Raw genomic sequence first — 144,179 nt, 5'->3', positions numbered from 1 at the left:
AGGGTATTTTGTGCTGAGATTAGATGGTCTACAAGAACCTTTCTGAAACTCCAAGATAATTTTGTCAGCAATCCCATTTGCCTATCTCCAACCTGCCTAGGGGTTTTAGCACATGACTGTTAGCACATAATGCAAACCTGTTCTCTTTATAGCATGTGTCATGATGTTTGCTCTCTTTCAACTTCCTTTCTTTCACATGCCCTTCCAGGTGTGTTTGCAACACTTAATGGTGTCCTGAGACTTCTGTGTTTCAGCAATTCTGCAGGAGTGTACCTTTTTACATGAGATTTTCCATTGATCTATAACTCAAAAGAAAATTCACATGTGGATGCTTCATAGTGATTTCTGATCTGCCTCCCAGGAGTTACTTTTTCACTGCCCCTTTGACAGTATGTACTGATCTCTCAACTTCTCTATTGAATGCTACATAGTAATCCGCTCAAACTGAAATAATCAAAATTGGACCATGATCCAAATAATCTTTGAGATGACCATGCATTTATTTGAGTTGTGAATGACCTACATGTTTTAATCCAAATATTTTGAATGAATTTCCATGAACATCAAGCTTCTGGAACATAATCAAATGATCAGACATATTTACACATACTACAAGAAATATTGTGGGCACTCATGGGGATGCTGGTACTGATAGAGCAGCTCCTGTAATTTTAAAGGATTGCTCAGTTACTTAGTCAATTGGATAAGAATGCTGATCATGAAGTATTCATGTGAATGCAGCAATTCCATTCCCAGCAGGGATGTGATTCATTGGAGAACATTTAAGGGTTGGAGCACAGATCAGTAATGAAATCAACAAACCTACAAATGCACAGAAATGAAAATCACAAATGCACAGATCAGTAATGAAAAGAGGGAGAAAAGAGAAACATTGCTCCTTTAAAGCATGTGACTGCACTTTCACTGCAATCAAAGTGTCAAGGATGCAGCAGCATGGACAAGTATTGCTTAACATAATTTAGCATGAGCTTAGCTATTTTCTCAGTATTAAAGAATTTACAGGTCAATGTTCAGAATTTTTCTAAATCTCTCAGCATTTCCAGTTCTCTATCACCATTTACAGAATTCCCTAAAAACTACCTTGTTGACCAAAGTGTCAGCAATCTCTCAAAATATTATTCAATGGCTTGGTTTCAATTGTCTGAATACTGAGAATCAACTTGGGAGATTTTTCCTTTTAATGTTGCTATATAAATACAAGTTGTTTTGAACTTGCGCAATAACAATTTGTCAGATTTCTTAAATGAAATCAGTAACTAGACTTCAAAAGTAAGTTGTTGGCTGCAAATCACTGCAGCATACAGAGGGTGTGAAAGGCACTAATTAAACAAGCTGTTTCTTAACTAATTTGCAATCTCCCTTGAAATGTCAATGTATTGTTTTTTCCACAAATGTAAGTTGATTTAATGACTCCCATCAGGAGCAGAGAGACTATCAACTTTACCTGGTGCACATATACACTAAAACAGCAATGACCTGTGCATGATCTAAAAGATGCTTGGGATATATTAATTCTTCAGCTGCTAACAGGCTTTGAATCAGAAAAGTAACTATTGTTTTTAGCACTGAGCAAATTCCATTCCATTTAGATTTTCAGCCTAGCAGAAGAAGAGTACATGGGAAAAGGTCCACACAGCTCTGATGTACATTTTGATGATATGTCTGATTGGAAATGTTGGAGCCCAGTTGAAAGTGCACACCATAGTTTACTTCAAAAATGGGTGGGGACAACCTGGGAATAATTAACACTCATTTGTACTTCATGCTTGAATGACCATTTGTTTGAATATTGTATTTTGTAATATAAATTAGGTGAATGATGAACTAAGGGAGCATTTAAGGACAATTATTTCAAATTCAGCAAAATCAGCACCATAGTTGGAATGCTTTGAGCAGAACACAGAAGCAGGACAGCAGAAAATATTTTAAATACATTAGTACCTTCTGGTAAAGATAAAAGTGGAGATAAGGGAGCTAAGTGCCCCATCCAAATGCAAAGTAGATGGTAGTGTATTATGGGACTGGAACTTGGGACATGAGATTGACTTGGTTACTAAAGGTTCACTGAGTGTTTTAAAAGCCTAAATAATTAATGCCCTGTAATTGCTGGCAATCCATGCTGAACTGTGGCATTCCCCAGCATAAGTCACACCAAGTTCAAGATTTCTTCAGGAATGGCTATTCTTTGCTAGAAAATTTCCTACTCATTTCCCTTGCTCCCAGCTGAACTTGCACCAGGTACATGTTTTATTAAATAATTTTAAGTATGTTTATTCTTTCATAGATCTTAAGTATAATTTAAGTACTTGAGTATTTTGACACGAGCATTCAAATACCTGGAAAGTAGATTTTGCCCATTTTGTGGTGCACTAAATGTTGCTGTGAAATACTGATGCCATTCATTTTCCTTACAAAGTATGAAATTGACCAGAAAGTTCTTTGAATAGCTTCAGGGTTGTTTACACCCTGAAATGTGCTACATCAGGATTTGTGCAGTTCCCAATGAGACTGCAGTTAGTTCAGCACAGCTTGCAATTACTTGTTACACAACATTTTGAGAAGGATATCAGCCTTTAAAGGTGCATTTCCCATGACACTGTTTCATGCTGTTCAGTGAATGAGTTGATTGCCTGGAGATCAGCCTCAGATTGCCCACATAAAAGACAATGGGATTACACTGAGCATCCACAAAACAAACATCTCCCAACTGGCCCCAATGAATGACACCACCCTCCAACAAAAAATCCATGCTGAGACCCCAGCAGGTGCAGACCATTTTCAATATCTCAGGAGCCAACTCAGTGACAGCAGGCATTAACTAAGAAGTGTGAATCATCCTCAGTGTGCCTGCGCAGCCTTTGAACAACTGAGGAAAAGTGTTTGAACCCATCATGAAACTCATGGTCTATCAGACAGAAGTGATCACTGTTCCATGTGTTTGAGACTTGAACTACATTCAGCAGGGACCTTAGAATACTGAAGAGGTTCCCTGACCTTTACAAGAAACTGAGATGTGACCTCCATAAAGCTATCTGATGCCAAGAGAAAATATCAGTCCAAAATTGAGTCCCAGACCAGCCATTAGTTGTGGCAGAGCTTACATGCTATAACAGGCTTCAAAATTAAGTTGGGCAGCATCACTGACAATGCATCCCTTCCTGATGAGCTTAATGTCTTTTATGCATCTTTTGAACAGAAGGGGATTGGTAGGTCACCACCCACCCTGACAGCCTCCAAGCACCTGAATGTATGGTCACTGCTGAGGACCTAAGATCAGTCTTCTGGTGAGTGAACCTGCAGAAAGCATCTGGCCTGGATGGTGTCCCTGGCCATGTCCTTAGATCCTGTGCAGATCAGCTGGCGGGGGTACTTGCAGACATTTTTAACCTCTCTGCTTCAATCTGAGGTTTCCACCTGTTTTAAGAAAACCACTATCATTCTGGTACCTAAGAAAAGCAAGGTAACATGCCTTAATGACTACTGCTCAGTGACTCTGAAATCCACCATCATGAAGTGCTTTGAGAGGCTGGTCATTGGCATGCATCAACTCCAGCCTCCCAGAAAACCTCAACCCACTGCAATTCACCTACTGCCAAAACAGTTCTACAGTGGATGCCCTCTCCCTGGCCCTACACTCATCTCTGGAGCATCTGGACAGTAAAGACACCAATGTTTGACTATTGTTTATTAACTACAGTTCAGCCTTCAATACTATAATTCCAAGCAAACTCATCACCAAACTCTGAGACCTGGGACTCAACACCTCCTTTTGCAGCTGGATCCCTAACTTCCTGACCAACAGACTGCAATCATAAGGATAAGCAGCAGTACCTCTGGCACAATTATTCTCAACACTGGTGCCCCACAAGGCTGCATCCTCTACTCCTGATGCACTCATGACTGTGGCTAGATTCTGCTCTAACTCCATCTATAAGTTTGCAGATGATACTATTGTAGTGGGCCATATATTAAATAACAATGAGTCAGAGTACAGGAAGGAGATATAGTGATTATGGTGCCATGAAAACCACCTTTCCCTCAATGTCAGCAAAACAAAAAAGTTGGTCATTGATTTCAGGAAAAGGGGCAGTACACATGCACCTGTCGATCAACAGTGCTGAGGTTGAGAGCTTTAAGTCCCAAAGTGTGAACATCAATAGCCTGTCCTGGGTCCACCACAGCCAAGAAAGCTAATCACCTCTACTTCCTCAGGAGACTAAAGAAATTTGGCATGTCCCCTTTGACACTCACCAACTTTTAGGATGCTTTCTATGGTGCATCAATATCTGGATGCATCATTGCTTGGTGCAGCAACTGCTCTGCCTATGACTGCAAGAAACTGCAGAGAGTTGTAAACAGCTCAGCACATCACAGAAACCAGCCTCCCCTCCACGGACTCTGTCTATACTTCTCACTGCCTCAGTAAAGCAGCCAACGTAATCAAAGGCCTTACCCACCCTGGACTTCTCTCTTCTCCCCTCTCCTGTCAGGCAGAAGATACAAAAGCCTGAAAGCACATACCACCAGGCTTAAGGATAGCTTCTACACTGCTGTTATAAGACTATTGGATGGTTCCCTAGTATGATAAGATGGACTCTTGACCTCACAATCTACTGTTATGACCTTGCACCTTTTTGTCTACCTGCACTGCACTTTCTCTGTAACTGATACTTTATCTTTTTACCTTGTGCAACCTCATGCATTGTGTAATGAATTGATCTTTATGAATGGTAAACAAGATGAGTTTTTCACTATACATCAGTACAAGTGACAATAATAAGCAATTCTAAGAGCAAGCACAAATGTTCCATGTTAAAAAGCTTGCCAAATGTCAATATCCTCTCATAGCCATTCTCCCAACATTGAGGCTTTAGTAATACTTAGTCCATTGATCATGTTTTTTGCATGTCCAACACAACACCTGAAACAGATACTCTGTTCTGAGTTCTGTCACAGGAACAGATTACCTGGTGGGCAGATGAAAAGGTTCTCAAACAAACATGAAAAAAAAAGTGTATACATCCTGGAGATCCCTGCCCATGACTGCTCAAGATGGAGAAAGGAATATTTCAGATAGTATTGAGAACCTTGAGTCTATGCATTGGAACCACCATGTATGTCCTGTGTAGGTGCCAGAAGGAGTGCACCATCTCACAAACTGCCTATCAGCCAGCCCATGCCAAACATCTCCCAGCCCACCTGTGACAATATAATGTAAGTCCCACATTGACTTCAGTTAACTCAAGAATCCATTGGGACTAATAACATAAGTAAAAAGAGGGATAAATATCCTGCAACATGAATTTAGGGAGCTAGATCCCATGTTAAAGAGGACCTCTAAGGGTGTAATCACTAGATCACTTCCAATGCATGTGTCCAGTGAGTATAGGAATGGGAGGATAGGTCAGATGAATGCATGACTAAAGAAATGGTGAAGGTGGGAGGGCTTTAGACTTCTGGATCACTGGGACTATTTCTGGGGAAGTGGATTTGTACAAGTTGGTATGAGTTGTACCTTACCTGGAATGGATCCAACATCCTTGCAGGGGAGGTTTTGCCAGCACTGTTGGAATGAGACACGGAGTGGATGTTTCAGGTGCATGTGTATTCATGTTTCAGATACTGCAGGTGCAGTAAAATATAGAAAGGGAAACTAAGTTGAGTATGCAGAACAGATGTTGGCAAGATAAGGCACGGGAGGGTTACAGGGGCTAAATTATGTTTATTTTAATGCATGGAGTATGATGAGACAAAAACCTAGAGCATTGATTAACCCATGGTGCTATCATTGTTGCTATCACAGATAATATTGAAAGAGCAGGACTGGTGACTCAATATTTCAGGGTATAGAATCTTTGGGTATAACAGGTATATAAAAGAAGTGGCATTCTTTAAGAAGTCTATTGTTGCAGTAATAAGGGAGGAATCTGAGAAGCCTCTTCAAATGAGGCCATATGGGTAGAGCTTAGAAACCAAAAGGGAGCCATCACTTTGCAGGGGGATATACTGTCAGCCTCCTAACAGTAAGCAGGAGATAGAGGAGCAGATATGTTGATGAATCACTGAGTGATACAGGGGCAATAGGGTTATAGTAGCAGGAGATTTCAACTTCCCAATATTAACTGTGATCACTTTTGTGCGAAAGGTGTAGAGGAAGTGAAATTTTTGAAATGAGTTCAGTAGAACTTTTTGATCAGTACATAAATAGTCCTACTAGAGATGGGGGAGGATGGAGTCAGTACTAGACCTAATTGAAGGGAATGTAGGTGGGCAACTGGCTGAAGTGTCAGTGAAAGAGCATCTTGGAGAGTGTGATGATAACTCATTAAGTTTCAAGGTCATTATGCAAAGGGATAAATGTGTTCTGAAAATTAGGATCCTGAATTTGGGAAGGACAAATTTCAATATCAGAGCATGCAGGTGAAGTCTTAATACAGGTGAGAAGTATTTATTTGAGAAGTAGGACATTGTAGATGGAGAATTCAGGGAGAGGGTATGTTGAAATGCTAGAACATGTTACCATTAAAAAGAATTATAGACATCTTAGCAGACATAATAGTGAATAAATCCATTGGGTCTAATGAAATATGTTTCCACATTGTTATGGGAGGCAAGAGAGAAGGTTTGCTTGGGCCAGACAGATTTTTGAGTCTTCACTGGACACAGGTCATGTACCAGATGACTGGGGGACAACAAAATATGATACTCTTATTCAAGAAGAGCAGCAGGGATAAGCCAGCTAATTATAGGTCTGTGAGTCTAATGTCATTCTTGGAAAATAATTGGAAGTAATTCTGAAGGACAGAATTAATCTGTGCTTGGAAAGGCAGGAATTAACCAAAGATGGTCAGCATGGTTTTGTTATGGGATATCCTGTCTGACCCAAATTGATAGAATTTTTTTGAAGAGGTACAAAGGTGTATTGATGAGGACAGTGCAGTTGATGTAGTCTACATTAATTTCAGTAAGACCTTTGACAAGGTCCTACTGGTCCAACAGTTAGAGCCCATGCCATGCAGGGCAAATTGAATCCAAAAGTTGGTTTAGTAATAGGAGGCAAAGGGTGGTGATAGAGGTTTGAGGTTTCCTTTTGCAATTGGAAGCATGTAACCAGTGCTGTACCACAAAGATCAGGGCTGGGACCCTTTCTTTGTATTATGTACATTAATGATTTGGATATAAATGTAGGAGGTATGATTAGTACGTTTGCAAATATCCAAACATCAATAATGAGGAGGATAGTCATAGGCTACAGATGTTATTGACCATTTGATAGGCTGGTTAGAGCAATGGCAGATGGAATATAATCCTGATAAGTGAGAGGTGTTGTACTTTGGAAGGATTAATGAGGGTAGGACATAATGAATGGTAGGGTCTTTGTGAGTATTGAGGAATAAAATGACTGAAGGCAGCACAGGTAGATAAGATGGTGAAGAGGGCACAAGTAATATTTGCCTTCAAGAACAGAAGTACAAAATATAAGAGCAAAGATGTTTCAGTGCAACCTTATAAAATACTGGTTGGGTAACTGCTGGAGTACAGTTCTGGTTGCCACATGAGAGAATGCAGAGGAAGTCGACCAGGATGTTGTCTGGAATGTAGCAATTCAGTTATGACGAGAGACTAGGTAGATTGGGTTTATTTTCCTTGGCAGCAGTGGAGGGGGAGGCAGACCTGACAGGCATACAAAATTGAGGGGTATAGATAGGGTAGACAGGAAACTTTTTTTCCCCAAAGCAGAGGGATCTAAACTGAGAGCATATAGGTTTAGGGTGAAAGATAAGAAGTTTTGAGATGATCTAAGGAAGGACTTTTTCACCCAAAGGGTGGTTGGAAACTGGAAAACAAAGCCTGAGGGCAGTGGAGGCAGAGGCAGATGCTCTCAACATTTAAAACGTATCCAGATGAGCATTTGAATAGCCAAGACATAAAAGATTACAAACCAAGAGCTGGTAAATGTGTTTAGGATAGACAGGTAGTTGATGATTAGTGTGGACATGGTGAACCTGTGCTAGATGATGATGTTGTGGATAGTGTGGAGGGCTGTCGAAGCTTTCAGAGGGATATTAATAGGATGCAGAGCTGGGCTGAGAAGTGGCAGATAGAGTTCAATCTGGAGAAGTGTGAGGTGGTACACTTTGGAAGGACAAACTCCAAGGCGGAGTACAAGGTTAATGGCAGGATTTTGGGTAGTGTGGAGGAGCAGAGGGATCTGGGGGGTTCATATCCACAGATCACTGGAAGTTGCCTCACAGGTGGATAGGGTAGTTAAGAAAGCTTATGGGATGTTAGCTTTCATAAGTTGGGGGATCGAGTTTAAGAGCCACGAAGTAATGATGCAGCTTTACAAAACTCTGGTTAGACCACACTTAGAGTACTGTGTCCAATTCTGGTCACCTCATTATAGGAAGGATGTGGAGGCATTGGAAAGGGTGCAGAGGAGATTTACCAGGAAGCTGCCTGGATTAGACGGAGAGACTAAAGGAGCTAGGGCTTTACTCATTGGAGAAGGAGGATGAGGGGAGACATGGTAGAGATATACAAAATATTAAGAGGAATAGATAGAGTGGACAGCCAGCGCCTCTTTCCCAGGGCACCAATGCTCAATACAAGAGGGCATGGCTTTAAGTTAATGGGTAGGAAGTTCAAGGGTGATGTCAGAGGGAGGGTTTTCACCCAGAGTGGTTGGTGCATGGAATGCACTGCCTGGGGTGGTGGTGGAGGCAGATACATTGGTCAAGTTCAAGAGATTGTTGGATAACCATATGGAGGAATTTAAAATAGAGGGATATGTGGGAGGAAGGGGTTAGGTAGTCTTAGGTGTGGTTTGAAGGTTGGCACAACATGGTGGGCTGAAGGGCCTGTATCGTTCTATGGTTCTAACCCATAGAACTGGAATGGAAACAAATCATCCCTAATCCTGAGGAACTGCCAAAGAAGAACTCCCCATTGTTTTATTATGTAGTTATAATAAAGAACTACAGTTCCCAGCAGGCAATGCAAGGGTCACATGGGAGAACAGGAAGTAGTGGAAAGAGTGGGAAAAGCCAGCCAGCCTGGTGTTGTAAGTCTGTGCAGTCTGTTGTTTTGTTGTTTTTAATAAATGTTTCAGATGTTAAACCCACTTGAAGTTTGTCTCATGATGAAGAACAAACATAACATGGTGTGAGGTATGAACAAAAAGTAAACGAATACTGTGTGTAATTGAGAAAGACTGAGTACGAAAGAAAAGCTGTAAAAAGACAAAAAGCTGGCCAGTGTGGCGAAGGAGCACATTGTTCCTGAAGTTCAGCAGTCACTGGATTTGCCAAGAGAGATTCAGGTGAGAGGCCAAGAGTTCCTGTTATGGATAAGCTAAGTCCTCCCAAGCCTATGCAGTTTACTGGCAGTCTAGCTGATAACTGGAAATGTTTCAAACAGCGATTCAACATATATTTAGATGCTAGTGGAGCGGCAAGGAATGATGAAAAATTGAAAGTGTCTATTTTTCTGCACGTGATTGGCGAAGATGCTTTGGACATCTATGACAGCTTTCAAATTGAGGCAACTTTTGAGTTGGGCACCTTGATGGAAAAATCTGAGGAGTATTTTATCCCAAGTAAAAACATCACATTTGAGAGAGATTCTTTTCCTGTGACCAGAAACAAGGTGTTAGCTTCGATCAATACTTAGCTGAGCTTCACACTGAGTAAGTCTTATGAATTTGGAGATTTGAGAAACTCACTAGTTAAAGAGAATGGTTTGTGGGATTCCAGATAATGGACTCAGAGACAGTGTTGCGTGGAAAAAGATTTGACCCTGGAAAAGGCGGTGAATATGTGTAGTTTAGCAGAAACCACATGAACACAAGCTAAGGAGCTGCACAGGGCAGACACAGCAGTGCATGCTGTGAAAACAGAAGCAGCACACAAGGCATTTCCAAAAGCAAATCAAAGGAAGGCTCAAACAGCAAATACAGCAGCTGTGGAGGTAAACACCTTCCAAAGATGTGCCCTGCTTATGGGAAGTCCTGCAATAGCTGTGGGAAGAAGAATTGCTTTGCAAGGTGCTGCAAAGCTGGGGCTAACAAGAGAAAGGTGCACACAGTTGATGAGAAAATGGAGGAATTCTTTGTGGATTCTGTACAGACTGTGGCTGCTGGTAAAACAGAATGGATTGTTCCAGTAACTGTGAATGAGACAGTAATTCCATTCAAGCTTGACACCGGAGCTCAGGTGAATCTGTTATCCATGGATGATTATAAGACTCTCTCAGTAAAGTAAGATTTACCATGTGAAGTTAAAAGTGACAGGCTACACTGGAGAAAAAATTCCAGTAAGAGGTCTGTATGGTGACCTTTCAGTACAAAGGGCAGCATTTAAAATCACAGCTACTGATTGTAGAAGAGAGAGTACAGCCAATGTTAGGTCTGAGTGCATGTGAAAAGCACAACCTAGTGAAAAGAGTTTTCATAGATGACCACACAACACTCATGGAAGAGTATGCAGATGTCTTTGAGGGGCTCGGATGCTTACTTGGTGTACACAAAATTCACATAGATGAGGCAGTGGCTCCTGTTGTCTATGCATGCAGGAAAGTTCCGTTTCAACTTAGAGATAAACTTAAGAACTAGCATGCATAGAACGAATGAATGTTGTACAGAAAATTGAACCAACAGATTGGGTGAGTTCACTTGTCATTCAAAAGAAAAATGGAGCATTGTGGATACGTCTAGACCTAAGAGATCTCAATAAAGCCATCAAGACAGCATTTTAAATTGCCAACACAGGAGGAGATCATGTCCCGGTTTTCAGGTGCCAAATGGTTTAGCAAGCTCGACGCATCATCTGGGTTTTGGCAAATGAAGCTTGATGAGGCAAGTTCGAGACTGTGTACTTTTAACACACCACAGGGAAAATATCGCTATCTTCTGCCATATGGGATCCTGTCCGCACCAGAAGTCTACTGTAAAAACCATTCACATGATTTTCGAGGGCATACCTGGTGTCAAGACCATGATGGATGACATCATTGTCTGGGGGTCCACCAAGGAGGAACACGATGCTGGACTGAGACAAGTGCTTGATGTGACAAGGAATGTCAATTTGAAATTAAATAAAGAAATGTGAGTTTGGTGTGAGGACATTGACCTTCATAGGAGATGTCATACTCGAAGGGGGAGTGAAGCTTGACCCAGGAAAGACGTCAGCCATTAAAAACATAGAGAGGCCTCAAAACGAGGAGGTGAGACATTTCTTAGGGATGGTGACTTACCTGGCCAAGTTCATCCCTCGACTGTCAACAGTGTCAGCACCACTTAGGTCACTCCTTGAGCAACAAAATGAATGGATTTGGTCTCGTGAGCAAGAAGAGTGGTTCCAGACGTTGAAAGGGATCCTAAATGAAGAGCCCGTGCTGAAGTTTTATGATCCGGAAAGGTGTATCAGGATATCAGCTGATGCGTCCCAGCATAGCCTTGGATCAGTACTACTGCAGCAGCATGGCAAATGGCAACCTGTGGCCTATGCATCAAGGGCTTTAACAAGTTCAGAAGCCAACTATGCACAATAGAGAGAGAGCTTCTCGCCACTACATATGCATGTGAAAGGTTCTATCGGTACATCTATGGGCAAGCTATTGAAGTGGAGACAGACCATAAACCATTGGTCTCAATTACGTCGAAGCCACTGAATGACTGTCCCATGATGATACAGCACATATTGATAAGGCTACAGAAATATGATGTGGAGATGATCTACACAGCAGGAAAATATGTTTGCTGCTGATGCTTTGTCTCGAGTAGTCGACAAGACAGGAAAAAAAGTGACCAACAGGTTAATGCAGATATACAGGCTTATGTTGACATGATTGTCACCTCTCTTCCAGTATCTCTGGATAGAACAGAGCAGATTAGGAAAGCAGCAGAGGCAGATGAAACAATGAAAGTACTCAAGGATACAATATGGAAAGGATGGCCAGCAGCAAAAGATGACTGTCCAATGTGTATTCACGATTATTGGGCATGCAGAGCTGAACTCGGTTTTCAAAGGGAACAGGTTTGATTCCAGTGTCACTACGCGAGGAGATGCTCCAGAAGATACACGAAGGGCATCTTGGGGAGGAAAAATGTAAACGTGGAGCACATGAAGTGATGTACTGGCCAAAATGAACCAAGACATCAGCTGGACTACTGCTTCATGTGAAATATGCCTTACCTACAGACCAAAGCAGCAAGCAGAACCACTTACACCACACCCTGTACCAGATAGGCTGTATTTCAAAGTTGGAGTGGATTTGTTTGACTAATGGGAAGAGCCATATTGTTGTAACAGACTACTTTTCCAATTACCCAGAGGTTGCGACACTGCAATCAATGTCCAGCAAAGCAGTTATCACGTTCCTGAAAGCTGTGTTTGCGAGGCATGGAGTTCCATGTGAAGTAGTATCAGACAATGGTCCACAATTTTCGAGCAGTGAATTTGAAACCTTTGCTAATGTTTGGAGGTTTCGACGTATAACCTCAAGGCCACATCACCCAAAATCTAATGGTGTAGCAGAGAGTTCAGTTAAGGTGGTGAAGGGACTCATGAAGAAAGCACAAGATGGATGAGAGGACTTCCATAGAAGTCTAATGACTTACAGAAGTGTGCCACTGCAGAACGGCCTTTCACCAGCCCGAATGCTGATAGGTTGACGCATACACATGAACCTTCCAATACGTGAAAACCTGTTGACACCTGAAGGAGCACACAAGGTCAAACAGGCTAAAGAGTTAGGGAAAGAAAAACAGAAATGGAATCACGACAAGACAGTGAAAATCCTACCAGTCTTGAAGCCTGGGGATCAAGCGCGAATCCAAGATCATGATTCTGGCACATGGTCCATGCAAGGAGTTGTGCAAGAGGAGGTAAATCCACATTCATACCAGATCCAGATGGGGCGAGGGACACCTCTGAGGAGGACCGTGTGGATCTACGACTACAAGCTCCAAACCATGGCTGTGACCCGTCTCCTGTCAGTACACCAAAGGGGCCAGCAAATGGAGAAAATGAACATGTGGACCAGAGTTCCCAGGAAAGCACCAATGCAGCAAATGAAAGCGATACACCTGCGGAAACAAGTACCAGATCAAAAAGGACCATAAAACCACCTCAGAGACTGACTGAAAGCTGCTGAGTGGACAAGGGTTCTTGGCAGGTTTATTGTTTGTTTTTTCTTTAATGGGGGAAGATGTGTTATTATGTAGTTATAATAAAGAACTACAGTTCCCAGCAGGCAATGCAAGGGGTCACATGGGGAACAGGAAGTAGTAGAAAGAGTGGGAAAAGCCAGCCAGCCAGCCTGATGGTGTAAATCTGTGCAGTCTGTTGTTTTGTTGTTTTTAATAAATGTTCAGATGTTAAACCCACACCAAGTTTGTCTTGCGATGAAGAACAAACGTAACACCCATGACAGCCAAACACCAGCAACACACTTTATGGGTACTGCGGAGGAGGTGGAGGCTGCAGTGGGGAAGGAGGCTGCTGTTAGGTTTATTGAAAGAGACTTGTCATTCTTATCAATGAGATAAATGTGTGATAAGTACCACTGATCAAGCGATAGAGAAATTCCACGTCCTTGCAAGAAGTGCCCATGGAAGATTCCCATCACTGTAGTAGTTGTAACAAATCAATTCAGTAAGTGGATTAAGGATCATTCTTTGCACTATGATCAGTGGTCCTGTAAAGCATAATTATTATGTCATCTGAGTTTTCTTGGCTGATTATTGGTGAACGATACTGGAATTGAAGATTGGACAGTGGAGGAAGTCATTTGTCTGGACTAGGGACTTCAGTTTAACAGGCACCTTGCAGTCAATGCCTTGCTCTTCTGGTCTGTTGGGAGATGAGGCTGATTGTGTAATGTTGGGATCTCTCCTGGCAGTATTCATTGATCTTCTATTCTGTTGCTCCAGTTGTTACTTCACTCTGTACCTCCTCTCTTAATCTGCAGCATACACCACACTGTGATGAACTTTTCAAACCTGAGGCTTATCTGGACTGATGCAGGCCTTCATTTTTAGAAGAACAAAGATGTTTTCTGGTGCTTGCATAATACTTGGTGCTGCAGCTGTGGTAGGACTGTGAACCAGTGCCAGGTAGTAGAATCTGGAGGGAGTTGACAAGAATGTGGTGAAAATAAAATGGTAAGTGTAAATAAGTGGGTGGTTGATGGTTGGCATGGACTCAGTGGGCTGAAGGGCCTGTTTCTATGTTGTATCTCTCTGACTATCAGAATCATAGAGAGTTATACAGCACAGAAACAGACCCCTTTGCCCAAATGGTCCATGCCAACCAAGATGTCCCATCCAAGCTAGTCCCATTTGCCAGCATTTGACCCATAACCTTCTAAACCTTTTCAATCCATGTACCTATCCAATTCTATTTTAAAAGTTGATGTTATACCTTATACCTGCGTCAATCACTTCCACTGGCAGCTCATTCCACATAGATACCATCCTTTGTGTGGAAAAAGTTGCCCCTCAAGTTCCTATTAAATTTTTCCGCTCTCACCTTAAACCTATGCCCTCTAGTTCTTGATTCCCCAACCCTGGGGAAAAAGACTGAGTGCATTCATTTTATCTATGCCCCTCATGATTTTATACACCTCTATAAGATCACCTCTAGTCTCCCAGGCTCTAAGGAATAAAGTCCTAGCCTATCCAACCTCTCCCTACAACTCAGTCCCTCAAGTCCTGGCAACATCCTTGTAAATCTTTTCTGTACTCTTTCCAGTTTAATAACATCTTTTCTGTAGCAGCAGGACCAAAACTAAACACAGTCCTCCAAGTGCGGCCTCACCAGCATCATGTACAACTGCACCATGACCTCCCAACTTTTATACTCAATGCCCTGGCTTATGAAGGCAAGCATGCTGAAAGCCTCCTTCACCACCCTGCTTACCTGTGACTCCACCTTCAGTGAACCATGTACTTGTACTCCAAGGTCCCTCTGTTCTACAACACTCCCCAGGGCCCTGCTGTTCACTGTGAATTAATTTAACAAAGAGTAGAACTGGCCCTTAAAGTGTCCAAATCAACATTTATTTGATACTCACACATACAGTTATTACTAATACACATCATTTGACTACAATCTAAATGCAGTTTTCATGGATTTTGTGAAGAGTAAATTTGATGCATGTTTCCTAGAGCACCAGTAACAATCCAAGGCACCATAAGGGAAGGTTGATTTTCCTCTGTCTTGGTTGCAATACAGAGGAACAGTTTCCACTGGCAGATGACCAAACTACAATATGATTTTCTGTCTTTTCCTGCTGTGAAGGGCTGTAAAGTCAGTCAGCAGGATTTAGTGAGGTGTAGAGATTAAAGTCGCCCAGGCTTGCTATCTGAAACAGTGGATGAGCTTCTAACCAATTTGGCTAAAGAAAGTTAGACTGAAGTTAAGATGATGGCCAATGTCTTTCTTTCACATTTATTATTAATATCTTGCTATTATAAACTCTGTACAGAGCCACAGTGTGGAACTATGTCAAAGTTCAGAACTTTTATTAGCACACAAAAGAACTCAGAGGTAGTGAAGATTTTTTTTTGCTGGTTTCAACATTTTTATTTCAGTAAATTAATACTTTGGTTAAAAAAAAATCAATCTTAACTATGAGATCAACATCCTGCATCAAAAAGGCTAACAATCCAAAAACAACAGCCAGAACTTATCTCTGAATCACTGTATCTTATAGCAGTGTAGAAGTCCATCTGGTCTCTTAAGCTTATGTGGGTCCTTGAAAGCACTGTTCCACTGACCCTGTAACCCTGAATTTATCTTCCTTTTCCAATAATGGTTAGAATATAAAACTCTTGTGTTATTCCTAAATCTGAACGTGGTCCAATCAAATGATGTTGATCTACATAATATGGACCACCAGAATTTAGATAATATCTAATGGAGCATTCAAGAGTAGGGAAGTTCTCCTTGGTCTCCTGACCTAAATTTATCCCTTTATCAACATCACTAGAAAATATTATCTGCTCATTGTTGCATTGCCATCTGTGAGACCTTATGCCCATAAATTGGATGGCCCAATGGTAATTAAGCATCAGAAATACTTCATTGGCAGTAAATCTTTTTGGGGAATAATGAGCAAGAGCAGAGGCTTTAGAAGTGATTTTTTTTTCTTTTCCCTTGTTTGGTTTTATGGAGTCTAGTGACCTTGATATTGCTGCTTCTCACTTCCTCGCCATTCCATCTTTTATTTTGCAACAACATAGTTAGCCATCAATGAGAAAGAATAACAATTCATGCCATATGTGACAGGAGCCTAAAATTGTAACATACATTATGTGGTTTTATATAAGGCCTATCTTTCCTTTTTTTCAACAAAAGTTATTTCTGGCAAGGTACACTCGGAAGTATTTTTCATCCATGCACTTAGCTGAAATGTTTCAGACAGAAAGGAATTCTGCAGCTTTATCTGATGGCTTGATAATATATAGAAGGGCAAGTTATATAGAAGTTACAGAAGTATCACTCTAAGTCTAAAAATCGAAAAGAATCCTTTCAAAACAATTTTGGAAAAGCACTGATGCCACTGACACAAGCACACAGATCATGGAAAACTCAACTTGGGCCTACTACCCCGCGGAACGAGTCTCACAAGGTTTAACTTCAAAAATTCATTGTTAAATATTTAACAATTTGTTCACTAAGCCAAAGCTAAACTTACCACAAATTTAATAACAACCAACAGAAAATGCAGGAAACACTGAGCAGGCCAGGCAGCATCCACAGAAAGAGAAACATAGTTAACATTCTTCAACCTGAAATGTTATCTCTGCTTCTCCTACAGATGCTACCTGACCACCTGAGTGTTTACAGCATTTTCTGTTTTTATTTCAGTATCTGCAATATTTTGAACCAAGATTTTTAAGGCAGAAAAAAAACATAACTTGGAATTTCTTTAACAACTGAAGCTTTGTGTGTTTCAAAGTGGTAAACGTGTGAAACTTTGGCTCATGTAATAGTACTCTCACCCCTGAATCAGAAGAGAGTAAGATTGTTCCCCTCTAGACACAATACAGAAATGTAATCCAGTTTGTGATTGGGAGTAGGCATCGTGCATCTCTTGAGTGATAATCAGATATTGTGGCATTGGAGATGGATACTGGGACAAGGATTGGTCAATTGGTCCACCCGCATAAAAAGGCTTTCTTTTGGGCCATCAGAAATAATTTCACTTGCTTCACTGGTGTATTCCCTGACCCCAATTCAGGTACAGTCAGGCCCCTTAACACACTTTCCTTTATTGGCCTTCATCACAAAAGACTCCTGCAAATTTCTACAGCTGTACAGTGGAGAATGTTCTGACTGGTTACATCACAGCTTGGAATGGAGGCTCCTATCCACAGGATCACAAGACGCTGCAAAGGGTTATAGGCTCAGCCCTCCCCACCATTGAGGACATCTTCAAGAGGCAGTGCCTCAAGGCGGCGGTATCCATCACTAAGGACCCTCACCATCCAGGACATGCCCTCTTCTCATTACTACCATCAGGGAGGAGGTACAGGAGCCTGAAGATCTACACTCAACAATTTAGGAACAGCTCCTTCCCTCCACCATCAGATTTCTGAACGGTCCATAAACACTACTTTGTTGTTCCTTTTTTTGCACTATTTATTTATTTTGTAATTTATAGTAATTTTGTCTTTGCACTACTGTTGCCACAGAACAACAAATTTCACGACAAATGAGTTAGTGATAATAAACCTGATTCTGATTCCAGGTCACATGGTTTCTGAGGTATGTTTGCCACTTGCATTTTGCAGTAGTAACATTAAACAAGCTTTTCAAACTAAATATATGTATTTGGTTTTACAGCAGCCTCAGTGTGCAAACAAGCTGTGGATACAGCACTGTAATACAGGATATCACTCAAAAACTTACAGCAATCAATTTTTTATCTCTAAAATATATTGTGAATTAAAACCTTGTGTAACAGGATAGAATATCTTTTGGATGAGGCAGTAATTGGGGTCCTGTATATCTTCCCAAGTGAACATAAAAAAATAATTTCACAGAGAACCCCTGTGGCTGGTCCCCTCAATAACAAGTATACTGCTTTGGATACTGTTGGGGGGGGGGGGGACAACCCACCAGGGGAAAGCCACAGCGGCCAGATCTCTGGCAATGAGTCTGGCTCTGTGGGTCAGAAGGGAAGGGGGGAGAAGAGGAGAGGGATAGTGATAGGACGTTCATTGTTTGGGGGAACAGACACGAGATTCTGTGGGTGAGAACGAGACTCCCGGATGGTACGTTGCCTCCCAGGTGCCAGGGTCAGTGATGTCTTGGATTGCGTCTACAGCATTCTTAAGGGGGAGGGTGAGCAGCCAGAGGTCATGCTGCACATTGGTACCAGTGATATAGCCAGCAAAAGGGATGAGGTCCTAAGGGTGAATATAGGGAGTTAGGAAGGAAGCTAAAAAGCAGGACATCAAAGGTAGTAATCTCTTGTATTGCTGCCTGTGCCACGTGCCAGTGGGGGTAAAAATAGGATGATATGGCAGATGAATGCATGGCTAGTGCAGGGGGTTTCAGATTTGTGGATCATTGAGATCTCTTCTGGGGAAGGTATGACCTGTACAAAAGGGACAGGTTATACCCAAACTCGAGAGGGACCAATGTCCTTGTGGGCAGGTTTGCTAGAGCTCTTTAGGGAGGATTTAAACTAGGTTGGCAGGAGGATGGGAACCAGAGTGTTAGGTCAGGTGATGCGGCAGTTGGTGTGAAGGTAGATGCAATGTGCAGAGAGACTGTGAGGAAGGATGGGCAGTGGATAGGGCATAAGTGCAGTCAGTTGGATGGGTTGAAATGTTTATTTTAATGCGAGAAGTGTTAAGGATAAGAGTGATGAACTTAGAGAATGGATCAGTGCATGGAATTACGATGTTGTGGCCATTACAGACTTGGCTGTCGCAAGGGCAGGATTGGCTGCTTGATGTTCTGGAGTTTAGATGTTTCAGAAGGGATAGAGAGGGACGTAAAAGGGGTTGGGGGGGAGGGAGTGGCATTATCAGGGATAGTATCACAGCTGCAGAAAGGGAGGACATCGTGGAGGGATCATATACTGAGTCAGTGTGGGTGGAAGTCAGAAGCAGGAAGGGAGCAATCACTGTATTGAGAGTATTCTAAAGGACCTCAATAGTCACCAGGACACTGAGGAGCAGGACACTGAGGATTGTTGTCATGTTTGGCTTCAACTTCCCAAATATTGATTGGCACCTCCTTAGAGCAAAAGGTTTAGATGGGCCAGAATTTGTTAGGTGTATCCAGGATGGATTCCTGACACAGTATGTGGACAGGCCGACTAGAGGAGAGGCCATACTGGATCTAGTACTAGGCAATAAACCTGGTTGGGTGACAGACCTCTTGGTGGGTGAGTATTTCAGAGATAGTGACCACAACTCCCTGACCTTTAGCATAGCCACGGACAAGGATAGGAGCAGATGACATGGGAAAGTTTTTAATTGGGGGAGAGCTAATAATGATGGTATTAGGCAGGAACTTGGGAGCGTAAATTGGGAACAGATGTTCTCAGGGAAATGCACAGCAGAAATGTGAAGGTTGTTTAGGCACCACTTGCATGGGGTTCTGGATAGGTTTGTCCCACTGAGACAGGGAAAGGATGGTAGGATGAAGGAACCATGGTTTGACAAGAGAAGTGAAACATTTAGTCAAGAGGAATAACTTAACGTTTAGGAAGCGAAAATCAGACAGGGCTCTTGAGAGTTATAAGTAGCCAGGAAGGAACTTAAGAAGGGACTTAGGAGAGCTAGATGGGGACATGAGAAGGCCTTGGTGAGTAGGATTAAGGAAAACTCCAAGGCATTCTACATGTACGTAAAGAACAGGAGGACGACTAGAGTGAGGGTCAGACTGCTCAGAGATAAAGGAGGAATCGTGCCTGGAGGCAGAGGAGGTAGGAGAGATCCTTAATGAATACTTTGCTTCAGTGTTCATCGGGGAAAGGAACATAGACGAATATGAGGTCAGTGTAGAACAGGCTAATGTGCTGGAGCATGTTGAGGTAAAGAAAGAGGTAGTGTTGGAGCTTCTGAAAAGTATTAGGATAGATAGGTCCCCGGGGCTTGACGGGATATACCCCAGATTGTACAGAAAGCAAGGGAAGAGATTGCTGGGGTGTTAACGATGAACTTTGCGTACTCCCTGGCCACAGGAGTGGTACCAGAGGATTGAAAGATGGCAAATATTGTTCCTTTGTTCAAGGAAGGTAATAGGGATAATCCTGGGTATTATAGACCAGTGAGTCTTACGTCAGTGGTGGGCAAACTATTGGAGAGAATTCTTAGGGACAGGATTTTACGAGCATTTAGAGAACCATAGTCTTATTAGGGATAGTCAGCATAGCTTTGTGAGGGGCAGGTTGTGCCTCACGAGCCTAACTGAGTTTTTTGAGAAGGTGAAAAAACAAATTGAAGGAAGTAGAGTGGTGGATGTAGTGTATATGGATTTTAGTAAGGCATTTGACATGGTTCCTCATGGTAGGCTCATCCAGAAAGGGATGAGGCTTGGGATCTATGGAAACTTGGCTGTGTGAATTCAGAATTGGCTTGCCCACAGAAGGCAGAGGGTGGTAATAGATGGAGCATATTCTACCTGGAGGTCAGTGACTGGTGGTGTTCTGCAGGGATCTGTTCTGGGAACCCTGCTTTTTGTGATTTTTATAAATGACTTGGATGAGGAAGCGGAAGGGTGGGTTACTAAGTATGCAGATGACATGAAGGTTGGTGGTGTTGTGGATAGTGTAGAAGGTTGTCGTAGGTTATAACAGGATATAGACAGGATGCAGAGTTGAGCGGAGAAGTGGCAGATGGAGTTCAATCCAGACAAGTGTGAAATGATACACTTTAAAAGATTGAACTTGAAGGTGGAGTACAAGGTTAATGTCAGGATTCTTCGTGTGGAGGAACAGAGGGATCTTGGGGTCCAAGTCCATAGATACCTCAAAGTTGCTGCGCAAGTTGAAAGGGTGGTTAAGAAAGTGTATGGTGTGCTGGCCTTCGTAAATTGGGGATTAAGTTCAAGAGCCATGAGGTAATGCTGCAGCTCTATAAATCTCTGGTTAGACCACACTTAGAGTATTGTGTTCAGCTCTGGTCACCTCATTATAGAAAGGATGTGGAAACTTCAGAGGATGCAGTGGAGATTTACCAGGATGCTGCCTGGATTAGAGAACATGTTTTACGGGGAAGGGTTGAGTGAGCTAGGGCTTTTCTCTTCGGAGCAACAGAGGATGAGAGGTGCCTTAATAGAGGTGTACAAGGTTATGAAAGGCATAGATAGAGAGGTCAGCCAGCACCTTTTTCCCAAGGTGGGAATAACCAATACCAGAGAACATCCATTTAAGGTGAGTGGAGGAAAGTTTAAGGGAGATGTCAGGTAGGTTTTTTACAGAGAGTGGTAGGTGCCTGGAACGCACTGCCGGGTGTGGTGGTAGAGGCTGATGTGATAGGGACATTTAAGAGACTTAGGCAAATGAATATAAGGAAAATGGAGGGTTATGAGCTGTGTAGGAGGGAAGGGTTAGATTAATCATGGAGTAGGTTTACTGTATATAGGTCAGCACAACATCGTGGGCCAAAGGGCCCATACTGTGCTGTGCTGTTGTCTGTTCTATGTGCTGTGTTCTATTTCAAATAAGACCAGGGAAGATATCCTTAAATTCCTTGCCAAGATTTGTCCCTCAACGTCTCTAAAGGAGATTATCCAGTTATTGTTTGTGAGAGTTTACTGTGTGCAGATTAGTAGCTGCATTTACTTTGTTAGAACAGTGACAGCATTTAAAGAGCATTTCAATGTTTGTAGAACATATTGAACTAATCCTTAATTTATAATCTTTAGAAGAAAAGAGACAAATTGTGGTAAAAAGACAAAAATCTGGCCCTCGGATAACCAGCATTCTCCTACACTTCTTCGTACTTCCCAATTTTTTTTCTTGAATTATTTGCCCATTCCAAAGTTTTGTAATACCTGCAAAACAAATCAAATTTTATGTAAACCATGAAAAGCATACAGATGCATAGGTAACAGAGGTCCATAGGAAAGAAAATTCCAAAAATAGATACATTCATAGTTTAAAGTAATCCACAAGATTTGAACATCCTTACAACAGACATGAAAATCTGTTGGATACGGAGAATCATATGATACAGAAACTTATGGTATGGTTCATTCCATAGGCTACAGAATTCCATAAAAAACAGCAAATGTGAATGTGTTTGGAAAACATAGAAGCTGGATCACTGAGAGAATTGAAGCAACACTTTAAGGCTACGGGCTCCTTGTCCATGAAGTGGAGGTAGATATGTGGCCGCTCATTAGGCAAGGCAAAATATGAATAACTGATGGATCAAAGCCATTGTGGTCCACCATGCAGGTGAACCCAACCACTTGTGTGTGTGTTGCATTGAACCCTTTGCTGAATCCATCAGAAAGACGAGCATAAGAGGGGTGATGTTGCCAGGCAGTGGAGGCACACAGGTTAAAAACCTCCCTTACAAGGACAATGTCTCCGTCTTCTGCTCAGATCCATGGTCAGTTCACAGATTGATCAGTCTCTGTGATCAGTTTGAGTTGGCATCGGGGACCAGAGTCAACCACAGGAAGAGCGAGGCTTGCTCTTCGGTTACTGGCTCAACTGATCCAATGTCCCCTTCGCCGTCAGGTCCGACAACCTGAAGGTGCTGGGGATTTGGTTCAGAGAGGCTGAGGGGTATTACAAGAATTGGCTGGAGTGGATTGGGAAGGTAAAACAAAAACTGGATCTGTGGAAATGGCGTTCTCTGTGAATAATTGGGAAGAACTTGGTTATCAGATAGGATATGCTCTCTGGGCTGCTGTACTTGGCGCAGGTGTGGCCTGTGCCACGCTTCTCTGCCTCGCAAATCACTCGGGACATCTTCCAGTTTATCTGGGGGTGTAAGATGGAGAGAGTCCAATGGATCATGCTGCACAAGTCCCCAGAGAACGTGGGCAAAAGTGTACCCAATGTTGCCCTCATCCTGATGATCACCTTCATGTGTGGCTGTATCAGGCGGTGTGTGGATCCAAAGTATATGGGCACCAAGTGTCACCACATGCCCAGGTTCTACCTGTCCCTGGTGTTGCAGAAAATAGGCTTGGCCTCGTTATCGTGCAACGCTCCAGTCAGCTGGACGTTGCCGCACTACCTGTCCTTTGTGGAAGAGTTCTTCCAAGTTAACACCTTTGACCACAAGTCCATCAGGCAGTGGTCAGCACAGAATGTACTGCAGAAACTACAGGACAGGGACACTATGGATATGGTGGCATGGTTCCCTGAGCAGAATATCCAAACCATCTGGCAGAATGCCTTATTGCCAGATCTCACCAACAAGCACCAAGACCTTGCTTGGCTGGCACTGAGGGGAACCCTCCCTGTCAGAACTTTCCTCTACAGATGACATATCACCCCCAATGTACATTGGCCTCAGGACTACTGCGGTGGGGAAGAGATGGTCACCCACCTCTTTGAAAACTGTGGGTTTGCTAAGAGGGTGTGGAGACGGATGCAAGGGTCTGTGTCCTGGTTCATCCCCAGCAGATGTGTAACAGAGGACTCTCTGATCGATGGGCTGTTCCCGGGGGGGGGACACCGAGGCAGACATCAAGCGCTGCTGGAAGGTCATCAACTCCGTGAAGGTCACCTGAAACTTGTTGGTCTTCCATCACAGTGAGACGTCTGTAAGGGAATGCTGCAGACTGGCACAGTCCAGGCTGCAGGAGTACGTGCTGATGGACGCACTGAAGCTTGGTGCAGCCAATGCTAAGGCTCTGTGGGGCAGGACCACAGTCTAGGCTCCTTCCACTACCAAACATTGGAGGGGCAGAGTTGGGTGCGGAAGCCCCTTGAACAATAAAAGGGGTATCACCTCTGGGAGCCACATGAGTGTCAATGGTGCTGTTTTTGCTTGTGTTTTTTTCTCTTTAAAAGTTTACACCACTGAATGTAATGACCATGAATGTAAACATTTTTGCACTGTTTCTTCCTTTGAATATATTTTTTATTATGAATAAAGTCTATTTTTGAAATTAAAAAAACTGCACCCAACCACCAGCCATCAAGATCAGGTAGTTCCAAATGTGCATCAAATTCCCCATGCAAAGCAGGCTTCCATCAGATCAATCTATCCTTGGACATGCAAAGATGCTGCCAGGAAGAAATGAGGCAAAGCCATTAAACCAGTTACAATGTAAATGCTAGCAAAAGTGTGCAAAGATTCAACAAACCTATTTAGTCATGCATGTTATTGCATGTTTGTGTTTTAATGGAGTACAGCAGACAGAAGGTGATCTATTTAAAGGAGTTGATGGGTAGACAGGTGAACTTATTTCTTCTGATGCACGTATCCAAGATAATGGGGCATCAGGTTAAAATGAGAACTGTACCTTTCATGGGTGATGTTGGGAAATACTTCAAATGATACAATTGCGGCAATCTGGAACCTTCTCCGCCAAAGCTGTTGAGACTGAGTACCAGGTGAAGGTATAAGAACCAAGATTGATAGATTTTTGTTAAGCAAGGGCATTAAAGGTTACAGAACCAAGATGAAGAAATGGAATTAACATATGGATCAGCCATGATCTAATTGAATGGTGGAAAAGGCTTAAAGGCTGAGTGGCCTTCTATGCTCTTACATCTCTCTCTAATGTACTTTTGTTTTGTGTGCCTTCATCTGTGCTGTTCTGTAATTACAGGGCAGGGAACTGAGTTATTCCACCTCTACAGAAACAATTCATCACAAATTTATGTGTGATTGTGTCTCCCTTACTTGTGGAATGAAGTGTGTATCTATTGGTTCCCGTTGTGTATCCTCTCTGTATATTTCTTTGTCTTCAAGGGAAGGAAGTTCAGTACCCAAAGGGTTATTCAGTAACTGGTTCTAATTATACTCACAACTCATTCCAGTTTTAAGAAAACATACTAGGTTTGACCATGAGTCAAGCCCATTCATAATCCTCGTAAAAGCAGTCACCCCAGTGCCATTGACCCTAAAGATGAAATTTATAACACTGTCTCAGTGAAACAGCACTGGAGATGTATTTAGTGATTAGACGATTAATCCCGCTCTCCACAATACCAACAGGAAAAAGCGGAAGTTGCAATTCATTGAACTCTACATTATTTTCCCATTGTCATGGTAAGTGTCAGACTTTGTGGTGTTTGTAGCAACTAATGCTTGAAGTTGTCCACTTTATCACATACCCAGCTAATTCACAATCTGTCTAGTTGTAAAATCCAAAGATTAAGAATCACATCAAAATAATTTCATACTAGTTAAAAGTTAACATAAACCCCAATGTAAAGTAAAAATGTCTATTTACATATCACCTCTCACACCTTAAAACAATCCAAAGCACTTTACAATCCCTGAAGTAATTGAATTGCAATTAGGATTGTGTTGCAAGAAGCACCAAAATGAAAATGCACAGAATGAGGCCCCAGAAATGCGAATCAGATAATGTTGAAATAATCTGTTTCGATAATATTGGTTGAGAGGTAAGTAATGGGAAAGACACCGAGAAGAGTCCCCACTCCCTTCAGTTTAAAGGGTGCTGTTGAATCTCTGCTTTCCATCAGAGAAGCCAGCAAAGCCTCAGGTTAAAATCTCATTGAAAAGGTAGCACCTTCAACAATGCAGCATGCACTCATTACTGAAAGTGGCCTGTCAGTATAGATTATATCATCAAGAAAATAGGATGCATTGTCAATCAATAGATTTTATCACTCACCCTGTTGGTTTTATGGCTCAAAAGGACCTGTTGACATATAGGCCTTTGCTGCAGGTGTTTGACCTGGCTCCATACAATAAGTTTTTGTAAATCCTAGTTTATTTTTGTAAATAAGAGATTTTTTTTATCTCAGACTCTGCTACAATGCTATTAAAATCTGGTGGAGTGGAAGTAGGTGCTCCTGTTGCACTGTGGCTTGGTTTCTAATATTGGTGATGACTGATTGAGCCTCTAATGATCAGGCCAAGTGACTGGCCCAGCACTGCAACACATAACCTTAGTAGACTGGGCTCTTACGTAGAGGGAAGTGAGCTCAGGCTGAGGAGAGGTGGATGTCCCTGTCATTGTTGTCCCTGCTCCCCCACTTCCAGTACCTCCTCACTGCATTACCCCCTCCAGCTAATTGCTGGTTTTGGCCCCCAAAAGAAATGGTGAACAACAGTCAGGTCTTTGGAAATTGCGGAATGTGTACTCGCTCTCCCTCTGTCTGCATGCAGGAACGGCCCTGAGCTTCCAATTGCCTGCCACTTTTATTCACCGCTCCACTCCCAATCTGACCATTCTTCCTATGGCTTCCTGCACTGTTACAGTGAGGCCCAATGTAAGCTTGAGGAACAACGCATCATCTTTTGTCTGGGTACATTGCAGCCTGCAGGACTCAACATCAAGTTGTCCAACTTCAAACAGTTGACTCCTTTTTACTCCTTATATCAGAACTGACCATTTTGCCTGCCATCATTTTGGCTTGGGTTTTCTTTTTTTTCTTCATTTTCTTTTTCTATTTATAGTCTGGCCTGCTAGGCATGTCTCACAGCCTTGCCATTAGCAACACATTACACAGAAAAAAAATCTTAATTTAATTTTAGCTGCCCCTTATCTTTCACATTATGTCATCTAGTCTCACCCTGTCAGAGATATTCCTTTCTTTCCACCCAACTTCTCTTTTACCTAAACTAATTTGCTTTCTTTCTTTCCAAGTTCTGTAGAAAGGTCCCAGATCTGAAACATTAACTGTTTCTCTTTCCACAGATGCTGCCTGACTGGCTGAGTGTTTCTAGAATTTTCTGTTTTTATTTCTAATCTCACATCCCTTTACTGCCCGTAGTGTTCGATATCTCTGCTCGTAATCTCAAGACCTTCTTATCCCCCAAACACTTTAAACGCAATTCAGTATGATCCCTCTATCTCCCAAATCCCCACATACTTTAATATCCCACCTCATCTAATTTTACTCTCTCCTCACCCCCTTCAAACAGTGTGAGCCAATGAGGGCAGTTACCCATTGGCAAATTTCTCCCACAGGGATGCCTGCTTCTCCTCTGCAGTGTCTAGGACCTCACTCCTGTCACACAGGGATCCAGCTCCTGCTGCAACCACCTCCTTTGGAGAGCCACTGAAGGAAATGCCTCTCAGAGATCAAGGCAATAAGATAAATGCCAGCTAGCTACCATCCAATGTGGAAACAGGACTGGACTTTGAACCAATGATTCATTGACTCAGAAGCAGGAGTGCTACCATTCAAGTTAGACTTACATACAACATGCACGGAACTGAGGATCTAAACAAATGTTTTAATGTGTGATATAAACTGAAGCGTATTGTGTTGTGATATTCAGCTGGTGCTAAAGAATCACATTCTTAAAGGCCATTACATCTGCCAAATGTTTCAACTCTCCAAACACTTAAGGATGTAAGCCAAATTGAAAAAAACATGGTTGTTAAAATGGATGAAACAAAACCCTAACACATATGTGCTGTAACAACAAAGAACAGGCTGTTTCTCTAGTTTTACTTATCCTAGTCTAATTCCTCAGGAAACGAACACAGCAGGATTCCAGACTGTGTCTTAGGTGTCTTGCCAGCGTAAAACAGCATGAAACGAGATGGAGAATTTTCACCCTTTCAGAAGGCCCCCTATCATTAAAGGAGGGTTTGCTCATTGCTGAGAAAGCTGTTGGTAGTAAAGATAAAACAACCTGAGCCCTTCTCTGTCTTTCAGTGTTAGAACAATACTAAAACACAGAGTAATGTTAAACTCTGGCCAATATCTTTTTCTCTTTCTCAACTGAACCTCTGACTGCAGCAGTCAAAAATCAAAATGAAGTTGTGTAATTTTAGGTGTCACTTTCTTGGCACACCGTTAGAGCTAGAAATGCGTGTCAGTTTGAAATAAAATCCAATGTGGAATGTACACAATCAGTCCCACTAATTGTGGTATGAGGGTTAAATTAATGTGGATTTAAAAGTAGTGATGAAGACAAGGGGAGAACGTGCCTGCAAAGTATGTGAGGCAAAATCCAATTCTTAGATCATGGATGAACAGTAGAGAGGGTGGAACTATGACTAAGGAACATATTCTTAAGAGAAAAGAATTAGGTGCCTTTATCCTGCAGTGAAACTGGCTCAATGTCAACATGATACCAATATCATAAGTCTTTGTTGGTAATTGAAGGAACAATGAGAGTCATGCTGCATTCTGTGAGGAGGTCTGGTCTCCACATTAAAAGAAAAATACTTTAAACAGTGGAGGAGAAAAGTTGATTTACAAGGATGATAGAGGAAGTGACAAGGTGCCACTATCAGATGCATTGAAAAAGCTGACGCTCTTTTAGTTCGGGGTTGTCCTGATAGATGTGTTTAAAATAATGAAAAGGTTCAAAATATTAGACATGGAGAGGATGATTCCATTTGTGAGGAACAGCAGAACTAGAGGCCCTGCATATAAGAACGTTGCTAATAAACATAATGAAGAATTCAGGAGAGGCCAATTTACCCACAGTAGGTGTGATGCATACCACATACCTCGTTAAGGGGAAGTTGGATACATATTTGAAGGGGAAAGAGCTCCAGATGGGTGCGATGTAGAAGGGCTGAATGTCTTGCTTTTGTGCTGCTGCTTCTAATCAAGCTGCACTGGATAGAACTTAGCTCCAATGGCCACTGATAAGACAATTATACAATACTGAAATTGCAAAGCTTATGATGGCTCATATTAATGTCAGTTTTTTTTGTTTGAGTAATTATGAAGAATTGTATTATTAATCAAATTCCTAACATAGTTATATCGTCATTTGCATTTTTTACTATTCTTAGGATGTATGCACAGCTAGAAAGGCAAGCATTTATTGGCTACACCTGAGAACGTGGTGATGAGTCACTTATCACAAGGTTATCCTTCCTTAGGTAAAGATACCAGACCGTATTCAATTGCAGCAAGACATATTCAAATGCTTTTGCAATAATGGTCTCCATAATTCTTGCCTTCTTAATTGTTTGCCATACCTGCATATTAATCTTAGGCAATGCTATCAAAGAAAATACGAGAAGTTGCTGAAATGCCTTTGCAAACCATACATATTGCGGGATACTCAGCCTCTGATCTCTCGCAACCATATTTATATGGCTCATCCAGTTAAGTTTATGATCAAATTTAACTGTTAGGATGTTGGGGGAATCATCAGTAGTAATGCTGTTGAATGCTAAGGATAGATGGTCAGATTCTGTCTTGGGGGAAATGGTCATCGTCTAGCACTTGTGTGCCATAAATGTCACAAACATTCATTTCTGAATGTTGTCTATCTTGAGCTGTTGATTATCTGTATTGCAAGTGGATTGCAACATTATACAGTCATCAACAGACATATCATTACTGAACTTATCATGGAGTATGCTGTGATGAACCCCTGCAGTGATATTCTGGAGTTGAGAAGGTTACTCCATCCTCCTCCAAAAACAAGCACCACAAATCTCCCTTTGTACCAAATATGGCTTTAACCATTGAAGTGTTTTTCCCTTGATTCCCATTAACCCCTTGATGCTTCACTGAGTTAAATGCTGTCTTGATGCCTCATATCTCACCTCCAGAAATTAACCCATGTTTGGACCGAAGCAATAATAAGGTCTGGTGTTAGGTGATCATGGCATAACCTAAACTGAGTAGGTTGTTGCAGTAAGTGTGCAATGCATCTAGGACTCTGTTTTGTATCATGCAGTATTTCAGACCCAGGGAAATAAGGGGAAGTTAGTTTGAATGACAATGGTTCATTGTGGTGAGATGGAGTACGTTTGCATTCCATTTCTACAAGAGCCCTGAAGAGATGCAAACCCCCAAGTCACCTACCCAGCTATAGTTTGGACACCTACCCAAACCTGGCAAGAATCAAAACCTGTCTGGTGGGGTAGAGTGGGTTTTCTACCAGCAAGAGGCCAACATCAGGAATCCAACATTACGTTGAGAAACACTGAGATTGGTTATAGGGAAGGAAAGATGTCTAGGTGTGTTTGAGGATGATGTGGTGAGGAATATGAAAACCATTGGGAGGAAAGGCCAATGGCCTTCCCATCTAGGGAAAGGTGGAGTTATTCCTGCCCAACAAGAAGTTCTTAAGTCAGAATATAAACTCACCTTTGCCTGTCCTGATGGACTTGGGCTGGCAGTAATGATACCAATGTAGCCTGGCCTCTCCATTCAGAATCAGAATCAGGTTTATTATCACTGTCTTATAATTACATGAAATTTGTTGGTTTGCAGCAGCAATACTGTACAAAGACATAAAATTACTATAAATTACAAAATAAATAAATTGTGCCAAAAAAAGGAATAACGAGGTAGTGTTTATGGGTTCATGGCCATCCAGAAATCTGATGGCAGAAGGGAAGAAGCTGTTTCTGGATCATTGGGTGCAGGTCTTCATGCTCCTGTACCTTCTCCCTGATGGTAGCAATGAGAAGAGGGCATGTCCCAGATGGTGAGGGTCCTTAGTAATGGATGCTGCCTTCTTGAGGCACCGCCTCCTCACAAGGGTTAATAATACTGTTAGTCTATAATTAAATAGTCAGAGCCTGATACCTACAAAAGAAACCACCCCTTACCTGAGTTCTTTACTAGATATATTAATGATAACCTTATTCTGAAGACCCCTGGTTTTATATTCCTCCACTTAAAAACAGCTTCTCTATATCCATCCTATTGAAACCCTTCATAATTTTGATGAATACATCTCACCCAAACTCCAGATACTTTTACCCACAGAGACATGGAAGAAAATTCTTCAATTAGTTAATACATCTTCAATGTGTGCCAGACACTCTTTGATACAATTTAAGGTGGTTCACAGGACCCATATGTCGAAGGACAAGTTAGCCCATTTTTATCACCATATAAATCCTATATGTGATAGATGCAATTCGGAGGTGGCTTCCCTGACACATATGTTTTGGTCCTGTCATCTTTTGGAAAAATATTGGAAAAACATTTTTAATATTATTTCAACAGTATTGAATACTGATTTACAACCTCACCCAATCACTGAAATTTTTGGGCTCTGGCCACTTATCTGCTGCTGCTTGTCATATGATTGCCTTTGTTACATTAATGGCCAAGCATTCCATTTTGTTTAAATGGAAGGATCCAATACCTCCCACTACTTTTCAATGGTTTTCTCAAACTATATCATGTTTAAACTTAGAAAAAATTAGGAGTGGCACTGCTGATTCTTTGCTTAAATTTGAGGAAGTTTGGAGTCCATTCATTCAATATTTTCATATGATATAGATCCCTTTTCAATAATCTTTGAACTTAGAGGAGCGGAGTTGACGACATAATAATGCTCTTTGTTTATCGAGAAATGTCAGTCCAGTTTTTTCTTCTGAAATGTATTTCTAGTTTGTTTTGTTTTATTACTTATAATTTTTTTTCAATTTGGGTTTTTTTTATATAATACATCTTTTTCTTTCTCGTTTTGATTTCCTTTTGTAATATATTCATCTACTAAGAAACCATGGGGATTAGAATATATCTATTTTTATTCTTTATGACTATATATGTCATGATTGTCCTCCCGATCTCTTTGTATTACGTGTATAATTACCGATGTTATATGTATTATTCTGTATTAATTTGAAAATTAATAAAAAGATTGAAAAAGAATACATCTCACCCTTCTCTTTTCTAGAGAAAAGAAACCTAAATATTTCAGTCTTGATAATTAAAACCTCCTTGTTTCATTAAAAATTGCCTCTGGCACTTTGGAATTTACTCTAGAATGTGCTTTTATCATCCTTTCAGGCTGGGTGGACTAATCATAACAACTGTGTTTTGTGTCTGGCTATTTTACCAGTTATCTTGAATCTGTGCACTTTTGATTACTGCCAATGAAAACAGCTTCTCCTTATTTATTTTTATCGAGGTAATTTATTTTTGAACACACCTATTACATATCTCCTTCTCCACCCTTCAGTCACTGATCTCCTGGACTCTCTATAACATTGTCACCAACTGCAGCCCTTCTCATTTCTGCTTCTCCTAAAATACATTACTTCAATGACAATTCATCATTCAAACTGTCAACTGTACATCTTGTGATGATAGTGATCCAACTATTTTTCTTTAAAGCATATGAAGACGAGCACATGAATTGTGTGATTGCAGAATATAAACAGGATTATTCAACACAGATTACCGGCAATCAAGGGAATACTAAACATTACCTTCACAAGTTATCACTTAGTTTTCCTTCAAATTCTTACTGGATGAAAGATGTTGAGAGCAATTAGTTGGGAATGGTGATTTTCCTGTCTCATACGATACCATAACTAATCTAGTTACTGGACCTTAACCTGCACCGAAGTATCTGTATTAGTCACAGCCTAGAACAAGCTGTGCAATAGTGAGCAACATTTTGTGGCAACCGGCATAGCAGTTATATGTTTCCGCTTGTTCTGAACCTCATGAAGCATGGAATTTAGGCTTACATGAGTCTAGTTGTGACAGTTTAAAAATAGCTTGGGACATGGGATGGGGATTGAGGGGCCAGTGGTAGGAAGTGGAAGGGGAATAAAACCTCCTTTCTCAGACAATGGGTGAAACATCTTCACTCAAAGAGTGGTGTATGCCATTTCCCTAACAGTAAAATTCTCATCCTTGTTATCCTTTCATGTGTCTGCAACCTCCTCCAGCAAAATAAATCTCTAAGGTCCCTATGTTTAGCTAAATCTGTCCTTGTATGCATTCCCAATTCCCTTCATCCCATACCAGCAGCCATGCCTTCAACTTTCCAGACTGTAAGCTTTGAAAATCCCTCCTTGAAAATCTCTTCTCTTTTCATCTTTTAGGTGCTTCTTACAAATCTATCACCATAACCTGTGCTAATATTTCCTTATGTAGCTGTGTCAGATTTGAAAATCCACCTGTGAAGGGCCTTGAGATATCTTGCTATGTTTGAGGCATCATTTAAATGCCAGCTGTTTTTCTAAACATTGGGTTGACATGAAATACAAGTAGTAGCCAAGTAGTTGGGAAGGTAACCAGCACCAATTGGCCTCCTCTCATCCTTGGCTTTTCTCAAGTCCTGATACTTCTTTTATCCATGACTTGCTTCACTTATATTCCATCTTAGCCAGATAATTTCTGATCAGTGTTGTAAAGCAGCTTGAAAGTAACTTTCTCTTTAGTGCATTTGGCTTGTAGCATAACTCCACAAATAAAAATGTTATTTGTTCACAATTATTGGTTGATTTTTTAACCACGGGCTATCATAAAAATGAATAATATGTAGCCTTAGAGAATCCAGGTCTTGGCAAACACAACCAATTCTACAGTTTTACTGAAATCTGGATTTTTATTTCATTTATTCATTCCCAGAATGAGGATGTTCCTCGCAATGTCGGCATTTATTATTCATCCCCAATTGCCCTGGCGGTTAAGATGTAACCACATTGGCAGCACTTGAGTCACACACAGGCCAGACTAGGTGATGATGCCAGATTTCCATCTTGAAGGAGGACATTGGCCAAATTGTGTAAGAAACCACAAAGTGAAGGTCTAAGGTGGGGGGAAAGTGTCACTGAACTTTACTCATCCTGCTCCCACCTTATGAATATACAAAAAAAAGGAAAGAAAAGACTGAAAGACCAATTCAGATGAAAGTCTTAGACCAGAAATGTTAACTGTTTTTCTCTCCACCAACACTGCCTGATCTGCTGAGTGCTTTTATTTTATATTAGGGAAGAATAAAACAACTGATCCATCAAACATGTGCCAAACTAAGAAAACTGGAGTATCCAGCAAAGAAATTACTTACTCATTATCTCCATGCTCACCTTCAGTTCAATGCAAAGAAAATGGGGACAGATATTTCACACACAGCTGATCCAAAGATGTTCAAGTCAAATTTTTTCTTCAGGATTTTGCCTATTAGAATATAAGAAATAGGAGCAGGAGTAGGTTAGTTGACCCATTGACCCTACTCCAATTCAAGAAGATAATGGCTGATCTTATAACTCACCACCAGTTTCCTGCCCTATCCCATATCCCTTGACCCCTCCAAATAGAGAAATCTAATGAACACTAAATTCAATCCATGTTTCTTCAGCCCTCCAGGATATAGAATTCCAAAGATTCGCCAACCTTTCAGTGAAGAAATTTTAGTCCAAAATGTACTACCCCTTATTTTGAGACTGTGGCTTCTAGTTATAGGCTCCTTAGCCAAGAGAAACATCCTCCTTGTATCCACCCTTTTGAGTCCTGAAAGAACTTTGTATGTTTCAATGAAGTCATCTCCCATTTCCTAAACTCCAAAGAATAGAGGCCTAATCTATTCAATCTCTCTTCAAATGAACTAATCTGGTGAATCTATGCTGTGCTCCCTCAAAGGCAAGTATATCCCTTTTTAGTTAAGGAAACCTAACTTGTGTACAACACTCCAGATCTTGTCTCAACAAGGCCCTATTATAAAAGTAATAGGACATCTTTACTCTTGATTAACTTGTATTGCATTCTATAAACTTTGCTGACAATTTAAATATCAAAAACTTTTTTAAAAATGTGTTTTATTTATGTTATAACAAGGCAGGAAAAAAGGTGTATCTGGATTATTTGAGCCAAGGAATCCATTATAGAAAGGAAAAGCCAGAACAAATTGAAAAGTTGCAAAAGAGAAAGGTATCAGCCATCGGGAGGTTGGATTTCCTCCAGGAACTCTGGTTTTCTCCCAGATGCCAAAGACAGGTTGGTAGGTTAATTGGCCATTGTAAATTGCCCTAGTGTGGATGGGTGGGAATTGATGGGGATGTGGGGAGAATAGATTACAGGATGAGTTAGTGGGGGAATAGGATTGCTCTGTGAGCTAGCATAGACTCAGTGGGATGAAGGGCCTCCTTTTTCATATGCAAATATGTATCTTTCTTGTCAAAAAGACATAAGAGATGGGTGGTTACAAGAAACACACTCAATGCTACTGTGGGCTGAGGCCCATACAATGCAACTTTTAAGCATACCTCAATTTAGATGGCAGTGCTTCCACGGAACTCTCATTAATCTGTGCACACTGAGGGTTCTATGAATGCTTAGGATCCTAAACCTAAATTTAGCTTTCCAGTTTCTTACCAAAGGGAACTTTGCACAGAGTAATTTAACTCACCATCTGTCAGATAAGGCAATAAACTTGTCAAAGAAACATAAAAGGTACCATGACAATGGTTGTAAAAAGAACAGGAAAGCCCTACTGGTGCAGAAGAGGAGATGAGACCTGGGGCAGATCACATTGAATGGCGGAGCAGGCTCGAAGGACTGAGTGGCCTACTCCCACTGCTATTTTTATGTTCTTGTGCTGTTCTCCACCCTGTGGTTCAGGCCAGTTTTTATCCTTCATCTATCATCACTAAAGTAGTCTTTTATATGTCATTTTTGGGGCATCTTGCTTTTCACAAATTATCTGATAGGTTATCTATATTACAGCAGGAGCATATTTCATTGGGTGTAAAGCTCTTTGGGGCACCCAAGGATGTGAAAGGCGCTGTCTAAGTGTCAGTTCACAGAATCATACAGCATGGAAAAAGGGCCTTCGGCCCATCCAGTCCATGCCGACCATCAAGCTGTCTACACTAGCCAATTTACGAATTTTTCTTTTCACATTTCAATCGACATGCACTCACCACTCTTATTCCCCTGCCACCCAGCCACACTAGAGCAATCTACAGTGGCCAACTAAACTACAAACCAACATATCTTTGGGATGTGGAAGGAGACTGAGAGAACCCATGGGAAACCCACACAGACAGCACCGAAGGTCAGGATCAAACCTGGGTCATTGGAGCTGTGAAGCAGGAGCACTAACTGCAGTACCAGTGCACTGCCCACTTATCCAACTGAAGGCTTTTGAATCTCTGTAAGCCTTGTATCGATTTAGCAGGACAGGAGGAGCAGAGATCATTCTTGTGGCTTGACAATGTTTTTGCTGCCTGTATATAGGTCCTCTGTGCCTCCCTTCTTCCCCAGCTCTCTTTTGCCATACCCTCTTCTCAGAACAGGAAAGACCACCCAGATTGTTTAGGTCTTGCTTCATGTTGTACTAAGGTCTTTTATTGTAATTGCAAGAAATATTAACAGCAGCTCTGGTTAAGTAGCAACTTCTTACTAATTTTGATTTGAATCAATTCCAGTTCATTTTAACCCTGAGTGTCTTTACATGTGCTCCATTAAGTGGATCATGAAGGTGCAATCACATAGGGCACCCATGTGATTCATATGATTTTGATTCAGAAACCTTATACTCTATAAAGGATCATTAAACTAACATTTTCAGCCTGGTGAAAATAACAGGATCTGATCAATGCTGAAATCTTTTAGCCAGCAAACATTTTGGGAGAATCAGTCAAGATTTTGAAAAATTGTATATTATGCTTTGGTTAAACCCCCTGCTGTGACAGCAGCTAAATTCTGTCCTGTTGCAAATTCCAGAATTATCCACATCTTTTTTAAATATAATGTGAATTCCATGTAAGAAACAAGGATCATTTTGATCTTTCTTATGTCATGAGGCCACCAACTGACAACTGTAGAGCAAGTGAAAGTCAGTGTAGGCAGGGGTGATGAATGAGCACATATAGATGTGGAAAACCCCAGACACAGCTTGGAATTGGTGCAGGGTATAACTCAGGGGACTAGTAATTAGGGTGTTGGAGAAGTCAGGTCCTGAAAAAATAGTCAAAGTCTTGTATTTATTCACACTCATTCCTGGTGAGGTTTTAATCATTGATGCACTTCTCAATTGTTATATGGAAAATTAGCATAGAAATTACACACAGCAAGGCTCCTGAAGCAGTGATGTAATAATTGTCAGGTTATCTATATTCATTCATAAAGATGGTTGAGGTATTGTCAGGGATGTGAAGGAGAACTTTAAATAGCTGCTACATCTGAGGGGCAGTCAGGAACACAGTTTAATATCTTAATATCCTCTGGAAGTGTAGCAGTCCTTCAGGACTGCACCGGACCATCAACCCAAACTGTGCGCTTAAGTCTGTGGAACGTAACTAATCTGTGGCTCAAGCTTGGAAGTGCCGCCAACTGAATCAGAGCTGACATCTCGTGTGAATAATACGGAAACGAGCCAACAGGAAAGGAAGGCAAAGTTGCCAGAAAGCCTTCATTAGGGATGAAGCAGTCCATGTATGAATGTAACAATACCGAGACGCATTTCGGTATGGGCTGATAAATAACAAGTAATATTTATAGGACTGGAGTTTTCACATGCCCCTACATTTTGAATGAGCCATTATTATGATTGCCAATGTCCTGACTGTTTTTTTTGTATATGACAGAATTCCTTCATTCTGAATTTTAAGAAAGACCCATTTACTCTGACTCACTCTCTCTTACAGTCCTTCAATCCTTGTTAACACACATCTCCCAATACTGTGAGCTTGTGCACTAGCCTTTTATGCAGCACCTTATCAAATGTCTTCTGGAAATTCAAATACACTACAGCAACAGCTTCCCTTCTATCGACTTTGTCAAAGGACTCTTCCCTTTCATAAAACAATGTTGACTTGGTTTGATTACATTAAACTTTTCTAAAAGACTAGTTATTTCCTTCTTGATTATAGATTCCAGCATCTTCCCAACAACAGATGTTAATCTAACTAGCCTATAGTTTCTCACTTTCTGCCTCCTTGAACAAGGGCATCACTTTTACGATTTTCTAGATCGTTTGTACCTGCAGCTCTGTGAGTTTTGAGAAACTTCCACCAATGGCTCTATTATCCCTCGGCCAATTCCTGGTGATTGTTCTGCTTTTAGTCCATTAGTTTCTCTAATACTTTGTCCCTCTTGATAGTGAATGTTACACATTCTTCCCCCATTTGGAAATAGCCCATCTGTTATCCTTGTGGTATTTGCAGTGTCCTCCACCATGAAGGACTGCAATGGTTCAAGAAGATGGCTCACCACCACCTTCTCTAAGGCAAGCAATTGTGACCTTGGCAGCAATGCCCTGTTCCAGAAAATGAATAAATACAAGAAAGATGAAATTATAATGAACGTATAAATATCATCCAGCAATCAATTTTCAAAGTCTTCCTGATCTCCGTACAGGTTTAATATTGAATCAGTTGTTGTATTGTTTGATTTTGGAGTTTAACTTAAAGAAAGTTCAGACTCTTTCTTAGACTTGCTTGAATTTGATACATCACTTGCTGAGCTCTGCACTGGACACAACTCAGATAAAAAATCGTGATTGAGTGGTTCGCTATCCAGACTTGATTTATCTCTAAAGGAGATCATATGATTCTACATGTACACTTTGGATTTTGTCATCAAATTCAACCACATATCTTTTGGATTTGTAAACCTCTACTCCATTTCCTATCTCCCACTGTTGTGTGCTCGACTGGCTGCGGGGCTAAGAACACAAATGCACATTTTGTTTGAAAATGCATTCCTACTGATTTATGTCATCATGACATTTTGAATTCAATTGCCTTTGTTCCATTCTTGAATACAAATTTGGTTGAACAAGGCTCAAGCATGTCCTTAATCTTCTCTTCGCTAGGAGTTCTGCAGGTGTATAGTCATGGTAGTGTATGGTGCTGTTTTGTACTTCAGCAAGAAATTGGACAAGCAATGTTTCATGCTGAGGTTTGATTATTTCTGAATACTTTGTTTCTTACGAGTTTCTGTAACAATTCTGAATAATCTCTCAGCTCCTCTATTTGAAGACAGATATGAAGGAATAAGAGTTTGTTTGATTTCATTCCATTTCATAAAGTTTGCAAACTGAGTAGACCAAACCTGGGGGCCATTGTCAGAAAGAGCTTTTCAAGTGAATGATGACATATACATTTAGGCTTCAATTCATCTATAATATGTTTAGTAGTATTATGTGAAGCCAAGTCTTTCACTTCAATTCACTTTGAGTGGCTATCGATCAGTACTGGGAAATTGTCATTCCTTATTTCACAGAAGTCCACATGACCTGGTCAACCTATTCATAATCTACAGGTCCATGACTCCATTGGGGTTTTGCACCACAGGTTTCTACAATTTTGGCACACAGTGCATGTGCTTACCAACCATTCAAGGGACGGCAAGCAAAGCTACTTGCAATTGCTTGCATATTGATTATTCTTTTGTGTTCATTAAGAAATTTGACCCAAATTTTTCCATCAATGACCCCACTAGATGCACCTCTGTTCATATGACAAATTATCATGCTGTTGGAATGGTTTCATTTTCTTATCTGTATATTGGCAACAGTCTGTCCATCCTTCTGGTATCTGTTCATGGAGCCTTCTCAATACTAGGTCTTTCTTGCCTATGATTCTGGGCACAATTCCCATAAAGTCCCCATCGACTGTACATTTTCATTTTTCACATGTGATTTCTTATGTGGTGGCTGCAACAGAGCATCCACAATGGTGTTATGTTTGGAACTTCTATATAGTTGCAATGAAATAGGAGGATTGCTTACCTTTGCATCCTGAATGTCACCATCATCGATATCATTAATCTGAGAACTAATATTGCTGACAGTTAATTGTGATCTGTTACCAGGGAATAGAATCCAATGGTGAAAACTGATGGAATTTCCTGACTCCAGATACTATTGCAAGTGCTTCCTTCTTGATTTCTAATATAAAACCCTATAAAGATGAGTTTTTTTTTGCTTTATCACTGCACCCATAAAATAACTTGACTCATCACATGTCAACTTCAACCTGTGGGTGGAGTCACAATGAATAAGGAGAGTTTCATTTGCCAATCTTGCATTTATTATTGCAACCTGTTGCTTCACCACCCATATCTATTTCATGACATTTTTCAGCAAGTGAAACATGACTGTTGCCAGATCTGGAAGGAATCACAAATAATACTGCAGTATCCCTGGGAGTGACCGTAAGTTTGCTATATTTTCAGATGTTGGCAAACTGCCGATGACCTCTACTTTTTCCTTCACTAGTTATAGGCCATTAGCATCAACCCTGAAGCAAAGATGTAATCCTCATTACAAAAATGTGCATTTGGTTAGCTTCAACTTCATTTTGTACTCATGCAATCTCCTGAATGTTTCCTCCAAAATCAGGAGATGTTCTTCTATCCCTAAGGCAGTTGACAATCATCCTGGCTTTATGACCAGGATGATGCACTCCTTATGACCTTACGATACACTCCTTGCAAGGTTTTATCCCGTCATACCATGGAAAATTTTGTATGAAGATTTTGCTCCGTAGGATAAACTTGCCTATGTATGGAGCCTTCTGGGCAGATTGGTGGTCAGGTACTGCTTATTATCTTTGTTGACATCCAATTGTGCATAGGCATGAGAGAGATCTGATTTTGTAAAACTTTTGATCCTGGTAACTATGCATACAAGCCTTACAAATTAGATTGGAGACACTGCCCATTGTGTGTAGCTTGATTTAGTGTGACTCTCCACAGAACCATTTGATTTGTCTGCCTTAGGCATGACCCATTGATATGGCCCACTCACTCTGGTGGTTTTTTCACAAGCAACCATTTTGATCTAGTTCCATTTTAATTTGACTCTTTAGAGTAAACTGGACTGGTCTGGCCTTGCAATAGAATGATTTTGCATCAGGCCTGATGCAAATATATCAAATTTTGAACATATCCTTAAACTTTTCCAATCAAGTGTCAAGGTAAGATTTTGAAGTATCAGTGCTGTAATCCTACTTCCAGCCAAGCTTGAGTTGCCACTCCTGTCCCATTAAAGTAGGTCTGCAACAATGATGGGTAGCTGAAATCACTGTATTATAGTGCACCTAGCACTCCATTTGCAGTAAAAATGTCTGTATAATCTCACCAGACTAGGTTTTCATTTTGGCAGTGCTTTCCATCAACATATTCTGGCTGAACCTGCTAGAGTAAGGGTGCTGACTTATTATTGAACAGTCTATGGTAATAACAATGCATACACCAATGCATTGGGTGTTGATCAACAATGTTTCTCAAAAGTCTGTTAAAAATCTGTTTGTTTATTGCCATTACTGCTTGTGGCATAGATACTGTACAATCCCAATTCCTCATTGTCTGAATGAATTTCAATCTATAAAGTCCATCTGTCATTTTGAATTGTACAAAAATTCCTTTTGTTGCTTATCTTAGCCTCGGATCTGCAGGCTTTCAAAATGTGATCTTATTTTTGGCAACTGAGAAGCATTGCCTGTGAGTGATGGTTATTGAAATGGTAGCAACAGACTGAACTAGTCTCACAGGATGTTTTAGGGCTTGGGTTCATAGCCTTGGACTTTGCTACAGCTCACACGGTGGACCACACCTATGGCTTGTGCTGGATGAAAATCTCTGGCATTCTTGGATGTCATTTTCACCAACACAGCAATTTTACATGCAAATTCAAATGTCAGTTTTTGCATGCTTAACAGCTTTGACCAAATTCATTCCATGAACAAGGTACCATGAAAAATGACATCAAAATTGCAATGCAAAGACAGGTCCTTTAATGAAACAACGTACTCACTAATTCTGTCACTCCGTTTCTGTATTTTCATGTGAGGTGTTGCACTTTGGGAGGACAAACCAGGGTAAGACTCACACTGTGAATGGTAGGAATCTGAGTTGTGCGGTAGAACAAAGGGACCTGAGAATACAGATCCATAATTCCTTGAAAGTGGCATCACAGGTAGATAGGTCAATAGCTTTTGGCACATTGGCCTTCAGAAATCAGGGCATTTGAGTTGGGATGTTATGTTGGAGTTGTACAAGATGTTGGTGAGGCTGAATTTAGAGCATTGTGTGCCATTCTGGTCACCTACCTACAGGAAAGATACCAATAAGCTTGAAAGAGTTCAGAGAAAATTTACAAGGATGTTGCCGGGACTTGAGGACCTGAGTTATAGGAAAAGGTTGAAAAGGTTCGGACTTTATTCCTTGGAGCACAGGACATGAGGGAAGATCTTATAGAGGCATACACAATTATAAGGGGCATTGATAGGGTGAATGCATGCAGGCTTTTTCCCCTAAGGTTGGGTGAGATTAGAACTAAAGGTTATAGTTTTAGGGTGAAAGGTGAAATATTTAAGGGAACTCTGAGGGGAAACTTCTTCACTCAGAGGATGGTGCGAGTGAGGAATGACCTGCCAGCGGAAGTGGTAGATGTGGGTTCATTTGTAACATTTAAGAGAAGTTTGGATAGGTGCATGGATGGGAGGGGTTTGGAGGGATATGGCCAGGTACAGGTAGATGGGATTAGGCAGAAGATATGGTCAACATGGACGAGATAGGCTGAAGGGCCTGTTCTTGTGCTGTAGTACTCTATGACTCTATGGCTCATCCCAAGTTTTCAGATTTCAACTGTTTCTAATGGCTTCAGGTTAAGGTAATCTTTCAGCTTCTGCATGGTGCCATTATGCAAGACATCTTTTGCCTTTGTGTTGTGTGAGCTTTAACACACAACCTCTGGCCCAACCTTTTTCAGGTGTATTGATCCTTTACACATACATATCACATTGTTTTGGGCTCTGACATTGCCTTATTGTTTAACCGGCATAATATTGTTCAGTTCAAAGAAAACACGTCCATTCATTTGATATATGAGCTGCAGGGTTTGCTAGCTCAGTCTTACATGCCATGGCTCCTGAAACAGCCAATTAAGACAGCGACATTGTCCTACTCCTATTCAACATGTCACTGCTAAACCTGGTGCATGCAATAGTACAGTTACCACTTAACACCACTGTCCCTTCGCACTGTGACTTGCTGCGCTATGCGTGTTTGTTGATACATGTATATGCCTTAAACAGATGTGATTCCACATGAAAGATCGGTTTTGGTCTGACTTTTATCCACTGAAACATTTGGCTGATCTAAACTGACAAAATTGTGGTGAGTGGTGACTATTGCAGCAAGAGCAACTAACTGAATTGGTCTCAGTAACTTACCAGGCAAGTGTCATTTATTGAGGTAAGAGTACAATTAACAGTCCCAGAGAAAAACTGTCTGAGATCCCATCAAATAACACTAATTTGTAATATTTTCACTAGTGTATCAAAGAGTTAGTGGTTTAATTGCAAATGAGAACACTTAACCTATGAACATGTTGAGTCTTCAGGCTACATATTGTACATTCCAGTCTGTGTCATTGTTACAGACACAACTCTCCTTTCCAACAGGATCACAGTATGTCCACACACATACATGAAGAGAATACAGTATGTCCATGCATATGAATGTGGTGTGTGGACAAGTATTGAAAGATGTAAAGTGTGCAAGCTATGGGGAAAGGGCAGCGGAATGAGACTGACAGGATAGCTTTTTCAAAGATCTTCCTTCTGTGATTTTTGAACGTAATTAAGTAAAATTTCCTTTAAGAAAACACTAAATGTGGCCCCTTGCAAGATATTTTCAACCTGCGGTGCATGTGTACATTGAAACAGTTGGTTAGAACTCAGCACTCGACTGATCGCGTCTGCAAGAGCTGAAGTGGTTGGAGCATTGGATTCAAAGGGGAGGCTCTTCTCCCACTTTAAAGTGCCGCTGGGTGTAAACTGCAGGTTTTTAATGTGGTATGAGTGAGAGGGGAGAGCAATGTATTCGAGCACGCCTCGCTTCTCTGTCCCAGTCGGTCTGTGACAGCTCTCCTGGAAACTCTTTAAAGAAGATATTCTTTTCGTTGGGGAGAGCTTTCTCTGTACTTGTGGGATTATTATTTGTTTTCCTTTTTTTCCCCCTTTTCTCTCTCTTTCTCTTCGGCAAAGGAAGAATTACAATAAAACTCCAAATGCTTTTCTCGGCGAGGAAGCGAAGGAGAGACTATTAAGCAGCTGCTGAAAATGGGCAAGCTTCAATCAAAACATGGTAGGGAAATTAAAACTCATCCCACGGCCGCACACACGTGGGGTCTGTTCGCATTTTCACAGGGTGTTTTTCTTTTCTAGAGGTTAAGTCATTTGAAAATGAAACTCTCCAGCTTTGCTAACTTTTTAATTTTTTTTAAACATGGCTCGATTGAAACTGGCAGCATGCAAGCGAAGAGAAAATCCTGAAGGTGAGATACTTTCTTTAAATGGTTTTACCGACTAACAAGGATTAATCTAGATGAAAATAAACTGTTTTGGTATTAGTTTGATTTTAATTTGATTCCCCATCGCCTTTCAAATTGTAATTTTTTAACCTTCCTACTCATTCTTGCAATTAATTTTCTTATAACAGTTTCATCAGTTTTAACCCTGCTTTTTCTCCCCTTCTGTATGTTTTGTTTGTAGGAGACAGTTTCGTGGTGAATGCCTATCTGAATCGCCAGGGTTTGGAAGAGTATGAACGGCAGAGAGCTTCGAACATTATCCCGGAGCAGACGAAGCAGCGCGGATGTCGACCACTCTCCACGGTAATAGACATGGTCCGAGCAAGGGAGCTTTGAAACACATCCACATGTATATTCCCAAATACATCCGAGGGGAATGAGGCACACGAGGCCCTAGCCTCGCAGGTTTTTTTTAAAATCACCTTCCATCTCGGCTTTCATTTATTGCAAATGTTTGATTCGCAAGCCTCATCTCTGCTCGTATGTTGTAATTGGGATTCACTTCACCATCTCCGTGTCTTCCAAACTGCCCGTCTCTGCAGCGCAGCCGTTCCCCTCGGATTCCAGGTTTACCTCGCTCGTTGCCTGTGATTTCGAGTGCTTGCCGGCTTTTCTCCCCCTTCAGTTTAATTTTTGGGCTGGAATTGTGCGGGTGCAGAGGAGAGGAGCGCAGAGGTGACTCTGAGACTATCACCACCTAGATCAAACTGATTTTGTTTTTTAAAAAATATTCTGCCTTCCAGGCAGGTTTTCAGATGTAGACAATCTTTGGAACATCGATCCTGTCCAGAGAGAGAGAATTCTCCCAATGAGAATTATCAGCTCCATCTACTAAGACCCAAATCCGAATGATTTGGACGTTCAACGAAGCTAATGAGCTAGTAACTTACTGTGACTCTAAAATCACCTAAAGTGTAGGGATTCATTTTAACCAGATACATATTTTAAGTAGCATAGTGGTTATATCATTGGACTTGCAGCCAGGATTCTGGACTATTGATCCAGAGATATGAGTTCAAATACCTCCAGAATGGCTAGGGAATTTTATGTTCAAATAATTAAATCAAATTAAAGCTTGTCTTAGTAAATGTAATGGCAAAACTACCAGATTCACTTCTTGGTTCCACAGAGATACAAGAGACTGCAGATGGTGGAATCTGGAGCAACACGCAAGATGCTGGAGGAACTCAGCGGGTCAGGCAGCATCTAGGAAGGGAAATGGACAGTCAGTGTTTCGGGTTGAGACCCGTCATCTGAACTGATGAAGGGTCCATGTGAAGGTCTTGACCCGAAACATCAACTGTCTATTTCTCTTCATTGATGCTGCCTGACTTGCCGAGTCCCTTCAGCAATTTGCCTGTCACAAATTGGTTCACTAATGTTTTCCAGGGATGGAAATCTGCCATTCCTATCTGGTCTGCCCTTTGTTACTCAACCAGCATGGTTGATTCTTAATTGGCCTTTCAGTTCAGCAACAAATAGGCATAGATAATCAATGCTGGCATTGCCAGTGATGTCCATGTCCCATGAACAAATAATAACCCTGCTTGCAACGGATTTCAACTTTCCATTCTATTTCCGTACCAAAGCAACATTGCAATTGTAAGGCTTGGGCTCTGAAGGTTAATTATTCTTTCAGAATACATTTTGCTCTTTGAATGTGTACAGACAGATTGAACTGATATTTTCTTTTGTTCATTCAGAACTGAGGGAATTAGTAATGACTTTTGGGCTAATCTGTTTGGATTTCCTCACATTCGTTTCTGACATTAGTTTCATCACTGTGGGGATTTGCAGAGGGACCAAGGGAATGGAGGCTTAGCTTCAAAGAGATGTGTGCTTGTCTACCCACACTGTTATCTTAACTTTATCATTTTCCTCTCCCTAGCTTTCTCTCTCCACCCACTTCTGTGAGCAGATGACCTGATATCTGCAAGCATAAAAAGTGTCTAAATATCCCCAAAATAAAATAAAAACAGAAAATGCTGGAAATACTCAGCAGGTCAAGCTGCATCTGTGGGAAGAGAAACAGAGGTTAATGTTTCAGGTCGAATGTGCCCTGATGCAGATGGTCCTGACTTTTGGTCTTTATTTTAAATTTCCAGCATCTTGCAGTATTTTTTTTGATTTGGATCTTCAGAACAAAGAGCTGGGTGGAGGGAAACACTCAAGGGGATAGAGGCCAGTGGGCAAGGAGGGAACAGGTTCCAGCATGAATACTTGCAATGCAATTCTTGCTGATGTGACTGCATTGTTCCAGCAACAAGCAAGGGTCCAAAAGCTTTTGATAATGATGTTACCAAACTTCTTTTAAAGTGACAATAGGTCCTCCCCAGGTCGCAGCAGGGTTCTGTTCCTGTGAACTGTTCCGTAACCCAACAGTTTGCAAGTTGGAAATGCAGCTGCGAATGAAGTTCCCCCGAGGCATAAGAGCCTGCCACCCCACAGAGGGCAACCTCCCAAATTCCCGTTTGTACATATGGGCTGTATGTAAGTCAGGTGTTTGTAAGCTGGGAGGACCTGTATTCTGAGAACATTAATCCAAGTGTTCATGAACTGGTTAAGAGAATTGTGTTTGACTTGATCCTGATTGATGAATGATATGTGAAAGTTGACATCTGGTGTGGGCAACTGGATTGGCCAGTTTTAAACCCAATGTGACCACATTATTTTGGAATGGAAAGGGCTGATGTTGTTCTGAACAGTAAAGTGAACATAGAACAGTGTAGCACAGGAATGGGCCCTTTGGCTCACCATATCTATACTGACCATGATGCCAACGTAAACTAAGCCCATCTGCCTTCAGATGGTTTGTATCCCTCTATTCCCTGCCTGTAGATGTGCCTGTCTAAGTGCATCTTAAACATTGCTATTGTATTTGCTTCTACCACTTCCCCTGGCAGTGTGCCTCCTGTAAACTTTGCCCCCTCACGTTAAACCTTTGCCCTCTAGTATTTGACATTTTCACCACCTCATAATTTTGTATACATCAATAGGTCACCCCTCAGCCTCTGATGCTCCAGAGAAACAATCCAAGTTGTCCAACCTCTCCTTGTGCCCAATACACTTCAATCCAGACAACATCCTGGTGAAACTCTTCTGTACCCACTCCAAAACCTCCATGTCCTTCCTATAATGTGGTGACCAAAGCGGCACACAATATTCCAAATGTGACCAAACCAAATTTTATACAGCTGCAACATGACTTCCTGACTTCTGTTCTCATTGCCCCAACTGATGAAGGCAAGAGTGCCGTATGCTTCTTTACCACCTTATGTACTTGTGTTGCCACTTTCAGGAGCTCTGGACTTGAACCCCAAGTTCCCTCTGTATATCAATACTCCCAAGGGTCCTGCCACTTACTGTATATTTTTCTCTTGCGTTTGACCTCCCAAAATGCATCACCTCACCACTGGTCTGGAATAAACTCCATCTAACATTCTCCACCCGAATTTCCGACTGATCCATATCCTGCTGTATCTTTGACAACCTTCCTCGCTATCCAGAACTCCTCCAATTTTCATGTTTTCTGCAGACTTGCTAATCAGGCCACCAACATTTTCATCCAGAATAGCGGTATGTGACATCTGCCCATGGATGTACTATATTTTTCTGTTGACTAGAATTTCTTCCCGTGCAATATATACTGTTAGCTACAGAGAAATCACATTGCCTACTGAAAGTTGGTTTGGAGTTGGAGAATCAGGTTTATTATCACTGACTTGTTATGTTTGTGAAATTGTTGTATTGCAGCAACAGTATAGTGCCAAGCCACGGAGTTACTATAAATTACAAAATAAATAGTGCACAAAAAAGAATAACTGAGTAGTGTTTCATGGACCAAGTCCATGAGTGTAGAGAGAGTAGAACAGTGGGCTAAGCATGCATCCTTGAGGTGCACCTGTGTTGATCCTCAGTGAGGAGGAGCTGTTATTACTGACCCGCACTGACTAGTCTCCCGATAAGAAAGTTGAGGATCCGGTTTGCAGAGGGAGGGAGGTACAGAGGGCTCAAGTCTTGAAGCTTGTTGATTAATACTGAAGGGTTGATTGTGTTGAATGCTAACTGATAACTGCAGCCTGACGTATATGATGTATGGGAAACACCCAGAATGGGAATGCAAGCTTCGCCTTTCCCATTTTGGTAGGTAGGAGTATCTTCAAGTGTATAATATTTGAGGGAGGAGAATATACAAGTGTATTGTCTCATCCGCCAGTTCATTGATGCCAGAAGAATTGTCATGCTGAAATGATTCATTCCGTCAAGCAGTTCCTCTTGATGTCTGTCTTTCTCGGGAGTCCTGGTACCTTTTTTTGCTATCTAAGCTATCCTTAAATACTGATATAGTCTCTGATTTAGTTATGAAACTTGATGGTGCATTCCACTGCCTTGTATATCTTTCCTTTTTTAAAAAAATTCCTCTATACTTTGTTAAATCTCTTCTATAATAAATTTTTTACCTATGTCTTCCTTTTGTATTCTAGTCTCAACTAATAAAAGCACTTTCTATTTACCCATTTCTTCCCAATTTTAAACAGCTTTTTTAAATCATTCCCCAATTCTGACTTTTCCCACGTTTCTTTCATGCTTCTATATCCTTGTGCCAGTGATTGTGCCGTGACTTCTCTGTTGTGTTAAGGTATTGCCTAAAATAAAACAGAGCAATGCATGGGACTCTGAAGGTGTCAGAGATGAATAATGATACTCTAACTTTTAAACATTGCACTGTTTTCCCTGTAGCCTTGCATTACATTTGCATTTATTTTTATAATTTTACTTCACTTGAGGTGCTGATTGCATGTGAAGACCTAAGCCCTGTTGTTTTGTTGATCCATGCTGCCAGCCTTCACCATATGTACCACCTCACACTTGCTGATATTGAACTCCATGGCCCAGTTTTTTTTTCTACCATTCTGTCAACTTCATTCATGTTCCTTTGGTTACTTACTTTAAAATAAAGTACCTCTTGCTTTAGCATCATCTGGAAATGCCGATACTACTTCCGATACTAAGTCTAAATCATTACTGTAGGTCGTGGGCAGATGTATAACTAGATCACATGGTGCACTGCTATTCACATCCAGACATTCTGATTCACTGCCCTTAATTCCTGCACTGTTTCTGCACTTGTAAACTTATCTTAAACCAATTTTCTACCCTCCTCCTGATTCTATAAATGTTTGCAATATCTGTTTCTTATTTGTTAAAGACTTTCTGGATGTCCATGTAAACAATATCTACTATATCTCCAATCTGCAGTAATAATACTATAAGACTGACAATACACACCCCTGAGACTGTGGTGGCGCTGGTCTGGCAGATTTTCTGGACTATTGGATGTTATTCCAATGAACGCTCTCAACACTTTTTTTAGATGTCACATGGTATTATAATAACATTTCCAGTGAACCAGGCAAGTTTAAAGGGAACACGGGAACCGGTACGCTGGTGAGTCGAAAGGGATCGCAGCAAACATCACCTGGTGAGGCAAACCATCAGGATTTTGGAATAGTTGGATAATAGATTATTGGCATTTTACTGTACACTGAAATCTATAGATGCTTGATAATTATTTTAGTTAAGTGATTCCTTCGATCCAAGAGTGCTGATTATGGTCAGATTAACCTTGCATTTGATATCGTGTTCCTCTGATGGTCTCTCTTCACAAGTTGGCATTTTCACACTGTAATACAATGAACTGTAAATGACGTTACTGCTGCTGAATCAGTTGTTTATTTTTCCAAATAATGGATATTGGTAGGTAGAGTCTTCTTGTGCAATAACTCAATGAAAGCAATTTTTATGTCAGGTGATTGGCAGGAAGGTGGTATGTTTTCGTGCATTTTTTTGCTCACGCAAGACGGTACCTAACTGGTGTATGAAAGGTCCAGAGGGGTCAGTGGGAATTCTTGAATATTCCTTGCCAGTATCAACCAGGAACCTGGCATTCTATTAAATGTGTAAGATTAGCTTGGTGTTTAGCCAGCAATATTCTTGGAAATCTTCCTCATGCCATCTTATGATTCAAGTCAGAAGAAAAATACTTGACTGGAGAAAGGTTTGGCCTTGTTGCAGTACTCAACGGGGAGAAAAAGGTGGTGTGATGGAGATGTTTGCAGAAAGAATTCCTGGGTTTAATGACTTGAAAGTACAACTGCAATGGTGGAACTTCTAATGATCAGTGATGTTTGAGGCAGGAATTGGCAGACTGCAGTAAAATGGAATATTATAGGATTGAAACAGATGATAAATGTAAGAGGGAAGTCCATGGAGGGTATTCTGAAATTCATTTTATTTATTTTGAAGCCAATGTAGGTTGGCAAGCAGGAATAGAATGCTACTTGTTGGCAGTTAGGACATGGGCAGCAGAGTTTTGAATGGCTGCATTTAGAGAATAGAATGAGGATTTGTCAGGAGTTCCAAGAAGTAGCCGTGTTTAGAGGTTTTTGTTTGGGGAAAAAAACGAGAATTTCTTTAGCAGATGAATTGGGTGATGTTTAGATGCTGGATTTGTGATTTGAAGCTCTTCTCTGCATCATATTTGCCATAGCTTGACAGTTGTGAAGGAGAGGGATGGATTTGGTGGTAAGGAAACAGTCACTGTGGGATGGGAAGCTCTTGACCACTCCATCTCCTAATTTTCAGCCACAAGCAGTCTGAAGGTTAGAAGACAGAAGAGTGGTGAGAGAGAGGGACATCAGTGTATATGTGGAACCTGACGCTGCACTTTGAGAAGATAGCATTAAGGGTTGTCATGAAGTTCAGGAATGTGAGGGGGCTAAGTATTATTCTCCAAGCACCATGACAAGGTCAAATGTGGACACTTTAGAACCTATTGCATGCGATTAAATCGGTAGAATGGAAAGGGTCAGCATAGTCTCTCTAAGCTGGATGATGCTTAAGAAGGAAAATGTGGTGAGTTGTGTCAATAGCAGAGGTCAAGAATGAGGAAGAGTATTTTACCTTTGTTATAGTCATGTTTGATGCTGTTTTTGGTCTTGATGGGAGCAATTTCCATATTGTCACATGCAGGGAAACCTCATGAGAGGGATTAAAATGAGAAGGAGTTTCTGGAACAATTGAGATGGATGAGAGAGGCAACTGACTTGAGTTATTGAGGGGCATCAGCCCATCTTTTATCAGAACTTGTTTCGTTATGCAGCTTTCAGCATGGAATGCCTCAAACGAGAAAGTGATACTCCTCGGAAAGTGCCCATTTCACAATTTTCCTCACCCAGGCACCTTGCATTGATAACATAATTGGCTGTTTATTGTCTGCTTCCACCTGCACTTAGCTTAGTCTGCATGTTAAACAGCGCTCTGGAGGGTTAAGTTCAATTTGGCAGCATTAAGGCTGCTCCTACAAGAACTTGGCATTTGTGGTTAAAACGGTGTTTGATGTGGCAGTGTTACTCTGAAATCAGGGCACTGAATGCAACCTGCACCAAAAAATTGTACATCATTGCACAAGTTTGAATGGCACTTAGAATGGGATTTATTGAAAGAAATTGTATTCTTCTTGTGAATCAGAAATTGTCAATGTTAACTGCACACCAGTGTATGTTATTGAGAGAACATTATCCCTCTGAAAAGATTTCTAAATTGTCAGCATTTACATTCGAGTTGTAGGATCTGTTTCCTTTTCAGTCTTTCAAACTATACTACCACATCGAAAATGTATGTGATATGCAGTTTAAATCTCTACACAAAAGTCACTTGGTTTCAAAGTTGTAGCTTATTGTAATAATTAAATAATCTTGACATTGAATTTTCTGTTATCCATCTGGGTCAGGGAGCATACCTTCTCACTGGCATGTTTTGTTTCAAGGTCTATGTACAACTCTCTTAATTATACTCATTCTCTGCATATCTACAGCTGATGATAGGGATGATACTTGAATATGAAGAGCGAAATTATTAGGAATTAAATAGCCTGATGTTGTCATCTTAAGCAGACCCTCAGAAATGGCAATGACTTGTTTTTGCTCAAGTTCCATGGGTTTTGAGGGAGCAGATGATGTGAATGTAGGATCCTTGGACTCTGCCACAAGTGGTGCAGAAGGCGGCTGATGGTGCAGATGTGCCTGTAGTTTAGGAGGCTGTAGTAAATAGAGTCATAGATGCAAGCACTTCAGTCTAACAAGTCCATGCCGACCACGTTGTTCACATAGCTAGTCCTAATTTCCTGCGGTTGACCCATATCCCTCCAGGCCCCTCCCCTCCATGTACCTATCCAAGTGCTCCTTAAGTGATACTATTGTAGCTGCCTTAACCACTTCTTCTGATAGCTTATTCCATATACTCCTCTGCCCCCCCCCCCCCAATGTGGAAAATGTTGCCCATCTGGTCCATTTTAAATCTTTCCCTTCTCACCCTAACTTTATGCCTCTTGTTTTTGACTCCCCTACCCTGGGGAAAAAAACTTTACCATCCACCTTATCTATGCCTCTCGTAATTTTAAACATTACTATAAGGTTGCTACTCATTCTACGTTCCAAGGAATAAAGATGTAACCTGGCCAGCCTCTCCCTATAACTTGGACCCTCTGGTAGTGGCAACATCCTCATAAATCTTTTCTTCGCTCTCACCAGTTCAACCACCTTTTCCCTATAACAGGGTGACCAAAACTGTACACAGTACTCCAAGTGTAGCCTCACCAACAACTTATACAACTGGAACATAATGACCCAACTACTATACTCAATGCCCTGACTGATGAAGCCCAGTGTGCTAAATGGCTTTTTCACCACCCTGTCTACCTGTGATGCTGATGTAGTATTCAAATACCGATGTAGTTTTCAGAGGTTGAATTTAGTGTCCTGGCCAATACCTATACTTAAAAAAAAATTACCAGTAAAACCTGATGATGTAGCCATTATTACACCATCGTTTGAGATCTCACTTTACAGCCAGTAAGGCACTTATAAAGTGTAATCGTTATAATGTGGCAGACAATTTTTGCACAATTATTTCCCACAAACAGTGATGTGATAATCATCAGATAATGTTTTGTGATGGTTGACGGTTAAATAAGTACTAGGACACTGAGTGTTGTTTATTCACTGCAATGTCAGTTCTGTTATTAATTTCTAAATGGTAAGGTGGCAGCTTGAAGACCAAGTGAAAATGGGGCGTGGAGGGGGAGAGGTAGATACACCAATGAGAAATAGGAGGAAAGAAGGAAATACCAACAAAATGATTGCTATCCTTGGCACAGACAGATTTAAAAAGATTAAAAACAAATTTCAACATAAGAGTTCTGCAAGCAATTGGAACACATCTGTAAGATCTTGCTGAACAAAAGCCTATGTGGTATTTGCATAGGCCAATTAGTGCATACAAAGGAAAGATCTTATCAATACCTACTGACTGCGGCTTTCTCCTGAAGTAAGATAACTTGCACATTCAGCTTCAGATTTGACTTTGAATTTGGATTTTTTCCAAGTCTCAAGCTGTTCCTAATTTTTTTTAAATATCTAGGTCTAAATGATATGACTTTACTGAACTATAATTTCATTTTGAAGATTAAACATTCTCATGTTCTGATGGTCATTTTAAACTGGCTGAATGGAAAATTGAATTTGTTTCCAGCCGGTATTTAAACCACTTTTGATTCAGATCTATGGTTCTTTTGCCTTTTAATCAAGCTCTACTTCCTGGCTATCTCTACCTTCTTGAGGCTACCATTGCCTTCTGTTCTCATGAACTAGATGTTCAATTGTAGAATGGCACATTAGTAGGAAGAAGCCATTCAGCCCATTGGGGTGGTGCACCAACTTGTTCAAAAAAGCAATCCAGTTTGTCCCAGTCACCTGCTCTTTCCTCAACAGTGGGAATGGTTTCTTTTTATAAGCCCTTCATGATGTTGAACAAATGCTATCAAATCATACCTTAGCCTCCTTAGTTCTAAGGAGAATAACTCCAGCTTCATCCTAATCAATGTAACTGTGATTCCTCATCCCCAGAACATTTTCCATAATCAAGTGTACCACCTTCAAAACATTCACGTCCTTCTTCAAATTTAGTGCTCAGATTTGGATGCAATAATATAGTTACCCTGGACCATTATTTTGTATGACTATGGCATAACTCCTAGCTTTTATATTTGATGTATCAGTTCATGCTTTACAGTGAAACATTTGCAACGCCCTTCTCATTTGATACCACTGAGAATTAGATTGTGACCAACACCAATATAATTTCTACACTTGGTTTTCTCAGTAACCAAAGATAAATCCAGTATACCAGGTAACGTATGTGTTTGGGTGCTGGCAGCCTTTCTAGTACTTTTTACTTTGTATTTCTTCTATAATTCCGAAACCTGACATGAATTAGTTCTTTTGAGCTGTTCTCCAATAAGTAATCTCATTTAGTCTACTGAATGAGCATTAGAATTTTTATCTCTTCTTCTCAGTCTGGTTACTTTTCTGCGTCCATTCCAGGCTCTCACAAGAGTACATTCATTCTTCATTTGGCATTGCTGTCTTTGAGCGAATTCGGACCAGGTTTTCCTTTACTGCAGAGATGGGTATAATCGCTGAATTAAATGTCTTTTCGGCATTTTCTCTATAATACTTGATGATAAAGCCATGAACTCCAAGTGAAATAAAGTTTGGCTAACAGGAAATTGGGAGCTCCCAACAAGAAATTACATACATGCAGTAAGCAATCTAGTAATCTGTTGAAGAGTTAAATACTCTGTTGCATTGACTTGCAAAGTTGGAATTCTTCAATTTTCATTGAAATCCAAATAATTGATCAAGTGAAAACTTTTACTTCCTCAAACTAACTGCTAGTAGTTCTGATATGTAACCCTGCTGTTAATTGGAGCACTAAGGATGAACATTGGGATATGGGTATCAGTAAACGTCACCACAGAAAGTTTACAATACAGCAAAAGGCCATTTGGCCCACTGTCTCCATGTCAGTTGCAAAAGAGCCGCCCAATCTAATCCCACATTGGTCCATAGCTGTTCAGGTCATGTCTCTTCAAGTACACATTCAAGTACTTCTAACTATATTTAGGGCTCATCTCATTACCACTCTTAAGGCAGCAAGATCTATACTCCTACCATACTCTGAATGAAAAATGCCTTTTTTAATCCTCCTTTCCGCCCCCCCCCCCCCACCCCCTCCAATTCTGGTTGAATCTATGCCCCTGACTCTGAATCCTTCTGTTAAGGGAAATAGTTCCTTCCTACGTACTCCATCTAGGCTTCTCAGTTAAGTCTAGACTTAACCTACTGTTTTAAAGTAAACAACCCCAGATTATCCAATCTTTCCTCATATCTATAGTTTCCATTCCTGGCAACATCTTTGTAAATTTCATCTGCAGCCTCACTGAGGCATTCGCATCTTTCCGAATGGAGTGACCAGAACAGAACTGTTCAAGCCATGTCCCAACTAACACAACCTCCCTGCTCTTGTTTATCATTTTTAATGTTTCATTATAACTTGGAAAAATATGAGGAACAGAGAAGGGGAAAAGAGTGGAAGTAAAAAGGGAATGCATGTGAGAGGGGTTCAATGACACAAATGATGGGGTTGGTTATGAAAGGATAGTGAAGGCTTCTTAGCTGCAGCTGATAAGAAGGAAGTGTAAATGGAGGGAGAAGAAAACAATGTGGGAACTGAAGCAATGCACACAAAATGCTGGAGGAACTCAGCAGGTCAGGCAGCATCTACAGAGGGAAATGAACAATCGGCTTTTTGGGCCCAGACCCTTCATTGGAACTGAAATGTGGGAACTGAGATACAAAGCACCGCTGTTGCTAAGATCTGAAATAAAAGAGAATGCTTGAGGAACTGGACATGTTACAGTTCTCAGTACTGAATTCAACTGTAGCTGTGGCACTTTACTCTGTACTGTTATTGTTTCTTTTACCTGTACTACATCAATGCACTCTGCACTAACTTAATGTAACTGCACTGTGTAATGAATTGACCTGTATGATCGGTTTGTAAGACAAGTTTTTCACTGTACCTCGGTACAAGTGACAATAATAAACCTAAACCAAAACCAATACCAATACCAATGTCAGATAATCAGTCTTTCCAGTTCATAGTAGAAATGAGCAGTTTTGATAAAGAGTCATCAACCTATAATTTTGGTTTAGTTTTACTCTTTGCAGATGCTGTCTGACCTCCTGATATTTCCCACTTTTAATTTGGATTTCCAGCAACTGCAGTGTTCTGGATTTCTGTCCTCTGTCCCCATTCTTCTTGCACTCTTTTTACACCTCCAGACAGATCAGGCGCAATTAGTGAGCCTTCATCCTCTCTCAACACTAACTACCATTTGTCTCTCTTGATCTCCACCCTCCCACAAACATTCCCTTTCTTCATTTCGTCTCTCCCTCTTCCCTGAAACTCGAGACACGTTTTCTAACTTTTCCTTGTTTTATGAAAGGTCATCAAAGTAAAACATTACCTCTGTTTCTCTATCCACAGGTGATGCCCGACTTGAGTATTCTGTTTTTATGATATCCAATGTGCAACATGCCACAACAGAAATTAGATAAATGATAAGGTTGGTTAAGGGATGAACATTTGTGAGGATGATAGGAAGCAATACTCCTGTATGCTACTTTAAACTTGTACTGTGGGACTTTTTGCATGAGCTGAGGAATAGGTGAGGCATTGGTGTTCATTTAGCATCTGATCTGAAAGATGATTCCTCCTAAGTGCAGCACTTTGTATTGCCAATAAAATTTGGGGCTCCAGTCTCGGGAATGGGACTTAACCCATGACCTTGTGATTTGGACACTGTTGTCAACCATGATCCAGCTGTGGGTTACTGCTGATCTCCTTGGAGCTGATAGAACATTCGTACAGTGCAGGGTGTTAGCCCAACAACAGCTTGTACTTATCCTGCATTTTTTTAATATTAGTAAAATGTTCCATGGTGCATCATAAGACTATTATCAAATAGATGAAGACCCTTGATTGCATAGGAGATATCACAACCTGGTCAGAGAGTTGGATTTTGAGGAGAATCTAGAGTTGGAGAGATGGAAAAGCTTAAGGGGTGGGTTCCAGATCTTAGGATGTTAGCAATTGAAAACCCAGCTGATAGTGTTGGAATACTGAAGCACTCAGAATTGGAAGAGAACAAATATCTGTATGTTTTGGGCTGGAACAGATTAACACAATTCAGTGTAGGTTAGCAAGCATAAGGGTTCTAGATGAATGATCTGGGTATATGGAGATGAAAAACTCAATGGTGTTTTGCATGCACTACTCTTGTATGTCAGCGCCAATGAAGAGCTTGTTCTTTCAGTATATATTTGTCAATTCTTATTTGGAGCCAGAAGCTTATTTAGTTCTGTTCATCAGTTGGACAGTAAACTTGGGAAGCCAGAACATGATCCCTGTTAGGTGGAAGAGTCACTTCACTTTGTTATCTGCAGTTTCTTAGAACCTTTCTCTGAATTGCACATCTTGGCATTGTACCATGTAAATTGAATACATTATAGTAAAAATAACTGTCTAATTTAATTACTGTCTAATTTAATCTACCCATAGCTGGAAAAAACTTCCATTGAATTTTCTGTTATCTCATGCAATTATGACTTCTGCTTGTACACCATTGACCACTTAAGTGCCACTATCATCTATGTTTGTACAACAGTTATTTCATTAAATAGCATGAACTAACCACTAGACATAAAGGTACGTGCATTAATAAACCTGAAAACATAACAAAACTTGCTTTTCCTATCGCCACCACTTTGATTTGGCTCTTTTATAGTTTTATGGAAAGGAAATCTGTTCTTTCCCCCAATGGTTAATGTATAAGTAGTGCTAAATACTATGAAGGGATACTGGTGCAGTGACTTCGTTAGGATACATTTGAGAAAGGGATGAGGGTTTTTTTTACAAGCGGTTGGGTAATTGGATTCCACAGCTGCTCCACATAAACATCAAAGTGCCTTGAGAGGAGAATTATTCCGGGTTACTCCATCGCATGAATGACAGTGTCTGGCCAGAACCATCTGCTCCACCTTCTCATCCAGAAAGTTTAAATTAGAGGCTTCAAATTGGGTGGAGAAGAGACTTGTATGTATCACTTTTAAGATTAGTTTCCTTCTGATGGGCTTTCATGGTTTTTTAAGTTATGAAAGGGATTTCTGTATTGAAGAATACCTAACTCGGTTTTATTACAGGGCAGAATTGCATAAAACTTTCACTGACCTTGCATTTTCAAGAAAATTGTTTGAAAAGGTAGTTTTCTTCTCAAAGCTTGAGTTTGGAGTATAAATTACAGTGCCCTTCCCAAATTTCTGTCCAAAGTGCATATCAAAAGCCTGCAGTTAATGGGTCTTCCCATGGGAAGCACTTTTGCAAATACAGCATAGTGGGTGTGTTATTCAGACTGAAGTCCACAAACCTGGACTAGTAATCCAGAGAATGCTAATTCAAATCCCACCATGGTGATTTGTGATTTAAGTTTAGTTTACTTTCATTTGTTCAATGAATACAGATGTTATTGGAAAGGCTGGCATTTATTTTCTATCCTGATTGCCCCTCGGCATTTCAGAAGTTCGTTAATAATTGACCGCTGTATTGATTTACAATGTATGTATTACATTCAGATAGCACTTTTCTCGTCTTGTTGTGTCCTAACATGAAAAAGATTTGAAGTGTAGTTACTGTTGTAATGTATGAAACATGGTAGTCAGTAATTGTTTTATTCAAGATTTAATGACTTGAATTTAAATTCTACTGATTTCATTGTGGGACTTGAGCAATGAACAAGTGTCTAGATCAATGATCCAGACTTCTGGATAATTGTCCATAACTTCCCCACTATGCTACTATATATACTGTATATTTAAAACAAAAAGCTAGATTTTGGCAATAGTGATTGTGAGATTCTTGATCATTTTAAATAAAAACTAAAGCACTGGTGTCTTTCTTTTTGTTTATGAAAAGCAAACTTTCCATTATCAGATTTGACCCAAAGCTACATGTGCCTTGAGTCTTAAATCAATGTTGGTTGACTTGTAAGTCCCCTCTGAAATAGTCCAACAAGTCATTTTCAAGCTCTTCATTTTGCCTATTTAGCCCATCCTTAGTTATCGATGTACATGTAAAGAGAAGGTTGGAGGGGTTATGGATAGTGGAGAAGGTTGTCGTATGTTACAACAGGATATAGACAGTGCTCACTAGGGAGAGAGACTTTGACAAATGTGAGGTCAGCTTAGAACAGGCTAATGTGCTGGAGCATGTTGAGGTTAAGAAAGAGGTAGTGTTGGAGTTTCTGAAAAACATTAGGATAGATGAATGCCCGGGACCACATGGGATATACCCCAGGTTACTACGGGAGGTGAAGGAAGAGATTGCTGGGGCATTGACGATGATACTTCCATCCTCCCTGGCCACAGGAGCAATACCAGAGGATTGGAGGATGGCAAATGTTGTTCCCTTGTTCAAGAAAGGTAATAGGGATAATCCTGGGAATTCTAGACCAGTGAGTCTTGGGTCAGTGGTGGGCAAGCTATTGGAGAGGATTCGTAGGGACAGGATTTACGAGCGTTTGGAGAAGCATAGTCTTATTAGAGATAGTCAGCATAGCTTTGTGAGGGGCAGGTCATGCCTCACGAGCCTAATTTAGTTTTTTGAGGAGGTGACAAAACAAATCGATGAAGATAGATGTAGTGTATATGGATTTTAGTAAGAAGTTTGACAATGTTCCCCATGGTAGGCTCATCCAGAAAGTCATGAGGTATGGGATCCATGGAGACTCGGCTGCGTGGATTCGCAATCGGCTTGCCCACAGAAGGCAGAGGATGGTAGTAAATGGAGCGTATTCTGCCTGGAGGTCAGTGACTGGTGGTGTTCCGCAGGGATCTGTTCTGGGACCCCTGCTGTTTGTGATTTTTATAAATGACTTGGATGAGGAAGTGGAGGGGTGGGTTAATAAGTTTGTGGATGACATGAAGGTTGGAGGGGTTGTGGATAGTGTAGAAGGTTGTCGTAGGTTACAACAGGATATAGACAGGATTCTGAGTTTGGCGGAGAAGTGGCAGATGGAGTTCAATCATGAAAAATGTGAAGTGATACACTTTGGAAGAATAAACATGAAGGTGGAGTACAAGGTTAATGGCAGGATTCTTAGCAGCGTGGAGGAACAGAAGAATCTTTGGGTCTAAGTCCATAGATCCCTCAAAGTTGCTGCGCAAGTTTATAGGGTGGTTAAGGTGGCTTATGGTGTGCTGGCCTTCATTAGTCAAGAGATTGAGTTCAAGAGCCACGAGGTAATGTTGCCGCTCTATAGAACTCTGGTTAGATCACACTTGGAGTATTGTGTTCAGTTCTGGTCACCTCATTATAGGCAGGATGTGGAAGCTTTAGAGAGGAGGAAGTGGAGATTAACCAGGATGCTGCCTGGATTAGAGAATGTGTCTTATGATGAAAGGCTGAGTGAGCTAGAGCTTTTCTCTTTGGAGTGATGGAGGATGAGAGGTGACTTGATAGAGGTGTATAAGATTATGAGGGACATAGATAGAATGGACAGCCAGCACCTTTTCCCCAGGGTGGCAATAGCCAATACTAGAGGACATCTGTTTAAGGTCAGAGGTAGGTTCTTTATACAGAGAGTGGTGGGTTCCTGGAACACACTGCCAGGGGTGGTTGTAGAGGCTGATACAATAGGGACATTTAAAAGGCTCTTGGCTAGGCACATGGAAGTAAGAAAAATGGAGGGTTATGGACTGGGAGGAAAGGGTTAGATTGATCATGGAGTAGGTGTTCAGAAAGTTCAGCACAACATTGTGGGCTGAAGGGCCCATACTGTGCTACACTGTTCTATGTCCTATAAGTATTTGGAGGGGGGGGTGGGTGGAATTAAGTGTAGTCCTTCAAGCAGAGTTTTAAGTGAACGTTGAACAGGCTAATAACAGGCTAACTACACCCAGTGAGGCACTTTGTTGGAAAGTACAATGTAGCACCTCGCATGTCATATTGAATCAAGTATTCTGACCTATCAAAGCTTTTACTGGATATTTTAGAAACTGGCGTCTCTTTGCTGTATTTATTGGCAGATGTGCCCTCTTGCAGAATATTGGTATTTGAATATTTTTGTATTTTGAATTCACTTGCGGCTCAAATTTGTTTTGAAATCAAGCCAGCTTCAAATGAATTGTTTCAGGTGTGGATGCAATCAGCAGTATTGGAAATGTTGAGATAGATGATGGTGATCGCTTAATGGACTTGTCATGAAGTTGGTAATGCTTTGCATCAACAATGTTAAAGCTAAATGGGTGTCACTTTTAGTTTGGACTTCAGTTGTGAAGCCTTGGTGGTAGCCTTGTATATCGTCAACTGTACAGGTTCTAACAAATAGGACAGTTTTTTTAAGGTCTTCTAGTCTTATAAGATTTGCCAACATGACACGTTCTTGTCATTTAAGTGTGCTTTATGAAATGCCGCCTTAGTGTGTTAACGTGTGTGTGACTTTTTGGTTAAAACCCTTCTTCCCAAAGGGCTGAAATGTAGTTACAATTGTAATGTATGAAACATAGAAGCCAATTTGCATACAACAAGATCTCATACAACAAGATCTCACGTAACAGCAGTGAGATTAATGACCATATAACCTCTCTGTGTTTGGGAGTTAAATATTGGCCAGGATACTTGTCCTTTAAGGATATTGTCATGGAATTTATATCCACATGAGAGAAGAAATGTTTCATTGATTTAATCTCAAAGACAGTACCTCACTCAATGCTGCACTAAAGCTTCAGCATGTATTTTACACTTAAGTATCTGAAATGCAACTTGAATGCACAGCTTTCTGACTCCAGCAGGAGTAATCGTTCTGAACTAAAGGCAGGCGTGGTAGTATAGTGGTTAGCATAATGCTTTACAGCGCCAGCAACCCAGGTCCAAATCCGGCCACTGTCTGTAAAGAGTTTGTACGTTCTCCCCGTGTCTGTGTGGGTTTCCTCCGGGTGCTCCGGTTTCCTCCCACATTCCAAAGACGTACGGGTTAGGAAGTTATGGGCATGCTATGTTGGCGATGGAAGTGTGGCGACACTTGCGGGCTGCCCCCAAAATCACTATGCAAAAGATGTATTTCACTGTGTGTTTCGATGTACATGTGACTAATAAAGATCTTATCTTTATCTTTAAAGCTGCCACCAATATCCATCAAAAGCCTCACCAGAAGAAATCAGGCTTAGTGATGAATTAATTAGATTTGGCTTAATAAAAAGAAAACTGCCCAAGAAATCTTGGAAAGCATAAACTTTCGTTGGGGACAATACCAAGGAAACTAAAGACTCCAAAAGACTGACTTGTCTCTGAGCAGGCTCTTGGCTTGCTAAGAACATTTATCCAGACTTTTCAGGCACACACACCTTCAGTTTCAAAAGTTATCATACGAAGGATTGTTGGGAGCTTGACTACAGTATGAATTCTGAGCAAGTTAGATATTTTGTGAATTTGTAAAAAGGTGCCCTTTGCTCTGGAATGGTCACCACATTATTTAGGCCAGTCATTTACCCATGTGGTGTCATAAGAAAGTAAGAAATAAAGTGGGAGAAAGCCTTTCAGCCTTTTGTTCCATTCAATAAGATCTCTCGCCTCTATGGCACTTTCCTGCATCAACCCCATATTCCCTTGGTTCCCTTAATATCTAAAAATCTGAACCTTCACAGTCACCTTGAGTAGATGTTCCAAGATTTAGAAGGATGAGGGGTGATTCACTACCCTCTGGGTGAAGAAATTTCTTCTTATCTTGGTCCTGAATGGTTGACTACATGCAATGTATGAATTTTGTATGTTTCGATGAGATTGCCTCTCATTCTTCTAAATTCAAGACTGCAAGTGCAGAGTCTGCTGATTCTCTCCTCGTACAACAGACCCAATGTCCCAGGAATCAATCTATTTAAACTTTGCTGCACTTCTATTGCAGATCTTCCTTTGGTAGAGTGAGACCACACCTATACAGAATATTCCAAATGAAATCTCACCAGGAGGTGTGTAATTGGAGCAAGATGTACTACTCTTGTATTCAAATCCTCTTTGAGTAAAGGCCACCATGACATTTGCTTTCCTATTTGCTTGCTGTACTCATGTTGGCTTGTTGTTATTCGTGTATTCTGCTTGTCCTTAACCAATACCATAGACTTTCTTTGCTGAATTCTGGAATTTCCCTAATCCTGCATCTTGCTGCTTTTTTTTTTTGGGCAACATTGTAGGACTTTTCCTTTGATCTAATACTGTCTTTACTTCTCTTTGATAGCCAAAGCTGGACCACTTTTCCTGTTGGGTTGTTTTGCCTTCAAGGGATAGATATCACTTTAAACAAAGTATTAATTCTCTAAACAAGCATTAGTGATGTGGTATCTCTTATCCGTATATCTGAAATTACATGGTGTAATATTCTCAGGAGCTATGGTAATTAGAATTACCTTGCATAATGATAGAAATCATTGAAATGTCCATTCCTGTTACTAGTTACGTACCAGAACAGGCAAAAACTAATGGTTCTTGGTTCAAATCCAAATACAGTACACCTGGTGGATTATTGCTTGAAATTTTCCACGACTATTGGTTTGCTTCCCCTCTTGGAAACTAGAAGCTGGAAACTTCATAGTTGGACTTTGTATTTGTTTAGTGCCTGATGTGTGACAGTTTGTGAGACTGCCTGGGGGTTGGGGCAGCAGTGGGTGAAGTGAGTCTTGTCTGTGTATATGCAGTTAAAGAATTTTTATTATATAGTGGAACTCCAAACAAAGCTAAAGGCTCCACCCAACTTCATTACCTCCCGGCCACTTATCAGTTTCACTGCAAGTCCCCTTGCTGGGTAACTATCCAGTTGGTCTGCACGTTGGTCTCCATTCATCGACACTATCTAGAGCGGATTGTGAGTCCATTCCAAACTCTGGGTAGGAAAACTATTCCTGAAGTGGTAGTTGGTTTGTGTGGGCTTGAGACTCCTGTTAGATGTCAGTCCAGTATTTGGAGACTATATTTTGGTCTCTCCTCCCTAGAACTTCCTGGACTAGGACTTAAATCCAGCTCTTTCTGAGTCAAAGGCAAGAATTCCATCCCTGACCCCAAAGATTAATGTAGTGAAGCATATACCACTTGAACTCTCTGCCCTATGCTGCTACAGATCTTTCTGTATGGCATTATAAGTGTGTTTAAGTTCTGAAGTTCTGTGGTAGGACATCACCTGGCACGGGCCCATATCTCTATACAAACTTTCTTGCTTATTTTCAAAACTGACTTTGAAAATATTACACAACTCAAACTTGCCAAATTCTGAGCTGCAACTTATTCTTTCTTGTGTTCCAGGGACAAATTCTAGCTTTTTGTATTTGAAAATTGTAGACTTTTAAGTTCTATCTCATTCAATATAAGCAAAGGGAGAGCTTCCCAAAATTTAGAATTAATCAAATCTGAATTGGGGTCAGAAATCCAAGCTCATTTACTCTGATTACATTTAACAGAATTAAAATGACCAGCAGTGGCAAGAGAACGGTGTGAAATGTGCTTTGGAATGTGCTGTCTCAAGTAATGGAAGCAAATTCAGTTGTAACTGGGAATTGGATAAATGTTTGAAGGGCAAGCAATAACTGGGCCATATGTAAAGGCAGGAAAATGAGACTAATCGGATAGCCCTTTCAAAGAGTTGGCACAGGCACAAAGGGCTGAAAGGCCTAGATTATACTACAAAACTCTCCCATCGAAAGCCGTGGTCTAGATACTGATATCCAACTTCCAGCTGTTAACAATTGTAATTCTGTACATTCCTATTGCATTTAAGAGGCCCTACATTATTTTGCTTTATGCTTTGTCTCCCTTTTGTCTTAAAAGTACTTCAATTGCTACATCACTTTCATTTATTTTGTTTTACGAATGACTGATTCAGAGGGTGGAGTTCAGATGTAGGTTCCTGCCTAAACTGAACCAAAATTCAAGCCAAGGCCAAAGCTGAAACCATGAGTGTTGCATGCACACATAGAAAAATGGTGATCGGGCAAAGAGCATTCATGTCATGACACTCCACACTATGATGGCTGAAGCATCATAGAAATAGAACAGTACAGCTCAGGAACAGGCCCTTCAGCCAACAATGTCTGCACCGAACACGATGTCAAATTAAACTAAATCTATTTTGCTTGCACATGATCTATATCCCTCCATTCCCTGTATATTCATGTGTCTGTCTAAAAGCCTCTTAAACATCACTATCCTCTCTGCTTCCACCACCACCCCTGGCAGCCCGTTCCAGGCACCTACCACTGTGTGTGTTTGTGTGTGTTTAATATATTAAAAAAAAACTTGGCCCACATATCTCCTTTAAGCTTCCCCCCCACCCCTCACCTTTAAATACATGTCTAAGCACTTCCACTGGAGAGAGAGAGAGAGAGAGAGAGACACACACACACACACACACACACACACACACACACACACACACACACACACACACACACACACACACAAAATCTCTTGAGGCAAAAAAAACTGTTCCAAAAGTTAAGAGAAAGACCAGACAGATCATGTTGCACCCAGCTGCTGCCCAGACTTTTGTTTTTTCTGCCTCTCCCCAGCCACACCCACCCCCCACCCCAACTTCCTGCAGTATTCACTTGCTATATGCAGTGACCCTTCACATTCAAGAATCACCTACCGAGATGGAGCAAGCTCTAAGAGACAACAAGTGGGCTTCTGGTGTGGTATCCAGACATAAAGCTGAACGGCTGGATGTAAATGTCACCTAGACCCACTCTCCAGTTTGTTAGTGCTCTGGCACCAAGCTCAACGACAAGTCTGTCAATGGAGTGGCAGGTCTGATGAATCAGCATTTGACCTCCTAGGTTGTTTTGGAATCAATGGTTGACCATCATCTTGATTTCACCCAATAACTAAAAAAAATCCTGCTCTGATCTCTTCACTTGACCAATCCAGAAGACTGCATAAATAAACTGTAAATTTGTTTAACATCCTTAAGATCTCCCAGCTAAGCAGCTGTCCTGCTTCATTTAGAAGGAGTGCAGAGTGAGCACCATCACACTATTCAGAAAGCCATTCCAGAACCTTGCTGCTCTGGGAAAAGAGCAGCCTTGCATTTGCCTATTCACTATATTTGCAATACTTAAATAAATTACCCAAATGGCAACCAGCATTCTGTATGTGTATAAACTGAAGCAAAATAATTTTGGGAGTGTTGGACGAAGGGGAACTTAGAGGAACCTGTTGCCTCCTGATGATTAGATGTGGGGAAATCTGTTTTGAATGTTGTTTAGGATAAAGTTCTGCTTTGCGTTTGATTGAAAGGTGTGCTCCTTTTTAATTTAAAGAAAATCCGGGGGGTGATTCTGTAGGTTCCATGGATAACTCTGCCGCAATGTGTACCAGAAAATCGGCAGATTTATTTCCAGGCATGCGGTTGACTCTCGATTTGCTTGGTTTTTATTACACTTGGCTGATCGAGTACAGCTGTGGCAGGCTTGAAGAATTTCTTCATTCTCAACAGCATAAACTGTACATTCTCCAAAAAGCAAGTGCCTCCACTCGTTTCAAGCAGTGCTTTAACAAGAGGCAGACATTTCATGATGCCCCCTTCTCTCAACTTTCAGAGGAAGTAGCTGTGAATGCCTTTTTTGTGGATTTTTAGTACAAGTACTAGGAGTTCTTGGGAAGAGTGAATACAGTCTTGGGCTTTGAAAGTTGTGGTAGGAGCAAATCTGAAAGGTCTGTGCATAAAAAACTTACTAGTTGCAAACATGCCAGGCCAGATCAAACCCAGTGTGAAGAGGCTTTATTATTTTTGATCTTACCACTCTTGGTTTTGTTGTCTTTTTAGAATTGGAGCGTGGCTTATGCCAATCAGAGAGTAGTTAAAATTGTATCTTTTTACTTTTCTTGAATAGACTGTGGGGGCAAGGTGGGTGCCAGGAAAATGCTGAGTTCATTGTGTTAGGTAGGGTTGGCTTTTGAAGTTGATCGGTATCACTCAGCAGATTCTGAGGATTTAGCAACTAAACTGCAATATGAAGGAAAGACACTTTTGTTCCAGCACTTAATATCTGCAGACCTCTACTTTCTTTCTCCATGCTTCTACAGTGCAAAAGTGAGCCTTTGAGCCAATTTTTGCAGGACAGGTCCAGAGCTAACCCTACAAGTTCTGTCATTCAGGTGGGTAATTTCCCCTAAAGCTCCTTGCCCCAGGTTGGCTGAACACTCCAGGGTTTCCACTAAATCTGCTTTCGATCCAAATGTTCAGTGCTGAATTGGCCTTGCCAAATGCATAATGAACTTTTATTCATGGTGTTAAATTATCTGAACTCTGACAACTTTGACTTTTTTTTCCTTTCGCCAGCATGCATCTTTTGATCCTGTATATTTCCATGAGTTGGAGACAGAATCAATCAATGAACAGCCAAAATATTTGGGTCTATCAACCCTCTCAGCAGTATCTATTGTATTTCCAATCACCAGTAACCTTGCCTTGCCCCTGCGTCTTGCTTATAGGTCATCCCATTCTGACCTGATGAAATCAGTGGAGACCTTCTTTTCCTGTGTTCTTTGCAATGCAGAGGGAATGAACCTATGCCACCTGCAGGCTGATTTTTGTAGCTGACCAAGGTTACAGCATATCTTTCAGTAGCTGTGAAGGTCATGACATTATTAAGCGTCTGTGGAACAAGATCCATCTAGACCACGCTGGAGATGTGCCAGATAAGCCTGTCTCCAATTCATATTCTAAATAAAGCAACTGACTGCTGCCACGTTTGCTGGGGAAATGCCTTTTAACAGTTTCCCAGTGGAAATGTAACACCAACCAAAGTGGGTTCACAATTTATCCCACCTGGCAGACTTCCCAAACATCCACGTCATTTTCAAATGAACAACAAACTTGCATTTATATATCATCTTTCATGCCCTGTGGATGTCCCAAAACACTCTGCAGCACTTTTGAAGTGTAGTCACAATTTTGCTCAGTAGGCATACATGGGGGCCAGTTTGTGTAGGTTTTGATAACAGGAATGAGGTAACTGAGCAGATGATCAGTTTTGATGAAATCTAGGATGTTAAGAGATCCCTTTCCAAACCCTCCACCCCTACCCTCTATCAAACCCTCTGGATTGGCTCTGGGTAACACCACTCAATCTTTGGTCTTCACCCAAGCGAGCAGAGCCTCTGTTTCAAGTCCACTCTGGAAGATGATGCTCTCTCGATTGCAGTCCTGAAATGTCGCTGGCCGAGCTTCTCATGGTGCGCAATGATGCTGGTCATCCAAGTAACTTGGTCATCTTGCATCCACGCTTGTTTGTTGAGGACCTGAGGACAGGACCACAAGCAGGCACTCATAGTCCAAGCTGGAGGTTTGTGACTTGTACTGGTGCGTGCTTCTCCGCAACTTTACTGAGATGGGATCACGTGGGCGTTGTCTGATTTCCTATTTTGCAGCAAATAAATATGGAGAGTAACAGTCATAACGAATTCCACAACTCAACCTTGTGTTCTCCTCAAGGAAATTATAAACCTTTTTTATGAGCTGACCTCTTCCTTTCTGGCTTGCTGTTCTTTCTAGCTTCTGAAAGTTAAAACCTAATTGCCCATCTTCTCTGTTTTCGGATTGAGGCCATAAGATTGCAATTCTAGTTGCTTAAATTTTAAAAGAAACCTCACCAACCGATGAGGCCATCACCACCCACCTCCACCCTCTGTTCCTCCCCCAATACCTGCTCTCTCTTTCTCTGCCAGATTTTTATTCCAAGCCTTGCTGTTGCTCCAAGGGCTGTGACACTGACTTTTTAGGCAATGATTCATGAAAAGGCTGGTCAGTAATCCTTTCCTCTCTGTTTTTAGGTGTAGTTTTTTTTTAAAGAAAGCATCTGTTCTCAAGATGACTGGGGACCAACCTGATTGATGGACCTGGGATGATTCAAATGACCCTCTCACTTTCAGCTCCACAAGCTAGCCCGTCTGGCTTTAATAAACCTCATCAGTAGATTTGTAGCCTGTTGCTTTTTTAATATAAAACCTGTGTGAATTTGCCCACTGTTAACACGCAGCACTTAAGCATAACTCGATCCGTAAATTCATTCTGTGAAGGGAGAGGAAAATGATCAAAAATCCTGAAATGTAACACCATGCAACAGCTGGAGCCACATCTGGTGGTGCTGTGTCTGCTTGCTCTCTGGTACTAATTTATCTCTTTTGAGGGGTCTGATTAGTGTGGGAGGACATGGTGAAACTCTGAGAAGCAACTGCTTCTTTAGACTATTCTAGTATTGGACATCCCATTTTGGTGAAGCAAGAATCTGCATGAAAGCTGTCTCTATGATATTGAGCCAAATGGTGCTAGATGCATCCCGTCACCCAGACATTCCACCCATGGACTCTGCGTATTTACCTAGACTGGATGCAGAGTGCTGATGGATCTGATCCTCTACACTTGAGATGTGTACACTGAGGTGTGCCAACACCTCAGCAGGTTTAATGCTAAAAACCCTGTCCCCTAGGAGCCCCTAACAATCTTCGAAAGGAGACAAAGCTGGAGATGGAGCTTCATCTCCTGTTAAAACCTGTTAACTATTTCACAAAGATGTATAAAAGCTGTTTAAAATATATTAAATTAAAAATTCAATATAATTACTTGCCACACTAAAATAAAGACACTAAATATAAAATAAGCAAAAAACAAAGTTTTGTATTTTCTTTCCCATTAAGATGAAAGGGACCTACAATCCTATGCCAGCTCTGTTGCATCCAGCTATAGTGTGGTGTGAGGGATGCACCAGGTACTGCCAATTAACATGCCTCAGACTTGCAGTGGGACATGCAAGTCTGAGGCTTGCTTACTTGTTGTGGAGCAGATGAATACTTGTGATGCTTTTGGAACTGGTGGATGTAGCCAACCCAGTTTGTCCCATTTCCAGAGTGAGTGAAACCCATTGTTACTACCCTTCCAATTCAGGTGGCACCAGTCACAGCACAGTGAGAGAAGTTTTTATAGTGCTTGCATAATTGGTGCTTTAGGGCTTCCTTACAGGTGGTTATAATAATTTCCATAAATTATTCATGCAGCCTACTACATCTTGTTCACCATTTGGTGTAAGCTTTTTGCAATTAATGCAAAAGATACTGCTGAATGCTTGATGCTCCTATTTGAAGACAACCCCCATACCAATCAGTCATCTACAAAGCCGGATTATGTTGTAGCCCAGATCTTTCAATGATGAGTTGGTAGCAGGGGTTGAGTTTGTAGGACAGTATTGAAGATGGAAGAGTTCTTGTTCAGATGGAGTGTTAAATCAGAACCTCTTCTGCCCTCTCTATCAAAGATCTCTATCTGAAGGATAGGGGTTCTCCCTGGTATGTTGACCTACGTTCATCCCACAACTAACAGCATCAAAAAATGCATTACTTGATCATTCTATATACCACCTTCGGTGCTGTATTAAAATGGATGACTAGTGTAACTATACTGGCCAAATGTATTTTATATCTGCTTGTCAGTTTTTAAATTTGGTTTTACTTTCAGTTTATTATTGGCAGAAAAAAATGATTGCATAGGTCTGTGCTATGGATTTGCTGTGGTCCAGCACAATGTCAGAACTATTTAGGTTATTCAAGCAGTGCATTGCAAACATTCCTCAAAGGCAGTCAAGCTCCCTTTTTACACGTAATGAAAAAATAATGTGCTGAAGAAAAAAAAACCCTCCTAATTTTATGAATTGATTGAAAAGCATCTTTCGTTTAAAAGAAATGTTTTACAGAATTGGGCAGCAAAAAGAATTCTGTAATCTGTTACGGATATTGATATTCAGTAATATTTTACCTGGCAAGTATGTTGTGACTTAAATGAATGCCAATTGCTTAAAAATTGAAGGGGAATAAAGGTTTGATGTATCTTAAGAATCTCATACAGACACACACTGTATGCTTTTCCTCAGTAGATGCTGACAGTTGTAGGACTTTGCATAAAAATAAGAAAGAAAAATGTCAATTTCTATATTACGTGCGTGTCTGGAACCTCTGTTCAAACGGTAAGTTGGCAGGCTAAGAGCGTTAAAGAAATTGCTTCAATTCTTTACCACTTATAAAGCAACTAGGGATTTGGATAGGGATCCATATGGCCCCTAGGTGAATCAAAAGGCCCATATATAACATTTTGGGAGAGGGCTGGGTTGAAAAATTTAAACTGGCATATTCCTAAAGTCACCATGCAGGTTTCTGTGTGGATTCAAAAACAGAGTTAAAAGTGATCAAAGAAGAAAACGTTCATTGCAGTTCTACAGGGGAGGTTAAACAGGAGAGTTTTACAGAGACAAACATGCAAAAATGTGGACCCTACAAAATGGGTGAATTGAATGAATACAACTGATATATACTTTCAATATCACTACTACAAAGACAGCAATTTAAAAAAAAGTGAAAGTCTGAAAGGTCAAATAGAAATTAGTAGCCAATACTCTGAAATAATGAAGCCTTCCTTTCTTATCTTTTTATATAGTGACTTTCAGGACTTCCTAGATAAGTAATTTTTTCACACAGTTGCTGTTGTAGGCAATACGGTAGTTAAATTATGCACAGTAGGTTTGGTTTAGTTATTCATTGAAGGTGAAATATTGACTGGCAGGTGCTTGGAAGTGAAGGAAGAAAGGCTTGACACATCTTGGGAGACTTGGAAAATCTCTATACTTTTATAGTGTCATAGAACATAGAATGATACTGCAGAAAAGGAGGACATTCAGCCCATCCTACCTCTGCTAGTGCTTTAGAATTATCCAGTCCATCTCATCCCACTGTTCTTTCCTTGTAGCCCTGTGGGGTGGGGGGGACGGGATGGGTTCACTTATCCAATTCTCTTTTGAATGTTACTTATTAAATCCTACATTCAGCTAGTCTGTTCCGCACTTGCTCCGCTTTTAAAGTCTCATGTTGCTTCTGGTTCTCTTTATCAGTCACTTCAAATCTATCATCTCTGGTTATCAATCTTCTCTTTCCTTAATCAAAAAAAATTGCCTCTGATTTGTTTCTGCTCCAAGGAGAACAACCTTAGTTTTTGCGATTACTTTATGTAACTGATGGTCCTATTTTAGTAAATCTCTTCTGCATCCTCTCCAACATCTTGATATCTCCAAAAGAAAAGTGGTGTCCAAACTTGAATATGATTCTCTAAAGCTGAGGTTAAACAATATCCTTTAATAACTGTTCAGTGTAACTTCCTTGCATTTGGACTGTCTTTACAAAGCCACAGGTTCTGTTGGCCTTTCTTGCAACAGCTTTCTCAACATGTCCTGCTGCCTTCAAAGATTTATGTCTATGTCCATGTCCAAGGATCTCTGCACCCTGTTAAATTGCAGTTCACGTAGCTCCTCCTCATATATCATATTTGATAAGATACTTATTAGTCACACGTACATCGAAACACACAGTGAAATGCGTCTTTTTATGTTACTGAGAATGTGCTGGGGGCAGCCCTCAAGTGTCGCCACTCTTCCAGCACCAACTTAGCGTGCCCACAGCTCCTAACCTGTATGTCTTTAGAACGTGGGAGGAAACCAGAGCACCTGGAGGAAACCTATGCAGACACAGGGAGAATGTGCAAACTCCTTACAGACAGTGGTGGGAATTGAACCCGGGTCACTGGCACTGTAATAACATTACGCTAACCACTACACTACCGTCCCACCGTGAAATGTATTCCTATTTGCTTGTGTAAAAAATTTTGTCTTCCTGTGTATTTTCATTAGATGGCTTGAATGAATGTTTCATCCATAAATCAGCACTTCAAACAGTGTTACACTCCTTTCACTGCTCTGAAGTGTCATCCTACAATGTTCTGGCCCACCAGACCCAGACTTTCAGGCATCAGTAATTCTGTTGAGATGCACTAAAACTTGAAGAAATGTTCACTGGAATAAAATAACCTGAGGAATTGCTACTGAAATTCTTGTAAGGCTAAGTGGCATAAAACAAATAAGACTTCATAGATGGATGGAATTTATCCCAGACTTAAAAGATAGTAGATAAGGGATTTGAGGCACTAACCATCAATGTTGGCCAATGGGCACTGGAGGTACTTGAAGACTACAAACAGGAGCTAAATGATGTGCTTATTTATAAGTGAGGGACAAATGTGAAATGAACAACAGGGAGATAATGGTCTTCAAATTCTATCTAAATGGCTTTGTCTGTATAAAAATGGCCTTAAAAATTAGGATGCAGATAAGCAAGACACCACCCAACCAACCACTCAGTGGCTTAGAGGAAATGATAATTCAAATGTTCATTGATGCAGTGTAACTTGATTTCTGAAAGCTCCACACAAAAGTCTTTTGGTTGAGATGAAGATTTGGAATAAACACTGGAATTAGCTGCAGGGTAGAAATATCAAATTCTGCCAAGCCTAATTTCATTAGACAGGCACACCATGTTGCTTGGGATGAAGTGTTTAAGTTATGAGGAGAGACTGAATAGGCTGTATTTGTTTTCCTTGGAGCAGGGGAGGTTGAGGGTGGTCCTGATAGAGGTATACAAAATTATGAGGGGCATTGTTTGGGTAGATAGTAGGAAACTACTCCCATAGCAGAGATATCTAAAACTGAAGGGCATAAGTTTAGGATAAGGGGTGAGAGGTTCTGAGGAACATGTTTTGTTCAGTCAGACAATGATTTGGAATCTGGAATGCACTGCCTGAATGGGTGGAAGAGGCAGGTGCTCTTTGCAGCACTTAAATATCTAGTTGAGTATTTGAATCACCAAGGCATGGAAGGCTACAGATCAAATGTTGGTAAATGAGATTAGTATGGATGGATACTCAAAAGTCAGTATGGACAATGTGGGCCCAAGGGCTTGTTTCTGTGCTTTATGACTCTAATTGTGTCACAGACAAAAGGCATAGAACTCGGTGGGATGCAAAGATGTGGCCATTAACTTGCATAACTGAATTTGGATATTTGCTGCAAATTGACAGATTTGTAGATGATGCTGAACTGTGGGGAGCAATGGAACTGTAGAATGCAAGACAGAATGAGAGGGAAAAATATTCTCTCACTGGCAGATAGTACCAATGGATGTAATAAGGAATCCAGGAATAAATTATGGAAAAGAATTGAATGCTGAAACAAGTGGAATTTGTGTGTCTGTGTGCATGTCCTGTGTGCATGCATGAATCATAATGGGCTGAATGGCCTTTTGTAATTATCACACTCAAGGTGAGAGAGTTATGGTTGAGGAAGTGGAAAGGGCAATGTGGTGTAGCTGATGCACACCATTTGCTGCAATCCAAATGACCAATTTTGCAGCAATGAATTATTTAAAAATAGCATACATAAACTCAGCCAAGCAGTAATTATTTGGAGGTTGGTTTCCAGTTAACTTCAGATAAAAAGCCCAACTGCAGGCTGTAAACCAGCAGGTAATGAGCGCGTGGCTGAAGCTGGTAATTTGAGGAGCAGAAGCTGATGACCCTAACCTCAGCCAGTTGTAGTTCCTTGACTCCTGAGACCAAAAAAAAATCAGTTTAAAATTGGCTGCCTGAACGTGCAGCCAAGCAAAAGCACAAGAGGTAAGTTTTTGAACAATGCGTTCTGGGGGAAGAATTATCTGCACAGGATATCGTGCATTGCCAAGTGCACAGGCTTTTCTTGTGTAGAGTGTTTCTGTTGTTGATGGTGGGGGGGGGGGGGGGGGGGCGGGTGGAGTGGGTTGGAATTTTTGTTGGCTTTTGAGACTGTGCTGTGGCTGAGAGGCATGTGGAACCTTTCATCTCTGAATGAAAAACGTATGGCTGGCATCCAGAACAGCAGGGCCTTTCATCATTACAGCAGTAAACATCTGCTATGGGTTTGTGCTTTTTTTTAACAAATCCCACCAGAGGGTCAGGGGTGGGGGTGGGGCGTGGGGAAGGAAGGTGTGTTGCAGTGGATGGGGAGGGGTGGGGGAAATGACAAAGGGTGGAAGGAGGAAGGCCAGGCAGAAGCAGCAAATGATGAAGGCTGTTGGAGAATAACTCTTTGTTTGCTAAAAATGAATCTATTGTACAGTGTGGAACACTTAAAACGCAGTAGGCGTTAGTTCAATTAATCATTTTAAAACTGAGATCATTGGAATTTTGCTATCGAAAGGTATGGAGGGGTGAGGGACCAAGGTGGGTAATTGGAGACTGGATGCAAATCAGCCACGATCTCATTCACTGGTGAAATGGGTTCTCGGGGCTGAATGGCCTTTCCTGTCTCCTACCCCTCTCTCACTCTGTTCACAGTTGCTGGACCGTTCTTTCTATCCAATAGCTGTTGTTTGATTCCACATTACCTTGCAACATAGAAGGAGGCTATTTGACCCACTGAGTCTATGCCAGTTCACAGAAGCATCTCATCCCCCCACCTTTAATTTTATCAATAGCATATTTTCCCTATATTCCCACATTTCCCCTCCAGGTTCTTCCACTTATCTACAATTAATCTAACAACCTGCACTTCTTTGGGGCAGAAGAAACCAGAGCACCCGGAGGAAACCCATGCAGTTCCAGGGAGAACGCACAAACTCCACACAAACGGTACCGAAGGTCAGGAGTAAACCTGGGTTGCTACAGATGTGAGGCAGCAACTCTACCAGCTGGGCCACCCACATTGCCTCAGTCAGATGTCAAATTAGACAATGAATGTTGGCAGGCTATTTGATTGCAGCAGGCATAACAGATAAGTTCAATCCTGTCTTCATACAACAATTCCACCAGCAGGAATTGGTTGACATGATCCATTTCCTGTTCTTGAAGTAGTTGGGTCAGCTGCTTCCCTTACCTGTTTGGTTGACTGACTAGAACAAACTTGAGTAACTGTCCATTGATCAGGTGAGGTCCTTGTTGATGAGACTTGGCAGTGGAAGAATAGTAAGTCAGCTACTTTTCGGCAACACTTCTTAGACCCGAATACCAAGTCCTCCTGAACTCGGTGACTTGCATTACCTCAATTATGAAATTATCATCTTTCTTTTGGTTCAAATTCCTCCATTGCTTCATACCTACTTCTCAATCTCCTTCAACCCTCAGAAATCTCTTCTTTTCTCCAACCCTAACCTCTTGTACGTCTGACTTTTTAATGTTTCAACTTTTTAGGGGGCTGTGCTTTCAGCTCCCTTCACCTTTATAACTGGAAACAACACCTTGTATTTAAACCCTTGCTTTTTTTTTAAATGCTCCTTTTTAAACCTGTCTTCTAATATTCTCTTAACACATCAAATTATGTCATATTTTTGTTTCACAAGCACCTCTAGACATCTCATCATGCTAAAGACTCTGTATAAATGTATGTTGTTGTTGTTGTTGGCAGGGAAGGAGCTGGTTCTAGTGTGTAGGGCTTCAGTGTTATTTCAATTGTGTATTAAAAGTCTAGAAACTAAATACGAGGTAGAAGAGAAATGCCATCTGTAAATAATGCTTAAAAGGAAGGTGGCATTAAATTTTATTTTCAATGGCTTTTCACTGCCAGATATATAAAAGTTGTTATTTTTTTCTGTTGTATGGTTTTCCTCTTTTTGGCTTGTATGTTTTCTTGGCAGCAGAATCAAGAATGTCTCTGTGGAAACAAAAACATCCAAATATTGTTTGTAACATCCCTGGGAAGCTTGTTGTAATTATAAATTACAAAAACTCAGCAGAATGGATTTTAAAAGGGCTAATATCCATGGCTCTCAGAGCAATAACTTGGAGTGGTATCGAACCATTGCACATCCCGAAGGGTCTTTGCAAATGCATTATTAGACAAAAAATTTTATGTGAGCAAAAGCACGGTCAAAGATAATGGTTTAAAAGAGTTACTTTAAATGAGGAGAATCAGAGGTTTGGAAAACAAGAACATAAGAGCTGGAAAGGAGCACTTGGCCCCTCGGGCCTGCTTTGCCATTCAATGTGCTCATGGCTGATCTGCCTCAGGCCTCATTTCCTCTTCTGTGCCAGTTCCCTATAGCCTTCATTTCTCTGCCCTTCCCTAAATGTATCTAGTTCCTCTTTAAATATCCCCAACGATCTAGCCTCCATAACCCTCTAAGGCAAAGAATTCCAGAGATTCACCACCCTCTATGAAAAGAAGTGGCTATGCACCCAAGTTCTAAATGGCGGCCTCCTTATCTGGTAATTCCATAGGAATTCCAAAGCTTAGGACCTTGTCAGCAGATGCTATAAGAGAAGGAAACTGGCGAGGCAGAATTTGAAGAATTCTGAATTCTTGGGAAGCTTGTAAGGCTGAAGGAGGTTACCGAGAGCAGGAGGATGGAGGCCTGGAATAACTTGATCACAGTGATAGGTATTTACAGTTTTAATTGAATGAACATCACCTTTTGAGGCATCAGGCAACATGAGTGCAAATTACAAGCAAAAAGCTAGATAGTTCAAAATGAATGATGTTGGTCAATTGTTTCTTTTACATGATTGCATGGCTGAGCTAACACCAGATAAAACAAGTCATGTCAGGGTGATCAGTAGCTACCAAAACCATCCTGCCCAGAATTCAAATTGCTACGTCTCCAGATCTCTGGCAACTCGTTTATCAGTGGAGGTCAACCAGCAAATACAAATCATTTGATGGTGAGTTTTTAAAATGATTCTATTGGGTTAGAATCACATTACAGCCATTAGATTTTAATTTGGGAAATTTAACAGCCAATGCGCACACAAGCTTCCACAACAGTAGTTTCAGAAGAGTTTTAAGTATGTTGGGGGAAGTGGTCATTGTGGAAATTGATAACTAAAGGCATAACTGTATATTCTCTGTACTGTGGGATAAAGACACAGGATTATCCCTGAATCCAAACTGATTCAAAGTATATCTCTTTATTTGATAATTGTATTTGCACAATCTGTTTGTTTTTACATTGTTAACCTCAAAATTAGCACATCAGAAAGATTGCCTGAAGACTGCCAACTGTCGATAGTGTCTTGGGTATATCATCCCTGTTTGTTGGAGCCTGTTTGCTTTCCTTTGATCTTTTGGTATTTAGAAAAGCAGTTCAGACCTAACCAGTAGTAGTACCATAACTGACGTACCGAGCAACCTGTGAATATACTTCAAATCAGCACCAACGTACTTCAAGGACAGTTGGGAACACAAGGCCTCATTTGGAATAGCACGGGGATGTTTGTATAACAAGAGAACTGGCAAGTAGCTATATACTTCACAAAATGTGTTTCCTATGGCTTGGAGCTACCCATGTAGAGTTGCCAGCTCTGGTTGGATACATTTCTGGTGGTATCATCACATGACTTCCTGCCTCCATCTGCCCAACTCCCATTCTTGTCATTTAATAGGATAAGGTGGCTTAAACTTGAGTGTTCCGCCATTCAATCATGGTTGATTTTTATTTTTCCCCCTCAACCCCATTCTCCTGCCTTCTCCCCGTAACCTTTGACACTCTTACTAATCAAGAACCTATCAACCTTCGCTTTAAATATACCCAATGACTGGGCCTCCATAGCCGTCTGTGGTAATGAATTCCACAGATTCGCCACCCTCTGGCTAAGAAATCCCTCCTCATTGCTGTTTGAAAGGAACGTCCTTCTATTCTGAGGCTCTGCCCTCTGGTCCTAGATTCTCCCACTACTGGAAACATCCTCTCCACGTACACTCTATCCACACCTTTCGATATTCAGTAGGTTTCAATGAGATCCCCCTCATCCTTCTAAACTCCAGCGAGTACTGGCCCAGAACCATCAAATGCTCCTCATACGTTAACCCTTTCATTCCCCGGATCATTCTCGTAAACTTCCTCTGGACCCTCTCCAATGCCAGCACATCCTTCCTTAGATAAGGGGCCCAAAACGGCTCTCAATACTCAAAATGTGGTCTGACCAATGCCTTATAAAGCCTCAGCATTGCATCCTTGCTTTTATATTCTAGTCCTCTTGAAATGAATGCTAACATTGCATTTGCCTTCCTTACTACTGACTCAACCTGCAAGTTAACCTTTAGGGAATCCTGCACTAGGACTCCCAAGTCCCTTTGCACCTCCGATTAATGAATTCGCTCATTGTTTAGAAACGCCTTTATACCTTCTACCAAAGTGCATGACCATACACTTCCCTATGCTGTATTCCATCTGCTGCTTCTTTGCCCATTCTCCTAACCTCTCCAAGTCCTTCGGCAGACTCCTTGCTTCCTCAACACTACCTGCCCCTCCACCTATCTTTGTATCATCTGCAAACTTGGCCACAAAGCCCTCAATTCTGTTATCCACATCATTAACATATATCGTGAAATGTAGCAGACCCTGGGGTGTAGTCCATCTGGTCCAGGTGACTTATCTGCCTTCAGACCTTTCAGTTTCCCAAGTGCCTTCTCCTTAGTAATAGCAACTACATTCACTTCTGCCCCCTGACCCTCTCAAATTTCTGACGTGTTGCTGGTGTCTCCTACAGTGAACACTGACGCAAAATACTTATTCAGTTCTCTGCTATTTCTTTCTTCCCCATTACTACCTCTCCAACATCATTTTCCAGCAGTCCAAAGTCCACTCTTGCCTCTCTTTTACTCTTTATATGTCTGAAAAAAAACTTTTGGTATCTTCTTTTGGTTAACTTACCTTCACATTTCATCCTTTCTCCCCTTATTGCTTTTTTAGTTGCCTTCTGTTGGTTTTTAAAAGCTTCCCAATACTCTGACTTTACACTAATTTTTGCAATATTGTAGGCCCTCTCTTTTGTTTTTATGCTTTCTTCCCTTGTCAGCCATGGTTGTCCATCCACCCTTTAAAATGGTGCTGCTTCTTTGGGATGAACTGATCCTGTGTCTTCCAAATTACTCCCAGAAACTTCTGTCATTGCTGCTCTACCGTCATGCCTGCTCGGGTCTCCTTCCAATCAAATTTGGCCAGCTCCTCTCTCATGCCTCTGTGGAAAGAAAGAAAACCTATTTATCTAAAATAAACCATGTATGTTGTATATTCCATGGCACATTGCAAAACTAATTTATTGACTATAATGCAACCATGCTACAGAGACCTTTAAACAATCATGAGAAGGCCTCTTCCTTTCTTCAGAGAGCAATGAGATGGTTTCCATGGTTAATTTGAAAGGGTAGATAGCATTGGTCTAATGCTTTTTTTTTCTTTGCAAGCTTATCTGAACCCCCATTGGTACTGCACTGAAGATTTTATGCTGGATTCCTGGGGTGAGCCTTGAACTCAGGTGCTGCTGACTCTGTTGGAGCATTACCGCTGAACCAAAGCCACTGTAGGAAAACCAATGTTGGGAGGGTAGAGTTCTCTCTCAGCCTTTCAGTATAATCAAAATGACAAATCTCTTTCTATTGTTTTTCTCTTCACTCACAGTAAGATCTTTCATCTCAATGCAGCACAAAAACAACAATGGTATTAGTATTTATGCATCTGTTTTTAAAGATGATAACTTTAATCTCCAAACCTCTTGAATGCATTTCCTGTGTAATCAGATCTTTGATCTATATTATATGATTTCAGTGTGCCATAGCTGATGAAAGCTGCTTTGTCATAAACTAAGAAGGCAGATTTTTATTTTATTTTTTCTTAAAAGTAATGCCATTATAATTTTCAGGAACTTCTGTTTTTAAGTTTAGTGTATGGAACTTAAATTTGATTTTTAGAATGGTCACAGCCATCCCAATTTGAACATTCATATGCTTGCACATGTTTTCCATTTTTCATGGGTAGTTACGTATTTAGAATGTCATGCCTAAGAAACATGTAAAGGCAAGGATGGTTGAAAGGACCGGTGTCTACAGTCTGATAAGATGCTCCCTCGTATCCTATCTTGTTGGTTGAAGAAGAAATTCTCAGAATGCATCTGCTCTTTCACAAATCTCTCCCAATTTTTTTGGTTCATTGCCAATGTGCAAGAAATGAGCAGTGGTGTTTTCTAGACTGTCTTACAAGATGCATTGGTGGGGTTGACTCAATTTCTTGCACTCCTAACTGCTCAGCCACAATGTTATGCTTCTGAGCCTAATTCCAGAAGCACAAGCACAAAATGCAATCAGTGCAGTACTTGGAGTATTACAGCCTGGAGTGTTATCATAGCAGTGCTACATCTGACATTCCATAGATAGAAAAGAAAATCCCCCACGATGCTTTTTGTAGAATTGAGGAGTTTTCCCTGGTGCCCTTAATAAAAGTGTCTTCGGACATCCTAACTTGCTAAAGGTGTACTTGGCTTTTACTATGGGCTTGGTAGATAATGTGAGGAAGCACCATATCATACAGTAAACACTGGAGGTCGGACACTGAAACATCTGACCTCCTGCTTGGCTACTGGCACCATGTTCTGGGGCAGAGCTAAGAGGTCAGATATACTTCACAAAAACATAGTGCACTTTATGCTTGTCATGTATTAGGCAACTCCATTTATTTGAAATAGTTTTTTTTGTTATTTTTCATTCATTTCAAGTACTTTGAAGATGTTTTTAAATGTATTTGTTTTTTTAAGTTGTTTTAATTATTTAAATCTGTTTGAACTATTTTTAAAATGACTGATTATCAAAAATTTATGAATGTTTGAAAGACCTTTGACAGAGGCAGCCTTCTCTGCCCAACAGGAGAGCCACAGCAACTGGGCCTTCACTGCGGTAGGTCCATAGAATTTTTTTAAAAATGAATACAGCAATGGGTAATGCATACTGGTGACCATGGGCAGTAGGCTGGATTGAGCCCCTTCTCTCAACAAGAATCATTGGGTGGAAAAATAAACACTGATTATTGTTTTACCAATTTGAAATTTATTGTGTTTGCGGGATCTTTCTGTGCACACTGGTTGCCATGTTTCCTACATTGTAACAGAGACTATATTCAAAAAAGGATTTGATTGCACTTTGGCTGTTCTGAGGTCACCAAAGGCACCACAAAATCCAGATTCTTCATTGCTCTTAACAATGGCCTGTCAATGATATTTGTTTTTTTTTACCTGGAGCACAATCAGTAACTTCATCCTATCAGAGTGCATTGCTACTGGTGACAAAATGAAAATGAACAATGCACAACTTTATAGAAACTTTAAGTTTAACTAAAGTCTGACTTCTGCCAAATTATTTTTTTCTCTTGATGTGGTTCTGAAGTTGCTAGTAAATACTAAGGAGTAGTTGTTGTTGGATGCATGGGTCACACAGAGCCCTCTAGGATTACCAAAATAGTAAGCTTATTTATGCAATGCAAGGCAGAACAACATTTTGTAAAACTGGGGCAATTATTTGCGAGTTTGCAGTGACAGCTGTGCATTTTTTTGACTGACAGCTTTTTTGAATGCTTTCCAAAACCACCTCTATCAACACTTCACAGGGGATTTTTGTGTGGGTTGCTCTGTAGCTGAGGTTTGGACTTGGCCCAGGTTTGACTAACTATGCTGGGATTTCAACGGGAAAGTTGTTTGTCCCTCCCGGGTGAAGTGCCTGCATCTAAGGGAATATTCCTCTGCGTGTTCAGTGCCACTGAATTGAGTGTAGACTTATAGAATGGGATCCCAATCCTGTTCAGACTTCAATTGACTCTGCGTTCTAGTAAACACGGTTGAGAGCAGCAGTGCCTCATCTTTTCTCCAAAACTCAGCTGCAGATAGAGGAAGGGGCTGGTGCCTTTGACTTCCAGTAGGGAAGTTTCTCATGCTTTGATGTGACAGTTGTCGGTGCGTGCATAGCAACAATGATGCAATGGATAATATTTGATCTCACTACTTCCCAGTAATTTAATGGCTGTGGAAATTAGATAATGAAACTTTAGATTTTTAATTGTATACTTTACCCAATACTCAGTAGAATGCAAAGTTATTGCACACAGATTTATAAATAACAGATTCCCATGAAGCTAAGAGAATTTCTTCTCTTTTGTAAAGAGTTAATTTATACTTATGTAGGAAGCTAACTTTAGTACAAGGTCATATTTTTTTAAAATTATATAGGCAAAGGGCAAAGCTTAGTCAGAAAGCAAGAAGAAACTTAAATGCTGCTCCTGGGATCTTTGATTCCCATTGGAGAATCAGCCATGGTTTAATGCTTCATCTAAGAAGTGACCTCTATGATAATGCAATACCCTTGTTATTATACAATAAGGATTGTAGTGGATAATGTGCTCAAAATGATTGGGGTATATTTGAAACCCCTCACTTGATGTGCATTTTGGGGTAAACTGTACTATTTGGGAAGTCTCAGGTTACAACTCATCATTGTCAAGAAGTAAATTGGACAGTAACTTCCAATGGCCACGCGTACCCTGTAAATGAAAAAATTGGAACATTGGAACATTGCCATCCAGTTGCCCTGCTGCTCCAGTAGTTCTGCCACGTAACTGCCTTGCTAAGGATTTCCACAATCAAATGGTTAAAAGGCAGATTATTCTTTGGTCTGTTTAATTGAAGAAATTCTCTGCTGCCTTCCTTGTTCAAGTTTGTCCCAGAGCCACTGCATAAGATAGTGTTCTCTATCAGACTTTGAATAGCCATGTTACTGTTCAGAGACTCGTGAAAGGTCTATGGGAACCTGTAAGTGAATGACTGGTGGGTGTCATTCATTCACTTTTGACCAAAAATCCAGGCCATTTTAAAAAAAAAATTAAATTGAACCCTCAAGACAACACATTTCTCAATTGCATCCAGCAGAAATAATCTTTATCACAAATTAACAAAGACAATACAATCTTCTGCTCTTTATTCAAAACTTGCTTCATGCAAACTATTGAATATTAAAGTAGAGGCTTTGAAATACACCAATATTATTTTGAAGCACTACTGTCTGTTATTTCATTCATGGCAAATCATGCCATCCGCCACCCCCACCCAACCACCTCAACCATTTCCAGCTTGGAAAGATGTTAGGGGAGAAATTCTTATGCTAAACATGATATATCTTCAGTATAGCAACCAGTATTGCGATTCAGTTCTGGAAATGGGGGCAAGGTTATCCTTCCATCCCATTTAGGTCAAAATATGATTCATAGTAATGATCACCCAAACATTGACTCATCAGATAAGAGCCAAGCCAGAGAAGAACAAAACCATGCCAGTGGAGAAATTGACTGGATCCATCCACAAATCATTTTTAAATATTGGATTTTTTTTTTCGTAACAGTATGTGAATTAGAAGGGTGTAGAACAAGCTTTTGATTTGATTTTCCTCCAAATAGATAAGAGTTAAAACAATCCCTTCTGTCAGTACTTAGGAGCAACATAACCAGCCTCCAAATTTCCTAGCCAGGTATCCACATACCATGCGAACGGAGGTTCATTGGTACTCTTCTGCAGGCTAATCTGTCTTCCTAAAACCTTTTCATGCCCATTCAGCACTGGGATCAATTGTCACAACCCCAATGTTGGCAGGATTGAAATCGGGCTATTCAGAAAAGCCAAAGTGTAGGATTTGTTAAAACAAAAGCACTGTTATTTCAAGGCAAGGATCATGAGAGATGAAGGCTAAGTAGCAGCGGGCAACCTTGTTTAGAAAAATGACACAGCTGTTTTCTTTCAAAATGTGCATTATTTTGTTGCCTGTTTTTCTATAGTTATTTAACTGTACCCCTGGATGCAGTAAACGAGTATATATTCCATTAGAGGCACACTTTCTTTGTTCAGCCACAGTAATATTTTACAGTTCCCTCAAATTCTTTACATAAGACTGGTCTTTTTGCTGTTTGAATGAGTGAATTGAATACCATGGCTTGGAGAAAAGCTCATTGCAGACGTTTTTTGGCTTAACTCCCTTGATTTAATTCCCTGTTTGATCTCCAGCTAAGCCTAGCCAGTAACAACAGACTTATTAAAAGTTGAACGTGCATGGGAAGTTTTTTAATATGCTGGCACAGTTCAGCTGTTAAAGTGATGGTCATCCCATAAAAGTACTTCAACCTGTGACAGCACATGTGAATGTGTTATGGACAACTGTGCTTTCAACCTTTCTCCTTCAGCCATTAAGTTGTTTGGATTGTGAAAATGAAGCAACTTTTTGAAATATTCTGATGATTGTAATTAAGCAACTAACCCCTCTTAACGTGTTTTTTTTTGCGTTTTAAGTTCAATCTTGGGGGATAGGTATGCTGGTAAGGCTGGAATATACTGCAGCCCTGAGGTGGTATGCTTTCACCTTGAACCCCTGCAATCTAAGTAATGAAGATGCTCCTACAGTCCTGTTATGAAGGCTCTTGACCTATTGATAGTGGAATGGTGTCCTATCCCCAGGTCAGAGTGATGTGTGACTGGATGGTGATGGACATTCTGTTTGCCTGAGGGACACAAATTTCAACTGTGAGAAGAATTTTGTGGCATTGCTTCACAAGGTGTCTGCCTGCCTTGCATGTGGTTTTGATTTCTCAGAGAAAGTTTGTCTTGATCCATTCTCCTGTGTGCGCGCGACACACACATGCACAAACATAACTGATTTCACTGGCATTGTTGCCAGCTGTCTACTTTAAAAGACTTTGGTCTCTATGGAAACCCCCCTTTTTCCCCCCTCTTTCTTCCCCCCCCCCCCAAACTGCTAGTAGTACTTACATTTTTATGCAAACATGGTTTATTGAGCATCATTACACTTGTGCAAGTACAAAAGAGATGATGGCTGGTGGTGGACTGCTGGATGGGTTCAGGATGAGCTAAGATTTGCCAGCAACTGTACATTGGTATATCCATGGGGCTATAATCACCTTCCCATTTTATCCTGAGTTTCTATGGATAATGATATCAGTCAATGAACAGGGTAGGGTGTATGCCTATGCTTGTGGCAAGCAGTCAAATATGTAGCTATCAATGCCATTTTACTTGGAAAACGATTACTCTAAGGAGGAGAGGATACAACTCGTGTAAGAAACAGCAACAACTTCTAATGTGAGCATCATATTTTTTGTCAGATATGCAGGGAGTGGAGGATGGTTGCACTTAAGTTGTGTGCTTTAATTCAGCCTCAATTACTTGAAGCAATGCAGTCACCAGGTTTGATTAACAATGAAGTTACCCAATCATGTCTACTCTGTCTTGGAACAGCAGCATTACTAAATATAGCCTTCACTAAGGTGGTCCCTGAAGTTTGGTCACTGTTGTAAATTATGAAATGCACCAGCTAATTTGTGTAAAGAAAGTTCCCAAAACACCATTTTGGAGATGAACAGGCAATTTGTTTTAGAATTATTGAGAGAGGAGTATTGGCTAAGACACAAGGGTGAAATTTCCTGCCTTACTACCTTCATTACTGTGGGGAAAAGTGTACATCGACCTGCGAGAGTAAATGGGGTCTCTTTTTGATGTCCCATTTGAAAGCGGGCAGTGCAGAACTGCAATGAAGCCCTCGACTGTGTGCTCACTCTGGCAAAGGGCTGAACCCATAACCTTCTGACAATCTTTGCCTTGCACAAGGTAGCAGACATTACAATTCAGTGTCATAATATTGCGTGGTAATTCAGTTTGTATAGTTTGATACAATATCGAACTTTTAATTGTGTTCCTGAAATATCCTGCTGGGGAAAATTTCTCAGACCAGACACAACAGATTGGGGTCTGCATGTGGAAGATACACTTGAGCAGCAAGAGTCTTATGTGGAAACCCCCCCAGATTTGCTTTAAGTCAACAATGAGCACCTCACAATTACTCGTAACTCAGCCAGCTCACTGGGCACAGAGCTTCTGCTGGACTCCGAGTGTAAACCGTTCAGAAGTAAAGCACAAGCAATGTTCTACTTTGCCCTCTTTTTATTTTTTTGGAAACCCATCACCACTTTCAATGAACAAGAAAGCCTTTCTGTGTTCAGGATGAAGGAGAACATGAGCCAGTGCAGGCTGGCTCACTGCGGTTTGTGTGAACCACAACCCAATCTGTGATGTTCAGACTTGAGTTTATTTTGAAATGGTGGCCTCGCCTTTTTTCTTTGCCTGCTTTTGGGGTTGTTGGGGGTGGTGATTGGTGGTCTCACTGTATAGAGCAGATCCTTCAGCCTTCAGGTTATTTAATAACTGTTGGATGCTAACCAGTGGAGATGCCTTATTTCAGTGGCAGTGCCTGCATTCTCATATTTCACAGCCATGTTTTTCCGTGTTTCACAGAACGTGTATGACTTGGTGGCTGTGAGCTGATAAAATGGGAACTTAAGCTATATTGTAGAGCACGATTGTCCATTTAACCTGGTGTCTGTAGCTGTCAAAGTGTATATTTCCCCTCCAAGATGTATTTATTCATTCTACTGGCAATAAAATAAAATTCAGTCTTGGCATCTATTGGTTCTGGACTGGGAAGGAGTGCTGAAATGTTCTGATTTTCTGCCATCAGAGTAGACAGTGGTGGAATGCTTTGAAGATAGTTCTGAAAAGTGTTAAAGGAAACAAACTAAAAATTGCTCGACTAAATTCAGGCCTTTTCCAGTACAGGAGATTGAAGAATAATCTGGTAAAATGTTACGCAATTTGATAGGATAGATATGGAGCAATTTCCTCAATAACAAGTGGTCATAATCTTAAAATTTTGAAATGGGTCATTTTGGAGTGCAATGAGATACCTCTTCCAAATTTCCATTGCGCTTATGTGGAACATTCTCAAAAAGCTACGAAGTCTGGGTCGACTGATGCTTTCAAGATAGATCACTATCTTGGGATTACAGAACTAGGATGAGTATACAGAGTTGTGCAATCAGCAATGATATAATTGAATTACACAGCAAATTCTGAGTGACTAACAATGATCCACAATCCAAACGTTTATCCAAATTTGATTTCCAATTATAGCGAACTCAAATTTTAATATTTCCTTTATAGTGGCTTTAGAAGGTTCTCCACACATGCAATAAACTGTCCATTGTAAAATCTTTGAAGTTTACCTCATATTTTTGTTTATTGTAGGATTATCATTGTTCTGCACATGTGATATCAAATCCTTAATTATTAACATAGGAGTAGAAGTAGGTTGAGTCTACTCTGCCATTTAACTTCGAGTCTACTCTGCCATTTAACTTCAGGTCTACTCTAACATTCAAATTCAACTCTGTGTCTGCATTAGAACTGGCTATTTCTGCTGTAAGTCTCCATCAATGATACTTGCTCCATTTTTGTCTTTCTATTAACAAAGCCTGACCCCCTAGCCACAACCTCTGGAAGATCTAATCATCCTCTAAGCAGAACATTTCATATCTGTACAAGTTCCTTTCTCTGTATTCTTACTCCCTAAATGCTCCCCATCTTTTGGCTTTGGAGTCATAGAACTGAACAACACAAACAGATTCTTTGGTCCACCACATCCATGCCAACCTTTTTGCCCATTTACACTAATCCCATTTGCCCACATTAGATATTTATCCTTCTATGCCTCGCCTATTTACATGCCTGTCTAAATGTCTCATAAAGTTCCTTTGGCAGAGAGTTCCAGATATCATCTACTCTCTGTAAAAGTCCCCTTTAAAACTCCTTCCTCTCACCTTAAACCTATGCCCTCTTGTTTTCTGATACCCTGACCATGGGAAAAATATTCTGACCATTTACCCAATCTATGCCTTTTTATAATTGTATATACCTCTCTCGGGTCACCCCTTGGCCTCCTTTGCTTCAGAGAAAACAAACCCAACCTTTCCAATCTCTCCCCATAATTAAAATCCTTCAATCAGGCAACATTCTGGTTCAGCATTAGTCATGATCTAATTTGTAGCATTGTTGGGACTTGATTAGCATTTGGGGGTTTTTGAAGTTTTGGATGCTTTCTCAGTACTGCTTTATCCTCATAAGCAACCGTTGGAATATTCCTCACAGCCATAGTGATTGCCTTAATACTTCAGTGTGAACAGCCAGCATACTCTATACTGACTATTGCTGGAGGAAAAACTTGCAACCAGCAATTAATGAAGATCATCCTTGTCTTCAGGTCATGTAAACAATAAAAAATTATTTTAAAGGTTACTTCAAGTTTGTACTATCAATATGATAGCATCTGATTTATAACAGCTGAGATATCCCGCAATTTTTCATCTATATAACATGGATGAATCTTTGGATTTGGTAGCATTACTGAAGTCCTGTAACTTTGTCATTTTGCTGTCTTGACCTCCAGTTCATCCCAGCATCTGGTAACCACACATGGGTTTTTTTATAATTTTGTTTTGAAGTACTGTATCTGTCTCATTTTAATTTCTTTTTCAGGTTACATTTTTTTTAAGAGAGCTTTCATCTGACAACCTGTTCTTTGTGTGAAACACAATGCATATAATCTGCACCCAAGTCTTGTGGTCTGTTACAGAACTAATAAAAAAAGAAATGCTGGAGATAGATCAGGCAGCATCTGTGGCAAGAGGAACAGAGTTACTGTTTCAGGTCAATGATTTTTCACCAGATCTGGTGAAAGGATATGGTGACTGAAATATTAACCCTGTTTGTCTCTCCACAGACTCTGCTGAGCATTTTCAGGACACCCCATTTTAATTTCAGATTTCTAGCATCTGCAGTTTTTTGCTTTTCCCATTAGAATACTTAGTTGGTCTAGTGAAAAGACGAATCTCCTCATTTTGAGAGAAAGTTCTTTATCACTGAAAGGGGAGCCCCTAACGTGAAAAATATCTAGTTTTATTTTATTTGTTTTGACATATCAGAGCTTGGCTGGGCAATAAATGTTCCCATGCTCTTTGTTTATGTGCCAAGCCAAAATCATTTAGAAACCCAGAATCAACCACTATGAAAATGATAATTTATTAGATTTCCTTTTAAAGTAGTAACTATAAATTGTATTGAGGCTTGAGTTATGAAAATGGCTTAATGAAACCAGGCTACAGGCTATTGGCAGAAGTAAAAGGTTACTGAATACTAAAGTTAATTGTATCTAGCTCCAAGGATTTTCAAGGCTTTGGGGTTTTAAAGTTTTTTTTAAGGACATGCATCTTTCTCACAATAGTTCATAATACCCTTACAATTTTTTTTGTGCACTTGTGAATCTGCACAGTGAATGTTCAGATAACCTTTATGTACAGGACAGATTTAAAACTGGGTTCTTATTTTGTTGGAGCAATGCAACTCACAGATATAATAGTTTTTGAAATTGAAAGGATTGGGCACGGTACATAAAAGTGGAATGTATCCAGCATCAAGGAAGAGGGGGTGTTGACAGGAGATTAAATGCAAATAACTTGGAAAGGAAAGCAAGTGAACCTTTTTGTTTTACACACAGAAATAAAAACATAGAATTCATTTCCAAGGTTGGGGGGTTGAGCAAGATAGCACGTTGATGCAACTGAGTGGTTTATTAGGTCCCTGCAAAAGGTATTTGAGAGGGCTTGAAGCACAGTGTTTGATCTGCAGAACTGAATGAATTGCAGAGTGTGGACTTGATTTCCACTTTCACCAAATTCCATTGACTCTTAAGTATTATAGAGTGTTGCAAAGACAATATCAATATCTTGTAACCTTAAAAACTGGAGACCAACATCAAAAAGATCCAAATTGCATTGAATAAAAATCTGATATAATTAAGAATTAGGTCACTGGAAGTTGATAGACATTTAAGTTAAAACAAAAAAAAATTTGGGACCCAAAATCTATTGTGTGCAATTGTTGTGTCGTGTGGATACATTAGGGGGTTTCATATACTCACGATAACCCGAGGTGCAAGAAATGCCACTGGCTACTGAAGATTAGAGTTTCTAAAAAGCAAAAAACTGCAGATACTGCAAATCTGAATACAAAGTGAAAATGCTGGAAATATTCAGCAGGACAGGCAGCAAATGTGTAGAATCAGGGTAAACCAATTAGTTTGATGGCCTTTCACCAGAAAAAGTTAAGAATAAGAAACATGTTCAAAGTTACAGACAAAAGGAAGGGCTGGAAGGTCTGTGATAGTGAGGAGACCACAAGAGACTGTAAGGCCCAAGTGTTTGTGGTATTGGCCGAGATAAGACGACGAAGGCTTATTAATTGCAGCTGATCTGTCTGAAGGGATGTAAATGAGAAGTGATGAATGAGAACAAAGGAGATAGGGGACAATGCTGGAAAAGAGCTACAAAATATTGCAGATGCTAGAAATCTGAAATAAAAACTAAACCTGCTAGAAATTGTAGGTTTATGGAAATGGAAAATGTTATTTGCAATCAGTAATGATCTGGAATAGACTTGCTGAAAGTGCAGTAGGAACAGATTTGTGTTCAAAAGGCAGTAGATAAATGATCTGTAAGGAGAGGGTGGCAGAGTTCATGTTCTACCTTTTTATCAGAGCTGGTCAGTTCTTCTACAAACCCGAAAGATTAGTTATTCAAAATTGTTGAATTTTCAGATTTCCAGCAGCTATAGATTTTTGTATTGCACGCGTCCATTTTTTTCTCTCTTCTGTCTTGTGTGTCTCCAATTTACATCTGGCAGATCAGTTGCTGTTAACGAGCATTCTCCACCCTACCTCAACCAGCACCATTTGTCATTCATTGTCCCTTGATCACCGCCTCTACTTCTCCACAACCTAAAATGTCTGATTCCTAGTTCTAATGAAAACTCATTGACCTGATATGTTTGTCCCCCCTCTGCCTCTGGAGGGAGAGGGGTTCTGACCTTGCAAAGTGACTGTGCCCTCTGGGGACTTCTTGGGTCTCACATTCCCAGAGGTGACCATCCTGCAACCATGGTTCAGGGGAGATCATAAGCTGGTGACTATCATTCAGGTTGGGGCAATCCAGTGGAGCGGCTAGTAGAGCTGCCATCTCACAGTTCCAGAGACCTGGGTTCAATCCTGACTTCCAGTGGTGACTGTGAGCAAATGCACTGTACCATGGGCCAAATGACTGCACTTGGTTAGCAAAGTGTATAAATACCATGTTGCCAGAACTCTATTCAGGGGTTAGACATGTTGTGCAACTACCTGTGTGAATCCTAATGTATGCCTTGATGCCAGTGTAAAGGATATCATTGAATATATGCAAGGCACTCTATGTGATTTTCATTGCCGGAGTTCCTCAGTGAAGGTAACAGTTATAGGGGAGTAACAACATCATCCAGTTCCCCTCCAAAGAACAGCTCAAAATTCTGGAGCTCCCAAGCCAAAATGACCACTATAGACTGCACCTGTTTAGGAAGGCAACTCGTCACCACTATGAGGGGAAGTAGGGATAGCCAAGCAAATGATGCCCATATCCTGGGAATAAATAAAATTAACTCCAGGCACCACCCTTTCAGAAAAGCATCATTGCCTTGGATAGGGGGCAGAGGGTATTAATTTGTATTGTACCAGGGCTGCAGTACTTCTGTTTTATGGACAGGCCAAGCCTGTGTTGCACATTTTAGACCAGATAAGGTTAAAAGAAGATTTAATAGAGGTGTTCAAAATCATGAAAGGATTTTGCATAGTAAACGAGGAGAATTTCTTTCCCTTTTCAAAAGAAGGTACAGATTAAGATAATTGACAAAATAAGGCAAATGGAAAATGTTATTTGCAATCAGTAATGATCTGGAATAGACTTGCTGAAAGTGCAGTAGGAACAGATTTGTGTTCAAAAGGCAGTAGATAAATGATTGAAAGGGAAAAATTTGCAAAGCTGCAGGGAAAGGACAGGAGCATAGCATTACTGGAACGGTCTTCCACTTGTATAAAGTGGGCCAAATGGCCAATATTTTGTTGCATCATTGTACACAACTCTGTGAGCTTGCATTTAAGCCTGATGATAAGGATGCCAGGATATTTCTCCCCCCTTGATGTGTGTGAACTGAATGGATTCACAACTACCATATAGCTTCACAGGTAACATTTTTCTGCAGTAGTCTTCTTTCTTCATTCTTTTTAAAATTAACTTTTAATTCTCAAAATGACAGGAAGAGGTTTGAGGTCCACTTCTCTGAATTATTAGTGCAGGCCTCTATTAGTCCAATAACTACTGCTGAACAGAGCCTATTAGTAGTTCATAAAACATCGAAGTTAGTGTCCTATCTTGGCAAGCCCTTGCAGAGCAGAAGCCAAGTCAATAAAGCGAATGCTTCCAGATAAGGGGAGGGGAAATTGGTTTGCCCTTGTTCTCAGAGGATTCATTGCCATATATGAAGCACCATTGGGTATCCCTGGTCAGTATTGTATGCTGGGCTAAAGGCTAAGAAGCAGGATATCTTGTAATAAGGGAAACATTGAGTTGATTGAACTTTTTTTCTACTGGTTCTTGAAGCCAAAAGAAATGTTTTTTTTTTCCTCTCATTTCCTTTAGTGTTCTATAGTTTTCTAAACTCCATTTTTGTTTTAAAAATCAGGGGAATGCATATAACACTTACAGGGGCCCAGTGCTCTGCAAACCATCTTTCAGTATTGTTGTAATGCACCCTCTGTGGACTTCAGCTGTGAGTATATAGGTATTATTCAGGCCATAAAACTATATTGTCACATCTGAAACTGTTTTAGCTGTTGAAAAGGAGACTTGAGCTTCAAAGACTTCAATAGTATTTCCAGACTCCCCTCACTAGCAGATCACCTTGATATTAAATTCCACTCAGATGGTGAATGTGGAGCAGTTCTGCATTTATTATGTTAGCAGAACTCTTTTTAATACAAAGTTTTTTTTTAATAGGTTTTGTGCCAGATGTGCTTCACAGAAGTTGAATGTGGGCATCTGTGAATAATTGCAGAAAATTTCATTATTTCAAAATAGGAGATTTTTAGCTTGTGTTTGTGCACAAGTGTACCTGCATGTGTACCATACATAAATTTTCATTATTCGAATATATATCTGTTCTTCACTGAATACTTCATTCATCATTTAACATTTTAGCAAGTGAAACTAGTTGGAGGCAGCCCATATTTTTCTGCATTGAAGTTGTTGCACTATAACTTCCAAATTGAGGAGAAATGAACTTTATCCCACTTAGGAAGAAAAGATCTAATAGCTGTTACTCTGCGTGAGGTACAAATGAATGTTTGACTATAAAAGCTATTTCAGAAGGGTCCATTGTATAGCCTAACTGTAGGCTGGGTTTAGCTGGTGGGGATGCAAGGTGGCAAATGGATGGCTGCTGATTTTAGCCCAATTCACTCTGTGAGAATAGCACTGGTTTGAATTGGATATCTGTTTTACTACACCACCCAGTCACTCCCCTCATCATGTTTTCTCCATTATTTAGAGGAATGTTCAGAGTGACCATTTGAATGGGTTTAGATTTTATCAAAATTGTTTCCATAAGATGGATTAGTAAATACTTTGTGGCTTTGTAGCTATTGGAGTTCATTGAGGTAGAGTTCTGGCAGGCTATTGCCTTAAACTGACATTTTTTTAAAAAAGTGTGCTCCATGCCAAGTAATGGTGCTTTCGCCATAACTCTTTCCTGACACTTTTCCCAAAACCATAAACCAAGTCAGGTCCTAAGAATTACAGTACTTGGTCTGTGATATTTGAAAGTGACCTGCTTTTGTAACTGCAAACTCTTGCCTAAAAGAATGTCATAGCAGAAAGCATGTGGACCTAGATACTGGATCCCTCAGTGCTGTTTCCTACAGTGCACTAGCAATCAATATGGTTTGTTAAGTGACAGATTACCAGCAGTGTTGTTTTCTGGTGGGATTCACATTGCATGGGAGATTGGACCCAGAAGTTCTCATCATGCTAGGTTCGCAGACTGTTATGTTAATGCCATTTGTCATCACTCTGATGCCACTGTTAAATTTTCGCAGCATTTAGATCCCATGAGGGAGACACTGGAACGCAGTCTTTTTTTTCAGCTATTCGTCACTTCTAGCAAGATTTGCACTGTAAAATTGCTTTTTAAAGGGCACTTGCATCTTTTGTGGGCTGCCCAAAGCTTTGAAAGTACACACCTTGACCTTGAGACCAAACCTAACCACTTCTGCCACTCAACAGTCGAGTATTAGAGCGTGGGTTCCTCTACTCTTGCACAAAGCAGATCCCTTCTTTCATTATTTGCTTCCACATCTCTCCCTGAAAACCTTGTGGTATGCTCCCCTGTATCAGTATCCACCTGTGTTGTGTTGTCAGAGCTCCATCACTTGCAGTGGTATGTGTGATGTTGGAGTGATTCCTTTAAGGACTGTAATAGGTGCTGTTTGGCTACTGGGCAAATGATCTTCAAGCCTTCAATATTGGAACAGTGGTGTTCCTTCAGAGTGCATATGCATTTTGAGGCAGCATTTGACATTTCAGACAATATATTGTGGCTTTTAATGACAACAATTAAATGTTGCAATAGAGATGATAGCTCCATTATTGAAGCATTTTAAGTATCTATGATATTTAAACAATTGTTTTTTCATCTGTATCCAATATCTAAGCCATTGTGTTAATACTGGAAGTGTAGTTGTGTTGTACTCATCAGAGATGTTTGTTGAATATCTTACTAAACCAAACTGCTTCCATGGCACTCCAGGGGCTAATTGGTTTTCTGCGATTCCTGTGGTATATTTTTTTAAATAGATGCCTACAAATTTTGGCAGTGGGCAGATTGGTGCCTGAAATGTTTCAGCAGACATCTTACCCAAGGGGTCATCTAGTGGTTCATACATACAGAAAATAAAGGGTTTTTTTTTTTGCCTCAAAACTTGAGTCATTGGCCAATTACATTCAGATGGTTTGAGATCTGTGTCCAGCTAGATGACAAAAGAACATACTGACCAAGTAGAGCTGTTTGACTTTGACATAAGATCCAGATCATACTTGAAATCCATTTTGCACTTGCAACTGGGGAGATTTAGATATGGGCCATAGTATTTATATTATTGACATCCTCAATCAATCTAGTGCCTCAGATATATGTTACTGATCCCTATGGGTTGGGAACAATGAAAGTTAAATGGTTTTACAAGTAGAGGTAGTGGTGTTAATATGTCCAAAGCTGGCATGTTTATGGACGTTCTTGTGGAAGTGAAGTTGCAAATATTCTCCTTGAATATTGCTGTTTGGAATCATTCCATTATTTTAAAGCCTGAGACGTGTGCAGCGGTGGAGAGAGGGGCAGCTGAGGCACAGGCTTCCCAGTAAGTATTAAATATGTTAAGGATGCCCATACCTTTGCATGCTTATGAGTAAATATGTTCCTGTTTAATATATCCTTCCAAACTTAAATTTCAATAAAGCTCATTTGACTTGGTCGTTCAATTAAAGCTAAGCTCTTAGAGATAAGGCAAGTCTGAAATTGCTTGACCTTGAGTAGAATGGGGCTAAGGTTTCTACCAGCTGCTCTTGACAAGGGAGCTAAAGGGCTGGTGCTGGGTTACTGAGTTGCTGTTTCTGATTGCTGACCTTTTAATCCTTGAGGGAAATATGGCTTTAGGATAAAGGATGCAGTTGAAGCCAGGTTTGAGGTATCATTTCATATCCTACCCTGGGATCTCTAACTGTTGGTGAATTGATACATTCAGGAAGGAGGAGGTGGGGACACCAGGAGGAAAATGCACAAGAATATTTCAACAATTAAGGATGAAAGATTATATATCCAACCTTTTATGTTCATTTTTATAATGAGATTTGCCTGTACATTTAATATTAAGATCCGTGCTCTTGCCTCCTGAAATCTCACTTCAGAAGCTTTAACATTTAGTCCAAGCTGATGCTCCTTTGTAGTACTGAAGGAGTGCTACATCGACAGTGCTCTGTCTTGATATACCTGAATGGAAGTGGAACTAGAACATGTACTGTCCTTCAGAGAAGACATTAAACAAGGTCGCCATCTGCTCTTTCAGTTGGAAGCAATATCGAGATCCCAGTCCCCAATTTTGAAGTGGTTTTGAAGATCTTTCTGATGTATTTTTCAATATTATTTATTCCTCTATCAATATCCAAGAATACATATGTTATCTGCCCATCATCACAGTATTTTTTGCGAGACCTGTTTGTACAAAAAACTGGCTGTCGTGTTTTTAAGTTACAATCATAACTAAGCACTTTATTGGTTTTAAAGCTCTTTGGCACATCCTCGGCCATGTAAGAAGCTGCATGAGTACAAGTCCTTTATCCCTTTTATTATTTGGTTGAGTTACCTGTATAACTGATTTTTTTTTTGAAAATGATTTAAGTGACAGAAAGAATGTGCATAGGTCTGTGTGTTAAAAGGATGATCTAAGATTTGATGTTCATAATCCGGTTGGGGTTGATGACAGATGAGTCTTTCTGTGACCTCCTTGTGATGTGCTTATCAGACTGTGAAATCAAAAACTAGAAACAGTTGCTGCTAAGTGATGGAGTGAATACATTTCGATTCATGCACAAAGTCCTCTTGATTTACCTGTATGGGAGTGGAACTCGAACATCATGTACTTTGGAAGATGTACTGTCACCGTGGGAGTCTGGAATTTGTTGCGATTCTTTTTTTCTTCTGTGAAGTGTAACCTGAAGGAATGTACAGATAAAAACAGCTAGCTGTTCTGATTTTTTTTCTTATTAATAGTGATCCAGAGGTTTGGCAACTCTTTCAGTTGGATAATGCACTGCTAAAAGCATTGAATTCCATTTTGCACTTGCTTACTTTGAGTACTCAGGAACAGTTAAGAGCCTCTCTTTATCCTAACCAGCCTATTTCCCACAAAGGAATAAACTGGCAGTGTGGCCTATTTGTTTTGTCGTGTTTCAGTGTTACAAAGATATACCTCGGGCTCTTTTCTTCATGTTGAGATTTAAGCATGACACCTTGTTTTGAGTCTGCAGAGTCCTGTCACTCACATCAACACCTTGCCCTCCCATTCCCCTCATCTCTTTGGTCTAGCAGCTGGTTGTCTAAGGTTAGATGTTAGTGAAGCAGGATGGAGGGTGGTGAGCTAGGGGCAGTGAATGAGGGGTGGGTGTGTGAGAAGAGTCTTAGAAGTGAAAAGTATTTAAATTTCCAAACTTTTAGTGCTATGGAACATATTATGAGAATTTTTTTCTCTATATGCTCTCATTTGAAGTAACCACTCCAAAAGAACATTTTTATGGTAGGGTTGGACGCTGGCTTTGGTAATTTGAAGCTTAAGAGGACTTTGCTTTGAAAGGGATTATTTTTCTGCGAAATGGCTGTGAAATTGGTTTAATACCGAGACTAGCAAATGCAGTTCCTATCGGCAACAATAATTTGCATTGGAGGAGCATTCAATTCATGATGGGTTTTGAGCTGAGCAAAGTTATGGAGGTGGGGAAGCCCAAGGACAACGCTGAGATTTGAATACCAGAATGGGAATGGGTGACTGTGGTGGCTCAGCGTGTACTAAGCCCATGTGAGTTGTGTGCTGTTGTCTGAGGATGGTTAATTTGATGAAAGTTTGTGGTGTGTTTCGGGTGTGACTGCAGGTTGTTAAATCAAGTTGCTGCTATCTAAAGTTTTGATTTCCTTTTATTTATTCTTGGGATGTGGATATTGTGTATCCTGGTTGTCTGAAAAAGCAGTGATGGATCTCCTGTTGATACAGCTGAGCAATGAACAATCTGCAGGATTCTGATTCCAACACCAACATGGTGGTTTGAGGATGAATTTTAAAAATGAAGCGGAAATTAAAAACTGTACAATAAAAGTGGTTATATAGCCATTGTATTGATTCAAAAACCCAACTGTTTCAGTGATGTCCTTTTGGGAGGAAGCCACTATTTTCAGTGTGTGACTCCAGAGTCGCAGCAACATACTTGACCCTTACCTGCCCCCGAAGAGCCTACCAAGGCATTCAGTAACATCAAACACCACAAGCTGCAATAGGTCAAGAAGGCAATCTACATCCCCTTTTCCAAGAGCAAAAAAGGATTGCCAACAAATATCACCCTTGCCAATGATGTCTATACCCCAATGAAAAAACTAAAGTGGGCCATTACTCCTTTTATCCTTTAATCAACTTGTCATCTGTATTTTATTTCAGTACGATGTGTTTTCATTATATCAATGAACAGCTTGTTTTGTTGAATATTTTTTTGATAATTACAAAAAACTTTCTGTATCAGTGCTGCAGTTCAGTGCATAGCATCATGCAACAAGCAGATCAGGTTTGGTTTCTATCTTGGACTGCTTTTGCTAACCTAATGATTGTAGGAGAGCCTGTATTAAAGTGTACAATGCAAACATTGTAAAACACTGTAGTGTGTGCATATATATCAGTTCCTGCCCTTGCAGAACCCACACTGTGAAATATTTCAATCACTGTTTACAAAGGAGTTCCCCAGGTCTGAAACTGAGAGGTTTCTTTGAAGCAATAATTTCCACTGACATTACTGTTCCATGATGTTAAAGAGCCTACCACATCCATACAAATAGGCCTGTTTCTAACTCTTGTATTTTCAGTACTCTTGTTTGTTTAGAGCAGTGCTGCTGAAGAGAATGTCTATTTTAGTTCAGGAGATTTTACTGTACTGTTCCTGAGTTACATGAACCTAAAAACATCTGTCCACACTAGATTGAGGAAAGACATTAAACTTGTTGATTTTTGTATTTTTTTAATCTTTAAACTGATTTATTAAGTTGGGTTTGAAATAAAGTTTAGTCCATAGTTTAAGGAGTAATTGCAATGTTGAAGGACACAATCGGTTTACCTACCAAGGGATTGCTGCTGATGCCACTTTCATGCTCAGTCTCCTTATTCGTGTTTTTTTTTGTTATGTTCACTCTTGTTAACTCTTTCTCCTTCTCCTCCTTTTCCACCCACCCTGGTGATCTGATGGTTGGCCCATAACCATTGTTAGTCAAACTATTTGGGCTATGGAGAGGTGATGGGTGAGGGTCTCCCGGGTATTGCATGCTTTACTTTCAGGACCTTCGACTGATTTGGCTGCTTTCCTGTACCCCCAAATCCTATAAAGCTGGACTCCCAATTGTCCCCCCTACTATGAGACCATATAAGGCACAACTCATCAGGTTTGGTTCCTGGCAAAAGATCATTACACTTGTCATGATTATTTCCCCTCTTTATTTTCTTTCTTGACGTACCTTTTTAAAAAAACAAATTTGCACACTGCAAGTTCTCAAGAAGCAGCAATGAGATCACTGGGCTGATGCAGCACTCTTAGCACTGCACCAGTTGTGTCAGCTTGGATTATTTTGTTTGCTTCTAAAGTGAGGCCTCCACTTACTGTAAAGCAAGGAAACAAAACATGGTGGATATTGAAAATCTGAAATCAAACCAGAAAATAGCAAGTGTTAGCAGATCAGGTAATACATGTGGAGAGAGAAACTGAGTATTTCCTGTTGATGAATTTCAGTTAATTTTCTCATTACTGAGATGTCACTGACCAGCAGTATTGTTTCACTCTTCTTAAAGGCCTGCTGACTGTTTCAAGCATTTACTGTTTTAATCTCTAGTTTTATCATAGTTATTTAACTTTTTCAGGGCAATTAATATTGGATTAATTCATGGTATGGGAATTTCTCTCTGTGTGCCGGTCTCAAGGATTGAATCAATTTACCTGATTCTGTTTTTGTTAATATGTGTGCAGGTAGAAATAAAACCTTAACTGCAGGTGTTGTTTGAGTGCTTTTGAATTAAGCTAGAGGTGGCATGCAGTACTCAGCTTCTAGCCTTGGGAATCTATGATGGTGGGATCAATAAATCTTCTTCTGTCTTCATTCAATATATATAAGTTTCACAGTATGAGTGAAGAAATGTAGCTAGTAAAGAATTAAATATAACTTACAGCACACAAGTGCACTCATCAGTCCAATCAGTTAATGCCACTTATGCTCTCGTAAACTTTCACTCATTTAGCTCTATCAGTATATCCTCCTCCTTTTTCCCTTCTGCGCTTTCTTTTTAAACTTCACTATGCTATCTGCCTCATCTCTCTGCACCATTAAGTTACACATCTATGCCACTTTTTTGATAAAGACTACTTTTCCCTCTGAATTTCCTGCTAGGTTTTCACTGACTATTTAATGGCCCCTAAACTTTATTCCCCCTACAGGTAATGTCATCATCTGTGCCCACCCGCTCAAACTCTGTCATAATTTTTAAAGATGTCCGTCTGATTACGCAACAGCATTTTCTTTTCCAGAGACAGGAACCCCAGTCTTTCTTGATATTTTTAATCTCCGTCCTGTTACAATCCTCTTTTTTTTAAACACTGCTCTCTCTAGTGCCTCTGTATCCTTATAATTACAGAGACCCAAGCTCCTTTTTGCCTTTGCCCAAACAATACCCTACATTTTGTGGCTGCAACAGAAAATATTTTCTGCTCGGCTGTTGGCCAAATTTAGTTTCCGAATACCTTTGCCCACTAATGATTGAGCAATCGGAAATACCAATCCCTTAACATGTGACCACAGTTTCAGCCTATAGAGACTGAGATTTTTTTTCATCAAGAGTCTGAAATCTGTGTGTAGATAGATTAGATTTAATACATATGTAACAACAGGAATTTGTTTAACTTGGAGACTCACAAGCATAACCTTTGGTCTCAATTTACTTGTCAAATCTGCTTTTCCACTGTTGGATTGGTTATTTCAGTCGATATACCATGTGCAGTCTTTACACCTCTAACCAAGCTCCTATAATCACAGAAGCTTGATGAATTTAACAGCTTAGAAGTTAAGTCTTTTCTTTTTGGAGTGTGAAGTAGTTAACGTCAGAATTTCTTCCATGCCCATCCTTGCACTTAGTTTGGAATTAGTCTAAGGCTTTCCTCATTTATTGCAGTAAAAGTTGTGCTACGTGTTAAGCACGCAGTTGAATGCTCTGCTAGCTATTGTTTTTCTCTGATGAGGCAGAGGTATCACCCTTGGTTCAGTGGGTAGCACTTGTCTCAGAATCACAGGATTATGGATTCAAGCTGCACTCCAGATATTTGAACTCCAGTGCTCCACTAAGGGAGTGCTGCACAGTTGGGGTGTGATCTTTTGGATAAGAGGCCCTACTTTCCCCTCAAGTGAATATAAACAATCCTCTGACACAATTTAAAGTTCTGGGGTATTCTTCCCACAGTGTCCTGGCTAATAACTCTTTAAACATCATTATGAAAAAACAATTTATTATGTCTCCAACTGAACACTGATTCTTCTTCAAAAGTGCTTTTTTTCAAAGATGTGAAGACATGAAAGTTCTGATATAATTAGCCAATTAATTTAATAATTTTTCTTTCTAGGTTTTATAAAGTGCACTTTTGGCAAATGGTCAACATAATGATGTTTCCAATCTGCAGCCATCCATTGTTCACGAAAGGGATGTGGAAGGATGCTAAATGCGGGGGGTGGGGGGAGACGGTGACAGGTGTGGAGAAGTAATAGCAAAAAAAATGTGACCTCTTCAAGTGACTTTCACCTCTGATCTATCACCATAGGTTTCTCTTGATGAAATACAAGCATCAAACCTACTGCAGATGTTGGTGTAATTGGTTAAACCTGTCTGGTGCTGGTAAATGGTATGCCGGTAATGGTAACACAGTGACCTTTGGTTGCCATTTCATAAAGACTGCTAATGCCTCAGCAGATGCTTTGCACTTGGACTGTTTCTGCTGGAGTGGCGTTGAAGCGTCAATTGGTCATGATCTGATCAAATGGGGTAACAGGCTCAAAGGGCAAACAGGACTGTCCTGTTCACTTGTTGCAGCATTATCTATGTATTCATTGTTTCAGGAGCCATAAATAATGAAAAATTCTGGGTGGTGCATTGTTCCCAGATATTTTAGTTTTAATTGGATTTCTGCCATTGATGGAAATTAGGTGTCCAAAATTTAAGAGGAAACAGCTTCTGGTGGTTCATTGTACTAATGTCGTGCGTTTTTCTGCTTTTCTTTTTGTCTTCAAGGCAGATTAAGGACTCACAAATTTTATCATTTGGGATTATAGCACATTTGGACTCTGTACAATCAGTCACTAAGAGAATTTTGCCTTCAAAGTACAGATGGGGGCAGATGAAGTAGAGATGAGATGGATTAATATTGGCTGCTCAACACCTTGGAATAAGGGGAGATCTGGACTCATTAGTCTCACAATGAATTTAGCTTGTGTGTTTGCTTCTTCACCAGAAATGTGCTATGATGGAATGCTTATTTGGAACTCAGTATTTTTTTCTATGCAAGCATTGAACTAATGGACCATTTCTACATCACTCCATCAATAAATCCTAGAAAGCCAACTTAACTCTGTGCTGAAGGGTTTCCCAATTTGTGTAAATGATACAAAACTAAGCCTTAGATGTCAAGCAATGCAAAATAAGCTAACAAAGTGACGGATCAGAAAGAATTGCCAGTAAGATATCACTGCTGTCATTTTCTTCGTTCTTGCATATTCATCTGGTGCCTCATAGCTCTGGGGCTCTGCCCAGCTGGCGACCCATCCATGTCACAGCATGGGGTCAGAACTTTTCCGAAGTCCTTGGAATGTGTAACAAATCCCTTAAGCTTTATCAGCTATTCTGTGTGTGCCATGAGCTCAGTGCCTGGGCCAAACACTGAGAATATTGCTGAAGGAATGTACTCAGTTGGCCAAAATTGGAGCTAACATCTTGTTAGAACTGTTAAATTGTTTCCCACACAACCTTTTCATGGGTTTGATGAGTTTATTCCCTGATGCTTTTCTTTCAAATTAACTTGTTTGTTTTTCCAAGAACTCGGCTTCCCAGGGAGACAGTTAAAGCAATTAGTGTTGATTCATTCCAACTCATCTTGGATAGGCATATTTCAGAAAATGACCTTTTTAGGTTAACGTATTGGAGTAATTTGGGATGTGGCTGAAAAGGAACAGGTAACTTCAGACCTATGGCTTCCAAAGGCCTCTACCATTATATTTTTCTGTTTATTGCTTCTGGATCAATTACAAATTAATTAAGTTTATATTGGTCAAAAGCTATTTCTCATCATACAGTTGGTTTTTTGATTCCATGCATTTATCCTGTTTCTCTCTCTCTCTCTTGTTCCTACTTCACTGTCTGTTCCTCTATAGTAGAATATGAACTAGACTGAACTTCCCAGCAGTCACCATATTCCATTGGTTGTGTGAGCCATACATCCCAAATTGTGTCCTTCCATAGGATTCTGCAAAAATGGCAGTGTAGAAATGGGTCATTTGGTTTGACTGACCTGTGCTCTTGTTTGTGCTTCGCAGGTGCCTCCTCCATTTGTAATTCCCTTTTCAAATTCTGTCCATGTATCTCATCTGTTTCTTTCACTCTCATGTGTATTAAGCTTCCTCTTAGGTGAATCAATATCCTTTGCTGCTACCACTTCACACAGCATGTTTCTATTGTGATCCACATCAAATTTCTTCCTCATTTCTTTTTTTGATCAGTTAACACCCATCTTTAGAGTAGTACAGCACAGAAACGGGCCCTTCAGCCCACCACGTCCATGCTGACTTTTTTGTCCAGCTACATCAATCCAATTTGCCTGCATTAGGTCTATATTTTTTTTGATGTCTTGCGTTATTTTGTCCCTTTGGCCTGGACTCACCCACAAGTGGTATATCTTTTAAGTAGATTCAAGGAGTCTGGAGATACACCAAACAACTTTACTTAGTCATGCATCAATTATTTTGGATCCAAGTTCTAAGTTGGACCATTTAACTTGGTTTGTATCGAGCTGTTAGCTTGCTTGCTTATACAAATGAATACATCTTTTTGAAAAATAAAAGTAGATGATGTTGGAATTACTATATATTGAAGTGGGCACATGTTGAGTTGGAGCATTTGAAGGAAAATGGATATTATTGTGACATGTACTGCACGTTTAAAACTTGATTTAAGTATTCCCATTATATCAGGTGACCAACTGAGGAGTTGAGGTTGAGTACCATCTGTGGAGAGGAATAGTTAACAATTCAGGTGGATGAACAGCAAAAGCTGTAGATGCTGGAAATCTGAAATGAAAGTGCAAAATGCTGGAAATACTTAGCAGGCCAGGCAGCACCTATGGAGAGAGAAACAGAGTTAATGTTTCAGGTCGATGATCCTTCATCAGGACTCCTGGGAATAGATGCATGGAACAAGACTGGTGACAAAGCATTTCAGTTTGACTGCTGTCTTCCAACTCCCTGTACAGCTCAAACAGTGATTGCTCAAACATTTTCCATTATATTTTTGGAAATTTCATCACTACATTTCCAGACGGGGTGAGGTGCTGTGGCAACTTCACTGTAATTTGATTCAAACAACTTCCCTTGGCAAGTTCTGCAGTAATATATTTTACACAGTCCTATGGGTGAAAGATCACAAAACAAAATTAACTGACTTGCCTTGCTTATTAAAATAAAATCATCAACCAGTCCAGGAAGTAAATCCATACTTGAGCTCCAGGCAGAAAGGCGGATGGAGGTAAGTGTATACTGTCGATCTGCCAAGTAGATTCTTCAGTTGGTCACCTGATTGTAAATGGAATACTTTGACCGAGTTGTAAACCTGCAGCGCATGTCACAACAATATTCACTTTCCTTGCATGAAAATCAAAAAAAAAACACAGGTACAGAAAATGCTGGAAGCACTCAACAGGTCAGGCAGCGTTTATGGAAAGAGAAACAGAGTTAACATTTTGGTTCCGAAATCCTACATCAGATGAATTTAATCAATTTTCCTTCAAATGCTCCATTTCAAGATGTGTGCCCACTATGATATACAGAGGTTAAAAACTCCTCTTTAGGCGAAGTCCACCTATTGTGTGTTTTACATGCTTGTGTTTTCTGAATTCAAAAATCCAGCTGAGGTTTTGGTCTCTATCCAGTTCCAGGATAAAAAAAATTGGGTTAAAATAGTAAACAATTTTTAAATGATAGTTAGACTGGGGGGAGGTGTTATTCTCCTTGCTAATGTTAGCCAAGTGTATGTAGCTGCTCTTTGACCAAAGAGCAACCTCAGAAGCACTGCCAAAAGCCTTTGCATTCTACACACCAGGGAGAGCGACCTTGTTGCTTTCACTGATATTTGATCCAGCTGTTGCAGTGATTACGTGTTTGAAGGCTGCCCAGTGCCTTGACTTGTGTTGATGACATGTTTTTTGTATATAAAATGGTATGCACGTTATAGGAAGTGCACGAAGCTCTCCTCTGTGGGAATGACTTGACATGTTGGGTGAGCTGATTGTTTGGCCAACGTACTGAGAATAACAGTGGGGTATACCTTGATCATTGGAAATTCTTTTTTTTCATTCCCAGAATAGTATATTTGATAGTAATGAATTCAAGCTTTCTCCATGTGTAGAGAAGGGGAAGAGAGGAGGGAGAGGGAAAAAGGGAAGGCAGACAATGGGAAAAGGCAGCTTCGCCTTTGGAGTGACTAGTGCAGAAATTCCTCAGAGTTGAAGTTCAGCAGAAATAACTACTGGATATTGTGAGCTAATTCCACATCTGGGTTTGTGTGCCTGGGCTGTTAAAGAAACTAAGGAAAAAATGCTTCAGAACTAGAGTTTATAATTGATCTGGCTGGGATGTTGGCTTAAAGCAAATGTGCAGTCAAGTGTCGGTTTATTATTGTCGCTTGTACCGAGGTACAGTGGGAAAACTGGTCTTGCATACCGTTCGTACAGATCAATTCATTACACAGTGCAGATACACTGAGTTAGTACAGCTAAAAACAATAACAGAGTACAGAGTAAAGTGTCACAGCTACAGGGAAGTGCATTTCAGGTAGACAATAAGGTGCAAGGTCACAACAAGGTGGATTGTGAGGTCAAGAGTCCATCTCATCGTATAAGGGAACTGTTCAATAGTCTAATCACAGTGGGATAGAAGCTGTCCTTGAGCCTGGTGGTACGTGCCCTTAGGCTCCTGTATCTTCTGCCTGATGGGAGAGGGGAGAAGAGAGAATGACTGGGTGGGTGGGGTCTTTGATTATGCTGGCTGCGTCACCAAGGCGGCGAGCGGTATAGACATTAAAAGAGAATGAAATGGGCAGAGTTTCTTTCTGTGTTTCGATTTCAAAGTTTTACATTTCTGGTTGACCACTGTTGTAGTCCACGTATGTCCTGAAATGTTCCACAATGAGCATTGAGCTAAAAGACATTGAGGTTATTTGTAGTGATAAAGATTGACCAACACTCCCTTGGACTGCTCTGCTGGTACTCTTCATGGATACGGTGATCTTTTATAACTTTGAGAGAGAAGAAAGGTTCTGAGTTGAAGATATCTCAGCTAGCTGTGTGCCACTAAAATAGGAGAGTTAGCATAGGTTTTGTACACATCCCTGGAGTGAGACCTGAACCTAGAACCTTGTCCCCTAAGGTTAGTAGGCTGCAGGTTAATCCAAACCTGGGCAGTGGATGATTGTTGAGAGGCGAGAGTGTTTTTATTTATTCATATTTTGGGATCTGAGCATCACTGGTAGGGCAGCCATTTTATGTCCATCTCTTATTGCCCCCAAGAACGTGATGTCTAATCTCCGCCTTGAACCGTGGTAGTCTTTGTGAAGGTTCTTCCACAGTGCTGTTGGATAGGGAAGATTTAGAATCATTGACAATGAAGAAACAGCATTATATTTCCAAATCAGGATGATGTGTGACTTGGAGAACTTGAGTGTGACAGATGTCTGAAGTCCTGGTTTTCTGTAATGGCAAGGGGTGGCAGGTTTAGGAGGTGCTGTTGGGGTAGCCTAGGCAAGTAATTGGTGATGGAGGGAATGAGCAATTAAACTAGTGGATGGGGTGGCTATTGCTTTGTCCTGGGTAGTGTTGCTGACATTGCACTCTTCCAGGCAAGTGGAGATGAGTCCATCACACTCCTGACCTGTGCTTTGTAGATAATAGAAAAGCACGGGGTTGTCAGGTGGTGAATCATTTGCCATAGTGTCGGATCCAGTTATTTTCGAATCCACGGGTTCTTTCAGGAGTCCAAGAAGGAGTTGAAAACAACTGTGCTTCACAAAGTTTTATTGGAAAAGTTTCAATCAAAGAAACAGTCACAGAGCACATGACAATAGCTTTACTACTAGGAGATGAGCTGAGACAAAAGGAACTAAAGATTAGTTAGGGCCAGGGGGGAAGTGAGCAAGACGGTGATTAACAAAAAACAACACCTTTTATACCTGAGATAAGAGGTACTCCTTAGCTAACAATAGTCCAATCAAGAAATCTATTAGATACCTGTGGCAAAACCAATCAATGAGAAAACACATATTCACCTGATACACGGACCAATAAGCTAGGAAGCGGCCATTCCTTGTGCAACCACTTGAGGTGTATTAAACACTATACATGTTTACAAAGAACTACTTAAAACAGTTGAATCCAACAATAGTGGCCTGGTTTTGTTGCCATGGTATTCATGTGGCTGATCCATTTGAGTTTCTGGTCAATTTTGACCCCACAGGGTGTTGTTGGTAGAACTCTCAGTAATAACTTTGCCATTGAGTGTCAAGAGCAGGTGGTTAGACTTTCTCTTCTTAGTCATTACTAGTCAGTTTCATGGGGCACATGCTACGTCACTCCATGCCTGAACGTATTGGTTTATTATTGTCACTTGTACTGAGGTACAGTGAAAAACTTGTCTTGCAAACCAATCATACAGGTCAATTCATTACACAGTGCAGTTACATTGAGTTAGTACACAGTGCATTGATGTAGTACAGGTAAAAACAATAACAGTACAGAGTAAAGTGTCACAGCTACAGAGAAAGTGCAGTGCAATAAGGTACAAGGTCACAACAAGGTAGATCGTGAGGTCAAAGTCTCACTGTATAAGAGAACCGTTCAATAGTCTTATCACAGTGGGGTAGAAGCTGTCCTTGAGTCTGGTGGTACATGCCCTCAGGCTCCTGTATTTTCTACCTGATGGAAGAGGAGAGAAGAGAGAATGTTTCGGGTGGTCTTGGTTTCGGCACAGGCAGGCATGGACTGCTTCATTTGCTGAAGAATTGCAAATGGAATTGAGCATTGTGTAGATAACAGTGAACACCCCCATTTCTGACCTTGCTAGAAAGATTATTGATAAAGCATCTGAAGATTATTGGTCCTCTAACACTGCCTGGAGGAACTCCTGCAATGATATCCTCAGGCTGGGAAGATTGACCTCCAAGAATTACAATCATCTTCCTTTGTGGGAGATGTGACTCCACCCACTGGAGTGTTTTCTCCTTGATGCCTATTGACTTTAGCTTTGCCAAGTATCCTCAATGTCACACTCAGTCAAATACAGTCACTCTCACCTCGCTCTGGAATTCAGCTATTAAGTCTACCTTTGAACCAAGGCTGTGAAGACATTGGGAGCTGATTGATCTTGGTGAAACCTAAACTGGGATTTGCTTACGGCTAGTTGAGATGATGATGATGTCAAAGTCTGGGTGGAACTTCAGCTTCTGGCTGCTCATCTAAGAAGTTGCTTTAGTTCTCCATCCCTGCTGATTTGGCTCTAAGTTGTCACTTTGAATCCCAACACTATTGGACCTGTTCTCTGATGCCACCCAGGTAGTCCCAGTCCTTTTTCCCTGTAGCTTGGCAAACCTTTCTTTTTTCTTGTATGATAAACCTAACCAGGTGATTTTGGGGGGGGAAAAAAATTCATCTCATCTGCTCCCTACTGTCCATCCCAGTTCTACTGCCAAGTGCCTTCATTCTGTAAGGTGTCACTGGGCCTGGGCTTCTGGTAAAAGTAATGGACAGGCTCCTTCAGGTGTACAAATAGCGAGTACTTCAAAAGGTAGTTGGTGACTATATAATGTAGCTAACTCAGTTATTATTTGTTAAAGTGGATTCAGATCATCACGTGTGGAATTATTGTGCCGTGAATTTAAAATGCAACTTTGATCTAACATAATATGATCAATGAGCAGTTTAATTTTCAAGAAACAGCATGAAGCTCTATCTTTACCTAAAATGTTCTGGGAAAACCTGACCAGATTATGAATTGACTTTTGGATTTTGAAAGTATTAAATGGTTTTAAGTCTGGTTGTGACCTTATTTTTAATCTGAATAGTTTGCCTGAAGCCAAGCTGTTTAATTTCCTTTCACTATGGGGGGTATCAACTGATCAAATGGTGTGCTTCCTGTTTTAAGACAACCTGCATCAAAATTTACTAAAGCAGCCTTGTTTGACCAATGGTTTTATTGGGGTGTCATATGCATGTGTGTGAATGAAGCATTGCAAAAGTTCCTCTTTTCTGCCCTACTCTTTCACACTGACTTCTGCCATAAGCCCTGGATGCTTGCCAGCTGTTAATTTAAGGAATTGTTAACCTATAGTTATATAGTGCCTTTAACCTAATAAGATATCCTTTAAGAACCTCACAGATATTATCAAATAGATATTGATAATGAGCCATATAGAGCAACAGCATGGTCCAAAGGTTAAGTTTTAGGAGCATTTTAAAGGGCAAAACACAGTTGAGGAAGGAATTGGAACCTAGAACAATTAGAGGTGAAAACTGAGGGGAGGCACAAGTGGGGTGACATCGGTATCTTGGAAGTTTCAAAAATAAGGTGGGCTTGAGGAGTGGAATGGATTTTAAATATGAACCAAGTGCCAGTGTGGGCCAGTAAGTGATCAGGACTTGGACTGAATCATGAAACAGCAACAGAATCAGAATTTCACATTAGCTCAAGTTTACAGAGAATGGGAGGCCTTCAGGAGGTTTTGGCATAGTTCACCTTCTATTCCAGAAATCTCCCCTTTTAATTACTATACACATCTCAGAGGGGAAGTGTGTGAGGGGCACCTGTTCTTAGCTGTAGGATTCTACCTGCAGTTTGTGCCAAAATAATTGATTTGTAGATGCACAAATCAACAGATCTTTGGTTGCAGTTGTTGCCTTTTTAAAGGCTTTCTACATCACATGACAATGAAGTATTATGTGACTATCGATTCTCCAAGTGCCAATAGGAGGCAGCAGCCCCAAGTGTACATCAGGCTTTGCACATTCTGCTACACTGCTGAACTTGGCCACTGCTGCCCTCTTGAACAGAGGCTGCTTGTTACCATGTATAATGCTGCCTCCTGCCCAGTGGTGGTGTTTGGATGCTGCTGTGGAGGGCAAGGCTGAGGGGTATCTCTCCATGGAATTGCAAAAGGCTAGAGCCTTGACTGGTTGAATGTACGAGGCTTGAGCAAGTAAGGAAGGGGAAAGCTTGCTGAGGAGTTTGTAGATGAGGGATTGAAACTCATTGCACTGGGATCCATAGAACCAGATCAATGAGGATTGAATACAGTCATACAGCACAGAAACGGGCCCTTTGGCCCACTAAGTTCATGTTGACCATCAGTCAAACAGTTACCCTAAATCTACATTAATCCCACTTTGGTGCCTCCACTGAGGATGTGCTGCACTGCAGGAGGTAGTGCCTAGCAGATTAGATATTAAACCCAAGGCAGTGGCTACCCATAGCTTGATGTAAAAGTTCCTACAGCATTATTTCATGGAGGTTGGGGTATTTTCCCCACAGCCAAGGATAAATCCACTGGGGATTCTGGAGGTTACTAAGTATGGTCAGGAAGAGTGCATCTTGCTTGAGACACTGTAAGTACATTTGAATGTGTAGGAGAGGATTCAAACAGGCAGTTCCAGAGCTAGCCAAGAGATTCTATATCAGTTTTTCATTATCCTTGAGTTAAATGTTTAACATGGAATTTAAAAATGTACAATTTATGGAAAAAATCTAAGGAAGATAAGAAATAGGAGAAGCAGTGGGCCATATGGCCCCTCAAGCTTGTTCTGCTTTCAATAAGATTGTGGTTTATCTGATCTTGGCCTTGGGTCTATTTTCCAGCCTGTCCCCCATAAACATATACTTATTTTTGGTCTATATTGGAGTCTGTTTTGACTTTGTACATATTCAATGATTCAGACTCCACAGCTCTCTGAAGCAGACAACTCCAAAGATTCATGAACCTCTGAGGTTCTCTCAAAGGAACTGTTCCTTATCTCTGCCTTAAATAAAGGGAAACATCCTCTTGGCGTCCACCTTATCAGTCTCCCTAGGAATCTTTTGTTCAATAGATCACCTCTCATTCTTCTAGACTCTGTTAGTATCCTGCCCAATCTTTCCTCTTAAAAGACCCCCTTCATCCCAGAATTCAACCTGGTGAACTTCAACGCAATTATATACCACCTCGAATAAGGAGATTTGCAGTATTCCAGGTGTGGTCTCGCCAATGCTGTTATGTACAATCAATGCAGGACTTGCCACTTTTTATTCTCCTTCACTATTGCAAAGTGCCATTTGCCTGCCTTGTTATTTGCTGTGCTTGCTAACTTTATATTTCATGTACAAGGGGACCCAGATCTGTCTGTATGCAGCAGTCTAGTCTCTCTCCATTTAAACAATATCCTGCTTTTCTATGCTTCTTCACACATTTGAAAGCATTTAAATCATTTTTGTGGAGAAAATAGTATATATGCAAGCTGTATCTCTCTCACACGCCAGTCGGAAAGTTTTACTTGATTTCTGTTAGTTTGCTCGTGTTTTTATTTTTTAGAAAAACACCTTTCATCCGGAAACAAGTGTGGAGAAAGTGCCAGGTTGTTGGAAATGAAACAGAGAAGGTGTTAACAGAGCACACTAGTCATCTTAGTCAAGGTTTTAACCTGTTTTAAGGTTCTGTTTTTGGATCTATGACTTCCAGCCTTCTCAAAGTCTTGCCCATTCCCAGACTCTCTATCCAGAAGGTTGATGTGCTTGGGGATCTCTCTGTATTGAATACAAGTCCAAGGTCCTTGTCGATCTGTTGACTGTAATGTGTAGCTCATGAAGTTTGCCTTTCTAACAGGAAGTGTTAAACAAAGCTCTGTAGTGTTTCTGGTTGCTTGGGAATGAAAGGGGGAGTTTTGCCGCCAATGGGAGTTGTTGCAGTTCTTAGGCTGAAGTCACCTGGTCCTTTTTCTTCCCCTCTGAGTGTTGACAGCTCCTCTGTAACCTGACTCCACTTGAAAGGCTGGAAATGATAGAGTTGAAAGGTGATCAGTGGCAACTCTGCAGAACTTGAACTGTCAGCTGGCTCACTCCCTGATTTTTTTTTGTGTATGTGCTAAATAAATCTGAGAGGTCATCTTCAAAGCTTCATTACACAGAAGCCTTCCTGAATGAAACCCAAGCTCAGACTTCGGAGGTTTGATTTGTGTATAAGATTATAATCTACAACTTTGAATGGTGCATGCTGGACTTTCTTGTCATGGATATCAAACAATACAAAGGTGAGAGAAGGTTTATTTAAAGTAGGAACTTAACTCAAACCTTAAGTTCAAACAGTTTTTTCTAAGTTAAGGAAGGGGCAAATCTTGAGCATGCTGGTTAATGTTCAAATGCAGAACCATCCATAGTAATTTTGTAATGATACAGTGAATCAGCAAACTGTTTTACACTATCCTCTACTGCTTCAGTTGATCTGAAAGGAAACCAAAACTAGACAGAGGCTGCCCGTTTGTCATCACCTGTCAGCTTAATTTGATTGGTAGCTCTTCGTTTCTGAATCTTTAACATTGTGGATTCAAGTCCCATTCCAAGGACTGGAACACTTAATCCAAACTGGCACTCCAGTGAAGTACTGAAATCCTTTGAGGGAATCATTCAATCAAGACCATGTCTGCTTTGTTGGGTGGATGTAAAAGATACCTTGGTAGTTATTTTGTAGATCTGTGGGGGAGTTCCCCTTGGCCAGCAATTAAGTTGTTCACACCAAAAGAAAATGAACAGCTACTCAGCTGGACACTGTCTTGCATCTTAGTCTACAGAACAATGGCTATAATTCAAAGTACTTCTATAATTGAAGTAAAGGGCAGCACAATGACACACCTTGTAGAGCCACTGTCTCACAGTTCCAGCATCCTGGGTTCAATCTTGCCCTCGGGTGCTGTCTCTGTGGAGTTTGCACATTCTCCCTGTGATCTTGTGGGTTTTCTCTGAGTGCTCCAGTTTCTTCCTCATATCCCAAAGATGTGTAGATTGCTAGGTTCATTGGCCACTAAATTCCTGACATTACGTAGGTGAATGGAAGAATGTGGGAATAAAGTGGAGTTAGTGCAGTGTAAGTGGGTGCTTGATGGTTGGGCAAACAGCCTATTTCTGTACCGCATGATTCTGATTCTCTAAGATATGGCAGTTTAAATGATTTGAACGATGCTATGAAAAATGTCATGATGAATGTGCATCTTCATGAACGGATGGTGGAAGCAAATTCAATAGAACTTCCCAAAGGGGATTTTATAAATGCATCGAAAGGAAAAAGATGCACTTGAACTGTGGGCAAGGAACAAGAGTCTGGGACTAATTGGAGAGGCACCAGCCATATGCCTGCCTTCTCTGTATGCTTATGTAATAATTGCAAGCTTGTGCATCACTACTACTGATTTTTATGTAAGTTCAGTATGTACTGTGCCCTCTTTGCCGATTGGTCTGGTTCTGCTGGGAAATATTGCATTCATTAAATACAAATGTGTTTTCTACATCACGGAGCTTTTTCCACACTGATGAAAAGTTGTAAAGCACTACAAAGCTGGTATGGTCTATTGTCTTCAGACTGGCTTCTTCCTTCAGTGCAAGGCCCACAAACTTGGTCCATAGTGCTATTGGACTGCCCATAAAATAACCTGCCTTATTTTACTATTGACCAACCTGAGCCAATAATGGGATGAGGCACGTTTGAACCAACGTTATTCTCCAATCTGCCCTAAGAATTCCATGAAATCATCCAATTATCAACGTGTTCTGACCTAAACTTACCTCTGTCAAATTTCAAAACTTGAAAAGTTAATCGTAAATAAATTGATGGGGGGTTCAGTTTCCAACAAAGTCCAATTAAAGCAATAACTAGTCATTTGTAATTTGGAGCTGGTCTTTTAATTTCTTGTAATAGTTGGCACTGAACACTTGTGATTCAGTGATCTTGTTCTTAATTTGTTATGAGCATTGGTGAGTTGATGGGGTCGAGGGAGGAAGGTAGTATTAAAGATGTGGGATAGACTTTATTCTCTTTTCAACATAACTTTGGAGATTATAGCAAGCCCAAACTCTTTTCCACCCTTCTACAAATTTGTGTGAGTTAAGTATTTAAAAAAAAATCTGGAGCATGTGTTAAAATTTCTGATTAATGACATCTGTTTGCTGGTAGATTTGTAAACTTTCTGTGCACTTCCTTAGACTTTTCAGCATGGCACAGATGATTTGTGGGGATGAAAAGAGCTGAAGGAAGAGAAGGTGCCTGGGAGAAGTGGAATTTCCTTAAGAAGGATAAGGGCAAGGTTATAGGGGCTAGAAAAACTTCATTGCAAGTGGCTGGTTGAATTTAAACAATTCACTGTTGCTCGTCAGAAACCGTGAGCCCCATTAGAGGTCAAAAAGGGAGATTAAGGGGTTTCTCAGATTTCACTGGGTAGCTTTAGCTCCGCAGGCAAGAATAATCAATTGCATGAGTTGCAGGTGCAAGTTCCAATGCAAAGGGAAGTTGCAGAGCTCTGTGCCATAGCTGTCTGACAAACTAAGTTAAATATGAAAATGGATTTTGAGGATATCAACTTTAATTCCAAAAATGCGATTTAAAAGATTGAGAAGCTAAATGAGGAAGAGAAGAGTGGAAGGATGTGCTGAGAAGATGGAATGAAATGGGATAAAAGGAGACGAGGATCCGCGTAATAAACCTGTTGACCCAAATTTATGGGTTTTTTTCAATGGAATTTAATGGTTAGAATTTTCTCTACAGCCTGATCCATCAGTTGTGCAATTTTGTTATTTGTTCCATCATCAATGAATGTTTCTATTTTCCTGGTGTATGTTTGCATCACTATTTCTGGCATGGATTCAATATAACTTGCTTGTACTTTTTTTTAATTACCAAACCCCTTCATATCTAATTTCAGAGTGCAAGCTCATCCAGGGAGTATCGGTTCATTCATACTGTGGTGCAGTCTGAGAATGACAATATTACTGCAATAACTTGCATTTGTGTGGTAAAACTTCTGTCAGGCATTTCACTGGAATTGGATAAAAAATATTGGTAGTCTTTCACTGAGCTAAAGGAGGTGGTATTGTGACAAGTGGCTGAAAGTTTATTTCAAAAAGTGGGCTTTAAGGAAGATCTGAAAGAAGGTGGGAAGGTTCATGTGGTTGAAATGTTGGGCAACACTGGCTAAAATTGGACAAGGTTTAGATCCACAAACCTTAAAAGTGAGAGGACATTCATAATGAAGATGTGCTTTCAAAAAAACTTTGTGGATGGAATCATAAAATACAAACACCAATTGTGAATGTTAAACTTGTAAAAATGATTGGTCAGGGCACAATTGGAACATGATGTCAGTTTGCTTGTCCTTAGGAAGGTCGTGCTAGTGGTGAGAAAGTACAGATGAAATTTATTATAAATGGTGTTGTTTAAGGGAAAATAGTTGGATAAACTGTCCCTTTCATTAGATCAAAGAAAGTTAAAGGGGAGATCTGGAGGAGGTGGTTCTCAAAGAGTAAAAAGGGAAAATAAATTTTGCTGCTCAGTGAATCAGTAACTTGAGGGAATAGATTATTCACCAAAAGAATGAAGGAACAGATGATTAAAAGAAATTCCTTATGTGGAGAGTTGGACCATGAAATGTAGTTGTTGGGCCATGGAGTACCTAATCAGAACAAGCAGGGAAACCGGATAAGCAGTCAAAATCTGAGTGCAAAGAACTTAAATGAATCTGATAACAATGAGAGCACATGTGGGAAAGCCAAATAGTTCCCACCTTTGTACAATTCTACATGAAGAATACAAACATATTGTCAGTAAAATTGCCCATCTGTATATATCGACTCTTCCTTTTCAAAATAATGAAAGGATACTTGAATCATTTCAACAAACTGTTCATCATCACTGATTTTTGTTTTGAATTTAGGGCAGCAGATATGCAACTTGCTGCTGCTCCTTTTATCTGAGTTCAGGGAAGTGCATATCTTTTGTTAATGACTCATCGACTGAGATTCTTTCCTATTCCTCCACATCTGTTACTTGTCTGTTTAAAAAAAATATTTTCTCTCTCTCTTTGCAGGAACTTTTGGATGGAGAACTGAAAGGTGGTCAGTTCCTTGATGACCAGTGCCCCCTGGAGGGTAAGTGAAAAATGCAGCATGGTCAGCAATTGTAGAGTTAAAGTGGGTAACAAGCACCAGCAATAATCAAATTTTTAAGCACACTAAAATTGCCAATTAATTAATATGTAGAAGATGATATTGTTTTCCGTGGGCCAGTTTGTCAAAAGCTGAATGTTGATGAAAGTACTCACTCAAAGCGATAAACTTAGTGCTTTCAATTCATAAATACATTTAAGGCCGTTTCACAAGAGCTTAATTTAGTAAATTTGGTAAAAATCCAGCAATACTTAAAACAGATTTCTGTGCATTCGGGTTATGGGTGTCACTGGCAAAGCCAGCATTTAATGCCTACCCCTAATTGCTCTTGGAAGATGGTGTTGAGCTGCCTTGAACCACTGTGTGTCATCTGGTGAAGTTACTTCCATAATGGGTTCAGGGAAGAAGTTCCACATCCAGTAGCAATGAAGGAATGACAAAAATATTTGTAAGACTAAATGCTATGTGACGGAGGAAACACTGCAGTTGCTGGTATTCCCATGCACCTGTAGCCTTTAGTCCTCTTGGTACTTGAGGTTGTGGGTTTGGGAGGTACTGTCGAAATAGCCTGGGCAAGTGCAGTGCCTTTTGTAGATGGGGTGCACTGCAGCTACTGTGTGCTGGTGGTGGAGGAAATGAATGTTTTGGGTGGTGGATAGGATTCCAATCAAGGAAGCTGTTTTGCTTTGAGAAGCTCTTTTAGAGCCGTTGGAGCTGCAGGCAACGGCATTGATCTTTCCAGTGTGTGGTGGGGAGAGAGTGGATTCTGGCAAGCAGTATGACAAATTGGAAGAAGTGAAGCAACTGAGAGAGGCAGGGCAAGTAGAGCTGAGTGTCACCAGCATACAAGTGGAATCTGACGGGGAGCAACAGTGTGCTTGTAAACCAGCCCAGACGGTGATGAGAAAAGTAGCAATGCCTTTTGGTTTTCTGTGTTTCCCTAATCCGCCCAGACAGTATCATATATCTATATGCAGTCTTGTGATATAGCTGCCAGTGTTTACTGTTCACAGTGGAGCCTTCAGTAAAGTAGCTGTAATTGCTGGTGTTATTTTAAAATCTCCTGTTCCAGTGTTTTGTCTACTGCTGCCAATTTTGCAAATGCATTACTACCCTTTGTTCTTGAGACTGCATTAAGTGGGGCCACATACAAACAAGACCAAAGCAAGATGCATGTCTCCTGTACCCCCACGTGGGATGGGGGGAAATGTAGGAAGAAAGGATGCGTGCCCTTTGATCAACAAGGAAAAAAAAACACCACCCCTCCCCTTCTCTCCAAAAGGCTATTGTGTTGGCAACATTTGTGATTGTTCAAGTGGGAGTTGGACCCACAACCTCCTGCAGGTGGCTCGTATCTCTGCTCCATTTTGTTTCATGCAGACTGAACAGTGTACACTTTTATGTTACCTTGGGGGAGGTTGTGGCTAGCCTGGAACTGACATAATCTATTAGCTCAGAAACTGTCCTGAGAACCAATGAAGTAATTTTCATCAGTGTTGCCAACCTGCTTTCTCTCTAAGTGATGTATTGTGGAGTCATTGCAGAGATTTACATCAAATCTACAGATAAAGAAAGGCCATCCAGCTGAAATCCTCTAAGATGATGTCTAGTCTTCACATGAATCATAAGTTGTCGGTTTAAGACCCACAGCAGAGACAAGAACACACAATCTAAGGTGATGCAATGGTGCATTATGAGCATGCAATTTTTCAGATGAAAGGTATCCCACTGTATTATTTGAAGAAGAGCAAGGAAGTTATCTTCCAAGTTTTTGCCATTTTATAATAGTTTATAACAGTTTACTTTGTCTTTTATTACTCTACTCTCTGTGAGACCTTGCTGTACTAAAATTGGCTTCCACATATTTCTAAATTGCACAGCAACTAAATATTTAAAGAAAACTGAATTTGATGGCTGAGAGTTTCAGGTTCTCCTTTGGACTTGCATCAATATACAAATTAAAATTTACCACCTCCTCCTCTCATCTTTCATTCTCTACTGTTCTGTGCCTCTCTCCTCTCTTCTTTCATTCACACACTTGCCCTGTTTTTATCTAATCTTCCTTCTCTCCCATTTTCCTGTCTGTCCTCCCCCCCCCCCCCCCCACTCTTTCTCTAGGATGACATTGTATCTAGGAGAAATTTTGGTTCTGCTAAATGTTTAACTGCTACCTTAATAGAATTGCCCTGTGCATCTAACACTTTTTTTTAAAATGATACAATGGACATTGAGGCAATGGAACACCAAAATTCTAACCCTCCTGAACCTTGCCAAACAGGGCAATTGCAGATAAGCAAGGAAAATCTGAGAGTGAATTGCTCAACTCTGCCAGCTTGTACATCTCAGCAGTATTGGCAGGCCTGGGACTGAGCTAATTATGTACCTCCTTGGTTTGGCAGTTGTATATAGGACCTAGAGCAGATGGTAGAAAGCAGATTCGAAATCCACGTGTGACTTGGGGAGAGGACCCCTTTATAATCAGTTGTGTGAGTACAAAGAGGAAGGGAGAAATTACTTTCACAAGAAAACAAATTTTAGGAACATCAAAATAAATTGATGACTACAAGCTTGAAGCTTTTTAAAACTCTCAAAGTCTTTGTAGCTGGAATTCTATAACCAACAACAAGACTTCAAGGGCAATTGGGAAAGTATAACCTCAATGGCCTCTCTACCAGTTGATAGAGGTGCTGCAACTGACCATAGTAAATGGTCATTATACAACATATATCACTGTTTTTAATGGTGATCATCACTTAACAAGGTTGTCCCTGATTTTCTTTTCTCTTTTCCTTTCACTTGTTCAAAGGTGCTTGTATTTGTTTGTTGATGCACAAAACTTTCAGCTGAGTGGTTTTGTTCTGCTCATGCACATGCATTGTGAATCATGATGATAGAGCAGCCAACAGCACCTTGGGGATTTACTACATTTCCTTCACTGCTGTGTGTGAAGAATTAAGTATTCTAAAGAATGGTTCTAATTAAATAAGTCAGCAGCTGCTTTAGGACCTGAAAGGGATGATTATTTAAGTTTGTCACCTCCCAGTGATGCATGCATGTCTAATTAGTTACGGGTGAATAAAATTGCTGTTGGTTATAAGTGCTTGTTTACTAAAAACAGTCATTAAATCTTGTCTTCAAGTGAAAGCCCTAGGGCCTGCAGAAGCTCTTAGCCCCTTTACAAACCCATATTTACTACCAATGGTGAGGGAGTTAGCCAGATAAGAATTTTGAAAACTGACATTTATAGTATGCACTATAAACTATTGAGGAAATGCTAAAAACTTTATTGCATTAGTCATTTGCCCTGTCAAGTAGACGTTGTTCAAACCAAATAGACCTTTTCATGCACTGTTTATGCTTACTGGACAGTTTCATGCTTGCTTACCCTTCTGTTTTTCTATCTTGCTGGAATGTAAATTTAGCACTGAAGGCTGATTTCAGGAATGATGGCTCGATTGTCTGCAAAACCTATCTTATTCACTGACATTCAGGGAATCAGTTCTGTCATACTTTATGTGTCAGGTCTGAGTGTAACTCCAGATCCCTTGAGCAATCTGGTTGACTCTTGATTGGTCTCAGAAGATGTCTAGCAATAACTCAGTTTGAGGGCAGTTAAGAATGGGCAACACTGCTGGCCTCATCATTGATGGCCGTGCTCCCATGAATGAAAATTAAAAACTGAGTCACTTTCGCAAGGGTGAAACATTTACTGTCTTAAAACCAAGTTTGCTATATTTTGCAAACCGAAAAATGGAGCATTGGTAATCATTTATAATATTTTTGCTGTTGATGAATTGTTAATTTTCCACCACAAGAGATGGATGACTTTAAGGATAATTGATTCTTATTTCAGAAATTAGTATTTTGGTAGCTGGCTATATTTATTAAATTGAACTATAAAATTATATTTATATAAATTATATAACTTTTATTTATATAATTTTATTTTTTAAAAATCTGTTCAGGCAAGCCAGACAAAACCCAACACTGTCATCCAAAATGGACTTGCTGCACACCCTGTAGGAGATGTACACTGTAATTGAGCTCCAAAATTTAGTGTACGAGATGTCAAAAATCTGAGTGGAATACTTTCATGAAAGTATATAGTGTTTTTATACATTTAGAATATTGTAGACATTACTGTTAATATTTTAAAATGGAGAACATTAATTGAGATGAGAAATATGTGACATTTTCTTTTCAGTTCCTCTGACCTTTTACAAAGAAAACTAAATCCACGCACAAGTTAGTTTTAACAAAAAAAATTCTTGTACATTTTTAAAACTGTAAAAATAGTAACTGTTAGTAACCACTGTCAGTGACTATCATCCTAATTGCTTTGCAATGTTGTTAGTTATCTCCTGAGAGAAGAACCAAACCACAAAATTCAATCAATGCTGTGTGATTTCGTTTGAATGACTGAGATAGCTTCACACAAAAAAAAATCCTATTGATTACTTAAATTTAAATGAATTCTAGGGGTTATTTCGGAACACTGAAGTTGATTGAATTGGTCAATGCAAAGAATCCATTTGAAACCAAGTTAGTGGCCAAGTGAGTAATGAGTAATGAAATATTTATTTACAAGAGTAATAAATCATTTGCTTTTCTTTCAACAAGCTAGATTGTGGTATTGTTGTAATAGATTTAATTGCTACTTATTTAATAGGATAAAGAAGCAAATCTTCTTGCATCAGTCAAAGTCTGAAACCAAGAGTGATGAGAACTGGCCAAATCTGATGTAAAGTCATTGACCTGTAATGCTCAGTTTTTTTTCCCTCCACAAATATCACCTGACCTGCTGGGCTTTATTTGTCCTTGGTTCCAGATTGCCAGAAACGTCTGCATTCTGTATCTTAGTTACAGCATTTACTTTTTTTTCCTATCTCCTTTGCTCCCCATTCTACACCTCTTCCAGGCTGATTAGCTGCCATTACACAATCTCTCATTATTTCTCATTCATCTTCTCTACTTGTGTCTCCTAGAGGCAAGTTGGCTATGATTTGACAACCCTTCACCACCACCTCTCAGCTGGCACCACCACCACTTAAGTCACTCAGTCTCTCTTGGTCTCCACCCCAATCACAAGACACTCTTTGTTCTCTGCACTCCTGCCCTTCTTGGCACCTTTAAAGCCTGTTTGATTTCTAGCTTGTCCTCCGTTCCAATGAAAGATCATCAATCAGAAACATCAGCTCTTTCTCCCTCCACAGATGCTGGCTGACCAGCTGATTATTTCCAAAGCTGTCCAACATTTCAGTATTTTTTTGGGGTTGTGAAATGATCTGATGTGATTTTTGGTTGTTCAGGGAAAGACACTACAGGCACAGAATAATCCTAATGGCTAAAGTGGTTTTGTTAATTCTGTTTAGAAATGTTTCTATGGGTTATTAACTGGAAATGAAGGCCAGTGAAGACTCATTTTCAAGTTGATTCAATTTTACTGAAATAACATGGAGTAAGGACAGAAAAGAGCCCATAAATATAATCCTAACGTGGGAATTAGAAGCATGAACAGGACTAGGCCATCTGACTCAGAGTCTGCTCCACCTTTCAACCAAATAATGGCTGAAGTTCTACCTCATCTCTATTCCCATATCTTTTAATTCCCTTAATATCCAGAAATCTATCTATTTCTGTTTTGAATGAATTCAGATATATAGCCTCCAGGATCTTCCAGGATAGAGAACTCCAAAAATTCACCACTACCTGCATGAAGAAATTTCTCCTTATTTCAGTGTGAAATGGCTGGTCCTTTCATATTGAGATTGTGAGCCCTGGTTCTAAACTCCTTGGCCAAGGGAAACATCCTCGCTGTATCAAGCATGTCAAACCCTTTAAGAATTCTTATTTCAATTACAATTCAAAGTTTCAATGAGATCTCCTCTCAGTCTTTCAACTTCTAGAGACTGCAGGCTTGGTCTGCTTGATCTTGACTCATGCAAGCCTGTCATCATAGGGACCAGTCTGGTGAATCTTTGTTACACTTCCTTTATGGCAAATACATCCTTTTTTTTAGGTGAGAAAACAAAACAAAATATTCCAGGTGCGGTCTCACCAAAGCCCCGTGTAATTGCAGTAAGCTTGTTTACTCCTCTACTCAAACCTTCATGTAATAAAGACCAGCATTCTTTTTGCCTTCAGAATTGCTTGGTCTACCTGCATGTTAGCTTTCAGTCACTTGTATGCAAGGACCTCTTGAACATGAACATTTCCCAAACTCATCAGCATTTAAAACAAACTCTGCTTTTCTGTTTTATGCACTGAAGTGGTTGACCTTGTGTTTTTCCACATTGTATACTATCTGCTGTATTCTTACCCATTCACATAGCTTGTCTATAATTGAAGTTTCTCTACATCCTCCTTCATATTTACAATCCAAACTAGTTTTGTATCATAGGTAAACTTGGAAATGTGACATTTAGTTCCCTCAGCCAAATCACTGATGTCTGTGCCATGTCACAAACTTGCTTGCAGATAGACTAAATGAAAATTCGTTATCTGATACTTGATCCCGTCGGTGTTTAAGGGAATTTTGTAAGACCTGTGTTGGATTCACTATTTAACTTGTCTCTTACCATTCTGTCATTTGTTGAATAATCCTAGCAATCTCCTATCAATTTGCAATAGATATGAGGCAAATGCTCAGTAGTGGGAAGCTTGGGAAGCAATCGTCCAGAGTCACCCATTCAATATGCACTTACTCAAATCACTCATCTGTGATCTAAAATTTTGTTTCTTTGATAGTGAAGTGGGTTTCAGGTGTTTGAACCAAAAAGGCAATAACTAATAGGCACCTCATTTCAAAGCCTGCCTGATCTTTTCCATTGACATTATCTGTTGAGGCCACTCTAAATTAACATGGTGGACTGTGTCTCCCTGACTTCTCAATGGAATAAAAATGGGCATTTTTATTATCTCTATAAATGGGGTGCATAAAATTTATAGAAGGGATAAATGGACGACAGAAATCTTTCTGTGACAAATCTGCAAGCCACCTGGTTCTATTTAGCATTTGAGAGTTAATGTTCAAGTTCCAAGGAAAAGTTTTCTTTCTTTACTAAACTGAGCCAAGGCTATCCCGATCCGAGTACCAGGAGTAAATTGTCCATATATGCTTAGTAAAGAAAAAGGAGTAATTCGTATCTGGGAATGATTAATTGGCTCAAATTTCATCTCCAAATTTCATGGTTCTCTCTCTTTTAATAAATGTTGTTTGACCTTTCTCCAGTGAGATTATAACCTGATAATCATTTCCAGGTACCCATTATTCCTTATAATCTCTTGTAGAGTAAATGATTTCAATCTGTTGGTTTAAGATTTGCAGAGTACTTTTCCTAGTTACTTCAAAACTGTCATAGAGCTAAATCATTTCTTTTGTTTTTAAAACAGTTGATCTAGAGGATTCTAGATGGTGTGCAATTGCCAGTCAGTTTGGTATCGGTTTTGTTAGTATAAACCTTCAACTGTGAGCTGAGTAAGGTGATCTCCTTGCTGCTGCTGCTCTTGAATTAATTCATTCATTCATTCACTGAGCTCGTGGATTAGTAAAATCGAGTATTTTTTTAAACTAAGGGGCAGGGAACTATCCATGTTTCATACATCCCTGATCCTGTCAACACAGCAACTTGTATTTTTAAATACCTTTATCATATTTTAAAAAGTCCTAAAACAATCCACGGTACTGAAATTGGGGGAGGGGGGAAAATGTGATGCCCAGCAATGATGCATATTAGGACAGGCAAGTTTTAAAGAGCTTATTAAAGGATAAAGGAGGAGCAGGGGTTAGTTAGGAATTCCATCACTTAAGGCCCAAGGTAGCTAAAAGCATAGCTGTTTCTGCTGGAGCAAAGAAAATTGATCAAAAATGGAAGAGCACAGATCTCTAAAAGGATTGTGGAGCTAGAGCAGGTATAGACCTCATTCAATATTCTCACTTTCCACATGTCTACCATGTGGTCAGATAGCCATTTGGAGTATCAGCTGGCGGCTGCTTTTGATCTGGTGACCGTAGCCTGGGGAATGCTAAGCCCATTGAAGCCCTGCGATTCGCTGAGATGAGTTCAGCCTAGGGACAGAATCCAAGACTATTCTTGTTAATCTTGTCATTTCAGTCTTGCTCAGCAATTGGGTTGCTGGAATAATTGCCCATGTCATCTTGCAGATGAGGCATGATTGGTGCCGATAGTCTGTGGAAAGAAAACTAAAGAGCGTGTTTTTTTTTTAATTCATCTTTGACGATTCAAGCTAAATACTAACATAATTTATTATGGTAACCCAAATACCTTTTTTCTCAAGAGGATCTTGGATGCAAGATTAAGTGCAAGATATTTGACAGCAGGAGAAATACCTTTTACATTGAGGCTGTGGAATTCACTTCTGGAGTTATGGTTCAGGCAGGAACTATTTGATAGGAGAAATGAAAGAAGGCATAAAGATGTAAAGGGATAGTGGAGCAAGGGTGTAATTCTGGCTGTGACAGTTTGGTGGCAATGTCCTGAATGCTTTACTGTCTGATAGTTTTATCTTGAAGTCTGCCATTTTTAAGGTAAAACAAAGCAGTGAAAATGTTTGAGTCAGCAGTTATGAATTAAGAAGCAACAAGTTCTGATTTTTGAAAATAAAGTGAAGATTGCTTTTAAATGGCAGAGATCCTTTAATAACTGCTCAAATGCCAACAGTCCAATGAAAGGTACATTGTTTTTAACGTGCAATTCTTCATAGATATAAGCCCTTCACCCATTGTACCACCTCCGAAGTTTCTTTCCTCCCAACATTTAATGATTGGACTTCTAAGGTTCCACCTGTGCTATCTTCAAATAGTTCTGGGAGCTCTTACAGATGTCTTTGTCAATATTAAGCCCTCTGGTAACTTGCTATATTAGCATTTGTGGGATATTGTTATTCACAAATAGGGCTACTGCATTTCCTTTGTTTCAGCAGTGAACTGGTTGTGAAAAGCACAAGAGTAAGTCCACTTCTTCCTTGAAAAGACCCAGCTCCTGTTGTAAGTGAAATTACTTTTGCTTTAATGATACCTGATATCATTTACACAATGGCACTGAGAAGAAGTGCACGTGTTGTGCAATTCCAATGGAAATGGCATCAATAAGCTTTTTTGGCCGCAGTTTCTGGCTCCTAGAGATAGGAAGTGAAGCCAGAGCCTGAAGACGTGCCATGGATATGCAAGCTTTGCTTTTCCTCCTGTTGCCCTTGGCTGCAAAAATCCAAATATCTCCATGGATCTGGTCAGGAATGTTTGCTTTTTATTGATCCCCAGATACATGAGGGCCCTTGAGTCTTTTGATAACTATTAGCAGATTAACAAATATAATAGCCCATTGCAATAGATTTCTATTTTTTAACTGCATGTAGATCTAAAGGCAACTTTTAAAGGGCACAGTTTCATGCACAGTTTTCCTAAATGAGGGATGCGTGAGAGTCTGACACTGAAGGCTATAAGTGTAAAATAATTACTGACAAAATCCCCTTTCAGGAATACATGAGAAACATCTTCATCCAGGAATGGTTCTGGGTCTTGCTGCTATTGAAAATACATTTTCTTTTATAAGTGCAGAGCTACTTCACTGATCCCTACTGAAATTTTGTACAGTGGAGAATCTAGGTGACCCGGGTTCAATCCGCTCTTCCAAAGCTGACAGTGTGAAATTTGCACGTTCTCCCTCGTGAACCATGTGGGTTTCTTCCAGGTTCTCCAATTTACTCTTGTATCCTAAAAGATCTGTGGACTGGTAGATAAATTGGCCACTGTAAATTGTCCCCAATATGTAGGTAGGTGAGTGATAGAATCTGGAGGGAGTTGATGGTAATGTGGGGAGAATAAAATGGGATTAGGTGTAGATCAGTGCTTCCTCATCAGCAGGACTCAAGGGGCTGATTGGCCGGTTTCTGTTGTGTATGACTCTGATTCTTTGATTGCTTTCTGCCATTAGCACAAGCTACCTAAACCTGGGAATTGAAATCAACTTCAACATTTTCAACCAACAGCACTCTACCAATCATCAGGAGTTGGAATGCAAGCTGACAAGTCCTTAATAAAATGCACACAGACAAATGGGCTTTATCTCTAGAGGAATAAACCTGGGGGAAAAAGAGGAAGCTGTACTAAACTTGCATAGTCCCTACGTGTGCCACATTTCTAGATTCCTTATTATAAAAAAGACAAAGACAGCAGAAAAGGTCCAAAAAAAAATCTAGAATGAAAGTAGCATTGAGGTTAAAACTATCAGGGAAGGTCTAGCAGACTGGGGTGTTTTTCTGTAGAAAAGGATAAAGCGTAACTTTGTAAGGGTCTTTAAGAATGATGAAGTTGGTTAATAGGATCAATGTAAAGGATTTACCAACTCATGAAGCAGTGCAAAACTATGGGCCCACAAGTATAAGAGTCACAAACTCAATGAAGGATGCAGAAGAAATTACTTTATCCAGTGGTTAAAATGCAAAACTTGCTACCACATGGAAACATAAGGCTAGTAGTGGAAAATGGATTTGAAGAGAAGGTTCTCCTTTTAAAAAGAGAAAGTTTGCAGAAGTGGAATATAAACAATAGCATGGACGTGCTGAGCTGAACGGCCACTCTCTGTGCTGAACATTCTCAGAATATCTGTTAGCATCAGTAATTGGGCATGAATGGGAATGCAACTGTGTGGAATCCTTGAGGCCAAGATTATTGCTTCTAAAGTGATTCCATGAAGACCCAGTTTGAATGTCCAAACTTGGCTCCAAGGCCAGTGTCTTGGAAGGACCAGTTTTGAACTGGCACAGGCCGAATGGAAGTTTTAAGGCAAGTTGTCGCAGCAATATACTTGGTTCAGTAAAAGACATCAAGCTACTTGCCTCATCAGAAGTAGACTGATGATTTTGCAGGACTAGGAGGTGGAGCGGTTTACCAGGAAAGACTTTACTGGTAGAGTTGGAATAACAGTAGTGGATACAAATGGGAACCATTGCAAGAACCATAAAGTAAAAAAAAAGATCTCTGCTCTTCCTAACTCCTGCGGAGCAGTTATGGCTACTTTTTTTTTTAATTTGCCTTTTACAGGTTTGGGCCAACTTAGTCCACTGAGTTTGACAGTGTACTTGCTCCAAATGTACTAAACCAGTCACCTAAAACTAACATAAGACAACTTGCTTTCCTACCTGTGTCATCAGTAAATTTAAGGTTATTTCTTGGGTTCTTTCATCCAAGTCATTTTATATAAATTGTAAAAAGTTCAGGCCCCAGTATTGATCCCTGCAGCACACCTGTCATTACATTGTGCCAACCAGAAAAAGTCCCATTTACACCTGCTGTCTACTCCCTGTTAGTCAGCCAGTCTTCTGTCCATGCTACTATGTTACCTCCTATACCATGAGATTTTATTTTCTTCTGTGACCTTCGGTGTGGCAACTTCTGGAAATCTTAGAACCAGTGGATGTACTATACTGCTTTATCCACAACACGTTACTGTAAGATGCTCAATATGTTTTCAATATCTACCATTTACCAATGGGCTTTTGCCACACTGTATGGGCCCAAATTAGGCATGTGGTATTGCACTGAATGTAGTTCTCTTTCACCCCCTGCACACACCCATACTTTCTCTTTTGGTTTTCCATCTGGGTAATGAACACAGTGGATCAATGTGCACTCTGTCTCCATGTGGCTGCAGTTCCTCCTAAGTTTCAAGCAAGAGTCTTTGATTAACCAGTTCTCTTGGAATCCAATCACAAGACATGTATATATGACACTTGTCTCATGAGTGGATTCCAAGAGAACTGGTTAATCAAAGACTCTTGCTTAAAACTTGGGAGTAACTGCAGCCAAATGGAGACAACAGAATGCACATTGGTCCATTGTGCTCATTATCCAGATGGAATGTGTAAAATTATTTCAATCAAAATAGTTGTAAGGAAGACAAATTAAGACAGCTCCAATAATTCTAGGAATTCCCAGAATTTTGTAATATGAAATAAATTTCTGTGAATATTTCTTCCTTGGAATCTTTCCCCAGCAAACAAAGTTTCCTTTACTTTTGGCCTTCTCTGCCACCTGGCTTGTTCTAAACCCCATCTGGGCTATCACTTAAAAGCCTTCCTGCACGGCATGTTCCTTTCCAGCAGAAGGAATTCCTGGCCAGTATTTCTCCCTCAGCTGACATCATTTCAAAATGCATGATCTGATCCCTTATCTCATTGCTGTTTTTGCAATCTTGTTGTGTACAAATTGGCAATCGTATTTCCTATGTTAAACAGTGACTACTCTTCAGACATGTATCACTAGCTGTTACACATCTCACTATGTCCTTCAGCTGCCTGGCAATATTTGGACTTTTGACTTCACAAACATTAAAGGCATTACACTCTCAAGCTAGTTGTTCCCCATACCCTATATTTCCACTGAAGTACATTTAGATCTAGGTCGAATGACTTTGATGGGAAACTGGTTTAACCGTCTCTTGCCAGATTTGGTTTGGCTATTCTAAGCTTTATAGCATCTTACTCAAGTTTTTCCTGGAATATAACGATAACCTTGCTCTCTCTTCATTGTAAGTAATCTTTTAGACCAGCCTTGCCTTCAAGAGGTGGAAAGAGTTTATCACACAGTTGGATATTTTCCCCTGCTGCTTGTGAACTTTCCCCTGGCTCACTGGACCAAAACTTGCTAATTTTTCCCCATTTCTCCAAATCCATCTTGCTCTCTCCAACCTCATCTTGTCCACGAGACCCATCACTGGGTTCTACCCAACAAAATTCTTGACCGCCCATCTTTTCTGAGCCCAGTGTTCGCTAATTTTGCTAACAGTTCCCTCTCCTGCATTGATGCGCCATTTTCAAATGTGCTATCACCACTCCCCTCTTTAGTCTCGTAATACTCATTGCTCCTTCAAAGTATTCTCTCACATCTAATCTGCTTTTCATACCCTGAATCCTGTGTGCTGATGTCTCCTAAATCCATGCCAACCTTCTTGTCAATTCTGTTTGAATTATAGTTCTGAAATGGTCCTTTTCAAAGTTGTGTGACACTTTTTGCAGTTTTAGCTTTGGTAACTATTTCTAGTTCATCTTGGTTCATGATAAAAAAAATTTGTCACTTTCTTCCTCTTTGCTCCTCCTTTATCATCCAGCTGGATGGTCCTACACTGACATTGCCCCCATGCTCGCTCAACATCTCTGGTGTCCCAGCCTAACACTGCTTTGATTTTGAAACGATCATCCATGGGTTCCATTCTTACTAATTGAACTGCAGCCAAAAAATTATGTCCAACAGCTTCTCATGGTTCCGCACTTTAACTTTGGCATTAAGTCCTTGTCTTGACTCATCTATTGTTTGAACTATCCCTACTCTGCATCCCACTCTAAATCTTTGTTATCTCTCGACTCAACTTTTCCAATGCTTTTCCAACTTCCATAATCTATGAGATAAAATTAGCCTCATCCACCCATTACACCTGTGCTTGCCAATCTACACCTACTTTCACTCCACCAGTACTAGTCCAAATTTTAAAATGCTCATTCACTAAGGCTCTCAATTTCTGTTTCTGTTTTAAGATCCTCCCCCCTAAAATCTACATCTATGGGCAGATCTTTGTTATCTGTCCTGAAATCCCCTTTTCTAACTCTGAGTCAAAATGTTTCTTGATCAGTGGTGCTACTTAAGTGCAAATTGTTGCTGTTGCAAAGTGCCTTGTGGCATTCTGAGAATGTAAAATGTATTATTTAAATACAAGTTCCAAACCTTTAGTAGGTGAAGGTATGAAGTATTTGCTCAGAAACTGTAGGAATTTTACTTTGTTTTTGGCTACTAGCTTTGGTGAGCCATCTGCAGGCCAAGATAATTAACGTGAATGATACACTCAGGAAACAGAATTGCCTTTGACCTAATTAATGTACTGTTTATGTGACTTCACATTGGGACTGCAAGAACTTTAACAGTCTGGAACAGGAAAAGGCCATTTGGCCCAGTGAAGTTGGCTGTCTTGATCCTGTGCCATGCATTCCAATGGTCTTTTAATAGCTATGTCCGTTGTTTGCATGGGAAAAGTGTTCCCATTTCTTTGGAAATTTGTGAATCGCATAAGGGAAGACAAATTGCCTACATACACAAAAAAAAATTTAAATAACAAAATCCAGAAGGAAAGAAGATTTAATATGAAAACACCAACTAACCAATTCTTGGGTGAATTCTAACACTCTCAGGGCCAATTCTTCTGCATTGCCTTAAATTTGATCTCATTCTGAACTTGGTACCTGTATCTTCTTGTGCCAAGTTCTCCTTGCGCGGCAACTCCCTGTTCACTCACCTACGTTGACAATAGCAATGCTTTGATTTTAGAATTGTCATCTTTTTGCTCAGATTCTTTCCTTCATCTCCTCCTCCAGTCATACATTCCTTCAAAAAACTCATCAATTTGGTTCTCCTTCAATGATGGCTTCTTGGATTCTAGATTCCAGCTCACCATTGGAACCAGGCCATCAGCTCTCTTTGGCTTTGGCTCAGGAATTCCCTTCTTAAATATCTAACCCTCTTCCTACCTTTTGACGCTCCTTAAAACTGACTTTTTACACAAGCCTTTGTATCCCATTATTTGTATCTCAATTTGTGGCTTGGTAATTTTTTTTTCTAATTCTTCTGTTAAATATTCTGAGGCTTTTGTTTTGAATTATGTTAAAGGTAAGTTATAAGTGCAAGTTGTTAATGTTGATTGAGAAATAGTTGTGGTCAGAATACTGGGATGGTGCATCCTTCAGAAATGGTACTCAGGACTTTCGTTGAACTGAATCGCGGGAGTCCTGTTAGTGCAGCAATCCCTTCGTACAGCACTGAGAATGTCTTCCTAGATTTTTGTCCAAGGTCCCTGGAGTGGAACCTGAACCCACAACCTCCTAAACTGAAGTTGACACACGGAATAACAAAGAAACAGTCCAGTCTAACACTTCAAAGAACTACCAATGAAGTGCTGCACTATTAGAAATGCCTTTTGTTTTGTAAGATAAACCAAGGCTCCATTTATTCTCAGGTGGATGTGAAGGGTACCACAGCCCTATTCAAAGAAGAGTACTGGAGTCCCTGCTAATGTCGGGAGATTTTTTATATATATATATACACACACATACACATTTGGTTTTAAAGTACGCTGTGTACTCTGAAATTCAAAGGGTGCTACATAAATGCAAGTTCTTCTTCAACAAAACTAAGAAGTAGTGAAAGGATTTTGCATTGTCATTGTTCATGTTTGTAATAAATAGCATTTCGTCTCCTTCCTTCTCCAGTGGTGCTTCCCCCAGAAAAGGTGGAACCATGCGATAGAATCACATCAACTTTCACTCACGAAGATGGGGAAAAGTGTCCCAATAAAGAAACCAGTAGAGGCACAAGCAAGAAAAGGCTGAACTTTGATGTGAGTTTTGAAACTAAGATGGTGAATTGGTTATCAAATGGTTATGGGGCATATTCTGTGGCATGAAAATATTGAGAACATGGTTGGTTTGTGTCCTTCAAACAAAATGGTCTAACAAATTTTGCTGTCATGTTTACATGGCCTTTGTTTATCGTAGATACCAAATGAGGAATAATTCTGCAATCCTGCTAGGGAGGTTCCCTGAGTATGGGTAGAATAGTCAGGACTACAGTGCTGGGGACTTGTGCCTTATCTACACAATCGTTAAGTACAAATCCCTGCTGAGTGTGCAGGAGCATTATTGGTGCAGGAGTGGACCATTCAGCCCCTGTTACCCTTTTCCTGTGATTAAAAGCAAAAACACTTGAACTGCTCAACAGATTAGGCAGCATCTGTGGGGAGACAAAGTGTTAATTTAGGTTTGATAATCAGTTTCAAGGAAAGCCCACTGACTTTTAAACTACTTCTGAAATGCCACAAGAGTGCAACAAATATGGAATCTGTTAGTAAGAGTAATTATTCTTGTCTGTGTGTGTGTGGAGGTGCAGGGGAACAACTTGCATGGAGTATCCCTGAATTACTGGGCAGTAATTCACTAAAAAGTGAACTTGAATTATTCAATATTATTTTAACGGAATCAAAAATATGAAGGCAAAAGATTTTGTTGGTTAAGTTAGAAATGAGCAATAACAGCCCTAAGTGTAAGGCAATGCTGAGCCACCTCCACTTCCCTACAACAGCAGACTTCAATGGAAATGTGAACCAAGATTCTGCCATGCTGCCACGTTATACGTTGGTGTGGTGATGTACATTGGGTTACAACATTTCAATCTGTTGAAAGAATCCCACAGTAGAGGAGAGATTTAGAACAGAGAAATGCACTTTCTTTTCAGGAGCTAGAGTGTGACGTGTCTGTTGAAGAAGATAACCATCAGGAATGGACCTTCACTCTTTATGATTTTGACAACAGTGGCAAGGTTACTAAGGAGGTACATTTATATTTGTTTTGCTTCTTAGGATGTTGTGGTGTTTTAAGTTGCGAATTTTGCAATTGTACAGCAGCTCATGGGTGGGAGAACTGGCTACAAGTACATAACCAACTTTCTCCAAACTTTCTACATTTTTGTTATTATTATTTATTCTACAAACTTTCACCTTGGTGTAGAGGAGCACTTGATTGTCGGTCGGACAACAGTGGGCCAAATGGCTGTTTTGTGCTCCATGACTCTGACAACTGACAGTGCACAGATTCTAAGGTTATAAATTGTATTTTGCATGATACTGTAAATCCCACCAAAGCTTGCTGATCCAACTGAGATCTTTTCAATATATAGAGGAGTGCCTTTTCTAATGTTGCCACTACTAGAACAATTCCAAGAAGCAGTTTAATGCAGTTAGTGGAGCTGGTAAAGAAAAAAAGGGGTGATAAATGTGGATGGGGGAGTCAGGGGGTGGGGTCATTCAAAACTGAGGGTGTAGAAATCTTTTCTCACGGGGTGGTGAATCTCTGGAATTCTCTGCCCCAGTGGGTGATGGAAGCTGGATCATTAGAAATATTTAAAATGGAGGTGGATAAATATTTGATGGATCGAGGAATAGAGGACTATGGAGAAATGGCACAGAAGAGGAGTTGAGGCCAGCACAGATCAGCAATGATCATATTCAATGGTGGGGCAGGCTTGAAAGGCCTGATGGCCTACTCCTGCTCCTATTTTCATGTGTTGTGTTCTTGTGTGTAAGGAGGCAGTTGGTATAGTGGTATTGAAACTGGTAAAATAGAGGCAGGGTGGAAGGGTTGAAAGTAGATGACAGGTGAGAAGTGGGGAGGTAAGGAGGCAGTTTGTATTGCAATGGTACTGGAGCTGTGAAGCAAACATTTCTCAAAGCTTAGGGAAGTCTTAGCTATGTGAAGCTGAAAGCAAACTAAAACATGGAGAAATGCTTCAGTCAAAGGCCAGAGGAGGCAACTTAGGTAATATGTTCTACAAGTGGTTTTGTCCATCTTAAGTCCATCAATATTGTTGGCATGGGAGAAGCTGAGGCAACAGTATTATTCAAACACATACGTTGAAAATAGGAAATGAACAATCTCTTGCAGGGATTCTCATGTGAGTTTAGTTTTTATTGCAATAAGATTCCAGGAATTTTTAACTTGTTAGCTTTGGATCAGTCCTTAATCTCTGTACAAGTTCTTTCATCCATTATATTACACATTTTCTTTTTAATTGTTTTTCCCCAACATCTGTTCTTTGTCCTATGTGTTTTGTATGGTTTGCCTGTTTGGAGCAAAGTTGTCATGCTTTGTTCATTTGAACATTGAAGTTTAAACTGAATTATCTGTGTGAGCTGTAACAGGTATTTTTTCCCCTTTTGTTGATTTTGGCTAATTGTAAAGCAAGCAGTGACTGGGCAAAGGCAATGAAGGGAAGTATAAAGGTCTGACTGGTATTGAGATTTGACTTGTCAATTAGTGGTTGTGGCAGTGAATTGATTGAGTTGTTGCTTCCTGCACAGATCGGCATGTAGCATAATTTAGTATGATGTCGCCAATTAACTTGGGTTCTAACCACCAAAGTAGTGCTTCCCTTCAAGATACCAAAGGTAGTTGGCTTTTCACAAGTTCTTTGACTTTCTATACTTTACAGAAGATAGTCCTACAGATTACCACATCTACAACCAGGAGTCAATTCAATGCAACATTGGTTACTCACCAACTGATTGCAAACAAATCAATCTTAAGTCTTTACACTGGGGTCCTTGCAAGCCAGATTCACTCATGTCTGCTGGTTGCCCACTCGCTTTGCATTCTGGTGATATTTCTCACAAATGAAAAGGAATATTTGCTAAGTCGATGAAACACAAGTAGAGGCAGGAGTGGGCCATTCAGCCCCTTGTTCCTACTCTTCCATTCAGTTAGATTATGGCTGATCTTTTTACCTTGGCACCACTCTCCTCTACTAACTCCATAATCTCTTGATTCTGTTAAGATCCAAAAATCCATATATCTTGAATAAACTTGGTATTTAAATACCTCAGCCTATTTGAGTAGAGAATTCCAAAGATTCATTACCCTATAGTGAAGAAATTGCTTCTCATCTGTATCCTGAATGGCTGACCCCTTATTTTGAGATGGTGACCCATCCCTGCATTTGCCCTGTTGAACCCCATTTCGAGATTGCTTCTCATTCTTCTAAATGAGAGATAGTATCCGTCTGATCTACTTAATCTATCTGAAAAGACAGCACCCTCCCCACCCCCACTCCCCAAAAAGAATCCTTTTGCAACTTCCTAACTGCATGCTGTATTCTGCATATTAATTTTTAATCATTCATGTACAAGGAACACATGTCCATCTAAACAACAATGGCTTTTAATCCATCCCCATTTAAAAAATAATTTGCATTCTTTTTACCAGAGTGGATGATCTCACATTTTTCTATGTTATATTCCATCTACCACATTCTTGGCCACCCACTTGTCAAAATTTCCCAGAGGCTTCACTGCATTCTTCTCAAAGCCCACAGTGCCATCCAGATTTCTATCATCAACAAACATGGATATGTTTCACCTATCCATCTCTAAATCGTGACCAACTGCACCGTCCTGCTTGTCATTGCCTCTTGACTGGAAAATGACCCGCTATTCCTATTGCTTTCTGTCGATTACCCACTCATTAGTCCATAGAACATTACAGCACAACACAGGCCCTTCGGCCCATGATGTTGTGCCGACATTTTATCCTGCTCTAATATCTATTTAACCCTTCCCTCCCACATAGCCCTCCATTTTTCTACACCGCTTTTTTTTATCCCTATTACCATGCATTCCTATTTTACCTAATAATGTCTTGGGCGGCACCTTCTCAAAGGCCGCCTGAAAGTCCAAACACTCCATATTCACTGGTTCCTCCTTAGCTGTTCTGCTAGTTGCAATCTCAATAAACTCTATACCAGACTTTTTCTTAAGTCATGTTGTCTCTCCTTAATCATATTATTATTTTCCCTAGTGCCCTGTTACCACTTCCATCAATAATTTCCTACCTGGTGTCAGGCTCACTGTGGAAGTTTCCAGACTTTTCTCTAAATAGTTCAATTTTTTGCATTTTTCTTTTTGATACCATCTTTTTAAAGTGAAAGGGGTGGATTTAAAGCAAAGAACCTAGTAGACAGGTGAACATTCCATTAACTTGATAATATTTTTTAATCTTACTTTGAGGGTGTGGGAATATGACAGGTTGGAAAGTTGCTCCAGTTGTATGAAATTGTGGCTAGACTGCAATCAGAGTATTTTGGATGTGCAGTACAGGAAGTACACACTGGCTTTGGAGATGGTGCAGTGCTGATTAACCCAGAGAATATCAAGGTTCATTTCTGAGGACATCAAGGTATTTAAGATTTGATGGTGTAAAAAGGTAGAAACTATTTCCTCAGCTGAAAGGATCCAGAGCAATGGGCATGTAACTATGAAATTAGATTGTTATCGGCCAGAAAAGACAAGGAATGGTGGAATTTGATCTAAAGGGTTATGGATGCTTGCTTGTTTGTTAATGTCAGGCTATACTTTTTGTTGGAATATAGCTTTAAGGGATATGGAGCAAAGGTGGGCCAACAAATTGAGATCTAGGTCATTTCGGGTCTAATGGTATGGCAGCATAGGCTATGGTACTCAATAGCTTTCTCCTGTTGCTATAAGAAAACTCTGGTCACCATGTTAATCTTTAACTTTTCTTTAGTATAAAAATAAACTTAATGATGTTATCAAAGGAACATACGAAGAAGCCTGGAATTTAAACAGTAGTTTGTAAGCTCTCATCTTTGAGATTCAGAATATTACACAGGGTACAGAGGAGAGTCTGAATTAGGCACATGTTCTAATATGAGGAGAAGCTTCTGTGCACCAAAGAATTTTTCAATGTGAAAAATGAAGTTGCTAACCACCTATATATGTTCCTTTTACATACAGGATATGTCCAGCCTGATGCACACCATCTATGAAGTCGTAGATGCTTCAGTGAACCAGTCATCCACCAGCAGCAAGACTTTGAGGGTAAAACTGACAGTGACCCCTGAACCTCCCCAAAGGAAGAAAGATGGCCTTGCCAGTGGTCAAGGTAAACCAGCTGATGTTTGTTTACCCCTGTACCATAAGCCCAACCTCGGATTGATTACTTTGTCTCATTTTGTCTTTTATTGTCCATGTTTGCTTTCATAACACACTAGATTCCAATATACCTCACTGATTTCGCTACGTTAAGAAAAATGAAGGTGCTTTTCTAAAAGAAAATCATGATTGAATTGATATCCTCGCCATAACACGATAATCCCGTTATGAATTAGTCAGTATGTCTTCGATCACATTATTAACAAAATGATAGAGGGGTGAGAGTGGAAAGCATCCTCAGTTCATCATTATCTATACAATGTAGGAGGGCTTGATGCAGAGATGGATAGAATTTAAAAGTGCAGTTTATCCTTTCCTCAGCAATATGCTTGAATTCCATCCCCTTAAGAGAAACCAGCTGCATGAATGTGATATTTCTATTTTCCCAGCCCTTCTAACAGTCTTTGTATATGAGAGCTACTTGTATCAATTTATGACCATTTTGTCAAGTTGCTTAATGGCCACTGGGACCTTGATTGAAGTCAGAAGAGGTTCAGTTTGTGTACCTAGCAGCTGAGAGGAAGGAGAGAGTATCTTAATTCTCTGATGAATTCAATCCCAGATCTCTCTCTCTCTCGCTCTGCTCCACAAGACACTATGTAAGCCTTCACCTGAGGGAGTTTTCTTCAGAGAACTGTGAGGTCGCAAACAGCAGCTGAGCTGCACAGATTTATACACGGGTTTTTGTGTTTACCTTTTGCAGATCGAGAAAGCAGTCGGAGTAGGAATGAAGTCGAACATGTGGAGGAAATGAAGAGTCCAGACAAAAGGCTGTCTGCCCAGCTGAGGTACTGGAGGCTAATCCATTTCCTCAACAGTGGACCTTGGTATTACAAGGATCATTGGAAAGAGAGATGAAGTGGGAAAAAAACATATTCGACCCTGGGAGTGCTGAGCATTTAAATATGTTTTTGATTTCCTAGCAGAATGTGGCAAGGTGAAGGCTTTTGAGTGGCATGTTTCTGAGAGGCTGAACTCCTGGTAGAATCTCCCTCTAGATAAGAATACTGACTGTTTAAGCAGCCATGCATAATTGGAGCCATCTCTCCAATTTTTGTTATCAAAACTAAGAGAAGCCATGAAAAATTACCTTAGATACTTTTTTAAGTAATAAATTTATACCCCCTTTGCAGATTAATTACATTCTATTTCATCACTCAACTTTGACTTTGATGCCAATTCTTAATTCCTTTTCACCATTAAAGGGCATCCAAAAATCTTTTTAATCCCACATACAGTGTTGTCCCCTGTAAGTTCACTCCATGCTTTCTTTGTGTGGGTGTGTGTATGGGCCTTTCCCAACCTTTTTGCTCCATGTTATTAACTTTATGTTCCCCTTGATTTGAACATGCTGAAAAATGTTTCTGTATACAAAGTCATACAGCACAGAAATAGGCCTTTCAGTCCACCAAGTCTGCACTGACTATCAAGCACCCATCTTCACTAATCCCATTTTATTCTCCCCCACATTCCCATCAAGATTCAGCAAACCCTGAGACTGACACCAAAATGTTTATCAGCTTCCCCCAGGTTCTAACACTCGCTTACACACTAGAGGCCATTTAGAAGCCAATGAACCTGCCAAACTGCACACATTTTGAAATGTGGAAGGAAACCCCATGGAGGGAGAATATGCAAGTTCCACATAGACGACAACAGGGGGTCAGGATTGAACCTGTGGGTAGTTCAGCCATGATCATGTGGAGTGGAGACAGAAGAGACTGCAGATGCTGGAATCTGGAGCGAAAAAAACCAAATTGCTGGAAGAACTCAGCAGGCCAAGCCGCATTTGTGGAGGCAAAAGGGTAGTTGACGTTTTGGGTCTTGACCTGAAGTGACGACCATCCCTTTGCCTCCACAGATGCCGCTTGACCTGCTGAGTTCTTCCAACAGTTTTTTTGCTCCATGATCACGTTGAATGGTTGGGCAGGCTTGAGAGACCAGGTGGCCTACTCCTGCTCCCAGTTTCTTGTGTTCTTAAGCCATACTCTGCCTATCCAATTTGCCAAAGAATCTTGCAACACAACATCTTTTGCATTCAGCTCATCTTTCCTTTGGTGCACTTTGAACGAATTATCTGGTTAGATTGGTTGCTGTTCTTTCCCCACATCCATAATTATTCCCAAAAGCTCCAAGTTTCTTATTATTAAATTTCTGTTCACTCCAAATCTTTTCAAATCAGATGTCCAGTGGTTTTCTACTCTTCAATTTTTTTTAAAAATTGGGGGTATTTTATTCATTTCCCTTTTTATCCTTTCTTAAATTTAGTGTAATTGCCAAAGATTTTTTTGTGACAGCTCCATTAATTTTAGTTTCTAGCTCTTTCACAATTCAACAGATTAAAATCTAGGGTGGATAGTTTATGTTCAAGTCAGTTCAGCAATATTTACATTAGCTACTTGGCACATTTTTTTGATAGTCTCCAGTAATATGTTCCACTCAATTAACTCTTCCCTTTCTTGGCATAAAGAACAATGGGAATAAACTGCTTGACGACTCTGCTTTTCTTTCAACTCTTAGCTTCTGGATTTTTATTCATTGCTTGCTCATCATTTGTTGTGTGCATATTGAAGGAACTTTCATTATTACCACTTGAAAGTACTTGACTGTTCAGCCTTTTCTTCGCCACACTTCAGTTGATTGGAAAACTGCCAGGTCAAGGTTCAACCAAAACAACAAGGGGGAATGTAAAGGGAGACTTAATTTGAAGTGTAATTGTGCTTTTTCCAGGCCTGGGTGGGGAAATAAAAAAAACATGGCCAGTATTTGAGTTGAAAACACTGGTTTAGGGTTGAACCTAAACAGAGCCCAGTTCCCATTATGTTGGGTGAATCAACCGTGGAGTAACAAAAAGAAATGTCAATTATGTTTTTTTTCTTACAGAAGATATAACAGTGACCAGCAGCATTCGAATATTCGTGAGCAATACTGTGTAGATGAAAACACAGAGAGAAGAAACCATTATTTAGACTTGGCTGGGATAGAAAATTACACATCCAAATTTGGACCAGGTATTGAATTAAATGGCTACTCCTCCTGAGTTCTCATTCTCATTCTGATTTTCCTAGATATTTAGATCACTGGTTTGTGGGTCTTGTTGGACAATTGTGCCCGTTTGAATTGGCTGGTTATGCATTCAGCACAGAAGGAGGTCATTTAGCCTATTGTGGCTAACTGAACGGAGGGAGGCATGAACATTTTCATCTTCTGCATCTGCCACCGGCATTTACCCCAGAGATCAGGAAAAGTTCATTGATTGCTTTGAACAAGGAGAAATAAAGTATTTGTGGTTTGGTCTCCTATCTTCTGTGTAATTGAGTGAGTATATACTGTAAATTCTAGATTGGACAGAGATGCTGACTGTTCCTCCACTATCCCTAGCTCACCCTGCACAACAGCTATTGCCCCTGCCCCTTTTCCCTCCACATTGTTTAAAATTACCTCAATTCTTATGAAAGACCTGAAGAGCAATGTTATATGAGCATGGTTGAAACTTCACTTTTAAAGCTGAGGGAATAATTTTGCATTACTCATTGTTATAGGTTTCTTAAACAGTGTTATTGAAAAAAAAAATTAACAGAGAAAACAGTGGAAATGTTTGGCATACCAGCTTAACACCTACAGAGAGATGGAACTATTTTAATTTTCACATCAATGCCCTTTTTCAATACTGAGAACCAGTAAAGATGCAGCAACAGTTGGGTGGGAAGGAGAGAACAGGTTTGTAATAGGGTGGAAGGCAGATTAGATGATGTTTATCCCTAATTATTTCTAGTTCTATTGAAGGATTCTTGGAACAGAAATGTTAATTCTGTTTTCCTCTCTACATACAGTATGCTGCCTGATCTGCTGAGCATTTCCAACATTTTCTGGTTTTATTTCAAATTACACCAACCATTTTATGTATTTTGTTTGTATTTCTGATGAAATAACTTTCTGCAGGCCAAGTCTCCAGTATTAGATGTAGCTGCTATCAGTTACCTCAGTAGCTCCCAGATAAGGCTTTTCCACTTAGAAATGGACAAAGTTTCCAAGTAACGCAAGATCATCCAAACATTTGGCAAATGAGAAATCTAGATGAGACTAATTTCATTTGATTAGTAATAAAAATGATTGATTATAGCACAAGAGATCTGATATATTTTCCTTAGTCAGCTTGTCTCATTCTGTTGTCTTTGGTTTGTCTCTTCCCATTCAGGGTCCCCACCATTACAGACCAGGCAAGAACACCATGGGAAAACCTCTCACTCCCAAAGCAGGTCACGATCCCAGGAATCGGAGACCCATGGCAGTCACCAGCGTCGATCTCAACTCCTGCTGGACCAGCCCTCTCCAACAAGTGGAGCCGAGCTTCGGTCAGGCGAAGCACATCAGCGGCTGAAATGCCAGGAGAAGTTGCTTGGCAAGTCTCCCAAAGGGGCAGGGAAAGTTTCTGCTGCACCTGGCCAGAGCAGCGGAAATAAGGCAGGTAAAGGTCTGCACTACCACTCCCAGCCCAGCCATGCGGGTTATGACCATTATCACTTCCAGCAGCAGCAGCAACAGCACAACCATAAAAAGTACAGGCAACGAATGAAAGACGCCCACTCCCCGCTGAAGACAGCCCACGTTCAGCCCCTGGCACTGGAGCAAGAATTCATACGCGACCTTCCGCCGGTCATGTCAAGCGACGGCTATGTTATGCCAGTTGTTCAGAGACATGAGCACCATCACCACCATGAGCACCACCACCATCATCACTACCACCACTACCATCAATCGTGAGGAGCCGGCTACAGCGGCAAGCAAGAAAGAAAACAAAGCCCCCAGATTGTGGGCTGTCCTTTGCCTGTCCCCGCCACTACTGTACATTCTACATGCAGTACAATGGCGGTGGACATTTCTTTTGAGCTGAAGCAATGAAGCAACAGTTGGGGACTTTTTTTGTCTGAACTGATACATGTGCAAATCTCTTTAGGGTTGATAATCACTTTTATTTTATCCTCGTCCCCAGTGCCTGCTTGACTTGGGTGAAACGTGCAGCTCCTGGCTACACAAAAGACTGCCCATCACAAAGCACAGGCCTACTTTATATTTTTTATTCATAATGATATTTGAAAAATAATCCAAGAAGATTTGAAACACCACTGCCGTTACTCTGCTGCATAAGAAATGTAAACGTCAGAATTTATTGTTTTATTATTAGCTGAAATGGACTTCAGTTTCCTCTTTACTGGACTGGAAATATTTCGGCTCACTTGCTCTGTGGTGCTGCAGATATGAGCTACCATGATGAACCATCAATAATGGAGCTGTAAGCTCATTCCACAAATCATTTAGTGAGTTGCTTCCTTTGTCAAAGCAAGATTAACTTCACTGTGGGACACCAATCGGTGTTTAATGTTATGAACGGAAACATAGAATAGTCTATCAGCATGTATTAAAAACACCATAAGGATGAATGTAACACATAGTAACCATTGTTAAAAATATAATTTATTCATATATTGATAAATCTTTTATTTTTAGTTATACTTGCTAACATTATCAATTGGGATTTGTTTTCATTGGGAATTATTTGGCATTTTTTGTTTCTTAAGAAACACTTATTTTTCTTGTATTTCTCGTGTATGGCATTGCGATCCATTTCAATGCAATGTACACAATTTTGCATTGTCTTTACCAGCCATTTACAAGAATCTCTACAAACCCATTTTCACCTGTGAGAACTGTACACCTTGAAGTAGTTAGTGACGTGTTTGTGAATAGGCTGCTAACACAGTAGCTACACCTTGCATTAAACTCAGTTCTGTTTCACCCTTGGTAAAGTTCCTTGCAACACACCTCATTGTATTTGAAAGAGGATGATTGGGAAATGTTAATGGTAATAAATATTTTCACTTCTGTCGCTACCAATCCCTTTTATTAAAATAAAACTCCAAAAAAGTTGAAATGACCATTAATCAATCCAAGGCTTAAAATCCTGCATACACTTAGAACAGAGCATTTCAGAAACTGACTTGAGCTTAAAAAAAACAATTTCCAATCTAGATAATGCTGCTTTTGATGGAAGCCCCACATCAGAACCCCTTTGCAACCTGTTATTCATGTAAAGCTTCACTGCCTTGTCCAGTTGCCAGAATGTTTCTGTACTTCAGGTCATTGTAGAAATGTATTGAAAACTTGGTCACAATCAATTTGGAGCTGACCCATTTGTTTAAGAACAAAGGCAATATGTTACTGTAATACTTACATTCCAATTTTGTGTGAATTTCTCCCATATTATGTTGACAGTATTTTCCCAAATATGTTATTAAAAGTAGTCAATACCGTATTGTAGTGATATTTTTGTAAAAGAAAAGACCTTTCATAATAGTTCTACTTTATTGGACTTCGCTGCGATTTTTTTTGTATAGTGTTGTATATGGACTTAATTAAATGTATTATTTATTTAACAGAAAGCACTGTGTTTTCATTTGGAATGTAACATGCTGTCAGAACCTCCATGTAACTTGCCAGATATCTCATATTATCCACACCCAGAGTTCTGTGCACAATTTTGATTCCTTTATTTAAATGATATACCGGCATTGAAGGCAGTCCCAAAGAGAGAAACAAGGCTCATACCTGGGATGAGAGGATGGTCCTATCCACAGAGTCAGAGATACAATACAGAAACAGTCACCCATTTACACTT

General features: G+C 40.3%; 1 protein-coding gene across 3 annotated transcripts; it reads left to right on the top strand.

Annotated features, from left to right (window-relative positions):
- Positions 1-43,557: 43,557 nt before the first annotated feature.
- Positions 43,558-143,940, top strand: nkd2b (NKD inhibitor of WNT signaling pathway 2b). 3 transcript variants are annotated; one of them, XM_052016363.1, is made up of 10 exons: positions 43,635-43,935; positions 44,099-44,125; positions 44,343-44,464; positions 116,864-116,924; positions 132,216-132,343; positions 133,237-133,332; positions 137,306-137,453; positions 138,207-138,291; positions 140,387-140,514; positions 141,702-143,940. In XM_052016363.1, the coding sequence occupies exons 1-10, from the start codon at positions 43,911-43,913 to the stop codon at positions 142,265-142,267; spliced, it is 1,386 nt and encodes a 461-aa protein (XP_051872323.1). In that variant the 5' UTR covers positions 43,635-43,910; the 3' UTR covers positions 142,268-143,940. The 3 variants fall into 3 exon arrangements, with proteins under 3 accessions (XP_051872325.1, XP_051872323.1, XP_051872324.1); XM_052016364.1 differs by having other exon boundaries at positions 140,390-140,514; positions 141,702-143,904; XM_052016365.1 differs by lacking the exon at positions 133,237-133,332 and having other exon boundaries at positions 43,558-43,935; positions 141,702-143,935.
- Positions 143,941-144,179: the final 239 nt, after the last annotated feature.

Source organism: Pristis pectinata, chromosome 5, assembly GCF_009764475.1.
Source record: "Pristis pectinata isolate sPriPec2 chromosome 5, sPriPec2.1.pri, whole genome shotgun sequence".
Taxonomy (NCBI): Eukaryota; Metazoa; Chordata; class Chondrichthyes; order Rhinopristiformes; family Pristidae; genus Pristis; species Pristis pectinata.
The sequence above is the reverse complement of the archived record's forward strand: the minus strand, read 5'-3'. Positions and strand labels throughout refer to the sequence as shown.

What these genes read in the sequence shown, in the direction of transcription:
- nkd2b (XM_052016363.1), top strand. Translation starts at nt 43,911, where the DNA reads ATGGGCAAGCTTCAATCAAAACATG. An exon ending in GATGTCGACCACTCTCCACG is followed by an intron (nt 44,465 to 116,863) that starts GTAATAGACATG and finishes CTCTCTTTGCAG; the next exon opens with GAACTTTTGGATGGAGAACT. An exon ending in CACATCCAAATTTGGACCAG is followed by an intron (nt 140,515 to 141,701) that starts GTATTGAATTAA and finishes CTTCCCATTCAG; the next exon opens with GGTCCCCACCATTACAGACC.